The 144,179-nt window shown below is 30.8% G+C and overlaps 4 protein-coding genes and 1 long non-coding RNA gene across 41 annotated transcripts in view; 3 read left to right on the top strand and 2 right to left on the bottom strand.

Annotated features, from left to right (window-relative positions):
* Positions 1-30,135, top strand: part of LOC139497539 (uncharacterized) — a 39,572-nt gene extending 9,437 nt beyond the window's left edge. For 4 of the 11 annotated variants that reach the window (XM_071285787.1, XM_071285769.1, XM_071285808.1 and 1 more), the window contains 16 exons: positions 379-455; positions 4,416-4,550; positions 5,329-5,400; positions 6,203-6,414; positions 7,706-7,772; positions 9,341-9,418; positions 10,024-10,125; positions 10,663-10,693; positions 11,510-12,598; positions 15,241-15,260; positions 15,796-15,880; positions 16,904-16,935; positions 17,157-17,198; positions 19,130-19,210; positions 24,573-24,639; positions 25,324-30,135. In XM_071285787.1, coding sequence (XP_071141888.1) covers positions 379-455; positions 4,416-4,550; positions 5,329-5,400; positions 6,203-6,414; positions 7,706-7,772; positions 9,341-9,418; positions 10,024-10,125; positions 10,663-10,693; positions 11,510-12,598; positions 15,241-15,260; positions 15,796-15,880; positions 16,904-16,935; positions 17,157-17,198; positions 19,130-19,210; positions 24,573-24,639; positions 25,324-25,397 — 2,264 coding nt within the window. In that variant the 3' untranslated portion in view covers positions 25,398-30,135. Of the gene's footprint in view, positions 1-378; positions 456-4,415; positions 4,551-5,328; positions 5,401-6,202; positions 6,415-7,705; positions 7,773-9,340; positions 9,419-10,023; positions 10,126-10,662; positions 10,694-11,509; positions 12,599-15,240; positions 15,261-15,795; positions 15,881-16,903; positions 16,936-17,156; positions 17,199-19,129; positions 19,211-20,593; positions 20,612-24,572; positions 24,640-25,323 lie in introns of all 11 variants that reach the window. The other 7 variants (XM_071285822.1, XM_071285791.1, XM_071285829.1 and 4 more) reach the window with 5 other exon arrangements.
* Positions 30,136-36,577: 6,442 nt separating this feature from the next.
* On the bottom strand, positions 36,578-42,857 carry LOC139493193 (uncharacterized). The gene is made up of 2 exons (XM_071281426.1): positions 42,331-42,857; positions 36,578-37,716 (listed from the first exon to the last, which is right to left on the bottom strand). The coding sequence occupies exons 1-2, from the start codon at positions 42,675-42,677 to the stop codon at positions 36,972-36,974; spliced, it is 1,092 nt and encodes a 363-aa protein (XP_071137527.1). The 5' UTR covers positions 42,678-42,857; the 3' UTR covers positions 36,578-36,971.
* Positions 42,858-43,272: 415 nt separating this feature from the next.
* LOC139497506 (uncharacterized) lies at positions 43,273-44,954 on the top strand. The gene is made up of 2 exons (XR_011657757.1): positions 43,273-43,591; positions 44,883-44,954. It is a non-coding gene; the product is annotated as an uncharacterized lncRNA (long non-coding RNA).
* A 9,082-nt stretch (positions 44,955-54,036) lies between these two features.
* On the bottom strand, positions 54,037-79,872 carry LOC139497526 (protein DENND6A-like). Of its 2 annotated transcripts, XM_071285754.1 has the most exons (20): positions 79,684-79,872; positions 73,501-73,539; positions 72,606-72,648; positions 71,811-71,920; positions 70,874-70,954; positions 70,283-70,388; positions 69,030-69,109; positions 68,157-68,222; positions 66,752-66,807; positions 66,042-66,102; positions 65,477-65,538; positions 65,022-65,117; positions 64,612-64,706; positions 64,181-64,243; positions 63,508-63,572; positions 62,269-62,358; positions 61,527-61,580; positions 59,617-59,829; positions 58,992-59,066; positions 54,037-58,314 (listed from the first exon to the last, which is right to left on the bottom strand). In XM_071285754.1, the coding sequence occupies exons 1-20, from the start codon at positions 79,837-79,839 to the stop codon at positions 58,195-58,197; spliced, it is 1,731 nt and encodes a 576-aa protein (XP_071141855.1). In that variant the 5' UTR covers positions 79,840-79,872; the 3' UTR covers positions 54,037-58,194. The 2 variants fall into 2 exon arrangements, with proteins under 2 accessions (XP_071141855.1, XP_071141861.1); XM_071285760.1 differs by lacking the exon at positions 68,157-68,222 and having other exon boundaries at positions 79,684-79,863.
* A 132-nt stretch (positions 79,873-80,004) lies between these two features.
* Positions 80,005-142,377, top strand: LOC139497371 (sarcolemmal membrane-associated protein-like). Of its 26 annotated transcripts, none has more exons than XM_071285634.1 (32): positions 80,005-80,078; positions 81,580-81,798; positions 91,702-91,858; positions 93,130-93,196; positions 94,687-94,774; positions 96,058-96,153; positions 96,790-96,861; positions 99,836-99,913; positions 100,984-101,046; positions 101,751-101,888; positions 102,386-102,496; positions 103,227-103,284; positions 103,652-103,774; positions 104,391-104,450; positions 104,780-104,821; positions 105,336-105,398; positions 106,375-106,437; positions 106,886-106,951; positions 108,429-108,446; positions 112,053-112,115; positions 112,686-112,844; positions 113,613-113,675; positions 122,360-122,485; positions 123,129-123,191; positions 124,016-124,078; positions 124,893-124,955; positions 126,018-126,080; positions 127,167-127,298; positions 128,665-128,740; positions 133,665-133,824; positions 136,072-136,206; positions 136,993-142,377. In XM_071285634.1, exons 2-32 carry the CDS (start codon positions 81,610-81,612, stop codon positions 137,089-137,091), a joined length of 2,817 nt encoding a protein of 938 aa, XP_071141735.1. In that variant the 5' UTR covers positions 80,005-80,078; positions 81,580-81,609; the 3' UTR covers positions 137,092-142,377. The 26 variants fall into 26 exon arrangements, with proteins under 26 accessions (XP_071141735.1, XP_071141689.1, XP_071141730.1 ...); XM_071285588.1 differs by having other exon boundaries at positions 133,665-133,938; XM_071285629.1 differs by having other exon boundaries at positions 127,167-127,310.
* The last annotated feature ends 1,802 nt before the right edge of the window (positions 142,378-144,179 follow it).

The raw sequence follows: 144,179 nt of genomic DNA, 5'->3' as shown, positions 1-144,179 counted from the left end.
CTGACTTTCCCAGACCTTTATGGGTGGTCGAGGTTTATTAAACCACCTCTAGTAGTAGTATTACAAGGATTAAAGACAATTGTTTTAACTTCAATAGATTACAATAATGTTGGAGTTGTGGTTTGTTTGAAAAAGAATACAGATATGGGAATTTGCAAGATGAAGCTGCCTGAAAAAATTGGGGCCTCAGTATTATCAAAGTTTTATCAAAGATTTGAGTTATTTCCCAATAGAGTTTAAAATACCATGTACCAGTACTTATATCTGTGGTATACCACAGGAAACAAATGTAAATTTAAAAATGAGAATATGTGATTTGTTTGTTGTTGAGAATTACATTTGTAAATTAACAGATATCTTAATATTTTTTTATTTAAGTTGATGATACAAGGGTTACATTAAGAGAAATACCAGGAGTACAAGGATCAGACTACATCAATGCTAATTATGTACTGGTAGGTTTTAACATCAATGCTTATTATGTACTGGTCGGTTTTAACATAAATGCTTATTATGTACTGGTAGGTTTTAACATCAATGCTAATCATGTACTGGTAGGTTTTAACATCAATGCTAATTATGTACAGGTATGTTTTAACATCAATGCTAATTATGTACTGGTATGTTTTAACATCAATGCTTATTATGTACTGGTAGGTTTTAACATCAATGCTAATCATTTACTGGTAGGTTTTAACATCAATGCTAATTATGTACAGGTATGTTTTAACATCAATGCTAATTATGTACTGGTATGTTTTAACATCAATGCTAATCATGTACTTGTAGGTTTTAACACCAATGCTTATTATGTACTGGTAGGTTTTAACATCAATGCTTATTATGTACTGGTAGGTTTTAACACCAATGCTAATTATGTACTGGAAGGTTTTAACATCAATGCTAATCAGGTCCGAGACCACCATTGTCGTCCCTTGATTTTCGTTGTTCACAAATATAGTCCCTAGTGTTGACAGTGGGTTACTTGCCATTAATTTTTATACCCCTTCCAAATTTATTTCTCCATGTTCACTGCCTCAAATTGCAAGAAGGGGGTTGAAATTACACTGTAAAAAAATTTGGGTCCAGAATTTTAAAGGAAAGTAGTGATTTGGTCCAGCTGAAAAAGGTTGAAAATGAGCACTTCGGAAGCTGTCAAAAGATTTCAAGACGCCCTAAACATAAAATTGGCCATATTTTGAGTTAGAGGCGATGAAGTTTTCTATAAATTTGATATAATTTGTCCCAAAAGTAGTACAACACACTGTAAAAGTTTCTTTGAGAAAGCGCAGGTGGGATTTTTTTTATTTTCATTTATGTTCTAAAAGAAATGCACTACGAATTAATTGTGTTCTCGGACCTAAGAGGTGAAATCTGTAAATATAGAATTTGTACTCTGGCAACTTCCCTGAATGATTTGATGGTGTCAACTTGTCAAATAGCATGAAACTAAAGGATTTAAACTTTTATTTTATAGAATTTCTGCCAAAACGACCAATTTTGACATTTTATGGTCAAAATAGGCATTTTATAACTTTTTCAATATTGATGCATAAATGGCGTCCTGACTTTCTATCTGACAGGTTTTTATGTGTCAATATTTGTGTTTCTATGCCTTTACCTGCTTCTTTTACTTATTTATGAACTCTGAATCTACAGAAAAGAAGTTTATCTCAGATAAAATGTGCAAAATGTGTTGTATGAATGACCCTTGTCTAACGCCTTGTTTGGATGAAGGCAATAGTGGGGAGCTTGGTATATAAAATTTGATGTCCATATTAGAGACTTCACTAAATTTGTATCAAATGCACTTTACAATGTCTATTGTACCTGTTCCATTTCACATACTATATTTCTTTTCTTCTGTAGGATAGCAAGTGGTTTAAATATAAGCCTGTTGAGAATAAATTGCATGAAAGTTTTTCCCTAAAAAGGCAAAAATCTTTGTTTCAGCCCAGACTGCTTGTAAGAAAAGTTATTTGCAAGAGTCTTTTTGTGCTCAGATTTGTTGTATCATGTCACATGAGTATAGAAATGATAAAAAAGACACACATTTTTATTTTTTATAGCCTCAATATGCATTTTTAAATGTAAATATGTGGCACGGCCTTAATTGACCCTAAATTTTTTCCAGTCTTACTTGGCCTAAGACCCTTTTAAACTAATATGATATGTTATTTGTAACTTTTCTTTCCATTTAAAGTACTTTAAATACATATGTAAGGATTATTTATAACCAAAAAGCTTCACAAATTTAAAATTGCTGGAAAATATTACATCTTCATGTAAGGCTCCACTTCATTGAAAAACCTGAATTTTTAGGCGCAGGCTCATATAAATTTGACTTATGAATAATTATGCCAAGTCTGATAAATCAAATGAGTACTCTATTGCTTTTAGTACATGATAAGTTATATATTAAGGCATTTAACAAGTATTTTTTTGCAATATTTAAATTTTTAAAGCCCCAAATGTTGATAGTTGAAATTTTTCAATTTTAACGTCAAAATTTTACACGCAAAGATGAGTATAGAACTAAACTTAATGTCTATAATATACATCCTATTGTCATGAAACTTTGTAAGTAGTGTTATAATACATTAAGCTTTGTTCATACCAAGTTTTTTTAAGATTTGTCTACTCTTTCTACCCTATTAGGTCCGAGACCACCATTGTCGTCCCTTGATTTTCGTTGTTCACAAATATAGTCCCTAGTGTTGACAGTGGGTTACTTGCCATTAATTTTTATACCCCTTCCAAATTTATTTCTCCATGTTCACTGCCTCAAATTGCAAGAAGGGGGTTGAAATTACACTGTAAAAAAATTTGGGTCCAGAATTTTAAAGGAAAGTAGTGATTTGGTCCAGCTGAAAAAGGTTGAAAATGAGCACTTCGGAAGCTGTCAAAAGATTTCAAGACGCCCTAAACATAAAATTGGCCATATTTTGAGTTAGAGGCGATGAAGTTTTCTATAAATTTGATATAATTTGTCCCAAAAGTAGTACAACACACTGTAAAAGTTTCTTTGAGAAAGCGCAGGTGGGATTTTTTTTATTTTCATTTATGTTCTAAAAGAAATGCACTACGAATTAATTGTGTTCTCGGACCTAATCATGTACTGGTAGGTTTTAACACCAATGCTTATACACTGGTAGGTTTTAACATCAATGCTTATTATGTACTGGTAGGTTTTAACACCAATGCTAATTATGTACTGGAAGGTTTTAACATCAATGCTAATCATGTACTGGTAGGTTTTAACACCAATGCTTATTATGTACTGGCAGGTTTTAACTTCAATGCTAAGTATGTACTGGTAGGTTTTAACATCAATGCTTATTATGTACTGGCAGGTTTTAACATCAATGCTAATTATGTACTGGTAGGTTTTAACACCAATGCTTATTATGTACTGGTCGGTTTTAACATCAATGCTAATTATGTACTGGTAGGTTTTAACACCAATGCTTATTATGTATTGGTAGGTTTTAACATGGAAAATAGTCTTATCAAGGATTTTTCATTTGAGCATTACATAAACCTTGAATTTGGAATAATTTTGAATTCTGGAAAATCGATAAAAAATGTACGATGAAAACTAAACATACTAAGAAGTAGCCATGCGCAGATTAATTTTTCTTACACTGATAATTCAGCAAGAACTAACGAACCCCCTTTAGCATTACACGCATGGCTTACCCTCCAAAACTTGGTTAATTTTCATTATAGGTTTCTAATCAATTGTCTAGAATTCAAAATTACCCAGATTTAAATAATTCCTTGTTTAGAGACTAAATGTTTGTTGAATTTGTATATATGAAAGTCATGTTTTAACAGGAATACAATTTTTCCTCAATTTGAGAAAGTTTATAATCACAAAAATAAATGAATTCATAGCTATGAGCAAATTACATGTAGGTAGATATACACGAAACAATAACTTTTCATAATATACAGGGAAATAAATCTATCAAAGGAACAATACTTTTCATTGTAAAAGTCAGGGTTAAGTTACAGTAGATAATTTAGAATAGGTCAAAATAATCATGCACAATATCTGTAACAGTTTCCATTCTAAATAGATTTAAAAGATTATATTGAAAATTGGAAAATGAACACATTATGAATGGACAAAGATGTGTACTGTCAAATAAAACTAAATAAAATCAAATATTTTGTAACTTCATTGAAGTGGATTAATGAGCTGCACATTATTGCATCTTTTATTTGCAGTATATTTAAATGTAGTTGGCAATCTGATATTTAGATTTATTTCTTTCAACAACCCTCCATATCATGAGTTTCACTTTTTAGCTGTGTTGGTTCAGCGGTTAACAATTCATTATAAGCAGTACAAAATGTTTATGAGATGAGACCATACAATAATTAATTTTTCTTTTAACATTGTTTTTTAGGATGCCCATAAAAGAGAAGGTTACATTGCCTCTCAAGGACCACTACCTCATACCTTGGAGGATTTTTGGAGGATGATAGAAGAACAAAATGTTAAGGTTGTTATGATGGCATGTAGAGAGGTTGAGGCTGGAAAGGTAAGGGTCACCAGAACAAAATGTTAAGGTTGTTATGATGGCATGTAGAGAAGTCGAGGCTAGAAAGGTAAGGGTCAGCAGGACTGTTTTTATTTATCTCCACAATTTTGCCTGTTACACACATTTTCTCACTTCTCCATCTGGATATTACTTTGTGTGTAAAAATATTTGTCTTTTAACACACTTATTTGATTCACATTTGTTGACTGATTTTGTTCCATGAAAAATAGCTTATTAACTACATTAAGTTAACACTACTCTAATCAATAATTAGATAAACAACTATTGAAGTGGGTCTCATTTGGGTCTAAGCATGACATGGGATTGGCCTATTTTTTTTCAGCATGACATGTGAAAGTTGAATAATTACCGGGTAAGTGTTAAAACGGGAAACAAAGTCCAGCGAGACACAGGAAATTACATGCGCTATTATGGCAACGAGAAGCAGGATTCTCACTAAAAAATAAGCAGAATCGGGGATCAGACCCCTCCAATGAGACCCCCATTGAACAAAAATGGTTTTGAATAAAAGAAAAAGTCAAACTAGATCTAACAACATTTTTGTAAAGATAACACATTTTACATATGCAGTATGATTTGGGGTGTTTTTAAGAAACTTGATTTTGGACAAGGTCTTAATAAGTTGAGTTTCATTTCGGTATGCTACAGGGCTAAATTTGATATACATGTAATATTTGCCACTGGACATTATTCAATCATCATCAGTCTACAATAAAGCTTTTGTTTGACACCAAATCATTATGTTGTCTCTTTACAGAAAAAATGTGCTCAGTATTGGGTTGAAGAAGGAGCTGAATATGGTCAATTTGGAAATTATAAAGTTGCATGTGTAAGTAAATAGAAAATGTTACAGCCAGTTGCATTGAGTGTGTATATAAAATTAATATCTTTGGTAAGCTTGCTTGTTAGCTGGACCGTGAAGTCATTCTTAGGTAAGGTATACTACCCTCCTTTTGAATTAGCCTAGTCCTACAGACAGATAGGTTATCTGTTGTACTCTTAAAGGAGGGAGTTTTTAAGAATGAATTTACGGTTTAACTAGCAAACAAGCTAAAATAAGATATAACCTTTATCTACACACTTAATGCATTTGGCTGTAATGGTGCAATTTTCTGTCATACTATAATTGCCTCTGTGTTGTTGTTTTCTAAATTTTTGGTATTGTTCACTTATTCAATGTAAGTTATTTATTGTTCTGTATTGCTTACTGACTCTTCTAATATAATCTGTTTGTAATCAAGCTGGTAAATTTCAGTAATTGAAAATCTGTAATGCTAAGTGACATCCAACAAATACAAAAACATTTTACTAATACTCAGCAGTTGATATGGGTATTTTTTTTTTTACTAACTTATATTTTAATGTTATTTGACTCATTTGTTGTACATATTTTGTTGTATGCTTGTGATGAAAAGATTATCTATATCAGAGGGTCTTTACTTGAGGTTTTTGTGGAATAAATGGCAATTGTTATCATAAGTACCAGGTTTATAATTTAATACGCCAGACACATGATGGCAAATTTTGATAAAAAAATGATTTTTTATTTCTAAAAAAGGAGGAGTGGATATAATATTTAATATATAGTCAAATAATCTATTTAAGTTTAAGTTCATGTATTTTTTTTTCAGATAAGAGCAGAGGAATTAGCTGATGACTGTATAGAGCGCCACCTACAATTGATAACCGCTGATGGTAAACAAGATGTTTACCAGTATCACTACACAGGGTGGCCAGATCATGGTATACCTGATGATATTGATGTTATTCTGGCAATGATAAAACGTATGCGTGATATCAGAACGAAAGATCCTAATCATGCTGCTGTTGTTGTTCACTGCAGGTAAGAATTGTTTCTCTCTCAAGACATTTTGGGTACTAGATTTAATGCTTAAATATGAATTGTTTTATTTTATCAGTTGCAACTAACTGGTCATCAATCAACTTATTGTCACAAACAATTAATATTGTGTAAAATCGCAAAAGGAAATATAAATATAAATTTTAGCAACTGTATTTCAAAGTCATATGAAACAAGTGACTGGTGAAAAATAATGTTTATCCAATTCTTGAACCAATGGGCCAAGTGAGCTTTTCTCATCACTTGGCGTCCGGCCTTCGTTGTCTTCGTCCTTCGTCGCCGATTACTTTTACAAAAATCTTTTCCTCTGAAACTACTTGGTTTAACAAAACTTAGCCACAATCATCATTGTGGTATCTAGTTTAAAAGAAGTATGCGGTGACTTAGGCAACCAACCAAGATGGCCGCCATGGCTAAAAATAGAACATAGGGGTAAAATGTAGATTTTGACTTATAACTCTGAAACCACAGCATTTAGAGCAAATCTGAAATTGTTTATCAAGTTAATATCTAACTGCCCTGAAATTTTCAGATGAATCGGACAACTGGTTGTTGGGTTGACAATATTGACGATTTTCACTTTCACCGTTCATCAGTTATGGTTTTTGTGATATTGCTAGGACAAAAATAAATGTAAATAAATCTGGTTTGCTGTCGTTATGACAGCCTCTTGTTTAAATTTTGTTTTGGAAAGCTACTTTTAACGTTAAAATATTCACTTAGGTTTGAAGTTTGTTTGGATGAACTTCAAAACCATTAATTTTAGATAATGGGGGTGGTGAGGGAGTAAAAGGGCACCAAAAACACCAAAAGAAGAAAAAATTACAATTTTGGGCCATTGTTTCTTAAAATTCAATAGCGTGCGCATACGTGACCCGGAGAAAATTATGGCGATTTAGACAGCAAAAACAGTTCTCATGACATTGGAATAAAAAATCCTGGGTCACGTTGGCGCAGGCACTAAAACATTAAAAATTTGTTGTATGGAACACATACAAAGTGAATAATTATTACAATATTTTAATAATAACAGAAAGTTTACCCCCCTCATCTCACACAGTTGCTAAAATTTGTGGTTTTGAAGTTCATCTGAACAAACTTCCAACCTCTTGGAATATTTTAAGATAATAAGTAGCTTTCCAAAATAGAATTTGAAAAATGAGAAAATAGGGGGGCCAAAAACAGGCCTTATCGTACCTTGTCCTTTGTTATGTGTACACTCTATCACTGTTACTGTTCTTTTATTTAAATACAAATGTTATTGTTTTTTCAGTGCTGGTTGTGGTAGAACGGGAACTATCTGTGCAATAGATTATGCCTGGGAAATACTGAAAAGTGGAGTAAGTGTGTATATATATATACTGGATCCATCAATGTCCTTTACCAATCATTTCTTTATTTTCGTTTTAGCTTTTTATTAGCTCACCTGGCCCAAAGGCCCAAGTGAGTTTTTCTCATCACTTTGCGTCCAGCGTCGTCGTCCGGCGTCGTTAACTTTTACAAAAATCTTTTCCTCTGAAACTACTGGGCCAAATTCAACTAAACTTGGCCACAATCATCATTGGGGTATCTAGTTTAAAAAAATGACCCGGCCAACCAACCAAGATGGCGGCCATGGCTAAAAATAGAACATAGGGGTAAAATGTAGATTTTGGCAAATAACTCTGAAACCAAAGCATTTAGAGCAAATCTGACATGGAGAAAAATTGTCTACTAGGTCAAGATCTATCTACCCTGAAATTTTCAGACAAATCAGACAACACCTTGTTGGGTTGCTGCCCCCAAATTAGGAATTTGTTAAATAAAATTTTGCAGTTTTTGGTTATTATCTTGAATATTATTATAGATAGAGATAAACTGTAAGCAGCAATAATGTTCAGCAAAATAAGATCTACAAGTAAGTCAACATGACCAAAATTGTCAATTGATCTCTTAAGGAGTTATTGCCCTTTATAGTAAATTTTTAACAATTTTCATATAGTTTTGTAAATTTTTGTAAATTTTTAGAAAATATTTTCCACTGTAATGACTGGGCCAAGTTCATTATAGATAGAGATAATTGTAGCATCAAGAATGTTCAGTAAAGTAAGATCTACAAACACATCACCATCTCCAAAACTCAATTTTGTCATGAATTTATCTGTGTCCATTGTTTAATATGCACATACACCAAGGTGAGCGACACAGGCTCTTGAGAGCCTCTAGTTTGACTTAGATTTGGTTATGGTATTAGATATTTTTTGGTGCTTAGACTCCTACATTGTTTGATATATTTATTTGTAAGAGTTAAATGTCCTCCTGAGTTCTGACAAATATTATTTTATCTCATTATCATACTCCTAAATTTAGGTTCTGGATCAGATTTGTTTCTGACATCTTAAAGGGGGTATTGATCTGGACATTGACCTTATTTTATTAGATTTAGATTCTGAAGCTATAGAGATATTTGCTTAGTTTGTGAATTGTGTTTTATGGTGATTTGTAACAGGTCTTAAATTAATCGAAAGAAAAAACAAAATGTTGAATTTGAATTACTTGTTGCATGTTATGGTGGAAATTTTACGATTAAAATACTCTTCTCAAGAAACCACACATCCTGATGAAACTGTATAGGACAATATCCTGATAACACGAAATGACGAGCATAAAGCCATGGTATTCAGTAAATTAGAAGTCTGTAAGATTACCTTAGCATAAATTTGACTTTTTTGTATCAAACAAATTTTTAACCGGAACTTCTTAGCATAGTTGCCAAGTAACATGATATTTGTGTGTAATACATGCTCTTTCAACGGTTTATACTCGAGGATTTTGTCTGGCAAGAAGTTCTTACTAGTATTTAATGAACAATAGTCATTGGTTGTATCATGAAAAAATAATTTAATTATCAAAAATTTATATGTTTCAGCAACTGGATGAGGATTTTAATCTCTATGAAATTGTAAAGAGTATGAGGGAACAGAGGCAGTCCATGATTCAGACACCAGTAAGTTTATTATTTATCAAAACTATAATGTGAACAGAGGCAATCCATGATTCAGACACCAGTAAGTTTATTATTTATCAAAACTATAACATGTATAATGTGAATATAGACAGAAATATTTGGTTGATTATATAGGGAATCACTGGTGCGTAACTGCAATGGCCCCCTCTTCGGGCAGTCAGTAGCCTATATAGGAAAATGTATAAGTTAAGATTTGAAGGAAATTTCCTCCCTTTGTCAAAAAAAATAATTTTCATGTGAAATTATTGTATTACAATGTATGAGATTTTGTAAATGTAACACAAAAAATGTGTCGTTAAAAATTCTATACCTTTTCAAAGTTGCTATTAAAACAGTACTTGTGGATAGCTTACAGATTTTACCAGAGAAGACATTGTACAAAAATAACATTATACATGTATACATATATATGATTATCATTTAATTAAGCAAAGAGTATGAAAAAGATAAAAAAAAATAAACTTACCGTAAAATGGCTTTATTTTTAATACACTTTTATTGACAGAAAGAAACGAATATATTTAGGTCTTTAAAATCAGATAGGTATTTCATTTGTATAATTATTAAAAAATCTATTTGTACAGGAACAGTATGAGATGGCACATTTAGCAGTGAAGGAATTATTCCAGAAGCACATTGAGATTATGAATGAAAGTGATTATATTAATGTTCATTTTAAAAATGATGTAAGTTTTGCATAACTATAGTTTTAGAGCTGTCCCACAAACATATGATTAACTAAAGTTTGGTTAGTTTTCTCACCAGGTTTGATAGGTAGTCAGGTCATGCAATATGGCAATTAAAAATTGAGACGTAGATTAAACCAAAAAAAATTAATACTGTGCGTTGGTTGAAATGTTTTGTTCAAACAGAGAAATTGTGACAGGAAAGGTTTTGCAAAATAAATAAATACTTGCATTTTGAATTTTGACAACCTTGCAAATATGCAGCTTTTCTTGATAATAATAATAAACATTGTTGTCAGTACTAATGATTAAAATTGCAAAAGTAAACAACAATAATTAATGTATCACAAGTTGAGTTGATTTTATCATTTTTTTAAAAACTATAAGTCATTATTTTGAAGTGGATTAATCATTTAAAAATTGAACCTGCATAGTGATTGGTTCCACCTTAAGTTAGGTAAAGGAAGTAAAGAAAGAACTGACTTTGAAATCATATATGAGACCTCTAATAAGAGATAAATGTTTCTTTGTTTTCAGAATGATCCGGTTGAGGCAGCAGACAATACAGGTACCAGTATTTAGTACAAAGTCATACTTATTATATAACAATGATAAACTGCTAAACACAAAGAAAGAATATTAAACAAGAATCACCAAAAATATTTCACTTTGAAAATGTTTACAACAATAAAATTGAGAATGGAAATGGGGAATGTGTCAAAGAGACAACAACCCGACCAAATAAAAAACAACAGCATACCTTTATAGTGTCTTGTTTATAGTACATAGAGTATAACAGTTATAAAATTGAGAAAGGAAGTATGGAATGTGTCAAAGAGACAACAATCGACCAAAGAGCAGAAAACAGCCAAAGGCCACCAATGGGTCTTCAATACAGCAAAACTGAAAGGGATCTTGATTTGATGTTCAACCTAACAAACAAATTTATATGGAGAATTGGAACTCATACACATCTTCTTACCGGTATCTATTATAGCGAACTCAAATAACTATATATGCTTTCAGAAAGATTTTTAGTCATATATTTGTTATATTTTATGTAATAAATTCCATATCTTATAAAGCTATCTCCCATATGATTTCAGTAATTTGATTTAAAAACTAAATCATTAAAGAAATCATTTCAAAAGAGAAAAAAAAATAAACAATTTTTAAAATTTTATGATTGTAAATATAAAAAAAAATGGCTAGAAAGAGTTGTATTAGAATAAATCATTTTGTTTTTACCTTATGTTTCTTTCTGAAAGGTTTGAAATGATGTTATTAAAAAACTATGCAAGGTTTCAATGGTATTCCTTGTGTAATATTGTAATGTATTTTTCATATTTGCTATAATATAAAACTTTTATATAAATTTTTTTAGATGATGATGATAATTATGCAGATGCAGCCTCTGATTTTAAGAAGTTACAGTTAGACGTGTTAGACACTGTTAGAATGTATGACCATACAGACGAATCTCCAGCAATTCCTGACAGGGAACCAGTTACTATAGAAACTCAAAGTGAGGTTGTAAAAAAGATTGAACATGAACATGAACCAGAAAAAGAAATTGAAAGTTTGGTTAAAAAAGCTTATGTAAATGTGTTTCAAGAAAATTATGAAAATACAACACCTAAAATAGCATCAGAGGATATTGAAACACCAAAAGTTGATGTGGATCCAACTCCCGCTTTAACAGTTCAGCAAAGACGTGCTTCATTCGAGAAAACTGCATCCCAATCTCATACAGAGTTAAGCAACTCAAAACGTATTTCTGACTCTGCACTTAAACATCCTGTTAACCAAACAAAATCTGTTCCTAACAAAATTGAACATAGTGTGTTACCAGAAGTAACCCCTAGAACAACTTTAATTTCCCAGAATACTCCGCCAAGTGGACCTCAATTTGCCTCTGCTAGACCCATAGAGCCATCTGTAGTATCCTCTACACCACCACCCCAAATGAGTGGGCCAAGATTTGCTGGACCAGTTTCACCGCAAACATCAGTTGTTGAAAATCAACCTAAATTTGTATCCGTTATTAATTGTACGAAAACAGATTCAACCATTACACAAGGAAACAGGCCTAAAAAGCAAATAGGTCATCAGGGGTCAGTTAAGAAGTCAAAAAGTGCTGCGGGTGGGGACAACTATGAACTAGCACAACCTATTGAAGAACAAAGTAGGAATTCCTCCAATCATGTGACTGTTAATTCAGAGTCAGTATATGCAGTTCCTGATAAAGGTAATGGTAAAACCACGCATGCAGTTCCTGATAGGGGTAATGTGAGGAGCACTCATGCAGTTCAAGATAGTGTTTATTCTGAAGTGAACAAAAGCAGTTCATTAAGGTCTGCACCAAAGGACTCAGCTTATGAAACAATCGCCGTGACACAATCACTTAACTCAGCACCAAAAGGTAGACAGTACGAGGAGGTTGTTTTACCTTTAGATGGAGAATACTCAGCAGGTAAATAATATATCAAATTAGACTTTTTTACTTCCATTATTTGAGTATGTCTTCCTGTATGGGAAGAAAAGGAAATCCAATTTGCCCTAATCAGAGTCACTGAGTATAGTTAACATTTTCAAAATGTTGATTTTATTTAGTTATTTTTACATAATTGATTTTTCCTTTTAAAGGGGCACTAGCTACGATATATATATAAAAATAAAGTATGATTTTTTTTAGATCAATCATTAATCAAATTGGAATAATGAAATAATAATTTGCTTTTAGCAATCAATTACCTTTAATTTTGTTGAAATAAGCGATTAAACATAATTTTTGACTGATTCACTTGCAAGTGAAAACGTCATCATCATTCTAACCGGTATTCATGTGAACTTCAAGTTAACCCCTAGCTAGAGATTGACAACGCATGCATTGTACGTGTACTGGTTATTTAAAGAAAAAGAATGTCAACAATGAAAGTAAAACTACGGTAAATCATTTGATTACTAATTCGATGCACTTAAAATCATTCTTATATGGTTAAAAATAATGAGAAACATCTATTTTTAATCTATAAAATAAAATCAAACAGACCTATAAAAATGCAATTGCACGTGTTGGTTTAATCTATTCGTATCTTTATTTTTGTTTACATCGCTTATATGGTCATCTGAGGTCAAATCGATAGTTAATTAGATGGCGTCTGGACTAAAATACACACGAAACGAACCTATATATTATCTACCCCATGCTCTGTAAACTGTTTATTTTAGACTTTTGATAGTTTGGATAAATGTTTTACATTGTTATAAACCAAATATGAGAATTTGAGTCAAATCGGTTACAATGAATTTGACAGCTAGTGCCCCTTTAAGAGTTGTTGTATTTTTTATTTTTGAATTTTTAAGGTTGTTCATAACACTACAGGGAGATAACTCTTTAAAATCAACATAATGTTTAAATCACATTGTGTTGGAAATATTAAGCCTCTCAAAGATCAAAATAAGTGTTTGTCAAACTTCTATATGTCCTATGAAATTTTTCGAGAAAGTGTATGGTTCAAGTTTTTTTTGTTTTTTTATATTTTCGTCAAAGGGTCAAAGTTAATATTTTGTCAAAATTTCATGAAAATTCAATGAGGCAAACTAATTTTAGTCAAGGTGTTTGGTACCACCCTAACAAAAATTAAATCATTTTACTATGTAGTTTCTGTGTTTTCCTTGGAGGCTTCACAGAGAGTTGGGCCCATTTATTAGATTAGGCCCCCATTATTAAAAATTTTGATTCCTATTTACCATTCATACATGTAAGCACAAATGTTTTACAATTAATTACTACCACCTTTACAGTCAATCCAATTTCCGAAAAAAAAATGATTTATGATATTTGCCTTACAATGCTAAAACAACCTTATTTTCTGTCAGAAATGGTCAAGAGTACACAGATTTTTTTTTTTTTTTTTTTTTTTACACAGTACACAGATTACTTCAGAAAGTCATATCAAAGAAAATTACACAAACATACTTTCCAAGTTGGGTCAAATCAAAAAAGTTTTTAAAAAAGTGGTATTTGCTGCTTTGATATCTGCAAATTACGCAGCATTAAGGAGTAAAAGTGAAGACTGTCTAAGTGTCTTATGCTCAGTTTGTCAGTATAGTACGAAGCAGAGTATTTTCTTGACATATAAAAAAGAAGATGTGGTATGATTGCCAACGAGACAACTGTCCACAAGAGACCAAAATGACACAGAAACTATAGGTCACTGTACTGCCTTCAACAATGAGCAAAGCCAATACAGCATAGTCAGCTATAAAAGGCCCCAAAATGATAATGTAAAACAATCAAACGAGAAAACTAAAGGCCTTATTTATATAAAAAAATGAACGAAAAACAAATATGTAACACATAAACAAACGACAACCTCTGAATTATAGGCTCCTGATTATCTTGATACAAAAATGATTCAGAAAACAAAAGAGATAAAATAGAGAAAGGAAACAGGGAATGTGTAAACAACCCAACCAAAGAGCAGAAAACTGCCCAAGGCCAACAATGGGTCTTTAAGGATGTTTGCTCCTCTACTTTTTGAATTTTTACCAGATTTTCGGAATCCTCTGGTTTTATCCATGTATTAACATTAAAATATTTTGCCCACTAACCCCTACTTTTCTTTTCATATTTTTATTATGTATTATCTAAAAAGCCATATTTCAAAATCTTATGATATCCTTGTTATTTTTTCATAGTTTTTTAAACAAAAAAGGTGCCAATGTTAAGTGAAAGAAAAATCTAGAGAGAATTATTTCCCGCCAAATTTTCAACGGCTTATATCTCGAAAACAAGCACACGGACCCTCCATTTTTTTCTGCTTTTTTAGTTTCTTTATTTATATATCATCAATTCATAATAGTCTTTTAAAAAGCTTGTTATTTTTTAACAGAGTAGCGAACATCCTTAATACAACGAGAACATCCCACACCTGGAGAAACAACTTACATAAATCGTTTTAATTTTATTGATTACCTCAATTTTTTAATGTATGTAAAACACCATTTATTCATATTAGTTATAGAAGAAATTTTACCAAATCATGAATCAACAAATTCTAAATAATTACAACTAAGATTATTTTTGTATATTTTCTTCTTTCTTTTCAGTTGGAGATATCCCTGGTTCAGTAAGTAGATAACACTCAGTCTTAAACTATTTTTTTCATAATGTATTTTGCACTTTAATGACATGTAGTCAATTTAGGAAAATCTTTTAAGAAGGTGATGGTTTTCAGGGTTGTGATGTAACTTTAAAAAAAATATATAGGCTTCATTACAGTTTTGGTTTACTAGAAGTATGATAATGTGACTGGGAGTGTGGTATTATGTGGATACACAGTCCGGGTCCTAAATTTTGTTGTGCCTTTGTAAATAGAATTTAGTTAAACTTGAACATAAAAATTAAGTTATAATACCAAGCCTTGCATTAAGTACATCACCTAATTGTTGACAGAAATATTAAAACTTCACATTATAAGATTTGTCTCTGCATATAAGGATATGGTGGTACATATCTATAACACTGCAACCTAGCAACCAAATATGAATAGATATGATGAGGTCACCATGTAGTCTTTATTGATGGATGAAACCAATGCAATAGGGCAAGATTTAAATCACCCATATTCTTTGTTTTTCTATTTTTATAATGACATATTTTAGAATGATGCCCCAGCAATTCCTAAACGAGAATATGATGACCCAGAACCAACTCATGATACTGTAAAGGCCAGTACATCCATGACAGGTGAGTGACTTGATAAGGGTATCAGTTACCATGTTTTCTAAGTACATGTACTAATATGGGTAGCCACAGTTAAAGGTTGAAAAACAAGAATTAAGATAGGTATAAATCAATCTGATTAATATACAGAGCATGACTGTCTTTTATGCAAGTATAATTCCTTACAAGGGAAATAAATAATATTAAATGGTAATTTTAAAATCTAATTAGAGCTTTTGGAAGTGTAAGGACTATGTGAATTTACAAGCAGATTTATACATTAAGTCAAATACTGTGGATTCATCTATTTCAATGCGTACCTATTTTCATGGATAGAGAAAAAATTGACTTAATGGATATTCGATTTGATGGTTTTGCCAAAGTCTGCATACAAAAGCCTATAGAAAGGTTTTTTTTGAAAAACTTAAATTTCTTTGTTTAACTTTACCAATGTAATTCATGAAAATTAGTATCATTTGAATGAAACAACAGTAGTATATATGTATTTCCTAGCTAAATAAATGTAAAAGATGATATACCTGGGTTTTTATACCCCTGTGTATGGGACGTATTATGGTATACTGTTGACCATCTGTAAAGCTAGTTTTTGATGCAGTTGAAGTCCAATCAACTTGAAACTTAGTACACATGTTCCATATGATATGATCATTCTGATTTTAATGCCAATTTAGAGTTTTTACCCCAATTTCATGGTCCACTAAACATAGAAAATGATAGTGCGATTTGGGCATCTGAGTACTATGGACACATTCTTGTTATATATAAGGTACATTTATGATTAAAAATGAACTGATATGATGATTTACAAGCTTCATTTGAACATTCTTTACTATGTGGTGCAATTTTATATTGATTTTACATCAACTTCCTCTTACACATAAAGGCCATGTATGAAAAGTTTTCACATATTTCTCAAGAACTACAATTCAAGGCTACCTGAATTTTTTTCCATTATGAAAGAATAACTATTTTTTATAATTTAATATTACAATTTGCAGTTAGTAATTTTGATAATTTTTATTTCAGACAAATTGAAAAGCAAGATAACCACTACATTTGTAAGTACAATGTACTATGACATATATTTTCCAATTGTGTTTTTTCCTTTTATATAAAATCTTTGTAGAAAGTAGTTAGTTGACTCAAGTTTGTGTTTTTTCCATTAATGAACTCCATAGTGAATTTGTCTTCTGAAGCTTTAAGAAATCAGGATTTTTCATACCTATATGTATTGAATATTTACTCAATTTATATATAGAAACCTATTTTCTTATAACAGACCCGCGGACAACATTGTGTGAGTGAAAACATCATTAATCTGGTGAGCTGTGAAGAATGAATTATTGTATAGTTTTATGGTCTTTTTAACATATTTTGATAAACCTTATTTTCTTTAATGTTTTTAAAATATTGCATGAATCTTGGAAATATTGCTTGAAAGTCAGTTTGAATTATTGTTTATGCTAATACAACTACATACCAAATATCATTGACTTACCTTTAGTGGTTCTTCTCAAACTGACCTTTCACAAAGTTAAACAAAAAGTTGACTTCCATTGCGGCCAATGCTGCGACAGGAAACAGCACACCTTAGTCTTGACTCCACAGTTTTGTCAAGACCAACTTTATTTTATATAGTTTTAAAAATAGCTCAGAAGGAAGAACACCTAGATGCTTAATACTCATGTTAGGATGTTTTTGTCTGTAAATCCATTGTCTGTGATCTCATTTCCATGGTTAAGCACCTACTTAATAAAAATGGTGAAGGGGTTCCTTGGAAGGTCTACATGACTGTCAAACAGGGTTCATCTGACCTTGAACTTATTTCATGGATCAATAATCAAGGTTAAGTTTTGTGTTCAAGTCTGTATCTCAGATACTGTAAGCAATACTCAACTATATTTTTTGTGTGAAATGAAAGTAAAGTGTTCACTTTGACTTTATTCCCAATGCTCATTGGTCAATGTTAGGTCTGTTTCTCTAATACTAACCAATCAGATAACTATATTTTGTGTACAGTATAATAGTAAGGATTTCTCACTCTCAGCACAAATGTAATTATGATAAGTAAAGCAGCATTTCAATATGTGCACTCTCGTGTTTTTGTTCAATATATTTCCTTCTAAATATTAATAGGCATGATATCAAATTCTTTGTTAAATCATTTATTTTTATAGATATGCCATATCTTTTTGTATCATTTAACATTAAAATAACACGATTGGGTATAATCACTTGCATTTTGAAAAAAATCCCATTTGTATCTTGCTATTGAAATATGATCTCCTAACTCTATTTATAACTACTGATTTTCCCCAACATATTTCAGTTTTATGATGTGTGCTCTATGATTTTCTCACAGCTCATTAATAGTTCCTTACTTGTAAATTTTATTAATGTGACCTCTTTTAATTTTTTTTTTATCAAATCCATATATCATAATTAAAATTAATTGTAAAAGAAAGACTTGATTTTTAGTGTTGTTGCAACATGTGTTAAAACTTTGACAGATATTGGTGCTTGTAATACTGGGCCACTTCAGACTTATTAATTATATTATGTCAAATGTTCTAAGATTTCAGCCATTTAAAGGGACATAATTCAACTCTTACCTTTATTTAAAAAATACTGAAGAAATATGGTTATACAATGAAAATTGATGATCTTTGCACTTCAAGTTGCAGAATGTGTCACACAATTTGTCCACCCTTTTAATTAAACAAAATCTGAATAATTTGAGTTTCAGCACCTGATATTTGTTTTAGTAGTTCTTCATTCCCTTTAAATAGAATTGACCAAAAAATAAGAAGAATAGTGCAACACCAATATAAGATTAGGTCAAGAGGATGTTTAAGAATAAGTTATATTCAGCTCTACTGTTTGTAGAGTAAATTGATATCTGACAGAAGTATTCAGATTATGTTTTTATTTAAAAAGTGAAAAATTTTGAACAGCTGAATTATTGTAAATATTCAAAGACATCTCTGAGAAGTCTTAGACAGTAAAAATAGGCTTTTATCTTTTGCTCAATTTAGTGTTCAGGGAGCACCTAGGGAGCAGTCTAGGATTTTTATGCTAAAACAAGACTTAATTTGAAAAATTACCTTTTTTTATTTAAAACTAGCCAATGTATAACAAGCTTTGTATTCAAATGGCAATTATTTTCACTTAGTTCAACCAGCATTGGTATAACCCTTCAAGATTTCAGCTTATTTTCCCATTTAGTAATATGTGAATGTGTTATGATTATAGCAGAGTAGAAATAGATCATTACGTCACGTTATTCATGGAACACATGTGTTTGGGCATGCTATCCAAAAGAGAGTTCAGGAGGTTCGTAATAAGGGGAGGTAATTAGTGCAGCTTCTAATTAACCTAATAACTGTCTTGGAAAACACAGCTCAAGCTTGTTTGATATTCTTTACATTTAAAGCCTATGATATTTTTTCACCAAACGCAGTACCGCGATGAAGTATAATATATTTATAGAACTTATTTATAAATAAACCGTAGGTCAGTTTATTAGTAATCACGTTGATTCTGTTAAACCTACTGTTTTATATACTTCTTTGAATGTTAAAACAGATGCAATGCGACGAGATTAATATTCGTCGTCTGTTCAGATACTTTATTGAGCTGAGGACAACCCATGCTTTGCAAATTTTAGGGGGGGCGCACGACCGCAACGCCCCCGCCTAAATCTGCCCCTGTATAAGATCAATAATGTTAATGGAAATATGTACCCAAATGGATTTTTTTTTGTATTTCAATGTGCTGATAAGATTCCTGTGTTGATAAAGAATGCTCTTGTTTTAAAAGTCTTGTTTGAATCCCCTCAAGTAAATCAGAAGTATGTGTGTATTTAATTAATGGTCATAAGAAAATATCTTATAAAAGTTTACTGCTGCATGTGAATTACGTCCCAGCAAATTTGTCAAGAGTTACTATAAATAGTTGCTCAATTGGATGTGTTCATGTTGCTTTTTTTTTTTATTAGAACAGTATTTGATATATCAATTCCCGTCTATACAAATTACTCCTTTGATATGTAAATGAATACAAGAGTTGTTCTGCATACTCATAGGCGGATCCAGAGGGGCCCTGGGGGGCCCGGCCCCCCCTTTCGTGGGAAAAAATTGGTTGATTATATTGGGAATCATTGGACATGACTGGAGCGCCCCCCCCCCCCCTTAGGTCAGACAGCGGGCCCCCCCTTAGGAAAAGTTCTGGATCCGCCACTGATACTCCATGAAAAAGCAGCCTAAAACACACAAAAAAAACCAAAAGGCATCTAAAAAGCAATTTGGAGACATGTTGATACCTTATTTCTGGCCCCAAATCCAGATAAATTGTGACTGAATTTATTAACAACTTCAAATGATCTGTGGTCAGCATCAAATCCTTTGAAGAAGAGAAATAGGCTCATAATACTTTACCTTAGACAACCACTGATTATATTTCTCATTTAAACTATATAGCTTTCTTAAATTCTTGAATAACTAAAAGTACATTCAAAATGTACAATAAGATTCAGTAAAGGGAACTTATCAGTGTAATATATCATTACACCTGCCAGCAAAAACATAGTAATAGTATTAGTACACTATCAAAGATCACCCTTGTTTATTATGTTGCTGCTTGGCAGGAAAGGTATAGTATTGTTTGATTCACTATATTATGTATGGTCATTAATATATAGATATCTGTGTGTTTCAGTTAAATAAGAAAATTAGGGTAGTGTAAAAATTTTAAGTTGCATACAGCTTAGCATGAATTTGATTTGTTTCCAGACAATTTTCTTTTATAACAATGAAAACCATAACCTGTTAACTGAGGGATATTCTTTTAACAGCTCTTGACAATTTTTCATATAAATCCAAATGGTTAACATGTCTATGGTTTTGGTTGTGAAATGCTTATTAAAATGATTAAATGAGAATTGAACATAAGGTTTCTTGCCTAATGCCCACTAGTAGCAGTAGAACCTCATTTTTCGCCTGTTACTATCTTGTTCTGTTTTGTTTTGCTTATTGTTCTTTGTACAAAGTTCTGCAAATGAATGTAATAATGGCACTTATGAATGTTCTATTGACATCTGTCTTTGGTTAAATACTTTCAAAGAATAATTGAAACTCAGACAGAAGCCTTGAAATATCAGTAATAGCACAAGTAGAGCTATAAGGAAAAATATTGTTTTTTAGTACTTTCTTACAAATGTACTCTTGCAGTTAAAGTGCACGTTTACAGCAGAAATTGCAGGAGAGAAACAGGGTTTAATCAAAACCCTTACCCTTTACAATTTTTAAGCTTTTTAAATGAACTATTTTTAGCTCACCTGACCTGAAAGGTCAAGTGAGCTTTTCTCATCACTTGGCGTTCGTCGTCCGTCTTCCGTAAACTTTTACAAAAATCCTTCTCTGAAACTACTGGGCCAAATTTAACCAAACTTGGCCACATTCATCCTTGGGGTATCTAGTTTTAAAAATGTGTCCGATAACCTGGCCATCAAACACAGATGGCCACCATGGCTAAAAATAGAACACAGGGGTAAAATGTATATGTTGGCTTATAGCTTTTAAACCAAAGCATTTAGAGCAAATCTGATCGGGGTAAAATTGTTGATCAGGTCAAGATCTATCTGCCCTGAAATTTTCAGACAAATCGGACAACCTGTTGTTAGGTTGCTGCCCCTGAATTGGTAATTTTAAGGAAATTTTGCAGTTTTTGGTTATTATCTTGAATACTATTATAGATAGAGATAAACTGTAAACAGCAATAATGTTCAGCAAAATAAGACCTACAAATAAGTCAACATGACGAAAATTGTCAGTCAACCCCTTAAGGAGTTATTGCCCTTTATAGTCAATTTTAACAACTTTTTCATCATTTTTTTGTAACTTGTACAAAAATCTTCTTCTCTGAAACTACTGGGCCAAATTTAAACTAACTTGGCCACAATCATAATTGTGGTATATAGTTTAAAAAATGTGTCCGATTACCCCACCTACCAAACAAAATGGCCGACATGGCTAAAATGTGAACATAGTGGTAAAATGCAGTTTTTGCTTTATATCTTTGAAACTAAGACATTTAGGGCAAATCTTTCAAGATTTAAATGTCCATCAGAATAAGATCTATCCCCTCACAAATTTTCAGATGAATCCTACAACCCGTTGTTGGGTTGCTGCCCTAAAATTGGTAATTTTAAGGAAATTTCACAGTTTTTGGTTATTATCTTGAATACTATTATAGATAGAGATAAACTGTAAACAGCAATAATGTTCAGCAAAGTAAGATCTACAAATAAGTCAACATGACCAAAATTGTCAGAGAACCCCTTAAGGAGTTATTGTCCTTTATAGTCAATATTGAACAACTTTTCGTCATTTTTGTAACTTGTACAAAAATCTTCTTTTCTAAAACTATTGGCCAAATTTAACCAAACTTGGCCACAATCATTACTAGGGTATCTATTTTAAAAAAGTGTCTAATGACCCCCCCTACCAACCAAGATGGCCGACATCAGTAAATACAGTAACAGGTGAGCGACACATGCTCTTGAAAGCCTCTAGTTTTCAGTTTTCTTATTGTCTAGAAGACATGGATGTTTTATACACTGTTTTATGTTACAAAGTTTCCATCTCTAATATATCCATTTGATAATAATATTTAGTGCATTGGATCCGTCAGACAGGGTTCATCTGACCTCAAGCTTGTTTCCTGGTTCAGTGGTCAAGGTTAAAGTGAACTGATAGGAGGTCTGTTTCTCAGAAGTAGGTCAACTATATTTGGGATATAGAATGATTGTAATGTGTAGATGTCTGTCTGGCAGTTTCTTAGACCTTGACCTCATTTACATGAATCAATGATAGTTTTTAAAAACCTTTATTTTAAGACTTTCAACGTAAAAAAGATTATGATTAGCATAGCTTGCAAGACAATTCAGCATGTGCACTCTTGTTATCTTCAAATCTAACACACTTTTGTACAGATTCATAGAGATCAGGTATTTCTTAATCTTATTCCTGAGTTTTGTTCGGAGAATGGAAACAAAATTTAAGTTTTAAAAATGTATTATGGATTGGTTATAGGCTATAAGGTTTTTTTTCCATAGTGGATATTTATGAATAAGGATAATAATTTTGTTCCATAAAAACTATGTCCCTGAAGACAATGTAATCATCAAAGTGTGCTTTGTTGCATTGCAAATAAAAGGAGAAAAAATTATCAAGGATTTGGGATTTGACAATTAGCCCTAATGTTGGCGTAGTTGTGCACAGATGATGGTATTAGTTGGTTATTTTTTTATAGTTTAAATTTATGCATTGATATAAACAATGTAGTTGAATTTTTATACTCCTATTATGATTTCATGCAGGGGATAGGAAGAAATAAATATTTTTTTAACAATGTGGAAATAAAAGATAACAAGTTTTAAAAGAAAATATGATACCATGTACAAGACAATATGGTAAAACATGGGCTAGTTCATGACCTCATGTGTATGTGATGTGCCTTCCTTTCTAGGAATAACTACAGTGTAATAAGATAATATCAAAAGTATCCCCCTTTCCTAAATTCACAGAACATAAGCTTGATGTAGGAAATTTGGTATGCACATTCACAGTGCTTATAAAATAATGAACTAACTCACGATTAGTCAAAGAAGCTTATTAGTAGGCAAAGGTTACATGCTTTTCTAGACAACTTTGGTGTTAGCAGTATAACATTGACTACTATTAAACAATAAGATGTTGGATATTTTACTTTTTTGTTCTTAAATGCCTCAGTTCCGCTACAAGATATTTTATAAATTGTAATTTATTGTCATGCTTTTATTTGTGTTCATTCCAAATAAAGTTACTCAATTTAATGGTAAACTCAAATGCATCCCAATTTCAAAATTGACATATCTTAATCTAAGTTTTCCTTAAACCATAGGGAGGAGTCCCCCCTCAAAAAAAATTAAATAAAAATAAAATGAATAAAATGAGCATATGAAACTAAAGTAGAGCAAAGCTAAATTTAATACAGGACATTGCCATGGAAAAAACAAATTGGTATTGATATTAATTTAGTAGAATGATTTTGGAATGGATAATGGTACTGTCTGAAGGTTTAATTAACCATATTCATTTTATGTTGAAATAATTCAAATACCTTTGTCTCTTTTACCCTAAAATTGTCAATATAAAGCAAAAAAATGTGTCTTCAGAACATTATTTTTGAGATGATTTTAAGAGGTTGAAAATATTGTCATATCTCTTTAAAAGAGAATCAATAGTCTCTGGACAACAGTTTTTGTTAGTTTTGAAATAGGCTTCCTTTGTTTATATCAAAGATTTGTTTATTTTAGCTGTAAAACTATCTGCTTTCTGTTTCCTGTTTAGCATTTCAGATTTACATTGGCTAATATTTATAAATTAAATTAATATTCAGAATTATTGAACATGTCTTTACTTACTTTAAAAAAAGGATTTGTTATAATCTTTTGATTTTAGGATATTTTTATATAGAAGAAAAACATTAAGAGTTCTTTATTTACTAAAAAGAAGTGATTTTAAATAATGAAAAGTACTTCATACATATATATAATTATAATAAAAAATGAATATATAAATTGCAGCTCAGGTTGAAAAGAAGAACTTTTCAGTAATAAATCATATTTTCACTGCTCCTTTCTTTTGTTTTTCAGTTCAATATAAATCCAAAGAGTTCTGGTTCATCTGAAAATACAGACAGCAAAGCTAGCACTATTCCAGGTAGGTATAAACACATTTCTTTCATTGGATTTTCTGGTACAAAACTATTTTAATATATACAGGAGCAAAAAGACAAGTTTTTATAGATTTACGATAAAAAAATATTATTATGTATTTTAATTATATTGCTGATAAATTTAAGCCAAATTAATTTCAAGTCAGCTCATATAGCATAGGTGGATCCAGGGGGGGGGGGGCCGCCCCCCCCCCCTTTTCATGGGAAAAATTTGGTGGATTATATAGGGAATCATTGAAGCATGACTGGAGCCCCCCCCCCCCTTTTAGGAAAAGTTCTGGATCTGCCACTGTATAGTTCCATTTTGAATCACAATACACAAGAATACCCATGCATGCAAAATAGTTTTTTTTTTATGGCTAAATGAATGGCTACAAAACTTTAGAATGGGTATGAAATATGTCACAGTTAACATGGTATACATCTGTCAGACAGATTGTTGAATGAAACAATTCTTTCTTAAAGGCATAGAAGAAGGTGTAATCAACCATTTACTTCCCAATCTTTATCTACAGACTGTTTGCCAGATAGTAGGTTAAAAGACAAAGCTTTTACTTCAAACAGGGTAAAATACAAACTTTATAGATAATTTTTGTTTAAATATGCATGTAGATATTTGCAACTGGATGTTAAGCAATGATCAATCAATCAAAACTTATTTCTTTCAGGTTTTAATGAGCGTATAGAGAAGAAAGTGAAAGGACCTAGAACGATGCCTTGGGCTAAAAAACACAAGTCTTAATTGTTTGTTAAGGTGACAAATTTCCTTAATCTGCAGGAATGAATTCCAGCATCTATAAGATTATATTTTGACAAAAAGTTTAAAATGTTACTAATTGGCTACTGAAATATTCAGCAGTTGCAAGCATTTCATTTTGTCACACTTGTAAATGTTTGACTGTAAAATTTAAATATCTAGTTTCTATTTGCCTTTTAACCTGGCTAAAATAGTAAATTCAATAAAATCTAGTTTGTTTAATGTCTGAAAAATCATGTAGAAGATTAATTGCTACCAAATTTTGTTAAAATAATACATTTATGATCCACATGTTAAGCTTAAACTCTGGAAACAGGATTCTTAGACTATAACCAGGGTGTCTTATTTATGAACCAGTAGAATTTTTACACTTAATTGTTTCAGTAGCAACTACATTTAGAATGAAAGAAAGAAAAGTTTATAAAATTTGACAGGTTTTTATTTCATTTGAAGTTTGAAATTAATGTTCCAAACAATATTATTGCGAACCCTATCATAGTTTTCCATAGATTCACCTGCAAGTTACCTGTCCATTTAAACTTTTGTAAGTTCTATTGTCCCATTGAACAAATACAACAGGTATTGTTCTCTGTATAGTTTATTTGATGGGACCTTTAAATTTCTTGCAAGAGAAATCTATCACTCATTGATTAATTTACCTGAGTAAAAAAAAATTCTTCCAAATAAATGAAAATACACTTGTTATTGTTCAATATACCCTGGTTGTTGTTTTTTATTCTTCATTCAAAACTTTTTTTTTTTATGAAAGGATGTCAATAGTGTATTTATTAGGACATAACTCATTATAATAGATGCCCAAGGTGTATGAATGTGTGTTTTTGTTTATTTTTCAAATTCTGTAAACCAGCTTATTTTCACAAATAGTTATTCATCTCAACTTATTCCTTTTATGTTGATTTCTCAGCTATTTATCTAAATAGATTAATAATTTTCTTGCTGTTTTATGTAAGGGAAAACCAAAAAGTAACATTTGTACAATAATTTATTTGTACTCTTATTTTATAAAATCACTGTTATTTTACTTTTGACCAATACAAGAGCTGCAATATGTGATGCAGTTATAGATGGCATAACGCTAGAAAAATCTGAGAACATTTTTAAACACTGTGGATATATTCATTAAAATTATCTCCCCTGGTTATTGTTGAGTCTGACTGTTCATATATTATGTAGTTCTTTTGATTCATGCAAAGTGCAAATTTTGCATTGGATACATTATTTACACATTACATCAATTTAGGTAAAAAAAAATATTTTAAGAATTACATGATTAATTTGATTAAAAAAAGCTTTAATTTTGCATCTTGAATAATTTTGAAATCTTGAAAATGACTTTGAAATTTATTTTGCAAACTAACGTAACTAAATAATAGCAATGCACACTTGGCTGAGATTCATTTTACTATCATAAATACTGAAGTATGAACAAACTAATCCCCCTTAGACAAGCTTACCCTCCTATAGGTTATAAGCTTAAGGTTAATTATACAAAAGTTTGATCAGAAATCAACTTTTAATTTTTGAATCAGTGTTTATATTGAAACTATTAAAAATGTATTATTGATATTGAATAAATACAATGCCACATGCAGTTTTGCAGGAGTTCTTATTTATTATTTGTACATGTATTTTTATCATTGACAGTTCAATTTTTTACTCAGGTAAATTAATCAATGAGTGATAGATTTCTCTTGCAAGAAATTTAAAGGTCCCATCAAATAAACTATACAGAGAACAATACCTGTTGTATTTGTTCAATGGGACAATAGAACTTACAAAAGTTTAAATGGACAGGTAACTTGCAGGTGAATCTATGGCAAACTATGATAGGGTTCGCAATAATAACTTAAAGAATCTATACAACATTCGGCAGGAAAGTAGTTAAAAAGTAGGGTGATGTGAATTTATTAAACATTGGTTTTGTTTTTGTGAAGAACAAAGGCCTTAGCTTATAACTGTGTATAGGGTATTATATATATATAAGTTCATATTCACCATTTAGGATACTCATGGATATGACCATCATATGTATGTTGGAAAAGGGTTTTATATTTCAAGGAACTTAAGTTTGATTTTAACTATACAGATACTTACTTCCAAGTGTTAAAATGTTACTACCATCCACAAATAAGCTAGTTAAAAGGGTATGAAGCATGGTCATTATCAATTGATTCAAATTTGCTTACAAGACTTGTATTTTTTAGATAAAGAGGGTAACACAATCTATATAAACTTGCACTTAGATTTTGCCTGAAGTTATACCTATACCAATATAGAATCCAACAAAACAGTCAAAATCTTTATAGATTTGTAGTTATAGTTTTCATTTCTGTTAAAATATCTAATACTAATGATCAGCTCAAAGTTAAGAAACATTATTAATCAATTTGCAATGATATTCATCTTATTCACCCATATAATGTGATATTTTTGTTTTCTTATACTTTTATTATGCCATTTATTTAGATTTTTCATGCTATCAAGCCATAATATTTGATAAAATGCTTGCTTTAATACAATATTTGTGTGATTTTGTATCTTTTTTTATTAACAGAATATACTTTGTATTGTGGAGTCCTTATTATTCCAGACTAAATATATTTGTTCATGTTTTTTAAGGTTTAGATGTACTAAATAACTGCATTGATCTTTATATATGTAATGTCACCAAAAAAAACCAGGAGAAAGTAGTTTTCGATCAGATTGGTTCATGTATTAGACAAACATCAAAATTTTCCCCAACAACTATGAAAAAAGATTTTCAACTTATAGAAAAAAAATATATATCAATTAATAAGCTTCATAGTTGAACCTGATGTTTCATCTTTTAAGTTTTACAAACAGATATGTAGTGAAAACTGCAGTCTTGTGACTTATTAACAGAAACATATCATATATAATCTATTAAATGGTGTGCATCACAAAAAGAGATCATAGTTTTGTTTTATTGGGAAAAGCAATAAAACAGCAGTATATTTTGATGAAAAAATAATTCATTCTTTACTGCGAAAATGTATAATATTGCAATATCTTGAATTTGTGCTACTCTTACTTTAAAGCCTTGATTAATATTTTATATAATCATGATGAGTCTTAGGGTCCATGACCAGATAAATATGCCCCAGAGTATACCTTTTTTTTTTTTTTAAAGAGGAGTAGAAAACCTAAATACAAATGTATAAACAAAGAACACATAAACTATTAACCTGCAGCTGATCTCTTTGATCTATGTGTTCATTGTTTCTATTGCTTGAAATGTTATTCTTGGTTGTGTATGAGATTAGTGTGTACATTATGTCAATTACTGTCATTATTTTGTTACTATGTGTACTATGTTTATTATATGTATTGCTGCTATTCTTTTCATCATTGTTGAAAGAAAACACATTTTTGTTGAGTTCATCCATGTTTATATATGTATTGACTGCACATCTTTGTTTATGATGCCTTCAATTTCATTCTTTCATTTCATTGTTTTCTAGGCAGTCAGCTGGCCCTCTCTTATGAAAATTTCTGGGTCATCCACTGACTTTTTTTTCTATACAGTCATGTACTTAAAAGATGACCATTCGACATTCGTATAGGGAATCCCCCACTATTTATATACAAATACTTGCTGTTTCTAAGCCCTTAAGAAATATAATCTTCTATTTGAGATAGTATTATATATATAATTAGTTATCAAAGGTACCAGGATTATAATTTAATACGCCAGACGCACATTTCGTCTACATAAGACTCATCAGTGACGCTCAGATCAAAATAGTTATAAAGCCAAACAAGTACAAAGTTGAAGAGCATAATTGTGTGATATGTCCAAATATTATTATTTTGGAAATAACCTTGATTTAAATAGAACCCATTAGGCTGTACTATTTAAGGCAGGAGTCGGTTTCACAAAAAAACTTGAGATTAAGATTGATCATAAGTCATGAACAATTCAGTTTACCTAAGACAATCTTGGTCATCATTTTTTTGGTGAAACCAACTCCAAGTGAATGATACATGATCTTTGGAGCTAATAGTTTAAATTCTCATTATATCTACCAAATAACTATAACATTGCTTTAAACTGTATATTATCACTTGGTGGATATGTTATTGTGATTAGTGCTTTCATTGATGAACATTATATTGTATACACACACTACAAAGTGATAATATTTGTGATACACTATATTTTTGTACTACTTTGTAATTTTATATATCAATTTAACATTTTGTACTTAGATACACCTGTCAGTAGTACAGTATAACATATGTAGTCTATTACTAATATTAAAGAATGAAGTAGAAATATTTTGACTTTTTTGGGAAGATAATACCAGTATGACATTGACTTTTTAAGAAGTCAGCTGTATATTTAAATTCCTTTAAATGTTTTGGTTTAATGAACAGTGTATTTTTAATAACATTCCAATTCTAACAATTTCCATGTTACAACCTACTTTCTCACTTTGTCTTGGTGGTACAAAAAATGTATTGTTTTTGATATAATATAGTTTAGACTTAAATTTAAAAATTAAAACTTGCAAATTATTAAATATAATTTTGATATAATCATGTTTATAAATACCATGTATAAAATCAAAATTTTGATATAACTTTATACAACTGACAAATGTACATTATATAATTTATGCACTATATATACATGATTTGATAAGTGCTTGTTATATCTTTAATAAAGTTAATTTTGTTAGATTTGTTCCTGTTTTTATGTCTTTATGGGCATTATGTTTTCACGTCTGTGCATACGTTCGTTCGTCCATTCATTTGTTTGTCCTTCCGTTCGTCTGTCTGTCCGCTTCAGGTTAAAGTTTTTGGTCCGGGTAGTTTATGAAACTTGAAACTTAAAACTTTAGTTTTTGAAACTTGAAACTTGAAACTTTAGTTTTTGAAACTTGAAACTTAGTACACATGTTCCCTATGATATATCTTTCTAATTTTAATGCCAAATTAGAGTTTTTACCCCATTTTCACGGTCCACTGAACATAAAAAATGATAGTGCGGGGCATCTGTGTTCTAGGGACACATTCTTGTTTGTTAGTGTTGTAAATTTCGGGTTTGGGCATGGGAGTACCTGCATGTAAATTGTTTCAATTTAGGTCAGCCTCAAGTTTATGTCAACATTCTAAGATAACATTACCTACTTTCAAAACTTGCATGACAGAAACCTGAATTAAGACCTTTGTTTCATGCTTAAAAGATTCTTTATAGATGGTACAAGCTGAAGTTCTTCATTTTAGTATTGTAAACTTGTATGTGCATATTGATGAGAACAGTTTGCTGATTTTTGTCTCGCTTGATGGAGTAAAAAAGCGAGACAAAGGTATGCTGCGGCAGCGGCGACAGTGGCGTCAATAATGTATTAGTTTGTGATTAGGTCTAGTTTATGATGAACCACTAGTTATAAGTTAAAGATATTTGGTATGCAGTTGTATTTATATTGGCACATCTCATTACCATGGATATTATTTGACCCTGTTCCCTCAGTTATGGTCTATTGACCTTGAAATTTTTGCTTAATTTTCATGTATTAGTTTGTGATTAAGTCAGTTAATGGGGAACCATTAGTGGTAAGTTAATGATAATTGGTATGCAGTTATATAAGCATTTGCATATCTCATTTCCATGCAGATTATTTAGCCCGGCCTCCTTAGTCATGGATTATCGATTTTGGAAATTTTTGCTTATTTTTCAAGTATTAGTTTGTGATTAGGTCAGTTTATGGGCAACCATTAGTGGTAAGTTAATGATTATTAGTATGCAGTTATATAAGCATTTGCATATCTCATTTCCATGGAGATAATTTTGCCCTGCCCGCTCAGCCATGATCTATTGACTTTGAAATTTTTGCTTAATTTATGTATTAAGTTTGTGATTAGGTCAGTTTATGAGGAACCACTAGTGGGAAGTTAATGATAATTGGTATGCAGTTGTATAAGCTTTGGCATATCTCATTACCATGGAGATTATTTGACCCTGCCCCCTCAGTAACGGTTAATTCATTTTGAAATTTTGCTTATTTTGCATGTATTAGTTTGTTTAAGGGGTACTATTTATAAGTCAATGGTATTTGGTATGCAGTTGTATTAGTATTGGTTTGGTACATCTCATTTCCATAGAAATTGTTTAGCCATGTACCTTCAGTCATGGTTCATTGACTTTGAATATTTGCAAAACTTACATGTTATAGTGTTGCTATTTTGATTTCAACATTTGCATTATGAAAAATTACCAAAAAGCAAGACGTATAGTAATTCTGACCTCGGCGACAACGTCTACAAATATTCACTCTGTGGTCAAAGTTTTTGAAATTTTGATAACTTTCTTTAACTATTCTGGATTTTTACCAAACTTGGACAGAAGCTTCTTACAATCAAAAGATACTTTTCGAGAGGAATATTTTTATTAATTTTTTTCCTCATTGTTGTTGAGCCTGCGATTAACAGCTAAAGTAGGTGAGACACTGGGTTCTGCGGAACCCTTACAAATTTTTGTATATGCTACTCATATCTAATAAGGGAGAACACACTGTGATGTCTCTCCTGCTTTACTGAATTTTATGTTTTAAAGATTAAGGTTTTACTATAAATATCACACTATTACTTAATATGATCCTTATCAGATGGACACTTTACAATAATGTCATCAGATATAGTTGACCTACTACTTATAGAATGAGAAATAGGTGTTAAAAGAACAAGAGTGCACACACTGAAATGTTTGCCTTCTTTATTGAACATTGATTTTATGTTGGTAGTCCAAAATATAAAGCTTAAATACAACTATCACATAAACTTAACATGATTCAAGAAAATAGGGTCAAGGTCAGATGAAGCAAACTGGAATTATATGTATATCATACAATCATTCTATTCACCAAATGTAGTTGACCTATTGCTTAAAGTTTTTAAGAAGCAGACTTAAACAGGAAATCTAAATATTGACCAATGAACCATGAAAATGAGGTCAAGGTCAGATGAACCATGCCAGACAGACATGTACCACATCTTACAAGCAATCTTTGCAATAAATATAGTTGGCCTATTGCTTAAAATATCTAAAAAACAAACTTAACCATAACTTCACATTGACCAATGAAAAATGAAAATGAGGTCAGGGTCAGATGATATCTGACAGACAGACATATACAATTTACCATCATTCTATACACTAAATATAGTTGACCATTTGCTTTATTATCTAAGATACAACTGGATACCAATTAACATTTGACTACCACAAATGGTTCCTTTTGAACTGACTAATCACAAAATAATACATGCATTTTGCAAAATTTTCAAAGTCAATAGACCATGACTAAGGGGACAGAGCCAAATAATCTCCATGAAAATGAGATATGCCAATGCTTATACAACTGCTTACCAAATATCATTGACCTACCACCAGTGGTTCCCCATAAACTTACCTAATCACAAACTAATACATGTAAAATAAGCATATCTGTCTTGCGTTTTGACTTCGTCAAGGTGAGATAAAAACTGACCAAAACACAAAAACTATGCTTTAAACAATGAACCAAGAAAATGAGGTCAAGGTTAGATGACACCTGTCAGTTAGAAATGTACTCCTTACAACCATGCCTTACACCACATATAAGAGACCTATTGCATATAGTATCTGATATACGAACTTGTATATTATATAGTGTGTCTTTCTATGTTGTGATGTTACCCTTTTGTTTCAGATAAGGGTGAAGGTTTGTACCTATTAAAACATTTAAATCTGCTTAATTTGTTTGCACATGTCAGGAATCTGATGTTCAGTAGTTGTCGTTTGTTGATATTATTCAAAAGTGTTTCTCATTTTTTATATAGATTAGAATGTTGGTTTTCCTGTTTGAATGGTTTTACATGTCATTTTTTGGGCCCTTTATAGCTTGCTGTTGGGTATGAGCCAAGGCTCTGTGTTGAAGGCTGTACTCATTTGCAGATCCAGAAATTTTCAAAACAGGGGGCCTGCTCCAGTCATGCTTCAGCCAAATCCAGTTCTGGTACTTTGACCTAAAATGGTTTACTTTTAAAAATTGTGACTTGGATGGAGAGTTGTCTCATTGGCACTCATAACACATCTTCTTAATATATCTATTGACCTAAAAAAACTTAACATGGTTCACTCATCCATGAAATGAAGTCAAGGTCAGATGAAAACTATCTGACAGGCATGAGGACCTTGCAAGGTACGCAAATTCGTGATATAGTTATTCCATTACTCATAATAATAGAGAAATTAAGATTACAAAAAATCTTATGTTTTCTTTTCAAGAAGTCCCTTAACCATGAAAATAGGATCAAGGACAATAGACATGTTCAGTAGTTGTCGTTAGTTGAAGCGGTTCATAAGTGTTTCTCATTTTTTTGTATAGATTAGACCATTGGTTTTCCCATTTGAATGGTTGACACTAGTTATTTTAAGGCCCTTTATAGGTTGCTGTTTGGTGTGAGCCAAGGCTCTGTGTTGAAGATTGTACTTTGACCTATAATGGTTTACTTTTACAAATTGTGACTTGGATGGAGATTTGTCTCATTGGCACTCATACCACATCTTCTTATTTCTATAAATGACAGACAGAAACTTCATAACAAAAGACAGCTATATACAAGCATCCAGGACTTCCACCTGCCAAAATATAAAGATTTTAATAGTTAGTTAACAAAGCCAACACCCCAGATCAGTATCCTTGTGTCGAGATTCTGCAATAGAAGTTACAGGCTCGACAAAAATGCAAATACTTCCTTAAATATATCTTTTTCATACATTACCAAAAGAAACAATCATCCTACCAAATTGTATTGTAAGAGAAGGCATATGTAGTATTCATTCATAACAAAGTGTCCCTACACACAATTCAACAAAACCAAAAACAAGAGAAGTGCTTTTATTGTTTTACTTTGTCTCATAGTCTCTTTGAAGCCTTCAACATGAAGCGAAAACTTTCAATACACAGCTATTCCAAGACAGTCACTAAGCATCGTGTCTGTTGCCATTTGAATTGTTAATATATGTTCACAAAAGCAGCAAATTATTCATAATCACTAAACTTTATTTGGAGAAAACATGCTTAAACAAATGATTTGTCAGGAAACAATAATTGATACACAATTACAATTTATTGCATTATAAATATTATCTCTGTTAATATTTACTTCAGAAATTAATCTTTTAAACAACTATAAAGTACATAGAAGAAAATACAAAAGAATTCCCTCTGACTATTATATGTTTTTTAATTTTGTACATATAATACTGGTATATCTCGTTCCATACATATATACATCTTAAAAGTACACATAAGTACAAGATGATTTTCATAGCATCGGATCAAAATATTGGTTTAACTCTTTAATAATGAAAGCTATCTAGTAGTGACTTTTCCATGATATTTTTAAAAGGTGGGGTTTCATCATATTTATTCATATTTATCATATTTTAAAATAATATACATAAGGCAAGACATAACTTCTTATGAATGATCCTACAACATTTGAAGCAATAACAACAGAAATGGTAAGACAAATCAGTAAAATGTGTATGAAAAATAAAGGGGATCTAAGATTTATATCACATACAGTCGGCACCAAAAGCTTTTCTGACTACTAGTCCAAAGACCAATATTTTGACATTTTTTTTATGTGTTTAAACATAGTTTTTCAAGTTTTTCCGAAATAAAATTTAACTAGTCTTGGGCATTGAACTAGTGGCTAAGGGTGCAGACTGCATACGAAAAAACAAACTAACCACACATGTTACACATTATTGTTTTTGAATCCATCACTTGGTGAAAAAAAGCCAGCCTACTAATGAGGACCTTTATATACATATACTTGTTTTCTTTATGAGGCTGATCATATTTGCATTTTACAATTTAACCTTGGTATAACAGTTTTGCGAAAAAGTGAAAACTGCACAAGAAAGAAGTTTTAAAATAAACATTTCAGGGGCAACAACTCCAAAACAGGTAATTGTATTTTTCTCTTATTTTCAGGGAGGACAGATGGTCCGAGTACACAGTTATTTCGTAGTGCATTTCCTTTAGACAATAAATGGAAAAAAAAAAAATTCCACTTGCGCTTTCTCCATAATATTTTTACAGTGTGTTGTACTACTTTTGGGACAAATTATATCAAAATTATAGAAAACTTCATCAGCTCTAACTCAAAATATGGACAATTTTATGTGAAGGGGGTCTTGAAATCTTTTGACAGCTTCCGAAATGCTAATTTTTGACCTTTTTCAACTGGACCAAATCACTACTTTACATTATAATTCATGAATCAATTTTTTTTACAGTGTAATTTTATCCCCCTTCTTGCTACTTGAGGCATAAAACATAAATAAATAAATTTGGAAGGGGTATAAAAAAAATGACAAGCACACTGTCCACACTAGGGACTATATTCGTGGACAACGAAAATCAAGGGACGATAACTGTGTACTCGGACCAGATATTGTCATGCTGATCATTATTGAAATTTACACTTTTAACCTAACATTACTAGTATTTTCCACAATAACAGCCCAAAAAAAAACTGAAAAAGAGGATAGTTCATGGTCTCCAATTTTCAGGATGCATAGATCTTATCATGTTGATCTTTTTTTAAATTTACAATTTTAACCTAATATTTCTAGTATTTTTCACAATAAAAAAAAAAAAAAAAAAAAAAAAAAAAAAAAACCCTAACAAAAAGACTAACAACAGAGACTGAGCAACACATCCCTATCAAAATAAGTTAAAACATTGTACAAGAAATTGAAGATTATAACATTGACCATGTTAACTCAATGGTTAAATAACCAAAAAAACTACACTGAAAAAGAATGCAATGTAAGGTCTCTGAAACTTTTTACATCTTAATCTAAAAATCATTCATAAGAAAACTTCATTGACATCAAACTATAACAATGTCATTAAAATATTACATGTAGTTCAGGATATTCAGAATAACTTAATTGACCTGATAACCAGACAAAGTTTCAATGTTATTAGTGTAGCATTAAATCATCCTGCAGAGCCAAAAATTTTGGATGCTTTAAACATGTTCAACCTGCTCTTTATAGTTATAAACCTGAGATATATATGTACCTTCGGAGAAAAGAGCCATTTTAATTCCATATGTAATGACATAATATTTGTATTAATCTACACTGAGGTCACTCAGCCAAAAAATATTGGCCAAAGACTTGCTCTTAATGTTGGCATGCAAGTTTTTGACACATACAAAATTTGACAAAACATCTCTCACAGTTTATGAGAATATGGTTGTGTACAGCAAACCAACACATGCACAGTTAGGGTAATACAACAGATGTCCTAAAAGCAACCAAATCATTATATCTTTTTAATACCTGACCTTCATGCATGGTCCAAATTGTATTGATCCTAATACACATATCTAATATAATTTGGATTTGCTTAATTATGAGATTAGAACTGTCCCGACTGTATAATTTACAAAATATATGCGTTTGTGAGTCAAACTGTTCCGACTATAATATTATGTGTTTGTGAGTCAATACATTTCATACATGCTGACTCGGCTACCACTGTCATTCAGCACAATCAAAATATCTGCATCTTTCTTAAAACTTATTCCTAATGGATTGATAATGTCATGTGCTTCAGTTAGAATTATCTTGTTGAGTTGACCTGATGGTGACAGTTGATGGACGTTGTTTGAATTAAACCCAGCTACATAAATATTCCCTTCTGTATCTGTTGCGATGCCTGCAATTCCCCTCAGCTGTTCATGTTTATATGTAAAGACTTCTTCAAAATTGTATGTAATACAAGTAAGCTTGTTCTCATCACGGTCATTAAAAAAGATTCTTCCAACATCATCTATACAGAGATAGTTTGGTTTACATCCATGTTTATGCTCTCGAATCACATTACCATTCATGTCAAAAATTGTGACTACATCAGCAGACTTGCCATCATATCTATGGCAGGATACAATACTGTTGCTGTAAAACGATATTCCGATTTGTGGATTGTTGATCTGTATCCAGCGATTAATGGTGCAAGAGTTGATGCAGATATCTGCTAGTACACTGCTTTCTGGGAAGGATACAACACATCTACCTTTCAGGGTTCCACTTACATCCCAGGGAATAGAAAATGTTAAAGCATCTTGAATGGATAATTTTACTCTACCATAATAAATTTCATCAGTTTCATCACTAAATATATACAACCAGTATTTGTAACGATCTACAAGAAGGATCATGGCATGTAACTCCACTAAATTTTGCTTCCTTTTTATAAAATGAATTTTCACGTAGAAGATCCAAATCTTGAAGCGGCCTAATTGAGCAATCAAGCAATGAACTGTTACTAGTAATTAATGTAGCTTCACTGATAACTACATTTCCAAGACTGGTGATTTGATCTGTCATATTTTCCATTGCTCCATTGATTTCAAATGCAAATTTAGAATACTTTTGCTGTTCATTTACCTGCAGAAAACTTTCTAGTTCTTCTTTCTGAGCTTTCATGTTGTTATAATCATACAACAACTGTATGTCTGAATTACATTTCAGCCCTGCCTTCAACATATTCTGGCAGTGAAGGACCATTTTTGTTTTCTCTTTAAAATGTTCAATGCTTTCACTTAAAACTAACTGATTATCGGGTACCACGATTTCCCGAGAACTACGAGAACAACATAATATCCCGAAAACAAGATTATATATCCCGAGAACAAGATTTTTTATGGTTTTATATGTGTTTTTTTGCTTAAATAAGTGTAACAGCATACAATAATTAAGGTTTATGGCGTTCATAATTAATAAAAGTACACGCAATCTTCAGAAAATAGATTTTTATGTCTTGTTACTTATATGCAAATTCCTTGTTGAAAACAATATGGCGGACGTTATAATTTGTAAGGTAGATAACTCGACTTGAAAGCAAAGTACTGTAGTACTGTTTGCTCACTGAGGATTTTGTGTTGTAGAATTTCGTTATTTGTGATCTGGTGCATTTGCAATATCTAATTGTGATCATTCTGCATTTGAACTGTGTTGATGCTATTTCATTAATTCTAATGAATGAATTTATGATTGACTCATTGACATAGTACCACAATAAATAACGTATGCTTCTCTTTGGATATATAAAATAAGAAATATAGAGATCAGATTATTTATTTGAAGTACAAATCCAATGTATACAATGGTATAAAATACAAGAAATTTAATGTTTAAAAAAAAAGTGGTACAACATATAATTACATGGTCTTTTCAATCATAGTAACATAATTTGTTTAAGAAATCTTGAAATTATGAAAGTAACATATCAAACAAACCATTCAATTATCAAAATTCCAAAATAAGATATTCAAAATTTGCCATTTTTTTTTTCTTAAAATTTTATATGTGTTCTCTATTATTTTTTCCCTAAATATCAGCACCTTTCTGTATAATAAACATAAACATATATAAATATTACATAGCAGTACCGTACATAGTCTTCAGAAATATATACAATAGAAACCAGTAGTTTTGTTTTCTTATAATTGTCAAAAGAGAAAAAAAAGGTTTTTGTTACCTCACAAAGTATACATAATACATTTTAATATTTATTTAACACCAAGCCTTAATGCAGCTAAAAGTAGTCCAAATACATTCTGTCCTTTCCCATCGAAACCTGTGCCCCAGAAAGTATCACAAACATTATGCGCAATGTAACCTTCCGATGCCATTAGTATATCACGGAATTCTTCAAACTGTACAAACTTTATTTTCAAAATTTCGGCTTGGACAATTGGCTTCATTTGTTCCCATTCAACACATGTTTTAATAGATTTTGACAGTTTTTTTGCATTTTGGGCGTTATGTGCTATTATGATTTTAGCATTTAACTCGTATTCTTCATGGAAAATGGCTTTTTGACTTTGGTACATATGTTCGGCAGATTTGAAAGTTATACCATTATTATTCAAGAGAACAGGGTAGAAATTGGATAGAACGTCTGTTTTCCCTTTTACGTAAGTAATCATTCTTGGTTTGTATTTCTAAACGTTTTGTACTTCTGAAGAAATCTCGGTCAATAACATTGTAACTAGTTCGGACTCTATTTATACTATTTGTAAAATTCACAATTAATTTATGAATTGTAAATACTGTTCAGATGTTTATCATTCATCAAAACATTATTAACTAATCTATCTACTAACTGTAATTAATTAAACCGGGATTACAATAAATCTGAATTAATCTCAAATGATTATGGAAGTGTGCCCTATAATCAGTGTCATAAACCATTAGACAATTTCAAATAAACATGTGTCAAAGTCAGCTTGCAATACTCTCTGATGCGTATATAAATGACTGTAAAACCTAAGAGTGTCATTCAACTATTTATGGTCTTTGGTCGCTTATCTTAAATAGTTGAATTTTGGAAGCAATTTCGTAAATTTTTGTAATTTTTTTTATAATACCCTAAAAGAGTTCAGTTGCCGTTTTGGAAAGATTTATTTACATCTATTTGAGAAAAAAAATATATAAGTATATATTTGAATAAGTGAGTTCCGTTTTTGAAAATTATTTTTGTTTCATTCTTTTTTTGAAGTGTTTAATTGAATTACAAATTACCATTTTATAGAGATTATATTTTACATTTTATGAAATAGTTCAGATAAATTTTTTAAACAACTATATTTCAAATTCCTCTTTAAAAATATATATTTTATTTTATTTAATTGTCAGTAAATTGAGCAAAAATATATTAAGTTCTTCATATCCGCTAATATGTTGAACGTTTTAGTACTCGGTCATAGCTATGTTGAACATTTGAGGCGTTTGTGCGAGGATAAAGGGAAACCCCACAAGTGGGAATACCCTTCCAATGCTCGTGGAAAAGTTTCGGTGCAGATGCATGGCTATCCGGGTGCTACTATCAAAAGGTTAATTACTGAAATTGAATCAGGCTTATTTGTACATTATGCGCCTCATGTTGTCATATGTCAAATTGGCTCAAACGATTGCAGTAATTTACAATTTGATGAGACTGCTTTCGAAAAGGACTTAAATACTTTTATTGGAGCTTGCCTTTCGAGGGGAGTTGCAATTGTATTCATGTCCGTTTTGCAGCGGTCTAGATTTCGCGTCCGACTCACTCCCGAAATATACAATGCCCGAAGAGACGTAGTTAATCGAATGATGTTGAACAAAGCTGTTCAAAATCCTTTAGTTTTCTATTTCAAACCGGTTAATGTATATCGAAAGGAGTACGAGGCGTTAGACGGAGTGCACTTCACGGAGAAAGGGTACCGGGCCTTTCTTCTCGCTCTAAAAAAATCACTCAGTTGGTTTATTAACCGTGTTAGTAAGCGAATTGATTGATCTTTTTAAAGCGACGTTCAAATGACAGTCAGTAGGATGTGAATATGTTATATATGTTATATCGTAAGAGTTTAATTATTATTATTGTTGGGTAATAAAAAGTAGAATTGTATTGCATTGTGTAGCGTTTGTTTGTTTAATGTATTGCACTGTGTAGCGTTGTATTTACTGTTTGATTAATGTATATTTATAAATTTATTTTTTTGTCATTGCTTGAACCTTGAAACTCATGTCTTGTGATTTTTTGTAATGCCGACTGTAACTAATAGTATTAAAATGTTATAGACCTGAATTGGTAATAAATTAATAATCTTATCTCTAGGCTTTGAATATACATGTCATAAGTGGATATACTAATTAACAAGTTATTGTAAAAGTTGGTGGACACGTGCCTGTAATCGTTGTTAATTGGAAAGATCATAGGTCATAATAAATATATCACAGATTACTTACACATAAAATATTACTCCTAAATTAGATACAAATAAGCACCAATAACACAAAGGACACATTAAATGCCATTATCGAAATATATGTAAAAAAAAAAATGCCTACCTTTTCAATGATTTTACCCCGTCGAACTCTTCATTAGTGAAACAACAATTCTCACATAGAAAAGACAGGTTAGCATCAGACCATTTCTGTAACAATACATCACTCATGGGTACACATTTGGTATGGACCCATTTCTCACAGCCAGTGCACTGAATTGCATCAATGACACAATCATCAGTACATTCAGTACATTTTATACACGGATATTTCATTTCCTCTGACATTTTGGAAGAATAAGCACCAAAATCGTAAATTACTTTTTATATGCAAAATGTTACTAAAATAATACCAAGCCGTTGTCTTCATATTTCTTTGATGAACAAAATTTGAGAAAATTGAAATTTTTGTATTTTGTATTAAAACAACACCAAGCTTTAGTTTAAAAGGAGATATTTGGAGAAAATTGTCCAGTAATTACAGCATTTAATAAGAAAACAATATAATTACTAAGATTTTGGATCATTTTGAAAACATGTTATTTTAGTAAAAACTTTGACGAATCATAATTTATTTCATTTTATTAACAATAACAATATAACGATATAAATAAAATTTATTAACAATAGAGACATATAATTAATTAACAACAATCAGTTTTATATGAATGTTTAACATTTTTTTTAATAAAATCTATTCTTTCAGTACATTTGATACTTTTCTTTTCTGTCAGTTCTTCTAAGATCTTCTAATACTTTGATTTTCTTAAGTTGTCTACCTTTAGAATGTCCGCCATATTGTGTCAACAAGGATTTTGCATACAAGACATAGAAAATGATTTTTTGACCTGAAATTGCATTTTTATTGAATAAAAACGAGTATTATCTCTTATTAATATTCTTTATTATTGTAAAAAGTAGTAAAAACACAATAAAAACACCTATAACACAATTAAAAATCTTGTTCTCGGGATATATAATCTTGTTTTCGGGATATTATGTTGTTCTCGTAGTTCTCGGGAAATCGTGGTACCGCTGATTATCCCTACAGCTAATTGACAACTGATCCAAACAGTCTTGCTCTAATTTCAATACCAGTTTTTCAATATTCTTTCTTATTGTCTTGATTTTCTCTTTCGTCTCCTTTTCTTCCCTTTCACCTACAAACAATAATTCTTCTCGTTCTTCTACAGCTTTGCTAAAATTTCTTGTCAATGTGCTAAATGCATTCATAAGATTCAAGTATGCATCACTATCTCTTAGTTTCTTTGCTGCCTCTTCAATGGCCACAACTTCGTTGCATTTACGATGCTCTAATGTAACACAATGTAAGCAGCACGGCTTCTGATGATCATTACAATAAACCTCAATTTTTTTCATGTGTTCGTTACATGTAGTGTATTGTGAACCAATCTTTAAATGAACGTCGGAAACTTTATCGATGTCTGCAAGTTCATGGTCAATAAAAGCACTGAAGGCTTTGTGATACTTTGAGCATGAATTACAGAAAGCTTCTCTACATTCTACACAAAATACTTTCGCCGCTGTTACTTTATTACCATGAAGGCCAGAAGCTTTTTACATGGTCCACAAATTGATTTTCCCTTCAGCATTTTCTGTGCATCTATTAGACTCAGTATTATGTGGTTGATTGGCAATTTACGAGAAAATTCTTCTGCATTTCGTGTTTTATCCGAAACCTTTATTTTGGTTCTACAGACTGGGCATGATATGCTTCTCGGAATGTGGTCTTTGAATAAATGTTCAATACAAGTATGAATGCAAGATGAACAGAAAGTGTGCAGGCATGTAAAATATTTCGGTACTTTTAGAGTGTCTAGACATATTGGACATTTAGTGAGGTCATTTATAGTTTCAGGTAGGTCTTTGGTGTAAGACATCGACGTTAGCATTGCTGCAGCCATTTCTATATTGCTATATTGTCAGTTTACTAACACTCTCACAGTCTATTAGTCTCGATCATCCAGCCGCTTTATTTTTCAAAGTAGAGCGTCTGGATGACAAGTGATATAAAAATGGTAATTTATGACATTCGGAATAGTATCGGCTTTTTTAGCTTGTTTTTAAAGATAATGTCCAAGACGAATAACCAAGAAGTTGGTTATTGACTTCGGAAGAAATTATATTACGATAATACTATTGAAAATCCCGAGTGTACCGATTGTTGTTTAAAGCTATTTATATTTTGTTTGTGACGACATACAAGTCGTGGAAAACACCAGACAGCATGGCTTCCATGACCGCGAAGGAAAATAACAGCACATCAAACCTTGGTAAGATGATATAACAACACAAACTGTTACATAAATTTCAATGCAAACTGAAACAGCGAGTAGTTATATATTCTTTCATGCATGTCCGTGCTACGTAAGCAAGTTACTAATTATACAATAAATGTCAATTTTTGTATTGACTGGGACCACTCGAACAGTCGTGTGTATGCTATAAATACATTTTGGGGTTGTTAACTTTAAAAATACTTGATGGAAAAGTGATATGACGCCGAAATATGAACTTCATCCAAGATAAGTTTGTTGTATTTATATGTAGTGCATAAAGGAGTTTGCATTTTGATATGTGTAAAAAAAGGGGGGGGGGAATGAGAGATGCGCAATGTTGTACACATTTGAAGGAGGGAACGCAATTCAAAAACATAAGCAGACGAAAAACAAACAAAGTATATCTAGAAGATGCCACTGATTTTGTACATACACCAAACGGTCAAAATGATTTATGCTCGATTTTTTTTAAAAACAAATGCATTTAGCTTATACAAACATATAAGAAGTACGACACGTTGTTATGAAAAGTAATTTAAATATACTGTTAGTAAACAAAGTCTGGACTGGTCAACTTAAAAAAGAAAAAAACTTTTTTGCACTTTCAAGAGGCATTTTTTTCACACTAAAAAAAGTCCATAAAAGAATACAAATGTTGTCAGTGAATATATACCAATTGGCTATCTAAACCTTGAAACAAAACCATGGAATGAGGAATACACTGTAAATTTGTTTTTATGCAAAACAAGACAGTAAAACAATAGATGCAGCATCAGTGAAAGGAGGTGTCAATGAGGCAGCAACCGGTGAACCCAATGACATACATTACCAAAAGTAAGAGGACATCTTGTTGACTTAAACAAAAATTGAGAATAAAAGTACCAAAAGGTCAACATAACACAAGTAAGAACATGCGGTATGAATACCAATGAGATAACTATCCACCCCAAGTTCAAAGGAGGAGGATGAGAGCAAGTATAGGCAACTGTATGGCCTTTAACAATGATAAAAATTCATGCATGATTTTGATAGAGAATACAGACAGGGAATGTGTCAAAGAGACATCAACCCGACAAAAGAGCAGGACACAACCCAATGCCACAAATGGGTCGTGTCATCACCACAGCGAGATAATCTCGCATCCCGTAGCGGAATTCAGCTTGCACCAAGACATTTCTAAATGTATATTTCTATATGATGTTTTTTTCCAAACATTTTGTTTTTCATATATGCTATGCTGGTGACCAAAAATTAATATGATTTTAACATTTACTTTATTTTGTAGACAAACCAATGATGATTTCGGGACACAGATGTTATGTGTAAAATGTGAAGAATTAAAAAAAATCTATATAAATATTCGAATTTTCATTGTATCATAAACAGCTTCAATTTTATAAGAAAAAAGATTCAAAGATTTTTTTTTAATTACTGAAGCAGCAATCATTATAAATAAATCACAGTATCAAAAATGTTGGTTAACATTATTTTGACAGCAACCACAAAGCGAAAAAAGGTACACAGACATATATTAAGTAAATGAAACAAACATCAAGAAACACATTGTTGTCAGATATGTCGGAGAATTTTAAAGATTTGTATTAACAAATTAAAAATCATATAAACAATTTACAGTTTTCATGTTTGCGTTGTATCTCATTTACATGTCTGGCCCTTCTCAGTTAACTATATGGTATGGAGTTTTCTTAATATTGGAGGCCGAGCAGTGATTATATTTGCGAATATCAATGTCATTTGAACTCTGCTGGGTTGTTGTCTCATTAGCAATCATACCAATCTCCTTATTTTATATAAAGGTTCTCATGTACAGGAGAATTCGAAGTTGTTGTTTTTGTGAAGCTGCATTTTTATACAAAAGTCATGATGGATATTATAATAGTTTGTAGTAGGAGAATACACTTTTCAGTTATTTTTTGTATAAGTTATCATGCAGTATGGGATAAATCCCATTCCATCTTTTCCATGTGATTGATTCAAACATGCATTCAAAGAGTATTGGGTTTCATGAATGACTGGTTAACTTCTGTATTTCTTCATAGACACGGAGACTGGCAAAGTGGTATTGTGTGAAGGTTGGTCCCCAAATGTTTTCTTCCCAAAAGGATTAGGCGATATAGATTATTGGTGAAACATTCAGACTATGCTGTCGTTAGCAATTTTAAGATCAGTTAATTTTGTAAATAAAAATTGAGTTGACTCATTGTGTGATCTCGCAGATCTGCCAGTGATAAGTTGTTAAGCAGGGTTTTTTACATTGTAATCTTAGAGTTGTTTTTCTTTCCATAAACGTAACTTGATGTGTGCTTTTCGAGTAAGGTAAGTGCGTCAGATATCTGAAAGATTATTATAAAAAGGAAAGCATAAATTGTAACAAGAATTTACGGAAATAAGAATGAGACAAAACTAAGAAAAATGGATAAAAATTAAAAATAAGGAATACAGACTAACGTGGCTACAATATACCGACTGGTGGTTGCTTAACGTCAAGTGGCAAATATTTCAAGCATGTTCAGGACGATGTGATACAATATAAAGAATAGAGAATATATATAGTGGTGTGCTATAATATGAAAATAGAGAAAAATGGTAGTTTATAGTATGAAGATAAGAGAATATTAAACGTGGTGTGTTAATATAAAAATAGATCTTTTGGGTTGCTTGGTTATCGTCTTGTGGTAAATAATGGTAATGTTCAGGACGAAAAAAAATAACAATAATTATAAAGGTGAGGTCCTAAATTATAGCCCGTTGGGGATACATGTTCAAGAAATTATAACTCACCAGAAAATTAAGGTATATTGGTATGCTTTATGTACAACGGTCCACCTACGGATCCCTCTCTTAGAGCGTGGTATCCTCTATACACGACCAGTGGCGGATCCAGAACTTGTTATAAGGAGGGCACTATACAGTCATGCTACAGTGTTTCCTTATATGATATAATCAACCAAATTTTTCCCACGAAAAAAAATCATGTCTTTAATTTTTTTTTTACATGTGACAAAAATTCAGAAAAAAAGATCGCCGCTAATTAGTTTTTTATCGTTCTTTTAAAATTGCCCATCTGCAAGTTGGGCAACATAGGATCAGCTACAAGATTGTCAGTTTTAATAGTCACATATACATGTAACGTTACACTGTTTACTGTTGTTATTATTATTTTTTTAGATATAATGGGGATAACGGAAGTGCTATTTATAGATATGTTCTATATTTAATTATTTGTTACGCCCCCTATAAATATCTGACCAGTCCGGTTAATCACCCCAGACGCTATATTTAAATATGCGTCTGGGTTATCGAGACTAACAGTCTATTAACAATTCTAATATGACGTGCTTCTTTAGCTTTGTGAACAACACTGTGATAAAATTCTCGATAAAATATACTTAGCGCAGACTCAGAGATATACATAGTAATGGCTGTTACAATATACTTCCCACGTAAATCTACATGTATTGGAACCTATTTGCAGGCCCTTTGCCGATTTTATTGTTTTAAAAAGTGCAATTAAAAAAAGACAAAATAACTTTTATTCTTATTCGTATGCATAATAAAAGGAAGTAATGCACAAGAGCTCGGGGAAATCAACAAAATAAAAATAAAATAAAATTCCGCGAAAGTCTATTAATCTTTTTGGCGCGTTTAAGTCATTTCAAAACATGACGTCATACAAATGAAACCGCTAAAGTTGAATGTTTTCTGTTACGTGAACCATCGGAATTCGTATGCTATTGTATTAAAACTAATTTTTGAGGTAGGTTTTGTTTTATTTTCTATTCTATTGCATTTTTCGCATATTTACTCATTTCAGCAAGTAAACATGGCGGCTCCTTAGTTACAAAATGTTGACTTTGGATTTGACGGAAGCTTACGAGAAAAACATGTAAATTAAAAATGGCAAATGTTGGGTTTGAGAATTTAAAGAATTAAAACAATTTTTTCTAGCAGTTATTCAAATAAACTTCGCAAGCTACATATTTATAAAGATATTTGAGCTTTATCTAACAGGGAGTAAAAAAGAACAGCCACAAACACAGCATACCCTCCCTCGCTTATGTTTTTTAATGACCGTATTTGTCCTATTAGAATCGAAATAATTCATGGAAGCCATAGATTGTTGGAAATTTACACATGGCCTGGGCCGTGATATTCGTTAATTTTATCCCTCGCTAACGCTCAGGATAAAATTCGAATATCACGGCCCAGGCCATGTGTAAATTTCCAACAATCTATGGCTTCCATGAATTATTTCTTAAATGAAAACAGGAGAGGTATAAGTACGGGGAGGGAAACCAATGAGTATATGCTGTGAAAATATTATTGATATTCGAACCTATTTGAACTTTAGGAAACTAGACTACCATTTGATTTTTAGGGGGAACGAACTATTAAAAAGGACAGGACCAAGTAGAGTAAAAATTAAAATGCAGGTCAGAAATTACAACTAAAAAAATTAAAAATGCAAGACATTTTTTTCATTCTAGCCCCCTAAATATCAAATGGTATCTCCTTCATCATATATCTTCTTTATTCTTTCCTCCACTTTCTGGAGTACCACTGCCTATAAAGTGTAACATGATTTAGCAACTATTACTGCAAGTGTGAGACATAACAGTGTCCTGTGAAAAAGGATCCACCAAGACTATTGTTCATAGAATTTTCGTATTATTTTAAATAATGTCCATTGCCATGGAATATTCACAGGCACTTGTCTCAGTGCCTGTGGGACATTGTTATTGACAATAATGACAGAACTTTCAGTTGTATTAAATTGAATAACTCATAGCCGAGAGCCTGTAAGTATTCAATATTAAGATGCATGCACATTTTGTAGCTCAGGACACATGGACACAATAGTAAATTATAAATATTGATACTTAAATTTATTAATTTCATACAATTAATTATTTTTAAATGAAAGATGCCAGCCCGCAAGTTAAATTATATGTAGATAAACTTGTATAAAATACAAACTATACTTATTAAGGTAATTTCGAATTCATTTGGCATTGTGTATATGCACCAAACAGCTCCACCTAGGACACCTAGACCATAGTTGTATAAAATCCATTTCTCTAATTCTATGGAAATTTATCCCTTTTCGAACCCATTGTATAAAAAAATTTAATCAACGTGTGGTTGCTGGTGATCTCAAAAGATCATTGGATGATTTTCAGGGTCATGACCTTTTTGGCTGACTGGATGAACCAAAATATGATAACAGGTGTTAATGAAATTGACAACTTCGTGCAATGTGAAAGGCACTCGAAGGGGATTTTCGGTAAACAAAAAAAGAAAATGTCTTTTTAATCATTAGAGAAACAGATTCTTACATAGTTACTCATGGATTATCGGATTTATCCAATCTCGATAGTTAAATTATAAATTTTAAAGTACTCGCCGAGGCGGCTCGAACTTTAAAATTGATAATTTAACTATCTTGATTGGATAAATCCGATAATCCACTGGTATCAATGTAAGAATCTATATTTATACATATACACGCGTGGATCCAGAGGGGGGGTTCTGGGGGTTGGAACCCCCCTTTTTTTTGGACGATCAATGCATTTGAATGGGGACATGTAATTGGAACCCCCCCTTTGTCCTGGGTTAGGAACCCCCCCTTTTTAAAATGGCTGGATCCGCCCCTGCATATATGCCTATTCTTGAAATTAAATACCTTAAATATGAATTATGCAAGAACAAAGTACAAATAGGACAATTTTTAGAGGGTGATAGAGTTCGGCAGATTGTTACTCCACCAAAAACAGTGTCAATCTTGGCTTTGGTTGGCTTCATCTGATGTTTTCTTAACAATGGATTTTGGGTACAGGGTACGCTGAAATGTCTCACCTTCTTTACTAATTATTGATATTATGATGATAGTCCTAAATATAAAGCTTTATTACAACTGTCAAATAAACTGAACATTAACCAAGAAAACTAAAAATTGACCAATGAATTATGAAAATGAGGTCAAGGTCAGATGAACCATGACAGGAAGACATATACAGCTAACAATTCTTCCATACAACAAATATAGTTGACCTATTGCTTATAGTTTAAGAAAAACAGACCAAAACACAACCAGATGCTCCGCAGGCTCAGCTTTATACGACCGCAGAGGTTGAACCCTGAACAGTTGGGTCAAGTATGGACACAACATTCAAGCTTGATACAGCTCTAAGTTTGGATTGTGATTAAATAGTTGACACAGCAAAGATTTCTGACACAGAATGAATGTGGTCTAATGAACTTAAAAAATTTTTTTTTGCTTTTGCGCAATACACTATGTTGTTGAATATAAATCCACTAAAAAATCAAAGTGCTGGATGGCACCTGTGGAAAGATTGGAAGAGTAGTTTGAATTATTTCATATTAAGGTATGGTGGGGACAAAAGAACATTATAAAAACAGTATTGCTGAAAATGGCATAAACAGCAGGTCTCTAGCAGGAATAAAAGTGCTTTTCCAGTATGAAGATAAAATGAGCTCAAATTAAATAATATGGGTCTCTTAATTTTCACAATTTTATTCAAACTGCAGTTTATATCTTATCCAAATATTGTTGCCTGCTTTGAACACGTTTAAAAAAATTAAAAAAAAATTGCAAATAAAAAATTCTTCTAGTAAATGTTACCAATTCCTTGTAAGACATAAGTTCTAGACAAACAGCTAAGAACTTTAAAGTGTCAACAAAAATAATCTAAAAATGTTGTTTTGGGGCATTTTGTTAGTTGAAACATAGGTTATAATATATGACATTGAAAATTTAGAGTTGTAGAGTGCATTTTGATCAAGTTATAAAGTATTTATTCAGCACAGGGCATTGAAAATTTACTTTTTCAATGTAAACAAATTTAAAAAACTTATTTTATTGAAATGCAGATTTGTTTTGATAGCAAAAATATATATTCACTTAAATTCTTATTAAAATTCAAAGAAATAAAATAGACATAATGATTGATGGGGAATAAATAAATAAAAAATGGTTGATTATAATTAAAAGTTCTAAAATTTAAAAACTGTTTCAAGCCAATTTCTGATAATAAAAAAGTGAACCATCATAAATTGTTGAATTATTGGAAATTTATCAAGTAAATTATACTATATATAATATAGGCCTTACTTGAATACCTTTTTAAGAAGGTGTTAATCCTTAATTAATCATTTATCTTTCAGACATAATTTACAGAATCACTTTATGTAATGTAGATCAAAAGTAATAGGCAATAAATAAATCTATCATCCTTATATATCAAACATCTAATATGTACATTTGTGTATTCAATTATGAGGTCAAATACTTGTGCATTGAAATGTATATTGGGTCTGTATAATTATGTAACACTGATGTTGATAAGTAATGTGGTCAATTTGATTGACAGTTTAGGAGGTGGGGCATTGTGATTTAAGGTCCACCTTGTCCCTGATTGTTTGGTGATAATGACAGTTGTCAATCATACTATTATTGTATCCATACTCAATTACCTAATCAAAATGCGTTTAAAAAAGCCTGCACATCAACACACCTTAATTATAATACATACATTCTTGAATGAACTGCTTCAAAAATATACCCATTTTTCACAGTTTATATGTATTATGTGCACATACATGAGAACTACAGGGAACTATATTTCAGTGTGAATACATGCAGTAATAGTAGCTAACCTGTCGTGTTGTTAGGGAGGCCAGTGCCTAAGGAAAGATTTAGAACAAGTTCCAATCTTTCCAAAAAATGTTTGAAGAAAAATTCTTTTTAATTTCTGAAATCTGAAATGAGAAAAATTTTACCCCTCACCCCTACCCATTTTTTTTTCACCTCCCCAAATCCCTTATTCAAAAATAATCTCAATTCAATTTCTAATTAAGTTGGCAACAATAAGTACTCATTTAATTACAACATAAAGTATTAAAATATAAAATAACTTACAGTCATGGTTAAAATGATTATTAATTAACAATAACTGATAAAAATAAATTTACAGCAAGACAATTATCACTTCCTTCAACATAATTTTCAAGCAGTATAAGGGAGGTAATCAAGTAATCAAACATATATATAAAAGTATTATTTAAATTTTTATTGGAATTGGATTACCTCCCTTAAACTGCTTTTTAAATTCTCTAAATTGTCCTTTAACCAGGAAAACCCTTGTTCCCCCCTTTTTTGCCCCTAATTGCTTAATGATTTGATCCATTACCGCTATAACCACCCCTTTGTAGTATGGAAACTTGTGGTATAATTTCAAAGAGATTTATACATTTAGGCAGCAACCATTTCATTTTCTGGAGGTCGGGGGGGAGGCTATGGATTTTTTTTCCGGACAAACTTTTTTTTTGCCTTCAGTGAAAAACAATCTATTTTTTTTGGCGACAAGTAGAAAACATTTTTACTTTCTATTTTTGCATTACATATAGAAGCAGCTGAGGGTGAAACAAACAATTTTTTTTTCTCAGGGTTAAAAACAAATTATTTTTTTTCTCCAAAAACTGGAAACACTTTTTTTTCCAAAAAAAAATGCTTCTTTTTGGCCCCTTATTCCTAAATGTTCAGGGATATTAACCCCAAACTGACACCAAACCTTCCCTTCATTATATGGAATCTTGTGGTACAATGTTAGAGAGATCCATACAGTTAAAAATAAGTTAATGTCCTGAACTTCAAAAATACTTGTTTTTGGCCCCTTTTTGGTCCTAAATTCCTAGACTGTTTGCCCCCTATACTAGTACCTTAAAATAAATCTCAACCTTCTAACCTACTTAATGGTATGAACATTGCGGTACAATTTCAGAGTAATTGAAATACTTATCAACAACTTATAATTGTCCTGAAACTAGATAAATGTATGTTTTGGGTCCCTTTGGGTCCCTGATTCCTAAACCGATGGGACCATAACCCCCAAAATCAATCCAAACCTTCCTTTTGTGGTAATAATCATTGTGTTAAAATTTTATTGATTTCTATTTACTTATACTTAAAGTTATTATCCGGAAATCATCCATTGCTTATAGTATCTGAGAAATGGACTTGATCACCAAAACTTAACCTTGTTCACTGATCCATGAAATGAGGTTGAGGTCAAGTGAAAACTGTCTGACAGGCAGGAGAACCTTGCAAGGTATGCACATACCAAAAATAGTTAATAGAGAATTTAACATTACAAAAAATCTTAACTTTTTTTTCAAGTAGTCACTGAACCATGAAAAGGACATTTGACTTGTGACTGACGGAAACTTCGTCACATGAGGCATCTATATACGAAGTATAAAGCATCTAGGTCTTCCACCTTTTAAAATATAGAGCTTTTAAGAATTAGCTAACACCACCGTAGCCGCCGACGCTATGTCGAGCTTTCTGCAACAAGTCGCAGGCTCGACAAAAAACCCACCCCATTCATATATTAAATAATTGTGAAATCCTTACCTACATATATTTCGCAGAGAAATCATAACCCATTCATGAATAGTACCTATATGCCTATACAATAAACGCCTGGTAAATTTTCTATCAGTAGATTTTTTGTTGATGCGGTAGAACTTTCTACAATATATGATATTGGGTGTATACAACTGATGAAAATGTAAAGGAGAAGGGGTTGCTTTAATATTTCTATTGCTTAATGTTTTTCTGGAATTAAATTATTATTCTAATATGACGTGCTTCTTTAGCTTTGTAAAGAAACCATACTTTATTATCCAATAAAATTAGTTTGCACATGCGTATATTGATTACTGCAGAAAAATGAATTTCGTCAAATTAGTATGCATTTAATGTATTTCCTTAAATTAAAACACTTTCAAACACTAAAATGATACACATTTTGTTACTAATACTTTTACAATGGCAACAATGTGTTACAATTCGTAATTGACATATTTGACCTAGATACCACAACGTTCATGTTGGCTGTTCTAATTTCAAAACCCCTCCCTCTGAAAAACACGTTTCATCTCTCCCGTTAAAAAGGCATGTCATTGTATATAATAATTTCATTGAAACATGTGTTCCGACGATAAAATATAAAATAAAGTATAGGTTATTATTACTGTTGTACTAAAATGACAAAATTGTTTCATATTTCTGATAAAATGGATTGACCCTCGCTATCGCTCTGGCAAAAATAATCACGAATATAATGCCTATCCATGTTAAAACTACAATAAAGTATAGCTGGCATCAATTATTTCTTGATTTTTTTATAACATGCACTTTACTATGAGGTAGCATAGAACTTTTAAAGTGTACATGTAACACATTCAATGAGATAAGACTTACAGGCAAAGGTATAAGACAGGAGGAAAAAATCAGAATCATGAAACACCAACTGCCAGGGCAAGATCATCAGATAGTGCTCCATTCAATGTACTGGAAGGGAACAAATATTCATATTATACTGAATCAAGTCTTGTTTCTTTTGTTTGTTTTATTTGATAAAAGACATAACAATACACGATGTAAATTGACATGGAAAACATACATATCTCAATCAATAAGAAATCAAATAGTACTCTTGTTTATTTCATGAACACAGATTGTTTTAGGGGGGGATCACAATTACAACAGTTTTTCATGACAATCAATGTTTTGAGTTGTTCAGTCTGTGACCAATTTGACATTTCTGAATTTATTATAGTGATTATTTTTCAAGTAGAAGTACTAGTAGTTATTGAAAATTTATTAAAATATTGAACTTTGTATGGAGCTTACATGAAGCAAATTAGTAAAAGAAATGAAACCAGCAAACAATATTGTAATGTCATCAATTTAGGGTCCAACTGAATTGTCTTTAAATTATTGAAAATTGTTCTACCATTCCGTCAAGGCAGGAAATTAGTTTCTTCTTAAAGAGAAACATCTCCAGATATAATCATGTTTTCGTGTGTGTTAGTCTTTGAAGGATTTTAAAAAGAAAGTTATTCATAAGGAATGAAAAATTGATATCTGAAACTAATTTTGAGAGTGAAGTTATAGTTTCTTCTGCGAAATGGTACAGAAACATTGAAATAAGATGTATACTTGCAGATCAAATTTACTGGATTACCTCCCTTAATTTATTGCTTTTGATGAAGAATAGTGAAGAATCATGACACTATACAGGCTGTAAACTAAGAGTTCAATATCGAACATTTATCTATTTATTGCTTTCATTCAAATAAATCTATAAAATATGCTACAATTATTCATTTCTATTCAATGAGTTCATTTATTTTTTTTAAGGTTTATTAATGAATATTTTCCAACTGAAATTTGATTAAAACAAATTTAAACAAAGGAAAAATATTCTACATGTACAAAAGTATTACAGTACAAATCTTTCAAATTGGAATAGAAAAACTAGGTTTGTATCTCTCTTTCAAGGCAAAAAATTCCTAGCATTATCTATGATGTGCAAAAATATTGACAAAAATTTTACAAATATTTTCACACTTAACATTATTGACTAGAGCTTAGTTTCATAATAGGTACAGTGTAACCTGCCTAATCCAACACTTGAGTATTCTAACATCCTGCTTTAACCCACACATATTCATGGTCCCAAAATAAGCGTATCCTTGCAGAAAAATCCGAGAATTCTGATACCCTGCTTAATCTGACATTTTGTTCTGGTCCCCCAGTGGGTCTGATTACACAGTTTACACTGTACATATATATATATGCTTTAACCTTCTAAAAAAAGAAAAGGGCAGATTGGTCACAAGATTATTTAGTTGGTGTGAATTAAAAAAAAAAAAAAAACTTTCAATAACTCTACAAAACCTGTGCAAGCAATGAGTTAAAATATCAACAACTTCTATCTTTGTAGAAATTGAGTCAAATTTCAATTTGATTAACATTTTAGCAATTGGTATTGTGAAAGGAAAAAGCAGGAAAGGATCCCGAAATTTTCATAAGGGAGGCCCACTGGCTGCCTAAGAGAGGGCCAGCTCCAGTCATGCTTTAGTGATTCTCTATATAATCACCCAAATTTTTCCCACAAAAAGGGGTGAGGGTGGGGGGGGTCTGGGCCCCCTGAAAACCCTCTAAATCCGCCTCTGTAAAGTCTTTCAAATATGCACAGTAACAAGACTACAAGACATGACATTAACTATTATGTATATTATGTCACAAAACTATAACTTGACTAGTCTCATTATATACAATCATGGAAAACTTTTTGATATATTGTGAACACATGAAATACATGTTATATTAATGAACATAGTTTTTCTGTTTTTGTAAAGAAAATATCATTTGCTTAAATAAAAATATACCATTCCATGAAAATTCTTATGTACACAATGCAACTTGCACCATTAAGCACATCAACAATTAAAACATTAACAATAAATTACACAATTATACAACCATTCATTAACAAAGGTTGGCAAGTATTTTTAAAAGTAATACTGGTCCATAATAAAATATCAACAACCAATAAAATTTAACCATCTTTTTGACTTAAATGTTGTTCTTATCCTTTATATAAAAAATAGATAGAGGTTTGAAATATCAACTTTTGCAAAATTTTGTTGTTTGTTGAAAAGGAGAACATGAGCTATATTCTTTTTTTTTTAATTTTGTAATTTCAAATTGTTGAATCAAATATTTCTTCTAACCACACGCTTCTTTCAAAGTTGATAATTTTGGATTATACAAAATGACCTCTCAGTGCGTGACTTGAAATATATTTGTACAGTATTAAATATCTATAAAATCAGATTAAAATATGAAAAGAAATACATGATCAGGTGGGAAAAATAAATTAAAAAACCTATATTTAACAACCCTGATCTACCTGCTGGTAATAATATAATCAGTCATTTCATTCAGTTTACACACCCTTGTTTCACAGTCCAAAGTCTTCTGTAGTATAACTTTTAGGAAGATTCCTCTTTTGTTTTAAGGGCACTTGCTCAGAACACAGTTTGAATTAAGGGTATTGGTTTATAAGAATCTCTGTAATAAAATGTTGGGTTATCTACATGGCCATCTTGTAATATGATTGGATGGCACATCCAGATAGTCACACAGTGACCATGATAACAGAGAAAATATTTAATGTTAGTCTATATCATAATTTCAATCTGTTTTCTTCTTTTTAGATACCTAAGAAAGTAAAGTTCCTAGCTATAGCCACAGCAGTACAAACATAGCAGAAAAGAACACTGACCAGTATATAATAGGCACGAAAGAACCATATGAAAAGGTCCAGAAAACAAGCTTCAAAACAAACAAGTTGATCTAACAAACTTGATGAGAATTCCATACAAACTTAAATGATATGCAAACAAAGATAAGGCAGGGTACAATGAGTTGGTTAAATAACTCTTTTGTACATAAATGATCACCTAAACTAGTAAAAGTGGAATCATCTCAAGGTAAACTTCATTTATACTACAGCAGGCTACTTAAATTAACTGAACAGTCATAATTGCATGGGGACTGAATGAAATAAAAGATTTACTTCTTTACTATCATTCATAGGTTTTCTTTGATAGGTTTGCTCCCAATATATATATGAAGACAATTTTGATTTACAATTTTACAATGAAATTTTACAATTTAAAAATCCACCATATGCACACTAATGATGCAAGACTTGTTTAAAACAGATCAATCTTTAGAAATCACAGACAGCAAACGAAACAGGCATTCCCAAATTTCTTAACAGATAATAGTCCATTTGCCAATTACCAATTTGATTCTGTTATTACACACTTTTTAAACAAATTACTTCCCTTTGTCAATCGTAGACTGGTTCCAAACCGGACAAAATTGGCTTTTGCTAATGCAAAGTATGATGAATTGAAAGTGATGTATCAGCGGTTTCACTAATTTTTTATAAAAAATAATTTCTGATGTCAAAAGTATTTATATTAACAACAAACTAATGTAATTAAAAGATTTGAAAACCTTAAAGATTACTCATATTATGCATAGGTAAATTTGCTGGTTCTGCTAGCTCTCCATTATAAATGAAAAATTAATTTCCCTCATAAGGGAGACAACTGAAAGAGGGATCTCTAATTACAGGGTCAATTACGGGAATTGGCAAATAGTCTATTGGAATGTGTAATTTTTATTTTCTACATGATCATAACTTTTTCAAGTCTCAAAACTAATGAATCTGTTTTCCAAATAAAATGAGCATAACAAATCAGGGCCAATAAAATTTCACCAAGAAATAAAATGTATCTAATGTAGACTACCAGTACACGTATCTGAACTATTGCAATCTTGTATTTACAATTACAGTACATTTAATAACCATTTTACTCTTTCGTCTTTACTTATGAACCTTCTTCTATTCTCACAGTATCAAATTCCATTTTCACATGCAGCCCAGACATGATGCATTGAAAAAAACAACTTTTGTGCTAATTATAATAGGTCTTTTTCTTCAAATTTTGTTTGCTTATTTCATCGAACATTTTTAATTAAAATTAATCAACTTTGCAGAGATGATATGAAACTTTGCAACTCTCTTTGTCCAGAAGATCCATCTTACTGAAAATTTCAGCTTGTATTCACGTGAGGCAGACTACAATATCATGTGACGGGACATGTGACACAACATAAATTTGTATCAGCTTTTGAGCACAGACTGGAGATCTTCAGGCAGGGATGATATAATGCCTTGTAAATGTTTCTGAAGTTTGTTTACATTTTCCATATTTACAACTAAGTTGTTGTTTGTAGCAAATGTCTGAAAAATAAAAATAGTCTTTATTATTGTAATTCTTTGTAATGTCATATTGTTGATTTATTATCTGTACAAAGATCAATAAGTTTGAAGCAAAACCATTACTGCATATTTAGTATGCCAGTTACTGACTTACCTTAACTAAACTTCTAAACAAAATAATCTTTTCTTTAGATAATAATCTTTTCTTTAGATAATAATCTTTTCTTTAGATAAGGATGTTTGCTTGTCATGCTTTTGGATTTTTGTCAGATTCTCAGAATCCTCTGGTTTTATCCATTTGAATCCCTTAAAAGTTTTTGCCCATTGACCCCCCCCCCCCCCCCCATGTTTCTTTTTATAAATCTCTTGCATGTATTAAAATGAGCCATCTGTAAAAGTCTTATAAAATCTTTGTTTTTTTTAATAGTTTTTGAGTACTTAAACTTGTCAATGATAAAACTATGAAAAATCTAGAGAGAACATTTTCCCGCAAATATTTCAATGGCTAATATCTTGAAAACAAGCACATTGACCTATATATTTTTGGGGCTTTTTTGGTTCCTTTATTTATTCCCTATCAATATATACTACTGTTATGAAAAGCTTGTTATTTTGAAACTGAGTAGCTAACCTCCTTAAGACATTTATGAAATACAGTGACAGGTGATTTTCAAACTGAAGCAGACTATGATATTTACCAATTTTTCACGAATTCTCAGGATCAGATCTACAATTTCTACTTCCTGTTTGTCTTGTATCCAATCCAACAAATTCTACAATAAAAAACTTTTATCATAAGTAATGACCTTTTTTGTATGTCCCAACAACTGAAAGTTTGGGGCATATTGTAATGTTTTACCCCTGCCTGTTCGTCGTTCCATTATGGGTATACAATGTATAGCTATTCCAGATAACTCCACATAATTGTAGCGGCAAGATTATGGCCGGCCTATATCAACATAATTCATTGAAGTAAATAAATGTTGATATGCTGATTAAACATACAAACAGTTCCTATAAACCCCTAGTGGTGAAGTCAAAACGTTCACTATATTAAATTGACAGCTTCACAAATAACCTCTAAATGATGCACTTGAAATTTTCACCTACAGCTTTTAAAAATAGCCTGGAAACTAACCACTTGTTATTTTTAACACACAGCTTCACAGACAGGCTATACATAATCTTTTGTTTTTGTGTTTTTTTTTCATTTAAAAAAGGTTCTTGTTGTCTGCTCTTTGGTCGGGTTGTTACTTTTTGACACATTCCCCATTTCCATTCTCTATTTTATCTTTATAAATCACTTGTATTTTGTTTACTTACAGCTTCACAAATAGCCTCTAAATGCAGCACTTGTAATTTTTGGTTGACTTCATGCTGTCTGAACTTGTACCATCCTTCAAAATTACTACTTCTAAAAAATCTTTGATACAGTCCCTGCCAATCTCCCTTGATTCCTGATGTCAGCTGTGGACCAGAATGTTCTACTGTTTTTAAGAATTCTTCTATATCAAATGGTCTTAAAACTGGAGGACTCTGAAAAAAATACAATTACCAGTTCTCAAAGGATATGAAAAGTTTTCTAAATGTCTGGTATAAAATACATGAGGCTTTGATAAGTACCTGTATATAAATATTTATCAGTTTCACTCAAAAAGATTCAATACAAAGCTGAACTGAAAACTAATGATTTTTCATATTATAATCTACACTATTAAACGAGAAGACCTCACTTTGTGTGTCGCTTCGCCTTCTTCCCTAATAAATTAATCATCATAACGCTGTGTCCTATAGATACCATGCTTAGTTGTATTTGTCATCCATTCCATTCTAATGACTATTCAGCTTGGGTTATTTTTGGGGGGAAAACGAAAATTAAGGCGTCCGGATATTGATTCCGTATTCAAACCAACTGTTAAGTCAGATATGACTCTGGTTTTAACATTGAGAACCAATTGTATGATAGATAACAAAAATTAAAAATAAATAAGCAATCAGGGCGTTGTCCATATCATGGTTTTTAGATCGAAAGAATCACTACTATTATAACTCTGTTTAAACTTGTTCATAATTTTCATAAGTACTTGGACGGGGACAGGACAATTATTTTAGCGTTTATCTGCATGTATACTATGATTACTATAATACTATAATATATAGAGACTGTCTATATAATAGAGCAGTGATCCCCATGGAGAAGAACTTTAATAGTTAATAGAAAATTAAATACACTTTAATATTTATAATATAGAAACGTATGTTCATAGTAATACTATTATTTTGTTTTCTGTTATATCCCATTATTTTTGCGTTTCTATATACTATATACAGAAATGCAAAAATAATGAAATATAACAGAAAACAAAATAATAACAAACTTTGAAAAAAAAGAGAGGACTTAAAAATATTGTCCTGTCTCCATGTACCTATATGACTTTTGATATCATTACTAAACTTCTCCAGACATAAAATCTTTTACAAAAAATCATCCTAAAATAGTTACCATACTTTCAGCCAAGCTTAAAATGCCTGCGTTTCGCTTTTAAGTCAAACAGGACTCCCGGATTAAACTTGCACATAAATTTCATAAGAGTACTCTGGGACAGGACAATAATTATCATCAGTCGCTTTGATATAGACTCTATATATAAGGGACGACATCAAAAGATCAATGTAGGATAAAAGAAATTTTTGTTTATCCGACATTGATTTTTACATATATCCATATTGGTCAATCAATTTTTCCCATTTATCCTTCATTGAACTTTTGATGTTGTCCCTAAGAAAGCAGTGATCGCCTAGGAGAAGAAACTTGAATTTAATAGTAAATAACAAATACACTTTAATTATAGAATATGTATGTGCATAGTATACAGAAACGAGAAAACAGACTTTGGAAGCAAGGAAGAGGGCTTAAACTGTTTTCAAATACCTATGAATTTTGATACCTTTTCTGAAATTTTCCAGACATGAAATCTTCTCCCTACAACAGTTTACATACTTTCAACCAAGCTCTAAATACCTGCGATTTCGTGGGTGTGTTTTAGTGATAATAATAATACAAAAGTTTACCATTAATATCCCTATATAAGGGTGTGTGAGTTATATATCATTGTAAACCCAACAACACAAAATACTTCTGATGACATAAACACTTAATTACAAATTTTCTCTCACATATTTTATTCAAGAGTAATATAGGATATTTGCTTAGATCTAAAAGAATTTCTTACTTTATGTGGAGATATATTTCTCTGCAAAGGCATCAAACTTGCCATGTAACGTTCCTGAAAGTAAAATTACATGTATCTTAAAAATAAATGGTAACTCATGAACCATAAACTTTAATAGAGTTAACCAAAAAATGTAACTTCTAAAAAACTTTTAACAAGATAAGCAAATGAATAAAATAATTTGTGTGACTGCTGTTGTCAGTGTAAAAGGGTTAATAATTGCCATAGTGCAATAAAAAGTCCATTTATAACTTAAATACAACAAAATGAAGAAGGAAAAAAAAAAAGTTTTGTTTCTTAATTGACTGTTTCGAAATGTAAGTGCAAAAACATGATTCCATTATCAGTTAAATAAGGAACAATGAATGTATCCATGGTGTACAGTTGATGTTAAATGGTAACAAGCATGTGTATAACATATTGATGAGGCAAACTTAAGTTAAAGCCGGATGGTCTAGGGTAATGGCTCTTTGACTGGCAACCTGGCATAAAAAAATAATTTGCTCTGAATGCTATCTCTTGATCCCAAAGAAGTTCCTGTCCAAGCTATGTAAAATTTCATGAATGTTTCACAAAATTTTGTTGTTCAAAAACAACTTTCGACCACATAATGCACCTACAGTATATGTTGATGATTTCTAAGACAAAGCAATAAAATGTAGAATAACCCTCTAACACAAGTCAATAAATGAGAAGTAGGTTTTTGAACATTGGTCCAGTTATGAATGTGATCAAATCTCACCAACGGTATAATAAAACTTTGTGTAATTTCTAAGAAATATCTGCGTAATATAGCATTCTGTGCTTCAACAGGTCTCTTTGTCTGTATACCCTGAAAAATATTAAAGTAAAATCTAATATTCTATGCAACATTTTCAATCAAATAATTTATTTTGAGGATATATAATAGTTTTTTTTATTTAACTTTTAATTGGAGTTTATGGGCAAAAAATTTGGTATGAACCAATATGCCAAGTACCATAATGCTACCATGTTCCAGCAAGGAAACACCCTTAAGAGTCTTAGTTTTCCAAAAACAAATATCACTTTTAGAAAATTCTAGCCTGAATTACCACTTTTTGTTGGGGATGGTATTATGAGATAAATAATTTTACAAGAATAATGAATCAGGTAAAATAATGCGTTCTTACGTGAAGATGAGACATTAGTGTATCATTGTTTCCTTAAAAACGCTCTCTTAGGTATAAAATACATCAAAATAATGTTTGTATCACTATTTGGTATTTTACTATGTTGGTGCATTTCCAATTTCACTTTAAATAAGTGCATCAAATGCATCAAATGGAATCCACCTTATGCAAGTACATGTATATTGATAAGATTTTGGAATATCTATTAATGAAATGAATGATAAACCAATTTTCAAACACTTACATACTTTGCATATAGATTTTCGTCAACCCAAAATAAGTAAACAGATGTATTGATATTCATTTGCATAAGGCCAATTTCAATCTGACGCAGCTCATTTCTTGGTAGAGACTAGATATATTTAAATATTTAGATGTATTTTCTTTTTAAAGTTTATTTAAGTTAAAACTAGATGTGTCAAAGCGACATGAATGGCCACGTCTCAAAATGTTGAAAAATCTGCAATTTCTATAACACATGTGGACACAAACATGATGGTAGTCTTACATATCAAAAATCAGCTCAAAATCTGCATACCTGTGATTTTCAACAATTTATCAAAGTCCAAAGCCAGTAATTTCGGTAAAATTAGCAGAGCGGAACGAAACTTAAACTTGATCTGTATCTCATCATGGTTAACACACATACCAAAAATCAGCCCAATGTCTGAAGGCGTTTAGAAAAAAACTTTGTATAATGGTTTGTTGCAGAATGACGGAATTTCAAAATTACGGAATTTCGGAATTACGAACAAGAGTAAAACTATATGGCACCTACAACTTCGTTGCAGGGCCATAAAAAATACATATATATATATACATGTTCTTACCTTAATCAATCTCTTTAATATTGCTTTGTCTTTATTCAAAAATGGTTTATACCTTGTATAAACACCTGAAATAAAAATATTTACTTACTGGAAAGCAAAGTGATTAAGAGTAAATTATAGTAAAAGATGGAACCTTTATCTCTAGTTGTAATATTGACATTTACACAGCAGGAAACTGTAAAGTAAAAGTCTTAGCAATATCTTGAACCCATGAGCTGACTTTCTTCAGTGAGATAGTCAATCCATGAGCTGACTTTCTTCAGTGAGATAGTCAATCCATGAGCTGACTTTGTTCAGTGAGATAGTCAACCCATGAGCTCACATTCGTCAGTGAGTTAGTCAATCCTGCATAGATTCACTATTATAATTCTTAGGTGATAAGTGTTTTAGAGAGTAGGCTGTGTATGTTAAAGTCTTGTTTGACCCAAGTGGGGATCTGGACTTTTTTCATGTTATTATTCCAAATAATTATGACGTCTTGAAAGGCTATTTTATTTTTTTGCTTTGGCACCTTATAGCCCTCAGGACATCAAAATTAATAGAACAATCCTGTTATATGTTCTCATTATAAACATGTTTGATACTCAATATTTGAAATTCTGAGACAATAATTATATTGAGCTATACATCAAAAGTTACATAGGTTCTCAAAACTAACTTCCTCATTAATTACCTGGTTTAGAATCTAATGTCTTCAAACTACTTGCTTTTTTCAATTTATTAAAGCCTTTTGGTGCTGCAATAAAAGGCAAAAATAGATTTTACATCTTTAGCTGAAGATCAACAAATACAAAATTCTAACTCAATAAAACCTCCTCTTTAACTGTTAGTTGTTTCCTAATACTTTTTCTCATTCTCAACTTGTCTTATAAACATATTTTATGAGGTATCTACTGTATTCATTAACAACTTGTTAAGACTGTTTGTTTGACTGTTTTGCTGAATTTCTGTTCGATTCATGATAAAATATTTTTTCAGAGGTAAAACTTTCACATTAACTGTGCATAAGGTAAGAAATGTTTCTATTCCTTTTTCACATGTCATTCCTTCTAAACACACATCACATACATTTTCTATCCCACACAAAAAACTTTGAATCCTTACTTTGAGTCATCATTTCACCAATTCTGATGATATGTGGCCAGTGCTGTAAGGTTTTGGCAAAAAATGGATTTGTGACTCCTAATATGACTGATGGTCTGAAAAAAATGAAGATAAACATATCACAATAAATTTTATACAAACATGACAAACGAAGTGCTTTCATAGTATATGTATAATCAAATAATTTCAAGGAAAGCAATTATAATGGCAATTAAAACAAAACTTTGATTTAAAAATATCAATTCAAATGTAGTGTCAATATAATAGACAATGAATGGCTCCAGAATACTTGACACGACACTATTAAAGAATTTTCACATTAACAAATACTCCAAATTTTATTCTATTTGATATAATTTATTGATATTATAACCAATTCATTTCAAAATACAAAAACTTTTCAAACTTACGGTGCTTGTGTTTTCGTTGTATACTCTTTAAATTCGCTGTCATGAATTGTGAAGTATGGTCGGTAATCAGAACAATATTTCAGTGGACTAATAAGACTAAAAATGAAAAAAATATTTACATAATGATTATGTTGGGTAACTAATAACTCAGCATCAGTTAAAACTCATTATGCACCAAATTAGATGGGACTTTCAAGTTAAGAATTGTTACTATATATGCTATTTTGTACAGGGATTACCTTGGCTTAGAAATTTTCTTTCCTAAACTTTGTAAAAACGTATCTTTAAAATAGGTTCAAATTAGGCTGGAACTACACCCTCCCCTAAAACAAATTAGGCTTGAATTACACTTTTCCCCCAAAAAATGCAACCCTGTTTCTTTTAACAAAAATGTGCAGAAATAGCACACTAGAGAGAATTTATCACAGTAAATATAATTTACTTGTTAACCTTACCTAATAAGTGCTTGAACTGTCGAAGACGTAACTGATGGTGAGGCAGCCATCGCTACTAAAGGCTGTAAACAAATATAAAGTTGTCATTATCTGTTCACTTGCATAATGGTATAATAATGTTTCATTATTTATAAATATGAATAGATAACAAAATAGAAGAAGTCAAATTTCCTAAACTTAATCAAAATCAAAGGTTAAGTTTTACAGGTTAAAAAAATATTAATTCTATATTATATATATATATATTAATAAAGAGGCAGAGTTTTAACTTAGTTAATGCAGTAGTTAATGGAATTTATCAAATAATTATATAAAGTGTATACAGTTTGTATTTTGCATATTGTTGTACATACAGTCCCCTATAGCTGCTTACATCCTTGTCCTTGACCTTTGGTGGATAGATGTCTCATTGGCAATCATAACATATCGTCTTTTTTACAAAAAGGATGACATAGTTCCAAGTAATGTTCAAATTAACCCATTTCATTTAAAGGAGAATATAATAAAAACAAAAATAAATAATAATGAATTTTAATGTATCTTCTAGAATTAATAACATACTTACCTCCCCTGTTAGTACTAATTCCCACATCATTTGTATATGAGGTAGAATTGACTGGAAGCCACTGCAAATATAAATAAATCGAACTTTAGTAACAATTCCAAATAATTTCCAATAATTTGTGTTGTTTTGAGATACTTGTTATCTTTAATATACATCATTCTGAATAAACAAGTAACAATCAATCATTTGATACAGAAAAGAATTTTATACTCTTCATAAAAATATACCCCTTATTTTTTAACAATTGGACTAGGTAAGTCAGTTAAAAAAGGTACCACAATATAACTCTTAAGGACATAAAATATTATTTAATAAATTTCGGCAAAAATAATAAAATACTTTTGGTTTATCCATCAAACTTAGGGTTAGTCAGAAAGCACCAGATATTTTTCTGTCTAATTCAAATTTTATTTGCCCGAAATAAACATTTCAATTATAAACATGGCTTTTCACTATTTGCATTTTTCGGAACCTGTGGCTAATTACATTCATTGCTTGTACACCATATTGAAAATAGCTTTACACCATGGTATCTACATTGTAAACCAATCACAATGTTTTTGTGAACAGTTTTGGGAACCAATACCTACAATACATTGTACTTTGAAAATTTTCAATTGTTTATATAAGAATAATACTATAACAAATTGTGACTTGAATGAAGAGTTGTCTCATTTGCACTCATACCACATCTTCTTATATCTAGTTACCTAAATATATCAACTTCACATAAAGAAGGTAGAATCACATGGGCAGGTATCATTGGCTGAAAAAAATAAAACAAGAAATTGTTTGAGTCCCTACCACATTGACATCCTTAAATATAATTTTAAATTCAGTCATTGATATCTTCTTTTTTTTTTTACATGAATCTTTTTTTTAGCTTGCTTTTCTTTTTTTTCATTATAAATAATTTTAATTATCCTTTATAATCCAGCATAAAAATAATTTTATTATAACTTTCTTTTTGACCTCATTGTGTTATTAAAACTATATAATATAACTGTTGTTGCCATGAACCAATTGTCAATTTATTTTATTCTCTTAACTTTAAAAAAGTGACTTTAAGGATGTTTGCTCTTCCATTTTTTAATATTTTGCCAGATTTTCAGAATCCTCTGGTTTTATCCATGTATTGTCATTAAAAAAATTTGCCCACCAACCCCTACTTTTTTTCATAATTTTATTAAATAAAGTTAAAAAAGCCATAATTCAAAATTTTATGAAATTCTTGTTATTTTTTCATAGTTTTTGAAACAATTAAGGTGCCAATGTTAAATGTATGAAAAATCTAGAGAGAATTATTTCCCGCCAATTTTTCAATGGCTTATATCTCGAAAATGAGCACACGGACCCTACATTTTTTTCTACTTCTTTAGTTTCTTTATTTATATACTATCAATTCATAACAGTCTTTTAAAAAGCTTGTTATTATTTAACAGAGTAGCGAACATCCTTAATTGCATCTTTAAATCATCTTTACTTTCAAGTGAATTCAAATGTTTCACCAGATTATCTATCTGTCAAATAACAAGATATATACATTTTTATTTGTAATCAAATATGAATATTATAAAAAATCAATATATACTACACTAAACTCTCATGTTTGATACATATATAAGATCATCAAACAAAGGATGGAAATAAAATACTTTTAACGATGTACTTAGGTGAGGTTTTGGAATTTGTGTCAAATGTTCGGACTCCTTGGTGTTTTTCCATACAATACAATGTAAAATATTTTGCCCCATAACACCCATTTATTTTTTCATATAAGACTTAATAGCTCATGAAAGGTCAAATACCAAAATTTTAGAAGATTCTTGATTTTCTTTCTTTTGTTTTGAGACCCAAATAATACCAATGCAAATATAAGGTAAAAGTCTGAGTCAGCCTTCTCCCGCCATATTTTAAATCTCAAATATCTTGAAAAAGAGGTCCATGACCTATCAATATTTTTAGCTTATCTTTATCCTTAATTGATGCTCTACCAGCTTATAGTATCAGTTTTAATTTCTTAATTTCTTAATTTTTACCTAACCTCACCTAAGTACATCCTTAACTGCTTCTTATTTTTGTTTATATAAACATAAAACTTTACAAGAGACTCACCACTACAGGAGATTTATTTGTAACTTGACCTAGTAGAACTTTATCAGATCTAGAAGGTATTCGTACCTACAATAAAAGCATTGGGATCACCACAACATGCAACATGCAACAACAAAATATAACACAGGGTTACAATTTACAACAAGTATATAATATTTCTATTGTTTTCATGAAATTGTTTAGATAGTATGTAAAAATAAATTTTGTCGAAACAAGAATGTGTCCATAGTACATGAATGTCCCACTTGTGCTATCATTTTTTATTTTTAGTGGCAGAGATATTGGGGTTAAAACTTTAAAATTAAAAAGATCCTATCATATGGAACATGTGCACTAAGTTTCAAGTTGATTTGACTTCAACTTCATTAATAACTACCTTGACCAAAAACTTTAACCTGAAGCAGGACAGACAGATGAACAAAAAAACAACAGACCCACAGACCGAAAAACATAATACCCCTAAGTGGGTCATAACAACTAGCTTACAATACATATCAAAATAAAACTTGCTACAGTAATTTGTTTTTAATGAAGCATGTAAATTTCAATACTTCAAATGAAAAAGATTTTTATGGAAAATAGGATATATATATAATCATTGGTAGTTAAAATTTCAAATTCTTCTTGAAACAGAATTTCATTAAATCGGCTAAAATGAAATATGCCCAGATCAAAAATAAATTAAAATTAACCTCACTCTAAAGAAAAAGAGATAAAACATGCAGGGATTGGACTAGCCACTACTCTTTTTTCCATAAAAATAAAAACAAGTTGCTTTCTACTCAGCAGCATGTAAGTTTCAGCCCTAATCATAAAGTAAAGACAAAAGTCTAGTGCAATGTCTGATGTTCAATGTTTGATGTGCAGTATTACCTGTAAGACTGTCCCAAATATAGGTAGATTGACAGTTTCACCAGAGCATGGAGCTGGCCATTGATCTATGTCATGACAAGCTGAAATTAAACAGTTTGAGAATTGGATAATCTACGGATGGCAAAACCACTACAGAAAAATAAGAAGTTCATTCAGTGATTATGAATAAACTGGCAACTTTGATATCTGAAATCTTTTCTATTCTAGACCAAAACAAATTTATCTCAGATTTTCAAGCAGAATCAACAAAATAATTTTTGAGAAGAATTTCTTAATAATTAATAATTTATGGTGATAATTTTTAGATAAATTTATGGAAATTTTTTACCAATTGTAAGTGCTTCTCTACAATCTTTCAACTATTTTAAAAGAATTCATTCAGTAATATTTTCAGTTTCATTGAACCAAAGTTTTACTCAAAATCTTTGAAAAAGCACCTTTACTGTATATACCTTGATCTACAGCATTTTTTGGGGAATTTCACAAGTTGACATCAGACATATGAAGCATGGACAACGAGAAATGGCAGAAGATTACCTGTCTTTTGTCAAGTACATGTAATAATAAGATATAAAGATATTAAATGCCCTAGAACAGAAACTGGTAACACAGGCTTGTAGAAGTATTGAATTGTGTAGATGTGAAACAGACGCCAAATAAATTGTAGTTTATTGTAATAAGTATTGAATATTTACCTGCTTCTAAACTTGGTTCACCATTGTCAAAGTATTGAATATTTACCTGCTTCTAAACTTGGTTCACCATTGTCAAAGTATTGAATATTTACCTGCTTCTAAACTTGGTTCACCATTGTCAAAGTATTGAATATTTACCTGCTTCTAAACTTGGTTCACCATTGTCAAAGTATTGAATATTTACCTGCTTCTAAACTTGGTTCACCATTGTCAAAGTATTGAATATTTACCTGCTTCTAAACTTGGTTCTCACCATTGTCAAAGTATTGAATATTTACCTGCTTCTAAACTTGGTTCACCATTGTCAAAGTTTTGAATATTTACCTGCTTCTAAACTTGGTTCACCATTGTCAAAGTATTGAATATTTACCTGCTTCTAAACTTGGTTCTCACCATTGTCAAAGTATTGAATATTTACCTGCTTCTAAACTTGGTTCACCATTGTCAAAGTTTTGAATATTTACCTGCTTCTAAACTTGGTTCACCATTGTCAAAGTATTGAATATTTACCTGCTTCTAAACTTGGTTCTCACCATTGTCAAAGTATTGAATATTTACCTGCTTCTAAACTTGGTTCACCATTGTCAAAGTATTCCGGTGCTAATATTGATATGAGCTCAGAAAATAAGGCAACAAATGGAAATCTGGATATCAATACTACTGACTGTAAAATAAAAGGAATATGGACTTTTGATATGTGCTCAGATAATAAGGCAACAAATGGAAATCTGGATATCAATACTACAGACTGTAAAATAAAAGGAATATGGACTCATTTGCCATCAAAATATTCTCACCACTTTCTATAAAACTTACTGACATATCATAAATAAGTGGATCATAAACTTTGAAGGAATTAGATTTGAGAAAACTGTGTATAAATTTCTGTCCCTTGTAAAGAATAGAAAACAAAACCACCTTGAGTATGAAATGTGTTAAAAAATCCTATGCTATTATGAAAATATTACTATCAGTTGAATCAAGAAAACTCTACCAAGTAATGATTTCTGCTGCTAGATATAACTGCTTTATCTTAATATTCCTGTGATTTATGGATTCTGAAAAGGGCCTTGAGAAAGACAAAGCATTAGGCACCATGAGAAGTGTAATTGTCTTCATAAGTTTTGCTGATGAAAAATTTGTGATCACCTTCTGAAAATATCCTCTTCTAATTGACTTGTCTTTAGTCTGACGGAAGTACACAAACCCACAGTAATGAGCATTGTCACCCTACAAAGTAAAAAACAAGTATTCATGGATATAATGCAAAAAATTTAATTGAATTGAAAAATGACTCTAGAAATACGAAAACACATAAAGATAAATATTTCTAATATACTGTTTAATGTTAGTTCATCTTTTTTCTTCCAAAATATAACATTAGAAAAAAAATCACCAAATTATACTTTTAAAAAGAGAACAAATATAATCAATCTCATTAAATTTTTATTAAATTGGAAAGTGACATGAAATATTTAACATGAAAAGAAAGAATACAGTATGAAGACAATCTCATGACTAGTTACTAAATAATAACAACATCTTCTATTGTTTCTTGTTTATGTTAATTCATACTAATTTTTGATGTTACACTATTGTTTGATAAGGGTGAAGGTTGGTACTTATATAAAAACGTTTAAACCCACTGTATTTGTTCACACCTGTCCTAAGTCACTTGTTTGTCAGTAGTTGTCGTTTGTTGATGTGGTTCATAAGTGTTTCTCGTTTTTTTATATATAGATTAGACCGTGTTTTTTTTATAGTTTGAATGATTTTACACTAGTAATTTTTGGGGCCCTTTATAGCTTGCTGTTCGGTGTGTGCAAAGGCCTCGTGTTGAAGAAAGTACTTTTACCTATTATGGTTTACTTTTACAAATTGTGACTTGGATGGAGAGTTGTCTCATTGGCACTCACGCCACATCTTCTCATATCTATTAACATTACTTATTATTTGAAGAATTTAACAATATGAAACTCTATACTTGCTCATTCAAGACCAAAATGAACGTTGAATTAGTGAATGGGCTTTTCTCTTATCTATATATAAATATATCATCAATTTTTTGGTAAATAATTCAATATACCTGTATAGAAACTGGCAATTCTTTGTTGATTGAAATAAAAGATTTGTTGCCTGGTTTCCTGCCAGGGGACTGACGTATTCTAAAATTAAACTGGGTATCTCCCATACAACCTAAAATAGATGCAGCAAAATCTAGGTCTGAAAATAATATGACAATTTTGTGTACAATCTTAAAGTGGAGTCAGATTATCGAAATACACCATTTAATACTATCTTACTTTCCTTAAAAAAATGCTTATATTTGAGAAAAACTGTAAATTTTCGACATGACAACATTCATATAAGTTTATCTACAGGTTTTAGGTATTCATACAGGCACCAATTGCGTCCCTTTAATCGCAGACCTATTTCTGTACTGTTCTGAATCACAGTTTATAGCCAGCTATTTCAGTTTTACATGATAAACTTTACACATAAATTTATGCAAAAAGGGACAATTTATATTTCCCTGTTGTTAATTTACTTTTTTTAAAAGGCGATGTTCCGTTGTCACCGTCTAATGGTGTTAATATATTCTAAATCATTCGTTATTTAAATCTTAAATGTGATGCTATCTGAAGTGGTTTTCTTATTGATAATGTTATGGATGTGATGCTATAATTTTTAGAAACAAGATGGTATTTCAATTTCCCTGTTTACCACGATGCTTAATGAAATATCCGGGGAGAACACTGTGAGCCTGTTATTAAGTAATATTTGTTTGATAGTATAAATTGACTTCATCTGAACTTTGACGAGATAGTTGTCTCATTGGTTATCATACCACATCTGCCTATTTTTATACCATAAACTTTACCTGAATTAGAATCTGGGAAAGACAGGTAACAGATGTTGGCTTTCTGAAAAAAATAACATGCAGTATTTTTAAATGATTTAAAATAAAGTTATGGTCAATCAATTTCAAAATCTACAATGCAGCTTTTTTTTACCTTTCAGGTTGGCGAGTATCTCAATAACAAAATTATTTATTATTCATATTCATTTAAGAACTACTGTATGCATGTTTAATTCTTTTCACTATTATTAGTTTATAACAAGTTGTTGAATGTAATTATATACATGATATAAGGATGTCCTGTTTTAGCATTAATATCCAGTCATTCTGTGTGTGTGGGTTTCTTTGGCTTGGTGTCACCCATAACTTGGCCTTTACATTTTGTTTCTGTCGCTGTTTGAATGTTTGTGCATTGCTTAATTATTTTCCAAAGAACATGGTTTCCCAATATGCCTATAGCTATAACACCACATTTGTAATACTATATAAAATCTATTCATATATCACCATAGCACATATTTGGCAATTAAACCTGCATAAACTAAACACTTGTCTAACCGTAACAAAATCTTTCATGAAAGACAGATCTGTAAATTGGTTGTAATAAATTTTCTACGTTTTTCTACAGTTTGGTAGTTAAGTCAACCAATATTGACATTATATATAGAATGTTCAAATTTTAAAAAATACACTTCTGTCTATGTTGGTGATCATTCCAGTAACCATATAGTCTTGCTTAATGAAATATCACTTGGTTTATGTTTACCATATCAGGTTAACTTTGTGTCAGCAATTCCATTTCTTTACTAATTGTTGCATGCAGTCTAACATAAAGAAATATGTCATTTTCAAAATTCTAACATAACAACATACATTGTTCATGTATATTTGAGGGGATATTTTGTCCTTGACCTACCTCAGCATCTGTTAACTTGACATGACTTGGATAAATAAGCTGAAATAAGAAAACATCTTTTGAAAGATATATAAAAATTAAAAACCAATTGTTCGGAGAACAATTGAAGGTCTTTCCATCAAAACAATGTATTTTGATATGAAAGTTGTGAAACGAAGTTTAAAATGTCATTTCAATCGTCAAATGATATAGCTTCTAGTACGCTGATTCCAAAAATAAATATTTGGTTTCCATACATTTTTTTTAAATAAGGGAGATAATTTGTTACTTCCTATTGAAAAATGTTACTTACGATTATATTTGATTATTTACTTGACACTGATTCCAAAAATATCTGGTTCTATATACTTTTATATTAATAAAGTACAAAAAATAGCTACTTCCGGTTTACAAAAGGTCACTTCCGGTTGTTTCTTTCAAGGTTAAATGGTTTGATACCTTTTTCCAAAAGTTTCATAGCTTTATCATGTATACATATAAAGTAAAAGCAAAGGTCAAAATCTAGAACGTCAAATTAAGCTATGACCTTGAGATCAATTTCAAGGTCATGATGAACTAAGGACCTCAAATCAAAAGACCATAGGTCTTAATTATATTTGGTTAATGACTTATATCACCAAACACGTATTTTTAAATACAAGAGGGGAGAAAACTCCCTTTTACGTTCAACGTGCCCTTGCAATAAAAATTTATGGGTTACGACATGTCGCAACTAACAATTTAGTAAAAATAATTTGTTGATATCTTATACGGTCTTTGAATATAAGTGAAAATAAGCCAAATTCAAATATTAGAATATGACCTTGACCTTTGACCTTGACCTAATTTTCAATTTTTTGGACCAAGGACCTCAAATCAAAAGATCCTAGGTCTCTATCACTTATGGTTTATAAGATAGAAATGCATATCACTTATATCAGATGCATAAGGGGAAATAACTCTCATATGGAGCGGTCATATTGCTTCGGTCAAAATAGGACAAATCATGCAAAGGATATAACGAGCAAATTTGTAAAATAAATTTGTCGTTATCTTTTACGGTTGCAAAGGAGTTGTGAGCACAAGGAAAACAGTGTTTGGGGAGATAACTCCTACAAAGAAAAGTATTCGGTTACGCAGGGTAAATTTCAAAAGCGCATAAACTGTTCGATATCATATACCAAATATCAAAGCGACATATTGTGAAACAAATGTTTATCGCAAGAACAAAATTTGGCGGAAGAAAAAAAAAAAAAAAAAAATAATCAGAAGAAAAACAATAGGTCTTTCCACAGAAAAGTGGAAAGACCTAAAAAACACATTTACATAAACTACAACATAGCATAATATAGCATTATGAGCATAATATAGCATTATGCTTTTTAGCTTATTTTCAATGTTTTTCTGAGGAAAATTACAGGACCTTGTTGCTTTGTGTCCCTGTCTTTGCAGCAGGTTCCCAACTTGGTTCCACTTAAGTTTATGCTGTCCTAGTGCCGGTATTCAATTAAGATCCCAAGTCAATTTCTTCCAATCTCCCTTACATATTTTTATAAATTTCAAGTTAACCCATAAGCTAGAGATTGTTGAGCATGTATTAGTCGTTTTAGCCATTTATAAGGAAAATAATGTCAGAACTGAATGCGAAACAAAGTTGAATAGCCCATTTGCACGAGGTCGTTATTTATTTATATCTTTACATAAGGCCACACCAATTTAATTTCTTGTTCTACGGATTTTTGGACTCCAAAATTTGGGGCGAGCGAGCGATTTGAAAATTTTAATAAAAAAATATTTAATTTGCAAATTTTTGAGGCGAAGCTTGAAAAGTAAAGGCGAGCGATTATAATTTTTTTTTTGTAAACATAAAATAGTAGGTTTTGACAATATTAAAGCTTGTACTTTGACATTTCTTTAATTTCTGAAGTATTTTTTCCCTGTTCACCAAGAAATAATCAAATCTGGTCTATGTATGTGTGACTGACAATGAGACAATTCTCCATCCAAGTCATAATCAGTTTGGGGACAACCCCTTTATGTTATAAATATCCCTTTTACATGTTTTATGAGGGATCAATATAAGTTATTATATATTTTTGTACAAAAGGGCTCATGTTTTCCCAAAGAACTATATACCTATCTGGTATTAAATGGTCAAAACATGTCCAAGAATTTTGTAATATTCCTGGACTTTAACCATGTTAATTAACACATTTACTTTAACAGTTTAATATTATTCAAAATAAGTGGACCCCTCTTTTAGAAAAAGTTGTTTAAAATATGATGTAACTCTTCTCTTTTTGAGTACAAAATTCTAAGTTTTCAAAGGTTTTGTATTGAAGAACTATACAAATCCTTGGTATTTCTATTTTCTTTTCTACATCAGTAAAATTACCCCTTGTCTGAGGGAGGGTTGTTCTCAACCTGATAATAACAAACACAGGTCAAAGTACGGCCTTTTACACAGGGCTTTGATACAGACCAAACAGCAGGCTATAAAGGATCCCAAAATTATTAGCGTACACAATTCAAACAGGAAAACCAACGATCTAATTTATATATCATGTATATCCAAACGGGAAAATACCAATGAACAACATCAACAAACGATAACTGCTGAACGACAGGCCCCTCGATCAATCAGGACAGGTGCATAAACATGCAGCGGTTATGGATAGTTTTGTTTCGCCAGCATACAATATAATTGCAGTTGAAGGCAAATCCGTCAGAAGTTCTTTGTACTTTATTCTAACAACGAAATTTTTTTGATAGGGAATATAAGTAAGGGGGAAAGTAACCAATTTTTTGTTCTTTACAGGTATTTCTGCTCTTATAAATTTATTATGGAGCACTCCCGCTTTGGATAAATAGGTTTCATGCTGAAACAAATATTCATATGGACAAGATTACATTTCCAGATGCGGGAAGCGGGAATATAAAAAAAATAAAAAAATTCTGTTTTGAAAAAAATAGGTGCGGGCGGGTCCGTCGAACAAGGAATCAAATTGGTGTGGCCTAACCATCAACAATATGAAGTTTCTCATCGGCATAGCAATGGCTGTAAAATAATTTAAAAATGTTCATGAATTACAAATTAGCAATCCAGTAGGCAATATAGAAATGGTGTACTGACATGAGTTATCTAAACATATTAGCTCCAACTTGAGCTTTCATCAGTAGAATCTGATACACTTTACAAACTTGCTATCAGTTCATGACTTTTTCCTGATTTAATAATTAAGAATTGAATGCTTCTTTTTGTAAATTTATTGGGGTGTAAAAGCGTTGACGGAAGTACATTTTGTATGAAGCGCGGAGGCGCTTCATTCTAAAAATGTACGCACAGTCAATCCGCGCTTCATTCTAAAAATGTACGCACGGTCAACGCTTTTACAACCCTATAAAGTTACAAAAAGAAGCATTCAATACTTATAATTACATTTTTTAGCTATGATTATGAAAACACGAATTTTATATATTTTATTATTTAATTCACCTGTGCACTTTATTGTTGGAGCACATGTTATCATGAATGAAAAGTTGTATTGAGCATTGCAACTGCTTACGGAATAACACGTGATGTGCAGTTAGCCAATCAGAATAAAATATTATAATGAAACATACATCTAATGTAATTATTCAATTATATCTTCCTCCCTTTATAACAATAAAAACAAGAATGTGTCCTCAGTACACGAATGCCCCACTCGCACTATCATTTTCCATGTTCAGTGGACTGTGAAATTGGGGTAAAAACTCTAATTTGGCATTAAAATTAGAAAGATCATATCATAGGGGACATGTGTACTAAGTTTGAAGTCGATTGGACTTAAACTTCATCAAAAACTACCTTGACCAAAAACTTTAACCTGAAGCGGGACAGACGGACGGACGAACGGACAGACGCACAGACCAGAAAACATAATGCCCCTCTACTATCGTAGGTGGGGCATAAAAACCCATGGCAGAACCATTAGCTAAGTGTTACTGAATTAGGGGTATAGCCAAAACAACTGTGGCCAATAAGGCTGTGTGGCTGAAACCTCCTCTAGTAATTAACTGAATTAGGGGTATAGCCAAAACAACTGTGGCCAATAAGGCTGTGTGGCTGAAACCTCCTCTAGTAATTAACTGAATTAGGGGTATAGCCAAAACAACTGTGGCCAATAAGGCTGTGTGGCTGAAACCTCCTCTAGTAATTAACTGCATTTGAATATTAATTTTGTGCAAACAAACCCAGGAGGTGAATGTTTAAGGGAGCGAACAGACTTACGATAATTTAATCATTGTGACAAAATTTACAGAAAGTGCACAAATTTGAAAGTCTTCTTCAGTTTCAGAAAACCACAACACATACTGATGTTTGCTTTCCAGCACATGCCTGGTAAAAAAATCAAATTTGTGAATTTTTTGAAAATATATTTCATGCTTTTTTATGTGCATTCAGAAAAGGCCATTGATGTCAGACAACTTTGTTGAGATTCTTGAAGATTTGAAAACAGCTTTGGATAAAAATATGTATGTGGCAGCTTTTCTAATGGATCTTTCGAAAGCTTTTGACTGTTTACCACATGATATTCTTTTAAGTAAATTATCTGCCTATGGTCTTTCTTCTAAATCAGTGAAATTACTTCAAAATTATCTTACAGATCATAGGCAACAAATCAAACTTCAGGGAGTACTCAGCAGTTGGACTGACATCCAGAAACGGGTACCCCAAGGCTCAATCCTGGGGCCCTATTATTTAATATTTTTATAAATGACATATTCTATTTTATTGAACATGGTACCCTGTATAATTATGCCGATGATAATACTCTGTCATATGCTGACAACAATTTTGAAAATTTATTATGTACACTTGAAAGAGAAAATGCTGTTTTAATTGACTGGTTTAGATTTAATTGTATGCAGGCAAATCCTGATAAATTCCAAGCCATTGCAGTTGGAAATAAAACATTTGCAAAAAAGCCTGTTTTTAATATACAGTCAGCAAAAATATCCTGTAATGAGATTGTCAAACTTTCAGGTATTGATATTGACTATCAACTTAATTTTAATCACCACATTAAAAATATTTGTTGTAAAGCATCCCAACAACTGAATGTTTTAAAGCGCATTGGCTGCTAAATTACAAAATTGAATAAATTGACCATTTTCCACACATTTATTTTTTGTCCTTTGGCATGGCATTTTTGCAACAAAAATAACACCACCAAATTGGAAAAAATTCAGGAAAGGGCTTTACGATTTATATATGAAGACTATGTTCATATGATGGACTACTTTTACAAGCAAAGGTTCCATCACTGAAAATAAGACGTACAAATGTATGCGTAACATGGCTATTGAGTGTTTTAAAAGTTGTATTGAAAGATTGTAAATATAATTTTAGATATTCTAATATTGTAGATATACCTAGGGTCCGAACATCAACCTATGGTAAGAATTCTTTTAAATACACAGCTGCTGTTTTATGGAATGATCTACCTGATGATTTTAGAAAAATTGCTAATTTTAGTCAGTTCCAAAATATTTTGAAGTCATGGAAGGGAAATGACTGTAAGTACACAGTTTGTGCAGATCTGTCATCTACATGTAGATCATACCCTGTTTTAAATATTTTATGCTATACATTTTGCCAGCTTTTATGCCTAGTTTACACCTATATGCTTATAGCTTTAATACCTAGCTTATGCTTATATTCTGCTTTTAGTGCTTCATTTTTGTGCTGTGAAATTTATTGCATGTGTATTATGTGTTGTATTGTTATAGATGTTGTATTGTTAAAAATGTTTCATATGTCAGTTAAAAGCTCATTACAGCTTATTTTGTCTATGTTTCAACTTTGTATACCTTGCCAACTCTAAATAAATCTTATTTATTTATTTTTTATTATGTAATGCATTAAAACTAAATGGTTAATCATAGTTTGTCATAGTTTTGTTATGTTAAATATTTGTTATTTTATCAATTTTTACAATTTTTCTTTGTTTATTTAGTGCAAATACAGTGTCAATGAGTTAAATATTTTTCCTTTCAAGTATGTTCGCTATTCTCACGATGGTGTTACTGAGAAAGGAGGATTATAAACACATACAATCGAGCATCGAGTTCACTGAAATCGGTACTAATGTTTATTTTTTTTCTATCAGCAGCTGTATTTATAAATCGAAAAGTCCAACGATACTGGGTTTCCCATACCTCCATGGCCTGACCTAATTCTAGGTCAAACGTAACAACACAAGCACAATATAACCAATTTGAAAATCTGTCCCATGGTAACATAGTGGGTGACTGTGGGCCATCATCTGGCGATTTTTCTCGATGGAAAACAGGTTCTTCTTTCGTTCCTGCCATTTTCGGCAGGTGTCCTTCACCTTTATTGTTGTTAGTCTCGAATCAAAAATCAATTATTTTAAGTTCTTCTGTTTCATTAAAAAATTACTAAAAGACTAATAATTTATATTTATTTTGTATAACCTAGTATTAATAATTTACTTTTACAAAGATTATAAGAATAATATTCTTTAGAGATTAAATCACACTAAAATTTTAAGATGGCTGCAGTCTCCTGAAAGGAAAGAAGAAAATGAATGGTAAGATATCAGTTTATTTCGATATGTTTTAGTTGTTTTTAGAAATTTTAGATAGATAAATAATGAACATAGGTGAATAAATATTTAGTTTCAACATGATACATCTATTATTATTGTCTCGAACTGGTGAAATAAACCCTTACACGAAATGTTATGGTAAGGTGCTTCCCTATAACTCAGACTATTCAGTATAATTTCAATAACAAATATTTTCAGTTAGAATGACTAATAAACATGTTCCTAATGTATTCCTGTTTAGGTTTTGCTTGAATTATATAGAAAGATGTGATGGTATTACTGTCCAGAAATATTTTCTTTCTGGGAACTGAGGGAAGTGAATACTGTCTTTTTTGTCAACACCAAAATGTGTTGTTATTTAACTTCTTGCTGCTGAGTTTTTTTCTTGTTTTGTTGTTTAAAAAGCATCTTGACGTTTCACATCTGTGACGTTGCAAATCTTTTGCCTCTCTGTAGAACAGCGTTTCCCCGCAATTCATAATTTTTCCAGTGTCAATGTAGCAGTAATTATCCTGAAAATATTTTTTTAAATATGAAAAGTTAATTGAAAATTATTGCTCTAAGATTGTTATCAACGTATTTTTAATATGTCAACATCATTTAAAAATTCAACTTTTAACCTTGAGATATAATATTTTTTATCTTTCTTGTCTTAAAAAAAGAATGTAAACTAGCTTTATACACGCTTTTGTTTTAATTTTGTCTAGTGAAATGCTTAACTGATTGTAACCACCTCTGAAATACTAAATTATATTACCCTTGTGATCTGTTACCTTATTTGATATTGTTATGATTGATAAATACTGTGAAAAATCTTGAAATAGTTATATAAACAAACATTGGCACCCAATGAAAATAAAAATTAAAAACAATGTTTGTACAAATATGAGTAAATAAAACTCTGAGCAGCCGAACTTCTTCTTGTAGTAGAGTATCAAAAGGTTCGGATTAAAATTTTCAATCTACGCCTTGTTTTGGTAGGCTAGGCAAGAAATTTTATAAACATTATTATCCATATTCATTTAATTTGTTATTGAATCTGGTTTATTATTAATTTGTTGACCACTAATTGCCTAAAATTGTAGAGAAATGTTTGCAAAAATAATTAAAAAAAACCCCAGAAAAACGAGAAGAAATTCTCTAAAACTATTTTCTAATGTCTACATTGTATTGTACATTGAAATAAACTTGAATCAATGATAATTCTTTTTCATTTTCTAAGATGAAGTACACACTGTATAAATTACCATACACTTAAATCTTTAAAATCTGTTGATATTGTTTGATAACTTGTTTTCTTCTCAATACTCAGTGGCAAGTATTCCATGCAATATTAAGGACTTCTGAGAATAAATATACAATACATTAGTTGCTCAATTGGTCCTATACAGAAGAAGATAGAAGATTAACTATTACCGGTATAAGAATTAAAAAAAATGAAGTTTTCTCAGTTCAGGCTCTATTATATCTTGTATAATTTTAGGATAAAGGAAGAGGTTAGCATAAGTCAGCCATGTCTGCAGTGGCTATTTTGTCCTGTCAGCCAAATTCACATCCATTTCGTGAGCGACATATTTCGCTTCATGAACCAGTCAAGATTGGCAGATCTGTAGCAAGAGCTAGACCGGCAAACAACAATGGCATATTTGATTGCAAAGTTTTATCCAGAAATCATGCCATGCTTTGGTATGAGAATGGCACAGTAAGTATATATGTATATGATGTATTTGCAGTTCTTGTGTGCTTGGTTTACAAAACATGTGTTCATACACTGCATTCCCTTACTTGGTGTGAAAGGTATTTGATAATGCTTATATATTACCATCAGTATATAAACAATTGTACCCTCAGTAACATTCTTGTATGCATCATTATGCTAAGCCAATCTTTATCCATCTTTCTAGAGCTTGAAACTTTATTTAATGTGATGGTCATAAATTCATACATGGAATTCAAAAGTCCCACAATGGATTGAAGGTGTGTGTATGTACTGTAGTTGGTGTATAGATTACCGCTTACTGTAACCTTATATGACACAATACTTATGAAATAAACATGTATTAATTATGTAATATCAAATCAGAGGCACTAGGTTTAGGTTTTCTTGTGGTACCATTAAAAAGGCTTGTAGGCACTTAGTGGTATATACATACACCAAAATCTTCAAAATTAAATCAGTGACTTTGAAGGAACACCTATTTTAAAATTGTGTGGTCCTAGGTTTATGGTCAAGGTCCCTAGTAGTATAGAAATTCTTGCAAGCATTGCAGAGCATTCAATAGCGTCTTTTCTATTGTGTCCAATCGTTTTCAAACTTTTTTCAATTGAATACAAGCAAGCAGAATAGGATAGCGGTATGAAATGTACAGCTTGTAGGTTAAAGATCAATGTCAAATGATGATTCTTTGATCTTTCTAAAGCAGGTATAACATAATGATAATCATTTGATCTTGCGATGTCAAATTGTGTGAATCTAATATTATGTGAAATTGAATGACTTATAAATATTAATTGAATTGAATTGACTTATTAAAAGCTAAAAACAGAATTTTTAAATTGTTATTTCAGACTAAGATAAGAAAATACATGTACCTATCAAATTAAACTCTGGCTGCCACTCTTTAATATAACATAAATGTATGAATAGGAGAATACAAAATAGTGATAAGAGAATTACTGTATTTGTCAGTAAAGCCAATATCAGGCATACTGATTTATAAATTGGCCAATCAATACATACCAGAAATAACTAGCAATATTGGTTTAAAATTTGATATTTAATACAATTATGGTCAAATTAATATTGATATTGACAAAGTGTTTGCTTATGATGAATTATAATTATCCTGTATGTCCCATTTAATCTTTACATTTATAGTAACTTTCATTATTTTATTTTTTCCCAATAAATTGAGAAAGCTGTCCAATTGTAAAAAGACTTGATGCTGACAATTGCTGATTGTTGATTGTTTTCAATAATTAAAATAATAATATACACATTGTTAAGATAAAACTAATTGATTGTGGACTGCTTAATGTCCAGTGGCAAATATTACATGTATTTTCAACATGAAACATTTGAAGATATTGCTTTGTTCAAGTCTATTGTGTTAAATTTAATCTTTAAGTTATAATACACAGAAACACTTCAAGGACACAATTTTCATATTTGCAAGAACATATGGTTTTGGTTGTACATAGTAAAATGAGACATAAATACAATCCTTCAATTACATTTTCAAATGATATAATACTTCTTAAGACTAGAAGGATTTTAAATACTAATATGAGAGACTCTTCAAGTTGATACTCTAACCTGTAAATGGAACATTTTAATGCATGATTTAAAATATCAATTTGACATATTTACCAGTGAAAAAGGGTCCAAAGGTAAGGAAAGAAAAATGACACTGAATAAACCAGACTATCAAACATTTAATTACAACTTGCAGTCACATTACAGGGGAAAGATTTTCCTGTTTTTATTGCAAAAAGAGGTGTTGAAATATAAAATACAGAGCATACTGAATTATTGTTTTTTTTTTGTTTTATTGTTATTGTTTAATTATTTGTGGAACGTTTACTCAGATAATCTCCCTACATATGAATTTCTAATTCACATAAAATTCCATTTAAAAATCACATTCACTATAGATGGTTGATTTAGGGACTTCTTTTGAGAGGTTCTAGACTGGTATCCAGGGTTTTCTTTTAAGGAAATTTGACTGGTTTCCAGTCAACTGGCATCTTATTCCCTTTTGCTAAAAATAGATTATAGTTTATATTGGGACTCATGGATGCTGTTTTGAATAAGTATGAAATTTCATGTATTTTTGAATTGAACTATTTGACATCTAGGCAACTGTTGTAACATCCTGTGTAGCTATAGTAATCAAGTGGATAAGCAGAATCTTTTGTTGTTAATTGTACCTTAATGTAGAATACAGGTGATAAACATAACCCATCTATAACTAATCATTGCTAGTTATATAACCTATCATATACCAAGTCTATGTATGTTGGAATGTAACAAGACAGGTAAAACTTAAGTGCAGGGATATTGCTTGTTACTATATAAATGACCTTCAGGTGAATTTGTTAAACAGATTTTGAGGAGGGGGGTCCCGGCCCTCCTTTTTAGGAAAAAATTTTGTTGATTATATAAGAAATCCCTGGTGTATGACTGGAGCAAGTCGCCTTGGTATAGGCAGTCAGTGGACCTCCACTAATGAAAAATTCTGCATCCTCAACTGGCAATTCAGGACACTTTGATATATACAAGTTTGATCTTAACAGATATATATTGACCAATTTGATGTATTGAAAGACAGTTATTGCATGGACAGTGATATGGGAATTGTATGGACTGGTTGTATATGAGTTAATGATTTATACTGTCTTGGTTGTGGTTTATTATGAAATATTTGCATCTTGCCTTAGGACGATATGACAAAAAGTCATGACCCAACTAGTATATATGTTATGTATGCCCTATAGGTTTGTTTTGGTTTAGCAAGTTGTAGAAAGTGTTATGAAGTTTGGTTGTTGACTTGTGCAATACTTGGTTATAGATTGTAGGGATGATAAGGGTCTCAAACAAAGAGAACTTCAGATAATGGAGTTTATCAAGTTTCTGTACATCATTTGTTGTTTGATGTCACATTCTTACTAACCTAATTTCTCCTCATCAAGAGAAAAGATGGTTTTGTAGGTGATAAATTATAGATGCAGTCCCACTAATGTGTTTGTACATTAAGCTATTTTTTTAGGTTGATGCTGAGACTTGTTATTGCTACTGAGTTGAAGTAGATTTAGATAACATAGAAAATAACATCACAGGGTGACATAATCATACAAGGCCATTCATATCTTTCAAGGCATTTATCAAACCACTTTGCAAGTCTTCACTTTAATTATAGAAAGCTTGATATTTTTACACACTTTGTCAAAATATTATGATTCACTGTTGATTACCTCAATTATAAATACTTACCTTTTTTACTCCTACACAAACCTTAAGTAATATTTTAGGAAGATTCAGAATTTTAATTGTAATTGTGACTGCTGGAGCAGATATGCTTGCAATGTCTGACCATTTTCACATTGATGTTTTAGCCTATTATTACCTAGAAATACTTCATGATTTGAGAAGGAGTTTAACAGCTAAATTCTTGAAGTTGATACAACATAAAATTTTAGGTCCACATAAACTATATGTTATATGTTTATGCTCAAGTTACTTCACTTAAGTTTTGCCTGTAGCTTCGTCTCTCTGAATCTATGATGCTTTATCTACAAAATTTTATCTATATAATATGGATTATATCGATTAATTCATTTTTATGGAGTAAAATTTTTCATGGATATCTGATTTCATGGTTTTTTTGTACAAACCTATAAAAAAATGTACTTTTTCATTCAATTCAATTAAAATTAGTTATTCACACTTGGTCCTCATTTTTTGTTTGGTTATTTATATGTCAGTCTCTTACATTGTTTTTCATTGAACATTTGAAATTCATGGTTTATCTTTACCCATGACATGGATGATAATTTGGTTTCCTCATATGACATTAGACATTTTACACAGTATAGTAGCCAACATATATTTTCTTGTTGAAACTAATCGGGTAGACTAGTAATACATTTTGTAATATGAATATGATAATAAAAAATTATGTCCAGTGACCATGTGCCTTGGGAACATAGTTTGTTTTACTTGTATTGTGATTTGAGACCATAATAAGCATAATTGGAAAAAACAAGCATTTTATTAACTTATATTTATCATGTGTTATCTTTCAAACTTTTTTTGTGACTATTACATTGCTGTAGACTACTACTAGTATTAATCCTAATTTTGACTTCTGTATTAATTGATATAGTTTTCAAAAGCTATGGAGCAGAGGCTTTGCTGTTAATGATGTACATTTCACCTGATAATGATTTGTAACAACCTGTATACTATTATCACATTGCCTTATCATAATTTACTATCTTTGTGTGATGTTGTTCTTGTATATTTTTGTTTTTCTGCAGCCAGGTACACAAATTTGTAGATTTCTGCTTGTAAGTGGAATCATTATCAGCCACTTTGTCAGAAGAAATTTGTCTAATATAATAGTGAGAACTGTGAATAGAATATGTGTATAAAGCATAAGCTTAAGAATACATAGTAGCTCTGATATAGAATAAGCTTTTTCTCACCTCAACATGTTCCTCTCCTTATTATGTTCAAAGTTATGACTCAGTCGTTCACACAAGTAGAACAGTTATGTTCATTATTACATTAGATAACCAAAAATATGGTAATGGGGTTTCTCATTGTTGAAGGTTATTCAGTTGTCTATGATTGCTTACATCCACTTCATTTGAACTTTGATGGATAGTTGTCTCATTGGCAATCATACCATATCTCCTTATTTTTATATGTATACTCTTTCACAAACAAAAAAGTTATACATTTTGTCCCTTTAGTTGTCCATATGTTTATAACACATCAGTTTACTTTTGTATTTGATCTTTATAAAACTTGATACATTCAGTGTTTTCCCTAGAGGGTTTTTGCGTGATGGTGTCCATTCATTAATTAAGGTCCTCATTAAATTATCTATTACTCTATATAATTCTCAGTATTCCTGACCACTTTTCTTTCAGCCAAGCTTGTTTTGTTCAACAAATTTCTAACAAAAACACTCAATATGTTACCCATGAGGAACAGACATGTACAGTAGAACCTGTCTTAAGATACCAACCTAATTGTTACCCATGAGGAACAGACATGTACAGTAGAACCTGTAGTACCAACCTAATTGTTACCCATGAGGAACAGACATGTACAGTAGAACCTGTCTTAAGATACCAACCTAATTGTTACCCATGAGGAACAGACATGTACAGTAGAACCTGTAGTACCAACCTAATTATTACCCATGAGGAACAGACATGTACAGTAGAACCTGTCTTAAGATTCCAACCTAATTGTTACCCCTGAGGAACAGACATGTACAGTAGAACCTGTCTTAAGATACCAACCTAATTGTTACCCATGAGGAACAGACATGTTCAGTAGAACCTGTAGTACCAACCTAATTGCCACATAGTGCCTTTTAAAACAGGTGTTCTTTCATTGCAATTATTAATCATAAGGATGCTAATGAGGTTGACTGCCATTAGATTATTGTATTAAACTTAATAATTGAGAAGATGTAGAGGTAGATAATCAATATTTTGTATAGAGGTTTTGTGATCTCTAGCTTTGTATGGCAGGTTTCCCTGATTTTTACAATCATTTCATGGTTCAGTAACAAATGCACTAGAGTCTTCACTTTTATTTTCATGATGAGTTACAAATTGTAACAATATAAAAGGAAATACCAAGACTATTTTGATGTGATTGAAATAGGGCAAGGGGATTTGAATCTAGAAATATAATATTATAAGGCCTTGGTTTCAGAGTTATTTATAGTAATAAGGCAATGCAACTACCTATACGTTGGTCAATACAATCAATATGTATTATGCACATTGCTGTCTGTCTGACATGGCCCTCCTGCAACTTTTACATAGTGGACATGTCAAGTTTGTGATTAGGTCAGTTAAAAGGAAAAACATCTCATTTCTATGGATATTATTTGGTCCTGCCTCTACACTCATGGTCCATTGACTTTGAAACCTTAGCATATTTAATATTTAAATGTTTGTGATTAGGTCAGTTTCATGGTTATCATGAATCAAAGTAATGATATGTTGTATGAAGTTATATAAGTAATAACACATCTTATTTATTTGGAGATTCTTTGGTCCTAAATCCACAGTCAAGGTCTATTGACTTTGAAACTTGTGAACTTAAAAAGTTTTGGATTAGGTTTGTGGATTGTGTTATGTAATGGTTGATCATACTTTTTTGGTATGCAGTAGTATTAGCATTGGAACATTGTTTCATCAGAGAATTTGTGATCAAGCCCCATCTATCTTGGTCAATTGTCATTGTAACTTTTGCATTTTTACAAGTCTAAGTGAAACTATCTGCAAAATACCTCATTTACATTGATTTACCCTCAAATGAGACATATTTCTGTGTCAACAGTTTATTTAAATGTATATACATAAAATTGTATCTTCAGGCACATAAAATATTATAAAGCCACAGATGTTTTAAATCTTTGGTGCATTTGTTGAATACAGAAATTGTTAAACATGCAACTCCTCTGCACTGGAAGATAACCAGAAATCTATCTACGTCAGAGTTGTAATTTTATAAAAGTAAAATGTTTTAATATTCTTTGATGAGAAGAAAGTTGAGTATACATTAAGCTCTACATTCTAGCATATGGTTGATATAAGTATATAATTAAAGGTTGAAAAAGGCCAAAGTTTATCAGCCCGATTAAGATTTTCATAATTGCTGATAGACAAAAAAAATCTGCCGTCATAATATATATTTTTGTAACAGAACTCAGTAGTTTGTAGCAATATGAAACATGGATCATTTGTTTTTCCAACAGGTTTGTTTATTTTTGTTGAATTTAATTGAATTAAGATTATAATATTTAATAAATATTATAGTTCCTCATAACATATTTATGCCTGCAAAAGTTTCTGTTTACTTTATTACACGTAGACAGATGGTTGAAGCAACAACACGATTGAATATACATGTATGTCTGAAACTGTTTACTGTGATATATAGCTTACATGCATTACGTTTGAGTTAATTTTTTCTGGATTTTCTTTTAACTTCTTGTGTTCTTAAATTGGTAGGTGAGCAATCAAAAATGATAACAAACTATTCCTTTTTTTTCTTGGAACATCAAATAGTATTGGAATTTTTTTTTTAAATTTGTCCATATTTTAGTGATCAATGGACTTAGTTTTTGGCAGCCAACATTACACTTTTACAAAGATACTATGTTCCATGGAACCATTAACTAAAATTTAATTCTTGTTAAAATGTCTATTATAACTAATGAATATTTCTCCTCATCCTAACGCAGATCTATTGCAGCTATGTTGCCACAGATTTAAACAGTGAACAATGTGGGATATAGTATTTATCTTCAGTATCTAAAAATGCATGTTATTGAACTAGAACAAACTTGGCAAGAAAATGTGTACTTCAATACAGTTCTGCAAATATTGTTGTTGGGGATAATTTTTATCTGTGGATTTTCTTTTTTTTCACTCAAAATTGAAAAGCCAAATCTCTCTATCTTTGATAGATATTAAGATTGTGTGAACCTCAAGAAAGGTTCTTTATTTGATTAGATTGCATGGTATACAAAGCATTTATTGTATCATAGGTACATTTTGAACTGCAAGAGATTTGTGTTTTTGTTGTATTACTTTAAAGACTAAAGTAAATTCCCTAAGTTTCCTGTTAGCCAAGAACATGGCCGCCATTATTAAGTATAAAGCATAGGGATAGTTGGATAACATGGCTGCCATTATTAAGTATAAAGCATAGGGATAGTTGGATAACATGGCTGCCATTATTAAGTATAAAGCATAGGGATAGTTGGATAACATGGCTGCCATTATTAAGTATAAATCATAGGGATAAAGCAGGAAAATTATAGTTATGGCATTCTTATAGATACCTCATTTTCCAATAAGTAGTAACAGATTTCTCATGGACATATCCTTTCTCTATTTTTTTCTAGAAGATCTCTTTGTAATTTTTAATACAAATGTATTTCATTTTCTTTTTCGTCAGAACACACTTTCAAGATTGTAAAATCTCTCTTCACATTTGATACCTGCCAAGCTCCATTGTAAAATCTGTCTTCACATTTGATACCTGCCCTGCTCTGTAAAATCTGTCTTCATATTTGATACCTGCCCTGCTCCATTGTAAAATCTGTCTTCACATTTGATACCTGCCCTGCTCTGTAAAATCTGTCTTCACATTTGATACCTGCCCTGCTCTGTAAAATCTGTCTTCACATTTGATACCTGCCCTGCTCTGTAAAATCTGTCTTCACATTTGATACCTGCCCTGCTCCATTGTAAAATCTGTCTTCACATTTGATACCTACCCAGCTCCATTGTAAAATCTGTCTTCACATTTGATACCTGCCCTGCTCTGTAAAATCTGTCTTCATATTTGATACCTGCCCTGCTCCATTGTAAAATCTGTCTTCACATTTGATACCTGCCCTGCTCTGTAAAATCTGTCTTCACATTTGATACCTGCCCTGCTCTGTAAAATCTGTCTTCACATTTGATACCTGCCCTGCTCTGTAAAATCTGTCTTCACATTTGATACCTGCCCTGCTCCATGTATGGTCTATGAAATCTCTGTTCACATTTGATACCTGCCCTGCTCCATGTATGGTCTATGAGTAATAAAGGATAATATCAAACTTTATCCTGTTATTTTTCTCTTTTTTTGTGTTCAAAATGACGACAATTGCAAGGTTATAACTGATGTTTTGTGTTTGGACTTTATGGTAGATATGCATTTTTCTGTATTAACAATCATGTTTAGATACTATGTGAGCAATACAAAATTCTTAGAGGCTCTAGTTAATGTTTATGGCAAGATTGAAATCAGTTAATTTAACTAATGTAAGATCCCTGATCTGTTATGCATGTTTTAATTCTTAATTTAGTTTATCTGACTTTGCATTGATTTTTCTTGCTGTTGGTTGAAATATGATTATAATTTCTCATTAGCTTGTTGGCAGGTTATGAGGGAAGATTTTTGGCAAAAGAATGAGAGTTTTTAACTTAAGTTAACCAGAGGAAGTTTGTTCGTGTAATGTGTTTTTCAATCATTTTAGCTTGCAATCATTTTCTTTCTCATTTTCATGAAGTGCTCCCCCAGGCACAGGTAGTCAAGGTTGTGTGGAAAAATTAATAATATACACCCAACAGCCACAGGACATCCCTATTTAAATACAGGTGGTCTAGGATGTTCTTGCTAGTAATAAGTTTGCCTATGATTTAGGTACTGGTCTTCTAGGCTGTTTTGGCTGGTGATAAGTTTGCTTGGCCCTTACCGGTATAAACAATTGGACTAGGAGTTTTTGGAAGAAAAATGTTGCTTCTCTTTCATGCACAGACATGCCCTCAGACAGGTTTAGACTCAGTTTTCTGGGCTTTTGATAATTTTCTAACTCCCACTGGCACAAGTAATCCTTAGCTAGGTTGTTTTGGCTAGTATCAAGTTTGGTGCTCCACTAGTTACAGGTAGGGTAGGTTGTTTCAATGTTTGGCAAGGAATGATTTTCCTTCACCCATATGCATAAATCTAGGGTGTTTTGGGCTGTTTTAGATAATTTTTCTACCAAATTGATAAAACACATGGACTAGGTTGTTTGAATATTAGGATTTCCTTTCTCTCTCATGAACAGAAAGACTTATTTCTCCCAAAAATTGGTATACATTAAAATATATCAGTTTTGTTCAGCCTATGGTAACAAGAAGATCACAATACACAATAAGTGAACATCCACTATATATATTGGATATTTCCAGTTTTCAGACAGTACCAGATTATATCCACAGGTTTATCATATAATGCATTGTTTAGGTTTTGTATAGAGAACCCTCTATTTAGAATACAATATACATCTGTTATTTGTTTATCTTATATTGACAGTTCTACCTCCAAGACACAAAAAGCAGCAATGGTACATTCATTAACAATCAACGCCTCTGTAAAGGGGGAGAGGAGAGCTCTCCTAGAGAGGCATATTCTGGGGACCACATACAGTTTGGTGTTGATGTGATGGAAAATAACAGAAGAGGAGAAAAAAGTATGTATTTATTTTATAGATACCAACCAGGAAGAATATAAGTAAACTGGAAATGTCAAGTAGTTGATGTTTGTTTTTAAAAGATATAATATGTAGTTCATTGAAAAAAACATTTTCATACCGGTAGTCATCTTTCCTTATTCACACATTTTTTTTTTAATCAAATTACATTTGTTTTTCATTTATGTTCATTCGATTCAATATTATATTTTAATTTTTTATGGTGAAGAGCTATTTCTTATTTCCTTCAGTATTTTTTATTTTTCCCTTTTGAATAATGACCACTTGTTAGTATATATTATACCTTGTTTTTATAATACATTATGTAACGCACTGTGATTATAAAACCTAGCTTGAAATGTACATCATTAAAGCAGCCGTTGTACAAAAGAAAGCTATTGTTAATGAAGCATATCAAAACTGTATATATTATTTTAATGATCAACCACCTGAAGGCTATGTTCCTTTTCTTAGTTAGACTACTTTAAAGTGATATAAAATCACCCACACACTATAATGCTATCATAGATGAAGGTTTATACATCTTTTGTTGTTGTATTGTCTATTGATGATTTGACACAAAATGTATGCACTGATAATTGCACATACATAAATTGGAGATAATATAAAAACTAAGGCATCAGATCTAAACTTTTTCTGTTCACATTCATGTACAAAATAAATTGTCATTATTATCATACATTCATCATAGAGAAACTTAACATGCGAAGATTGATATGTTTCTATTTGTTTTTTGTATTATACAAAGATGTTAGTTAGACTCAGTTACTCGTGAAACAAAAAATTTATGATAAAAATCGGCAAGCATAATAAAACTAAGGTAGAAATCATATGACCCTGAAATTTTACTATATCATCTTAAGGACGGTTAAAGGGTCTTAAACAATAAAAAAAAACCCAGCAAACTTATTAAAAATCATGTCTAAAATCATAACTATAGGTAAATTTAGTATACATAACACTTCTGTAGTTTTTCAAATGATTGTCTTTTTTTTCTTCATCAAATGTTAAAGTATGTTGAGTAAATGATTATCTTTTGAAATTTTTATTAGAATTAGCATGTCTAGTCTCATTAGGGAAAAATGCATGAAAAAGCAGATACATTCATTTCAATAGCAGAGTAATTTAGTAATACACAATTGATGAAGACAAATTAATGTGTTTGAAGTTTAAAACTTATTTTTGTGTAAATTAGAATAGTATTCTCTGATATTATAGTAAGCATGACCAAAATAATGTTTTTATTTCAGTAACTCATGGGTGTATAATAGCCACCATTACACTGTTTCATCCAGATGGCAGGGAAGCAAAGAATATGTAAGTTATACATCAAAGTCAATGTCCAGGAGGAAACACAAAGTTAAAAAATAAAACTGAACTCCAAGGAAAATTCAAAACAGAAAATCCTTTATAAAATGGCAAAGTTAAAAACTTAAGCACATCTTACAAATGGCAGGGAAGCAAAGAATATGTAATTTATACACCATGTCTCCAATGAGAGGATAGTATTGATATTAACAAGACAATGTCAAAGAAAACACAATGTAAAATACTGTTCTTGGAAATATCAAACCTTCCTAAATAATACAAGGCTTAATTCTTATTTTCCACCTTTTATTGACAACAATTTCAATGCTGTCAAAACAAGTGTTGTTAGAAAACAGACAGATTGTAGTGAAATTTGTTTGTCATTGAATTTATGCCACCACCAAATTGAAATAGATTGGATAAATATATACAATATAGATTGAGTTTATAACGATGGCACTGTGAACAAACATTAAGTTTTAAAATCACATAGATAGAAAAAAGTATATTGTTTTATATGCTCAGAAGTTGTAAGATCATCTCATGGATTGCCATACCCAAAACAGCCCTTATAAACACAGATTGTCCTTGTATTCATTGGTTGTTATAAAACAAAAACAGAGTGAAAGATAATGATACTTAATTACAATAATTAGGTGAAAATAAGTGTATAATATATACATGTATACAAATAATCAATAATAGGGATATATAAACAAAGTTACATTTACTAAACAAAATGGGATGTAGACCAAGTGTTGTATGGATCGAGAGGTACAGAACTTTTTATCAAAACTATTCTTAGTTATAAAATTTGTTTTAATGCATTTAAGTATAGGTCATGTGTAGAAATATAGTTACAGTCTACTTGTGTTAGTTAATATCTAACCAGAGACCACTATAAATCATATAAGTTAATTTTCAAGTAAAATGAACTTTAATTCATACTACATGTATAATATTTAGTCATATTAAGATATTTAAAAATTTGGTTTAGAAACATATGGCATTCATGTGGTTATGATGATGATTGATTGGTGTTGAATGTCCAGTGGCAAACATTACATGCATCTCAGGATGAGATCATGTTATGAATCCTACTTTGTACTCAACCTACACACTAAATCTGATCTTTAAAGTCAACCTACATAGACACATGATTCTGTCTCCATTCTGACTATTCATTGCTTTTACACCTCAATACTGTGTCCATAAGGGGGAAGCAGCAGATAATAATCTTCTAATCTTTGGTTTGACCTTGCTTGGGCTCAAACAAATAACCTCTCACACTAGAAGCATTTAGCTACTATAGGACAACCAGGGAAGTTTAATGTTGTGATTGAAAACTAAGAAAATACACATAAATAGGAAATCTATTACCCGTTTATTTTTGATAAAAAAATAATAAGTAAATAAATAAATGCATATGTATTTTCATTTATAGTTTGACACATAACTAATCTTGTGATGTATTATTAACAATTTTTACTTTGTTACAGCTACACTGATGGAAACTTTACCAATACTGTTACCCCAGGTTTCACTATACAGTCTCAGGAACTTTACCAATTAGCCCAGTATTTACAGGTATAAATTCATGGCCTGGATTTACTTAAATAAAATTACTATTTGTTTAGATTTTTTGAACCTATTAAATTGAAAAATATAAGTTTTTCTTACATATGACTTTTAAAGGAAATGTATGGTATACTTTCAATGAGATAGCTCAGCATCAGTTACAATTTTGTAGAAAAGATGGGATGTTATTATTTTGGAATTCATTTTGTCAGTTTTTTTTAGCTCACCTGACCCACAGGGCCAAGTGAGCTTTTCTCATCACTTGGCGTCCGTCGTCCATCATCGTCGTTAACTTTTACATAAATCTTCTCCTCTGAAACTACTGGGCCAAAGATGGAGTTAAATTGTTTATCAGGTTAAATTCTATCTGCCCTGAAACTTTCAGATGAATCGGACAACTGTTGTTGGGTTAAGCCCCAGAATTGGTAATTTTAAGGAAATTTTGCAGTTTTTTTGGTTATCTTGAATATTATTATAGATAGAGATAATCTTTAAACAGCAATAATAATGTTCAGCAAAGTAAGATCTACAAGAAAGTCAACATGACCAAAATGGTCAGTTGACCTCTTAAGAAGTAATTGCCCTTTATAGTCAATTTGTAACAATTTTTCTTAAATTTTGTAACCTTTAAAAAAATCTTCTCTCCTGAAAAGACTAAGACAAATTTAACCAAACTTGTACACAATCATCATTAGGGTATCTAGTTAAAAAAATGTGTCCGATGACCCTGCCTGCAAAACAAGATGGCCGACATGGCTAAAAATAGTACATTGTTCATTAGGTCAGAGTCTATCTGCCCTGAAATTTTCAGACCAATCAGGCAACCGTTGTTGTGTTGCTGCCCAAGAATTGGCAATTTTCAGAAAATTTTGCAGCTTTTGGTTATTATCTTGAATATAATTATAGATAGGGATAAACTGTAAACAGCAATCAGGCAACCGTTGTTGTGTTGCTGCCCAAGAATTGGCAATTTTCAGAAAATTTTGCAGCTTTTGGTTATTATCTTGAATATAATTATAGATAGGGATAAACTGTAAACAGCAATAATGTACAGCAAAGTAAGATCTACAAATAAGTCAACATAATCAAAATGGTCAATTAACCTCTTAAGGAGTTATTGCCCTTTATAGTCAATTTTTATCAATTTTAATATGTATATTGTAAAATCCAAATGTAATTATGTACAAAAAAGTTCCCAAATATCCCCACAACGTGTCCTAAAACAAACCTCTTAACTCATGTTTCATTTAATGTTGTAATACTTGTAAATATTATTATTTTTTCACTTAAAGGAGGCCTTACACAGAGAAAAGATGTTAGAACAGAAATTTAGTACATTACAACAGTTGTTAAACAACACACAGGAATCTTCAGAAGATGGCTGGCAGGTATAATCATTTAAACTGAGAATCCTAATGTCTTATATCATGTGGTCTGAGGTACCATTTTGTACTTCTTTCATGTCCGTCCATCTTTAGAAAACGTAAACTATTTTAAGTCTACAAGGTTTAATTGTCAGAAGCTTCATCATGTTAACAATTGACCTTGTAGGAAAGTTTAAACATAATATTCTGAAAACAAACATAAAACAAATTAATTTGAAAGTAACTAATTTTAATCATATTTGGAATTCCAAAATGTCTCCCATAGCGAGATGTTTAGTACAACACCTTATGACAAATAAGAAAACATGAAGTGTATATATGAAGCATGTGTTCTTTGAAATCTTTTTACAGAGATGATATTAGGAACTAACAGGTCCACAACATTTTTGTGTCGTGTGGTCATTACTGTAAAATGTAAATTGAAAGAGGAAACTGTTTGAAAATGATTATGACAAATCAGAAAGCAGAAAATTCTCCATTTTATGGGAGAAAGCATACTATGATTTGAATTGATTTAACAAATAATACATGTGTTATTTAGTACCAATACTATCAAATGTGAATGTTATCTTTTTGATTATATGCTGGCAGTTAAACAAATAATGACTTTTGATTTGATTAAAATTTTGTTATTTTCAGGCTTTAATTGATGAAGACAGACTATTATCCAGACTTGAGGTGCTAGAAAATCAACTACATACATACTCAAAAGTAAGTGAAAGATTAGTAAAGAAATGTCTTTGATCAAAGCTCTCTATACCAAGGAAAATACTGTATAGAGGGTTATTTTTGCGGGTGTAGATTTTTGCTTATTATCGCGGATAGAACCAATTCACTCAAAATAAATTCCCCAAATTTAAAAGTGCACATGCAAAGGTATTGATAAAAGTTTTTGAATTCGCCAAAATAATAACCACCAAAATATTTTGTATACCTTCTTCAATGAATATCCTGAAATTTTACACCCGCGTAAATAACCCACTATGCAGTATTTGCTGTTGTCTTAATAAAACTCTACACATATTGACTGAAAAGGCAAAGAAAGCTGAAGTAATGACATGCTTAACAATTTTCAATGATAGGAAGTAAGGATATCCTAACGGCTTTCAACATTCACAATTTTTTTATTATGGCCCCGCAACGAAGTTGTCGGTGCCATATAGTTTTACATCTGTACGAAATTCCGTAATTCCGTCATTCCGCAACAAACCATTCTACAGAGTTTTTTTCTAAACACCTTCAGATATTGGGCTGATTTTTGGTATGTGCGTTAACCATGATGAGTTACAGATCAAGTTTAAGTTTCGTTCCGCTCTGCTAATTTTGGCCGAAATTACAGGCTTTGGACTTTGATAAATTGTTGAAAATCACAGTTATAAAATATTTTTTTTCTTAACGCCTTCAGATATTGGGCTGATTTATTGTTTGTGAGTTTACCATGATGAGTTACAGATCAAGTTTAAGTTTCGTTCCGCTCCGCTCCGCTAATTTTAGCCAAAATAACGGGCTTTGGACTTTGATAATTGTTGAAAATCACAGTTATACAGACTTTTTTTCTAAAATCTTTCAGATATTGGGCTGATTTTTGGTATGTGAGTTACTCATGATGAGTTACAGATCAAGTTTAAGTTTTGTTCCGCTCAGCTAATATTTGCCAAAATTAAGGGTTATACAGACTTCTTTGCTATAAGCCTCCAGATTTTGAGCTTATTTTTAGCTCACCTGGCCCGAAGGGCCAAGTGAGCTTTTCTCATCACTTGGCGTCCGTCGTCCGTCGTCCGTCGTCCGTCGTCGTCCGTCGTCCGTCGTCGTCCGTCGTCGTCGTCCGTCGTCGTTAACTTTTACAAAAATCTTCTCCTCTGAAACTACTGGGCCAAATCAAACCAAACTTGGCCACAATCATCATTGGGGTATCTAGTTTAAAAAATGTGTGGCGTGACCCGGTCAACCAACCAAGATGGCCGCCACGGCTAAAAATAGAACATAGGGGTAAAATGCAGTTTTTGGCTTATAACTCAAAAACCAAAGCATTTAGAGCAAATCTGACATGGGGTAAAAATGTTTATCAGGTCAAGATCTATCTGCCCTGAAATTTTCAGATGAATCGGTCAATCGGTTGTTGGGTTGCTGCCCCTGAATTGGTAATTTTGAGGAAATTTTGCTGTTTTTGGTTATTATCTTGAATATTATTATAGATAGAGATAAACTGTAAACAGCAATAATGTTCAGCAAAGTAAGATCTACAAATAAGTCAACATGACCAAAACGGTCAGTTGACCCGTTTAGGAGTTATTGCCCTTTATAGTCAATTTTTAACCATTTTTCGTTAATTAAAGTAATCTTTTACAAAAATCTTCTCCTCTGAAACTACTGGGCCAAATTAATCCAAACTTGGCCACAATCATCTTTGGGGTATCTAGTTTAAAAAATGTGTGGCGTGACCTGGTCAACCAACCAAGATGGCCACCACCGCTAAAAATAGAACATAGGGGTAAAATGCAGTTTTTGGCTTATAACTCAAAAACCAAAGCATTTTGAGGAAATCTGACATGGGATAAAAATGTTTATCAGGTCAAGATCTATCTGCCCTGAAATTTTCAGATGAATCGGTCAATCGGTTGTTGGGTTGCTGCCCCTGAATTGGTAATTTTGAGGAAATTTTGCTGTTTTTAGTTATTATCTTGAATATTATTATAGATAGAGATAAATTGTAAACAGCAATAATGTTCAGCAAAGTAAGATCTACAAATAAGTCAACATGACCAAAATGGTCAGTTGACCCCTTTAGGAGTTATTGCCCTTTATAGTCAATCTTTAACCATTTTTCATAAATCAAAGTAATCTTTTACAAAATCTCCACTGAAACTACTAGGCCACAATCATCTTTGGGGTATCTAGTTTGAAAAATGTGTCCGATGACCTGGCCATTCAACCAAGATGGCCGCCACGGCTAAAAATAGAACATAGGGGTAAAATGCAGTTTTTGGCTTATAACTATGAATTCAAAGCATCTAGAGCAAATCTGACAAGAAGTTAAATTGTTAATCAAGTCAATATCTATCTGCCTTGAATTTTTCAGATGAATTGGACAACTGGTTGTTGGGTTGCTGCCCTCCAATTGGTAATTTTTAAAGAAATTTTGCTGTTTTTGGTTATCTTGAATACTATTATAGATAGCGATAAACTGTAAACAGCAATAATGTTCAGCAAAGTAAGATCTACAAATAAGTCAACATGACCTAAATGGTCAATTGACCCCTTAAGGAGTTATTGCCCTTTATAGTCAATTTTTAACAATTTTCATTGATTTGGTAAATATATGTAAATTTTTACCAAATATAGTTCTCTGTTACTAATGGGCAAAGTTCATTATAGATATAATTGTAAGAAGCAAAATCGTTCAGTAAAGTAAGAACTTCAAACACATCACCATCACCAAAATACAATTTTGTCATGAATCCATTTGTGTCCTTTGTTTAATATGCACATAGACCAAGGTGAGCGACACAGGCTCTTTAGAGCCTCTAGTTTATATATAAGACTACCATCATGTTTGTGTCCACATGTGATATTGAAATTGCAGATTTTTCCACTTTTTGAGACGGGGCCATTCGTGTCGCTTTCACACATCTAGTTTTCAAGATGAGATATATGTACTGAATAACTAAATATTGAATATTTGTAGAATCATTCAGAAGATGCTTTAAGACAAGAAGTTGTAACCCTTCAAGAAGAAAAGTTACAGTATGAAACAACTGCTAAGGTGAGACTTTTATAAAAATTGGAAAAGTTTGGTATGCAATATGTATACTGGGATGAGCAATGGTGTATTTAGGATTTCTTTTATTTTTTTTCTGAAAAAAAGACAATTGATTCGTTGAGGTTTGATGAACTAGTTAGTGGTGATTATTTCATACATATGCATGTCAAGAACTACTCATTTAATAAATCTATTAAAAAGATCTAGAGGATTAAATAATATTCCATGAAAGAATCTTTAAGATTTAGAGTCAGTTAAAATATGCTGTTTTAATATTTGGTGACAATGGTCTGTTCAGTTTTTGTGGCAATCATTCCACCATCTGTTCTATTTCTTTCTCAGGCAAAATGAAAATATAAGTCGGTCACAAAAATTTAAATGAAAAGCACAAAAACAGTCAATAAAAAGCAAACAATGCAGACCCAACTTATGTTGGTCATAGTAACTGGAATGATTAAGAAATTATTAAGGTAGGACCCTCAGGTCAAACAGTTTTTAGTAGGAAGACCAGTATTATCATATGACATGCCAATTTGATTTTGTATGCCCCGCCATAAGATAGGGACATTCAGTTTTACCCTTGTCCTTCTGTACGTAAGTACATCCTTACATTCCAAAATTGGTTTCATTCTCTAACTTGCGTTTGCCTCAACCAAATGATATGAAACTTATACACAATGCTTATTACCACAAAATACAGAGTTTTGAATTTAGTGGGATCACTTTAACTATTCTCGAGTTATGCTCCTTTATAAATGGGGGAATAAAAGCAAATTTTTAGTTTACGTTCTCTTACTTAAGTTGCCTGAACTTACCTCTACCAAATGTTATGAAACTTATACGAAATGCATATTACTACAAAACACTGATCAAGTACAAATTTGGGTAGTGTCGCTTGTATCTTTCTTGAGTTATGTCCCTTTATAATGTTTTATGTAAGTGGGGGTATCATCTGTGTCCATGGGGACACATTTTCCATATATTAAATATTTATATATACATTAGTCACTTATGTTTTCTTTAATATGACAAATATTTTTTATTTTATATTGTAAATAATATGTGTATTTCAGGAATCATTAAGGAGGGTTTTACAAGAGAAATTAGAAGCTGTGAGAAAATTATCAGATTTAGAGGTTAGTAGTTAGATGTAATCAACTGTAAAAGGTTCTACAATGATGTTTTCTTAATGTATTTGTTCTGAAAATATTGAAAGTAAATTACTTGATAATAAATACATTAATCATGATTAATGAAATAATGTTCTAACATCACACCACTGACTATACATAAGCCTTTTACTATATAACTTTTCAATACTTATTCTATTTGGGAATTGAAACTATAATATTTATAATTTGATAAGAAGTTATGATTCTTTTATTTCATTAGGGTGTTATATTTTGATAACATTTTAAAGGGAAGTAATAAGAAATTGATCTACTAGGAGGTACATAATTTTAACTAAAAAGATCCCCTGCTGGTAGTCAGTGTAGGTGGGGTTTCTATATTGGATCATTGTGCTCTAACTTTTATAGTTTATCTTAATCGCGACTTTAATAGTCTTTTAACAGTACTTTTTATGTTCACAGGGGGGGTTGCCGTAACTATTTGCTACTCATATACTGTGTCCCTTGTATTATTTATTAGAAACAAAATATAGATAAGAAACAAAAAACAAACAAACACGACAAGACATCGTTTTATTATTCTGTAAAATACATAATGAATCAATAATACTATAAAAAAGCCGGTATAGAGCATTAATACAAATTTGGTCAATATTTTACTGTTGTCTATATTTAAAGATGCATTAAACTCTTTTTACGTATTTCCATAGAGATCATTACACAACACAGAGGAAGAATGTACTCATCTGAAAGATATGTGTGAAAAATCACAAGAAGAGTTACAACAACTGGCAGAAAAATATCAGGATCAACTCAAAGAAGTGTCAAATATTCAGGGGCAACTACAGGTACTAATTTATAGAATAATAATATTAAAATCAACTGACTAAATTGATAACTGAATTTGGTGGCATGATTGACATTATTTGTAAGGTTCTTTGAAACATATAAAATCATTGTCCATCTTTAGAAAAGTGGCAAATCAACAATCAATGAAGTCAAAGTTAGAAGCCTGTAAAACCTGTAATATTTTCAAAGTCTAACTAAATAAGCTGATCTTTTAGGTCATTCACAGGAAGAAAAAAGAAATATAAATCTATTACACTTTTGCATCCATTATGGAAGTTGCAGATCTTTCAGAACAAAAACATATCATACATCTTATAGAGCAGTTATGTTGTGGAAACTGATATGATTGAAAGCTGTTAAAAAAAAGTGGCCCCTTTTTTCCACAGAAATTCCATTCAACACTTACACCATTTTGTCTTTCTTATAACTTATAAAGTTTTTGTTGATTTAACTTTCCTGATTAAAGTATTTTAATGTCTGCTGCTTTATGTTAAAGGATGCAGAGAATAGTCATTTGGAGGAAAGAGAAAAATTTGACAAAGAAAAAACTGACCTCATGGAAAAAATAGAAGATCTTATGAAAGAGGAAAGCATTTTATCAGCAAAGGTAACAGATAGTAGTTAATGTCACTTTAACTTAGAAAACAATGAAATGTCTTAAATGGAATATTTACACAATACAAATGTAAAAATAAGGGAATCACATTAAATTATTGAAATAAGGAAATGTGGTATAATTGCCAATGAGACAACTATCCACCAAAATTCAAATGATGGAAATGTAATTAATAATAGGCAATTGTACAGCCTTCAACAATGAGAAAAACCCATACTGTATAGTCGACTATAAATGAACCTGACATAAAAAATATGGAACAATTCAAGTAAGAACACTAACAGCCTTTTTTATAACAAAACAATTTTTACAAAAAACAAATAGGACAGACAGGAACCAACGTCAACCACTGAACTACAGGCTCCTGACTTTAGGAAAGGCCCATTAAAAATGTGGTGGAGTTAAACTTAATGTTGATTTTCTTATAAGACGTTTATGTATGGTAAAGTCATCTTTAGTTTTATCTGTCTCTCATATGTTGATTTTATAGTCTAAACATCAAACTATGTTATATGTTTTTCATACTTGATAACTAGTGACCATAAATTGCATGTAGGTTAATGTTTTACTATGATGGCTTTTACCATTTACAGAGACCAACAGAAAATTTTATGGCTTCTATACAATATATTTTATTTGGAATTTAAAATTTTGTGATCACCAAGCTATATCATACACTGTACATATATTCATGCTAAGTTCAAATATTTTTACTTTTCAGATGGAGGCATTGCAATCAGATAATGATATAGCTAGAGAAGAAATAACTTCATTAAAAGGTTTTATATAATACTTATGACACACAAATTTATAGAAATGTATAACTTACTTTTAATTTATCAAGTTCATTGGATATATTTGCATCGAGCTATGCAATATTGATAATTCTTAAAACCCATATGTCAGTTATTTATTGCCAAAACATGTTTGATTCCCTGTGGACAACATTTTTTTAACTTAAATTTTAGGCAATTTTATTTTTATAAAACAAAAGGTTTTTTTTCTGTCTGAAGGGTAGTATTTAAGCCCCAAAAAAGGCACTACATGAATTTTTGTGAACTCTTCTGTATTCATATGCCAATTTATTTATTTTCAAAAGACTAGTATTATTGGCTTGATTTTTAAATAACCCAAATTACATTTTAGAAAAACTAGAGTCAATGAAAGAACCAAACAATCATGAGAAAGATTTGGATGAAAAGACAGATGATGATGAAACAGAAGATAAAAACACAGATGAGAAAAAATTGTTTAATTCTGATACATCAGGTAAGACACAACTCACAGTCTATTTGTATTTGCATTAAGAAGAAATTTCATTATGGCTTTTTAAAAAGCAGTCTGGGTTACTTCCCTTTATTTTGATTAATATTACTAAATGACAAAGGATTAGCTTTTGTTTGTAAACACATAGTATAAGTAATTGTGTCATCATTGGTATTTGGTATAAAGTGGCATCAGTAATCATTTATCTTAACTGTATGCAAAAAAAGACGCCCTATTCCCCAGTTAGGATTCAGGAAAATAAAATTAAAAGAACTTTTCTGATTAGGGTTTTTTAAAAGGTATTTTCAATATACTTTGATGGTTGGTTTGCTTTTGAATTGAAGTTTTTGAGGAGAATATTATCATAAGTCCTCTTCACAAAATACAAATGACGGGAAACAACCCAAATTCCCAGTTGTGACCAACATGTATGACATCTTTTCAGGGACAAAATATTAACAATTGTAAAAAGAATACTTATGTGAAACCCTAACATTAAAACATGAAAATATAGGGAACTGATCAATATATTTGGTCAGTTGAGGAGGATAGTGAATTAGTTACAGAAATATAACTGAAAACTTTTGGATTTATTTATATCTGTTTTTTTGTTTTTTAGACGAAACATCAAAGATCATCCCTACAAGTTTGAAAGATTTAGACCCTGAAGAATCTGAAAGTAAGTTATAGTGAAATCTTAAAGATTTAGACCCTGAAGAATCTGAAAGTTAAGTTATAGTGAAATCAGAAATAACATTGTAAACTAGGATAAAGCAATTTATGCAAATACTAATTAATAGTGTTATAAAATTGTGTGGATAGTTACTGGCATTATTAGGGAACAAAAATATTAAAAAGAAGATATAAAGTACATTTTGTACATAACATAATTATCCATTTCGAGAAGAATATAGGAAAAGTAAATAATACAAAAATAAACGATGTAAGAAATACCACTGATTTTCCACTTCATTGAATTAATATGTTTGTTTTTTTAATACTTTTCAGATAAATTGAAAGAATTACACTACGAAATAGAAAAATACAAAGGTAATGTTGATTGGTTAGGAGTTACCTATACCTTAAATTGTTTGATTTTGAAATGCCTACAGAAGCGTTGATATTTTGAAAATTGTGTGTGAGCTGTTTATAGAGGTCAGAGTTGGCAAATTGTGCATAGCCTACAAAACATGTGTCAGTTTGAGGTACTAGTAAAATGTTGGCTGTCCTGCACCCAAATAAACTACTGAAGCAAGAGGTTCAGCAAGTTTTTCTCTCTTTTTAACTTCATTTGAGGGACTGTAGATTTCATATATATTGCTTATTTTATAAAATGAGCGAATATCACCTTTCCCTACTTGCATTAAAATATTCTAGCATTACCATTTACACAACCTATTAATAACAAGTCATACCTATTGCAACCAAGCCATTTGAAGAAGTTTGACTGGTGAATTTAGAATGAAGAGAAAGCATATGTATAGAAAGTATTTTTGTCATTTTGATATTTGAACATATCACAACAATATGTGTCATCAATAAAACTTTTATTTTTTGTTTATAGCAAAAATGGAAGTCTCTGAAACAAGACTAAAGGAAAGTGGAGACAAAGTTGAACAATTACAAAGTAAGTAAAAAATTGGTAATTATGCCCCTCGGCGTAGTGAAGGGGGCATTAAGTTTTACCCTTGCCTGTATGTACGTTCGTACGTCCCAAAGTTGGTTTCTGTTATCTAACTTTACTTTGCCTCTTCCAAATATTATGAAACTTATACAAAATGTTTATTACCTCAAAACACAGATAAAATTTGAATTTTGGTGTCATCACTTCAAGGGTTCTAGAGTAATGCTCTTCACAAATGAAAATGTTGCTGAATTTTTCGTTTCCATTCTCTTACTTTAGTTTGCCTCAACCAAGTGCTATTAAACTTATACACAATGTTTTTTACCACAAAAAATATAGATCATGTATGAATCTTAGTGGTGTCACTTCAACCGTTCTTGAGTTGATCCCCTTAACAAATGAAAAAAATGCTGAATTTTTTAGTTTCCGTTCTCTAACTTTAGTTTGCCTCAATCAAATGCAATGAAACTTATGCACAATGCTTATTACCACACAAAACAGATCTTGAGTTTGAATTTTGGGGGTGTCACCTAAATCATTCTAGAGTTATGCCCCTTCACAAATAGAAAAATTCCTGATTTTTCGTATCTATTGTCTTACTTAAGTTTGCCTCAACCAAATGCTATGAAACTTGTACTCAATGCTTATTACCACTAAATACAGATCAAGTTTGAATTTTGGGGTTGTCACTAAATTTTCTAGAGTTATACCCCATTACAAATGGAAAAAATGCTGAAATTTTTGTTTTCTGTTCACTAAATTGAGTTGTCATCTACCAAATGTTATGAAACTTATACACAATGCTCATTACCAAAAGATTTGGATCAAGTTCCAATTTGGTGTCACTTTTACTGTTCGTGAGTTATGTCCCTTTATAATGTTGTATGCAAGCTGGGGCATCATCTGTGTCCCATGGACATATTCCCCATTTTTTCATGATAATTACTTAACTTAACCTCAACTTGCTATTTGTTTTCAGAAGACTTAGAAATAGCACAGTTGGATACTAGGCAGTATGTGGCTAAGATATCTTCTTTAGAAGGTAATTTATTTTCTTTATGTTTGTATAAAGCAGTTAAAATGTCTGTATGTCTTTAGTTCATTACTTCAATTGAGCAGATTGTTATGTATCTACTTTTCTTGCAAAAATAACTTGCATTTATTCTTCATTTATTCTAATTTATTTTTTTTTAAATTGAAATTTATAAAAAGCATGTAGCAACTTTTTATTAAAAAAAAAAATGAGATGACACTTTTTTATTTTTTTAAATTTTAGTAAAATAAAGAAATAATCTTAATTGTTTGTCTGTATTTTTAAGGGTCAAATATTTCATTTTTAGCAGTACATTTAAGTAAGCTTTCATATATCTTTCTTATGGATTTTATTTCTGTATAGAAATATTTTCATTTCTCTGTTTGCTGCCTGTTTAGTTTACAGTTCTTTGCATGTATTGACTTTGATTGGGTTGTCTCCCCTTTTGTTTATGCAGAAAAGCTTAAGCTGTCTGATTTACACATGAACCAAATGATGGAGAATACCATGTCTGACTTAAAAAGTAAGTTTCTGTCTATTTTTAGTGCATTTTATTGTGTGGCCTAATAAAGAAACTATAGCTACACATAGAGATTACTTTTACTTATTGATGTTGTCACACTTGCGGTGACATTCGTCTTCTTTAGAAGACTCCCAACATATTGTATAATTTTCTAACGCTTTTCATATCTCTTTATGTTCAGTTTTCTGGTTCTTAATGCTTCTTTGCAAGTTTATCCATGTCTGGTAGTACTAGCTAGTACAGATTTTTAATAAAAATGAAATAGAAGACAATATTTTGGATATCATCAGAAATTAATTCAGTAGCATAAACATTATCATAGAACTTGAAATCTCAGCATAAGAATTTTTACATTTAAAAAAAAAGATGATTTGTTATGATTGACCAGAGACCTAATAATAACAACTATAGATCTCTGTACAGTCTTCAAAGATGAGCAAAACCCATACCGCGTAGTACAAGGCTATAAAAGGCTGATGGTGAAATATATGGACAAAACAAAAAAGAAAAACAAATGCTAAATCCTCTCCCTAACCTTGAACAGTTGTGACAGTACAGCAGAAAAACAAACTAAAAATCAGTTGCAAAGAGCTTATCTAGACGGTTAAAAGCATGCATTCTGATGTTAAGATGTAGGGTAAAAAAGACTTGGGACAATGACTTTGATAGGTATTAATAAAGGAGTAGGTTCAGTAAGACTCCTTTTTGGCCCAAAAATATATCAGTTTTTCAAATTGTTATAATGTAAACTTTAAGCTATTTATTGGAAAGTATAATACATCTGCTACATAAATATGGGCTGTTTTTGACAATAAAATGCACATATATCGGGTAAAAGCATCATTTAGTCATGCTGAATTACTGAAATCTTCACAATTTTATCATTTCAGTTAAATTCTAGACGGTTTTCGTCTTAAAAGGAAGTGGCCGCATTTGTGTTCATTCTTAATAATTAAATGGAAGTTGTATTTGATGATAATACATTACATATATAAAGGTTGAGGGTGAACACGGATGCGGCCACTTTCATTTTTCACAAAAACTATCTGAAAACTGACATGTTATGGCATATTTGATAGATTTTTCATATTTAAGCTTGAATATGAGCATCTGAAATGACTAAATCAGTTTAACTCTTTCACACAAAATAATTGAATCGACTGAAGTAGCCACTTAGATTTAAAAAGTGTAAAAAATCTTTCATGAGATGAACCTGAAATTTGTAGCCAAAATGGACCCTTACCGGACCTTCTCCTTTGTCATAAATGTATTCAGGTATGCTTAAAGCCTTGGAACATAGAAATACACAAATCTTTAACAATAACAAAACAAAATGTTAGTATACCTAAAGTATCTTTACTTTAAAAAAACAAAAAAACTTTTGGAATTTTTTTAATACAATTTTGAGTAAGCTGAAAAATAAAAATAAATTTGAATATAAAGATGGCATTATTATTTGGTACATATGTTATTTAAGGTGCAGTTATTGATGATGGTAAGTTTCGATATTATACATGGACAATTTATTTTATTTTACCCTTTCCCTATAAGAGCTGTAATGTTATAAATAAAACAATGTAATAAATCAATTTAAAGATTATAAATTATTCATTTTGATGTAAATCAAAAATTTGAAAACTTATTTTGCCTATTTTAGATCTTGTTTTGCTGTTCCATGCATACTGAAAATGAATTTGACCTTGTTTTGCTGTTTTATGCTGAAATTGCTTATTTGACATCTTGTTTATGCAATATTTCTGTATTTTTACTGCTTCTTTTCCTTCTTTACCTTGATATTTTTGGTGTATTGGTTGAAACTTTTGTTGCATAATGTATGTAAATTTTGGTAGTAGTTTATATCATTTAAAAATGCTGACTACACAATAGACAGAATACCTAATTTAATCAAAATATATGATTTACAGTCAGTGGTTTATATGCATTCTTGATTTATTTTTTATCACTACATAATGCCATGATTTTGTATTACTTAAAAAAAAAAACTATTACAATGTATTGTTTAGCAATGTCGTGTTTGATATTCTGATTTTTCAATAGTACTTGAACACACCCGTGATATCAAGGGTCCGTGACTGAATTAAAGTATATAACTATGGGCAAGCCTTATTTTAGTATTAGTATTGTCATCTGATAAAGTCATGCCGATTATAAGATACACAGTTTTTCTCTGCTTTCAAGTCTTTCTGTTTGAACCCGTCGAACTGAAACAATAATATTAATTATTTGGAAAACAAAAGGTCCTGGAATGGAGTATACTTTAATCAACAGCATTGTCCTATATAAGTTATAAAGTTGAATTCTTTGCTTCGCTGTTTTACGTCATGCCCACTAACAAATTGAAAACTGTACCTATACGCCTTATTTTTAGTCCAGATTTTTAGTATTCGTATTGTTATCTTAGAAAGTCTTACTGATTAAAATACTACAATAGGTAACAATTTGACAATTTAGTAGTGTCAACCCTGTGGTTATGACCCGTGTATATAGCATATTAATCCTGAATACAACGTTTGGTGGTGCACCTGTCAGATGCGGAACGTACAGATAAGGTAATAGGTAACAGGTGAATATACTATTGGTATCGGTAGCGGACTAGACCGGAACTTCTTAATTATTGGCAATATTAATTACGTGGAAAACAAAAGGGCCTGGAGTGGTGTAATTTTTAATCTACACCTTTGTACTATATTAGTTATATATAAAGTTGAATTCTGTGATTCGTCGTTTTTACGTGATGACGGCTGACAAATTGGACCTCGTAATTTTAGTATTATAGATGTTGCAGTACCTTGTTCCTTCTAGCAAAACCAAGGGAATGTAAAGAGATTAATGTGTCTGTTAGTCTACCCGTCCATTAGTTTGTCCATCTGTACTTTGCGTTCATAACTTCTCAACCATTGTAGTTTTCAAAAAATTAAATCTCTAAAAATAAAGCTACATCCAAATACACTGTAATCATTTCTAGATAATTTTGGTGCTGATTATCTTATAAGACAGGACATTTTATCATATTAAATATGATTTGTATGAACTATTCTCAGTAAAAAAAAATATAAATCACAAATGTTTATGAACACTGACTGTATCGTATTATATTTTTACATAAAGTATCTGTTGTAACTTCAATAAACATATTAAACAAGTCCACCATTTAAATATAACTGGTTGTTCCTGTGTAAAACTGCATATACTTTCTTTTTGAATAAAATCATTACATCGACACGCATACCAAGCAATTCCATTGATGGACCTGCAACACAATTGCTCATGAACAAATTTTTTTTAGCCAACAATTTCAACTCAGCTTTTGCAATAGTAAACAGATTAAAGTTGCAATAAACAAGAACTTACTAAGCAGTACAAGTATTTAATGCAAAACAAATTCATTGTTTAATTTGCTATTCAGTTACATATCAATCAATTGCACAATTATCCATCATAGCAGGGGAGAAAGTTCTAATTTCTGTGGTAACTGAATTGAAGGAAATTTCGGATGTCATAAAATTTGGAAATGTTTTTAATTCCAGAAGTACATACCTAATATCAACATGTATAATCCAAAGTGTTTACTCCATAATTAAAATTTTCAGGCATGGGGACAGTATATCAAGAGAATAACAAACAAAAAAAATTTTTGCAATATTTGTTTAAGTTTCGCCTGTCTTCGTTCTTGACCAATTTCTTATCAAATCTTTAATCATTTACCTAATTGTTATTAAATTGCAATTTTGATTAAAAGAATCTAATATTTATAAATGAATATCAAATTATAATGCTTCTTTAAAATGTTTTCCTTTCTTTTAATAGCATAACTAATGAAGAAAATATAAAACATATCAGTTATTTCAGATAATGTCAGTGTTTTGTCTTGGCTAACATTTTTAAGTGTAAAATAAATAAAACAGTATTTATCAAAATAACAGCACTGTTTTATGTTAAGAAATCTATTTTTTGGTTATATCTATTAAATGCAGTTTCAAATACTCTTACCAAATTTGTTTGCAATTTACACATACTTTTTCAAAAATATCTAAAACAACCGTTGTACATTGTATTCATTTTTTAAGTGATTTTGGCTTATTTTAATACTTGTAGGGTTCTAGAATCAAAAATCAACATGTTTTTCTCTCATGAAAATGTTGCAAACACAGACACATGACTTTAAAGTTAAATGAATTTCACTGGCTTTGGAACAAGAGACAAATTATTGTTTTAAGATGCACTTGCTGTAAAAAAAAAAAAAGAAGTTTATAACTATGGATTATACATGTCTTTTTATGGTAAATTGTCTCATCCCTAATTTTTTAGTTTATATAGAATTGTAATTACCAGAGAGCATTAGAAATTTCCTGTGGAACTCCTTCCCTAACATTATCCTATTAAGCTAGCAACTGTAATATACATTATATTTTTAAATGTTTTTTACAAGAAAGATACCAATTTCCATATAATGATATTAATTTTAGTTTCTCTGTCTCATTAATAGGGATCTCTACCTACATTTAGAGTCTTTTGGTTCAGCAGTCCTTAAAAGATACCAATTTCCATATAATGATATTAATTTCAGTTTCTCTGTCTCACTTTAGGGATATCTACCTACATTTAGAGACTTTTGGTTCAGCAGTCCTTAATTTCTCTGTTTTATTTCATCATAATTTAGAAAAATTAATCTATAAACATGTAACTTGGTCAAAGGATGCCTCTATAGAACCATAGCAGTTTTTCAATAAAAAATAGGTCACTGTGACCTTTATCTATTGTCCTTTTCTTCACTTTCACTTCCTTACCATTACATGACTTCTTAGTTTACTTAAACAGGTATTGAGAGCAGGGAGTAAACATTTGTGTTGTCAAATAAGTAAAATTATCCTCATTTGGACAATTCAAGATTCAGTTAATCATTAGATAAATTATGAGAGCACAAAATTGCTCATTAATAGAACATTCAATGATCAAGTGTGCTTTTAATAGGAATTGAAGTTTTTTAAGATTATATAAAATTGGTATCTTATTGTTTGTTCACCTATTTTTCACACTCATTTATATATGGCATACTAACATTGGTGTGATTTTCTTGCAGTGCAATTGAAAGAATCTCACAAACAGGCTGATGGCAGTAACACACTAATTAAATCTTTACAAGGTGATTCATTTAGTTTATATGATTGGGGATAAGGGAATGTTTCATTACTGGTTGGTTAATAGAAAGAACTGTAGAACCCCGTTGAATGTAGGACTTAAACATTGAATTTTAGGAAAAAAATAATGTTAATTTATTATGTGGCCTTCATTTTTTTATAAATTTTTTTTATAAGAGGGTTAATCATTATTTTTTTCAAAAACAGATTTGTTGAAAAAATGAAAATAGTGTTCCCTAGATTGTTAGGTCTCGATGAGAATTAGTCAAGGATTTATTTCAGTAGTTTAGTAGTTTGTAACATAACTTAGTACAGACTAAAATATCAGTACATTATATTATCTAAAAATTATCACATGTAAGCTTACCATAGCACACATTTATAAAGAAACCTATTTATAGCATATACTTTTCATTTAGAAGAAAAATTGTAATGTGTGTAACCAAAACTGTTTGAACTTTAGATTTACTTTCGATATATTTATAGAAGACACTTGTCCTTTAAGAAATTGTGATAACTTGGTAAACATTTAATTATGCTATGTTAAGAAATATATGTTTACTTTTTCTAATTAGATCGAGTAGTGAGTTTGGAGTCTGAGTTAGTTAATATGCAGACCACAGATAAGGCTGATATGACCGTTGTAGCCTCAAGCTTTGATCAGACTTTGAGTAATCACCTAGATGATTCAGACCTAACGGATTCTGGCCTTGAAGATGATGATAATTTGAAAGGTAAGGATTGTTTTTATGCCCTGCCTATGATAGATGGGGGCATTGTGTTTTCATGTCTGTTCGCCCATAAGTCGTCAGGTATGGCCATCCTGTTTAATGTTTTTTTGTTGAAGATAGATAAGCATGATGCTGAAAGCTACAAACTAAGTTCACATTTCATTGTGAAAACTTTTCAAATTAAATGGCAAATAAATGTCGACCCAGTTTTCAAAGTTCACTAAACATGAATATGGTATAGTGCGAGAGGGACACATATTCTTTGAAGGGCCCCTTATTGAGAATGCTCGAGTCCTTTAGTTTTCTCTATGCAGCTAATGACAAGTGTGCTTTATACAAGATTTAATCATCACATATGTATTAAATAAGATATGATATAAAAGACTATTGCAACTAAATTTTTATGTGAATGAACTCTCTAGATAAAATTATTATTCATGGAAGTAAGAAAGAAATCAATACAAATCATTTTAAAGTCATTAGAAATGTTCTAACATACAGTTGGGTTATTTTGAGGTTCTTAATTATTATTTCATACATTATAATTAGATTTTGTGATATAAATTGCTTGGCAAGCTTCCTATTTCCATTTTTAGAATTTGAACTATCTCTAATTTATAGATATTGTTATCTTCATTGGTCTATGGGATAAACTTGGCAATCATTAAAATACAAGAAAATCTAAGTATTGTGAGTTGATAACATTGGAAAATTTTGCTTTTCAAAAAGGATCTGTTAACATTATCAAAAGCTATTATTTATTGTTTATAGAACTGCTTAGAGAAGCAAGACAACTACAGAAGAGAGCTGAGGGCGAACTGACCAAGTGTAAAGGTAAAGTACTAATTATTTAAACAAATTATTATATTATTCTACATTTATTAAGCTAGAAGGTCAATGTTAGCATTTTAGTCATTTGGCATCTGCTGTTTATTATTTTTAAAAACATACATGTCAGAATTGAGAAATAAACATGAGGTCTTCACAAAGGGAAAATGTGTATACAGATTCTTTTTAGATACCATCCCAATTGCATGGATTGAATACAAGAATAATACTTAAAGATTATTGAAATGGTCTTTAATAAACTTTGTGAATATGATGAACATCTTAAATATGACATGGCTGACACTACCTCACAATGATGAACAGACTGGGTAAATGTTATATATGGAGAATGTATCATGGTCCATCAGAAAGTTTTTTATTAGTTTTGAGGGTGCCAATCTTACTTTAAAAGTATTAGGCATCAACCAACATAAGATCTTTTTGAAAAACATGAATCTGAGCAACTGTGGATAAATGAATGGATTTGATGATAACTTTTCGTCAGGTTATTTCTGAACCATATTCACGAATTTGTTGATTGATTTAAACCTTACACTTTGTAAGAGACCAATGGATTAAGCTTGTTATTTAGGGTAGTAGCTTAATAAATAACAGAATTATCAGCATTACAAAAATTTTGCGAGCATTGCCATTGTGTTGTTTCAACATATCTAGTTTCATTTTGATTTACAATTAAATAAATGATAAGTTGCTGAAGCAGGAGAATTTATTTGAGGTGATTACACTTTAAATATATATTCGTTGAGGAAAAAAAAATTGATGAAAAAATTGACCATGAAACAAAAGAAATAACTATAAAATTGATTACAAGATATTTATTGAAAGCATATTGTTTATTAAAATAATTCCTTACTTTAACACAAATTGATTTCTCAAAGAGCAATAATGTTCAGCAAAGTAAGATCTACAAATAAGTCAACATGACCAAAATGTTATTGACCTTTAAAGTCAAATTTAACAGTTTTTCGATGTAGTCTTTTACAAAAGTCTTCTCCTGAAACAAGTGAGAAAAATTTAACCAAACTTGGCCACAATCGGCATTAGGATATCTAGTTTGAAAATTTGTCAGAAGACACTGCCTGCCAACCAATATGGCAGACATGGCTAAAAATAGAACTCAGGGAGGAAATGCAGTTTTTGGTGGAGGAAGACTTCAAGTCTTCTGAGGGACTATGGTGCTGACTTTAAAATCATTGAGACTCTGTATGCCGCATTCGTTTCTGTGTATTACAATTTCATAACAACTTCTAATTCCTGACACCGATTTTTACACATGGTTAAGCATCTGAATCATTTAATTTGTAAATTAGTATTGAAAAACAATCACTATCGTAAATATGTACCCTTTTATTTATGTAAATTATTAGATTTCATCTCATCTACATTGTACATGAATGTTGTTTGTTTACTTGTAACCGGATATTTTTACTGTAGATATTTGTACTTATTTGCCTCAATATACTATTGCAACAGTTTGTCATCACAACTTTACAGAATTGCATGAAAGGAGTAAGTTCGGTAAGGGTCAAATTTGGCCCCAATTATAAAGTTCAATGCTACAAGATATAAAAAGTTTTAAGTTGACTTAAAGACATGTGAGAAAGTTTTATAGAACAGTTGCTGTCATATTTTTATTCTTAAGCGTTGATTTTTACACCCCATTTAGGTCTATAAAATTCTATAAAATTAAAGGGAATTTCCTGTGGGTCACCCCCACCCCTTTCAATCTGAGAATGTGCTATTATCTTGTAAACGGTCCAGATCCCCACCTCTAAACCATATATATTCTTGTAGGGGACAATAAAACAAATGAAATGTAATACATGGGAAGTCCCGAGGGGGTCACCCCATCCCCTTTTGTTTGAAAACTTGTAAACGGTCAACATCACCACCCCTAAACCAGATATATTCTTGAATGGGACAATAAAACAAATCCAGTGTTATGCAGGTAAATTACCTGGGGGTCACCACCACCCCCTCCTGTTTGAATACTTGTAAATGGTGGAGATATACACCCCTAAATCAAATCAAATGAATATGGGACCATATGAATGGCGAGTTATGGGAGCTTTGTTTGGGAGACTTCGTAACCGCATCCTGTTACAATTACTTCTTGTTCATTGTGATATTGGCCAATAAATCCTAATTTGTAATTTATTCTACAAAAGGGAGCCATTTTAGGGCCTTATCGAACCAACTCCTTTGTAGAAAATAAGAACATATTATGTAGACGTGCATATTGACATGAAATTTTGATTCAATTTTTATACGACCGCAAAAATTAAAAAAATTTTGGTCGTATATTGGTATCACATAGTCCAAAGACGGATTGTTTCCGGATAATAACTTTTGAATAAGTAAAAAGAAATCAATGAAATTTTAACACAATGTTTATAACCACAAAAGGAAGCTTGGGATTAATTTGGGGGGTTATGGTCCAAAGGGTTATGGCTCAAAATGTTTCAAAATTAGGGGCAAAAAAGTGGGAAAACTAGGTATTTCTGGTCAATGGACAATTAAGACAATTTAAAAGCAGGGTAAGGGAGGTAATTCTAAAACATTTAACATACAATGTTGGGTATGTTCGGATTTACCTCCCTTACAGTACTTGTATATTATGTATAAAGAAATGTCAGGTTTTGAGCTAATTGCAAAAAAAGGGTGGTGGTAGTTGTTTTCAATTTTTTTTTTCAAATTTCTCAAATTCCAAATTTTTGAAAAGTTAAAAGAAGAAATCTTTAATTGTACAATATTGCGCAATAGCTTTGTAAGATCTTGACATTTGTTTTGTGTCAGAAACTCATATTATGTCAAAATTTTTATTGCAATCCAAATTCAGAGTTGTATCAAGCTTGAATGTTGTCCATACTTGCCCCAACTGTTTAGGGTTTGACTTCTGCAGTCTTATTAATCTGCACCCTGCGGAGCACCTGGTTTTTTCTTAGAGTTATTTTATTTGTCCAGTGACAATGTTTAGGCACCAGGTATGGGAGCATGCTCACTAAGGTTCCTAAATTTATCTAAATCAGGCTGTTTTTATACGACCGCAAAAAATTTTGCAATCGTATAATGGTTTTGTGTTGTCGTGGTCAATGTCGTCCAAAGACATTTGGTTTCCTGACAATAACTTTAGTATAAGTAAATCTATGAAATTTAAACACAAGGTTTATAACAACGAAAGGAAGGTTGGGATTGATTTTTGGGGTTGTGGTCCTAACAGTTTAGGAATAAGGGGCCAAATTTTAAGCATTTGTTTATATCCAGAGAATAACTTGTGGAATGGTGTATAGATCTCTCTGAAATTATACCACAAGCTTCCATACCACAAAGGGATGGTTAGGATTAGCCTTTGGGGTTTATGGCTCAAACCTGCAATTTATTTCATTATTTTATTATTGAGTTTAGTATGAAATTCAAAACAGTGTAGCTGTGGCCATTGATTGACCCATCAAAATCATCCATTGACTGGGTCAATTTACGTGAACGTTTGTCTGTAACAACCACTGTTCATGACGTACCTACGATAGACATTTAAACTGTGGGGTCAACAAAGGTTTCTTAACGCCTTTAATTATAAAATAATTCGAAAAATTAATCAGGAATAACCTTTGTGTTTTGATTTATATAATTGATATAAATCAAAATATCGTGTTATTTCTGATTAATTTTTCGAATTACTTTATTTAGGTGTTGAGAACCTTTGGTGACCCCATAGTTTAAGTGTCTTTAAAAAGTACATAGTGAGCATTGGTCGTTACATACAAACGTTCACCTAAATTGTCCCAGTCAATGAATGATTTTAATGTGTCAATCAATGGCCACAGCTACACTGTTTTGAATTTCATACTATTATATGGAATAGGTTTTCTGTTGTTTATAGCCATTGATTGACCCTTTATTGTTCACCTTCTTGACCTTTGGTCTTAGGTTGATAGTTGTATCATTGGCGATCATACCATCTACAAAGGAGGCTCAATAAACTTCACATTTGAAATGTTTTGGGGAAATTTTACTAAGAAAAACATAAAATGAGACTTTTATATCAAAACTATTATTCTAAAAATCTGATTGCTATTCATTATTATCTTTATTTATTCAATTTAATTAATTTTGAATTTTGATTTCCCTCAATGCTTTATCATACAAAATCATGTACAGTTTGCAATGAGTTATTAATTAATAGTGTCTTCTTCTCCTTCTTCTTTCAAACTAAGGACATTTTGATTTTATGCATTTAAGCAAAATTTTTGAAATATCGTTAAGGAAATTATTTTGATTCTTCAATATTAAACTTTGAAAGTGTTGATCTCAAATAAAAGGGACATGGCTGTATGTAAATACAAAAGACTTCCTTTTGTATTGAGGTTAAGGAAAATTAAATTCCTTTGAATTAAATGTAAATATTGAATAATTTTACCCCTATTTTAACATTGAAATGGTAATTGCTCTACTCGGGTGTCAAAAAGCTTTGTAATAAATATCTAATGTTATAAACCTAAATGTATTTCTCATGATCATTGATTGATAAATATCAATAGAGGGAAACATATATATAAACATTTATTAACAAAACAAAGTTTAAATGCTCTCCCAAACGATTGAAATCTTAAGAAAGGTTCTTTTTATATCTAATAATAGATAAATGGCTCGAATAATAACATGAATTAGTTCTGTCAATATTACTGGACTTAACAGCAAGGCCATTGAGTGGTCACACATGAATTCTTACCTGTCTGATTGACAGGTGAAAAGTTACCTTTGATAAGATGATATAATTAGGATATAACAAATGTTTGAGGATGTCCTATTGTTGTTGTGATTTGTGTTTATGGAAAACATGTTTTATAAAAAATGAGTTATTCAATATAATAACATTATGAAGAGGAAACATGAGAGTATTGATTATGATGAAGGTATGTCTAAATAATATAGTCGTCTAAATAATATAGTCCCCGTATAGATCACAATTATTTGGTTTAACAAATATATGCTATGGATAAAACCCATTCATTTGTTGTCAAAAATTAAAAAAAATTAAGCATATGTAAAATGGTAAAATATTATAAAGCCTATCTTATTTAAAAGAGATAATAAAACACTCATTTTTTTAAAAAGGAAAGGCCTCTCCTACAGGATTGCAAAATTGCACTTAGATTTATCTTTTGTATGCAACTTTTTCGTCATGCCTTTATGCAACGTCTGGTTTTTAAGGAAGTTTTAATATTATGAATTAAAAGATTTTAAAGTATTCTGACAAAATGATCACCTGACGTAATTATCAGGTATATCTGTACTTTGGTGGTCTTATAGATAAACATTGTGACACTTTTGGCAAACAAATGTGTATATTTATACAATCATTCAATGATAGTATGAAAGAGAGAGAGAAAAAAGGTTTTATTGAAATTATTTTTTTAAATAACAAAATATTTTCTGCTAACATGTCATCAGCTTTTAGATCGAGAATATTTTTTTCTGATGAATTTTACTCTGTTTAGTATATGACATTTGCATAGTAAATGACATGGTATTTTTATGAATAAAATTATATGTGCATATTTGATGAATGTTGACAAGTTATTTTACGAGAGAAAGTTGTAAAGAATATTTCTGCCTCAATGGAATCAACATTTTGTTTTTGTATAACCCTGTTAATGCACTTCTCTAAACACCTCTTATCTTTAGAATACGCCCCCACTCTTCATTCAAAATGTTAATAAATAAATACTTAAATCTAAACATGTTGTCCCTTATACCTTATATTGATTGAAGCATTCTCTACATCAAAGGATAAAATACTGTAGACCACAATATGTTACTATTGGGGGTGTATACTGTTTATACATTATTTATCATAAATTTTTGTGAATGTTTCGTTAAAGTGGATTTTTATATAATTCTAGAGAAAAATAAACAAATGCTCATTTTGTTTCAAAAATAATATTCTATTAATATTCATAGAAATAGAAGTTCTTAAGCTATTAAAAAATAAATTTGAAAAATAAGACCTATCTTTTCTATTTGCAAAATTTTAGTGTTTTGTCACTTTTATTTATCACAAGGTAAATACACACTTTTTTTATTAACATGTATCATGCTTAGATTATAAATTGTGTCTCATTGATTCTATTGTCCCATTAATTCTCAGTCGGTTGTTAAAGGATATATATATAGAAAGTTTTCTGAATGAAAACTATGACTATTCCCCACAGATGTTGTACATGTATGAAGAATTAAAACAAGCTTTACAAACCTCACATAATACATTTCTTTATTTTGACTTATCTGATGTCCTAAAACAAGGGCATTATTTTCTGCTGTTGAAATTTTATTTTACACACCTTGTAAGATAATTTCTAACTCTCTTGTAAATGCATGCCAAGATTAAAGGGAACAATCAAACACCCACAATCCTAAGGTCAGGGATTCAGTTTATATAGGAATTAAGATATTGATAGTACAACTATAAGGCAATTCATTTTAATAGTTAATTTTTTGAACAAATACTGAATAACAGATAAAAACCGTGTACAAGTAGTAATGACATGATTTTTAAGTCTGCATATAGGAGTTTTATTTGTAGAAAGCCGTTACCATAAAGAAATAAAAACATAGAAAACATTCCTGCTATTCAAAAATATTTTCTCTTCTATCATTTTAATTTTACGATAAAGCAAAGAAAGGAAATGCTTCTTTCTCTGCTTTATTTTAAAAAAAAAACTGAAAATGATAGGACTTTGCAATATTAAGGAGAGTTATTGAACACCATTGTTCAATAGCTTTGATTACAGTTGAAAAAAAAAACAGTAAAAAAAAAGAAATTAATCCACAAGTCCCTATTCACTATTTGTCTTGAATTTGTGTGAAATATTTGCCACTGGATAAAAAGCAAATCAAACTAATTCAAATTTGTGTACGTTTGGTCCATTCTAGTTGTTATCAGGCACTGCTTAGTTACAGCCAGTCAATTGTTTGGTCCATTCTAGTTGTTATCAGGCACTGCTTAGTTACAGCCAGTCAATTGTTTGGTCCATTCTAGTTGTTATCAGGCACTGCTTAGTTACAGCCAGTCAATTGTTTGGTCCATTCTAGTTGTTATCAGGCACTGCTTAGTTACAGCCAGTCAATTGACTGCACTGGTTGGAAACCAAAGAGCAAACCTAATGGTTGAAGTAAACTTAATTTCTATTGGCTATGAAACAATCTGTTCTGGAACCCACTTAACTGAAGGTACCCACAGTCCTAATAAAATGACTATGGTGTTACTCCTCTTCAACATGATGACTTTGACTGTACACAAACCATAAACCAGGCTTTGAATGGTACCAACTGAATAGAATAAAGTTTTACTACTTACAATGTGTATAATAAGAGAATTAAAAATTGTTCCAAAAGATGAAATTTTTTCTGTAAAAACTTTAAACAAATTACCCTTAGTTTAATACATGCAAACTTGTGTATTATATTACTTGTCAAGTAACTTTTTTACACATTTCTGTTTTATTTGTTATACACAATCTAAGCTTGAAATCTGTATGTTAAAACACAATTAACAATGTTAAACTGTGAAAAATTGAAACTTGTGAAAATTCCTATCACAATTTATTTGTAAAAGATGCTTTAATTTGTGTGCCTTAGGCTACAGTCCCATTTATCACCATGATTGAATGAGATATTTTAGAATGCAAACACATCTAAATGTAGTTCATGTTTTACATGAATAATACATGTATGTCATCTTGTCACATAATTTTTATCAAGTTTTTGTAGAGTTCCATTCAACTGAACATGTACAAAACGTGTGTTATTAAAATTGTTTTTATGTTTATATAAGAAGACTTGAAGGGGGAGCTATGTTTATATACAGGAATGCTTATTCAGAGGTGTTTCTATATTAAACATTAAAGTAAATAAAAGATTTTGGTACTGTTTGATAAGAAGTTTAAAATTAGAAGTAAATAAATCTGACAGTTTAAAATATTGAAAGCAGGGTCTTTCCTTTTACTGTTCTTGATTACACACAACTAAGACAGCAACCAAACAACACCATTAATAAATATTATATAAAATTGCCATTCTGAAGAGAATAATTTTAAGTCTAAAGTTTGCTTTGATAGTTTCACCAAAGGATCATATCATCTATATGAATTTTTACAATTGATCAATACAGCCTTATGAGTTCTTCCTATCCTTTACTTTTTACAAGTTATTTACTTACAGGCTGTTGACCTAGGTTATGTTAATATAGAGAAGGGAGTCTTTATTCATGGAAAAACTTGTGATTTTATTTGTAGTAGCAAAGATAAATGTCTCTGTTCAGCTGAGTACCAATGAAGTGAAAACCCAAAAGATATGGTCAATTTGGTATTTTGTAGGGTGCATTTGTATCATAACAATTTCCTCTTCATAGCTGTTGCAAGTATTTTTTAAGTTATAGTTAAAGCAGTGAAATTAGCTGATAATTTGTGAAGGTAAACATCAGAGAAACATTGCTAATGCAAGCAATGAATATTTCTTGGTTTTTATTGGGGGGGGGGGGGGGGGGGGGGGGTATTATGCATATCTGTTGAACAATTGCTTTTACAAATAAAATGTAATAATCTTGAGTGAGTCACTATATCTTTTCTACACATACACAAACATTAAGACAACTCCATTGTTTATTTTAGATGAATTAGATGACACTAGAGCAAGGGTCCAAAAAAGTGCTGACGAGGCCATTCTACTCAAATCCAAATTAACAGATGTTCAAAAGAATGCTGATGAGAAGTCTGAAATGGTAGTAGATCTTCAAGGTAGGGTATTTATGTCTGCTATAACATGCAAATTAGTATTATGTAGATCATTTGTATGGGATTTTAACCTCAGACTGATGAGCTGTTAAACTAATTTTAGGCTCAGTTTAAGAGTACAAATCTTATCAGGTTTTGGAGTAGGTCTGATAATCTGTCTTTTGACAAACTTATATGTTTTGACATCTCAACTTGTAATTTTAATATCAAAATTCAGACAAAAATTAAAAACATACTTCAGACCAACTAATGTTTAGGAAATAGAATATAAAACAAAATTATCACTGTAGGACATATAAAGGAAAGTATTATGTGTGTCAGAAATTTGATTTTAGTTTTTGTTGAGCCAAAAGTGAAACAAAGGGATAGTGATCCAGCAGCAGCATTAACTAACTTAAAAGACCTGAATGCTTCATTCTTTGTATATAGATGCCTTATGTTGTGAAGTTTATGTCCATCATATGTCCAATGTCCTTGATCTCATGGTTCTGTGACTACTTTATAATAAAATTAAGTTCTTTTGTTGTAATGATAATTTTTCTCTAAGGAATAACCATATTTAAAAAACTGTCAACATAAAATCAATGGTCAGTACAGCAGGCAACATTTCAACATGTGCACTCTCTAATATATTATTAAATTACAGAACAATTGAAGAAAGCTGAAACTACAACAAAAGAAGTAAAACAACAGATATTAGATTTGCGAGGTATGATTATTTATAACCTTAATGTTGGGGTGCATGAGGCTTGTTTATAACATCACATTCTTGATTTACCATTTCAATTTTGTCAGTTTATATAAAATAAATGACCATTTCAACTTTCAATCAAACTGGTAACAGTAAATGTTATGTTACATACTTTGTGAATGTATGACTAAACTGTGATTTTACTAACTAAAATTGGTCCTTGAAATACTCTTTTTTAAATACATGTACAGAAATGATTTCAATGTAATACTCTGAACTTAGTGCACACTGCATAGTGATAATGTGTAAAGAAATTATTTCCATGTATAATATATTCAATGTAATACTCTGAACTTAGTGCAGACAACATATATATAGATAGCATGTAAAGAAATTATTTCAATGTAATTATCTGAACTTAATGCATACAACATAGTAATAATGTGTAAAGAATTGATTTCAATGTATTAAATGCTCTGAACTTAGTGCACACTGCATATTTATAATGTGTAAACAAATTATTACAATGTATAATTTTCAAGACAGTGTAAATACATGTAAAGAAATGATTTCAATGTAATACACTGAACTTACTGCATACATGTAATATTTTTTAATTTAATGTCCAAAAGTTATAACAACTTATTTATTAATCCCCTTCCACATTGTGGGTGCAAGTGCTGCCTTGTACACATAAGTTATGTGTAAAAACCAATTCTATACATATTATTTCCAAACATGTTATCTACTGCATTGTAACTACATGTGAATAAAATGATATGAATGTTATATTTCCTAACCTAACATGTTACATAACCACTGCATGCTTCACTGTTTAACAGATCAGTTACTGGAAGAACAATCACATACCAAGACTAACCAAGAGGATTTAGTTCTAACTAAAAGTGAGTCATTTCTGTCAACATAAACCATTTGGACACTCTACTCTAGTAATTCTATAGTATACATGCAGTTTATTTGAAATGTTAATGTACCAATTATTGTGTGACCTGACATCCAAACTGTAGCTGAGGAACACATTTGACCTACTACCGTTGTCATCCATCTTATACTTTATGTTTACAAATGTATTTGCAATTCCTTGAAAATGGCTGATTAGAAGTCAACAAAACTTGCAGGGACACTTCTTCAGAGCATGCATTTGTGTATTTGTAATTTTTTTAGCTGGGTTGGACCAAATTCAATACCAGCTTATAGTATGATGAGCTCGGCTTGGTTAGTTGACAGGGCAGTGTTAACAACTCCTTCTACAGCCTCAACCCAAATCCTGAACCTTCACAGAAAGATAACACATTCTGTGCACCTTCATTTGAAAGTTAATCTCTTTTTTTCTCTGACTCAGGAACAAAGTAATGTTTCAGCAAAATTTATGAATGGTTTTACCAGTTTTGTGTACACAACTCCTTATGTTTTCACTTCATATCTCTTACATGTCACAGGGAGATTGCACATATGTTGGATTTGTCCACCTACTATTATAGAATTGTTTGAGAAATTACTTCCTATTTTCAGAACTTGAAAACTTAAAAAAAAAATTCATGAGACAGTTGCAATATTTGTTATCAAATCTTTTTAATTCTGATCTTTAAAACTTCACAAAATGATTGCATATGTATTGAAGTTGTGCACCTACTGTTATGAAGTTATTTGAATTATTTTTTGTTAAGACATTGCACATATGACATTTATTAATTTCAGAAAATTTAGAACAAGAGAAATCCAAACACAAGGACACCAGAAAAGAGCTGGAAGAAGCAAAACGTAATATTTCTTTATATATTTTTTTACAAGTCACATTTCATTTAACCATGTCTTGTGATAAACCTTATAACTGTGTATTACATTTATTGAATGGTACTAACATTCACTTAGGATTTATTTGTATAAAATAACACAAAATAAAGATTTTCTTTATCGTACAAGTTATAAATGGCTTTTTAAACACACTGTCAGCGTAAAAGTTTCAAATTGCATACTTTAATTTAATAGTATTCACTGCGAAAATTATGACTTTAAATTCAAATTCCTGCTAACTTCTGATCTTGTAAGCATTATCAACATATCTTACTGAAAGTAAACATTTGTGTTTAAATAAAAAATTGCCCTTCATTTTAAGTTTAATTTGCAGCTTATGTTGTCTGGTTATTATTTTAGTGATAGTTGTCTCCCCTTCACTGAAAGAACATTTTATAACTTAATCTGAATATTGACTTCTCACCCCAATGCCAGAAATTTGTTATCTTATTTTGATACTCTGTATTCTGTTGCATTACCAAATCTTCATTTTCATTTCAAGCTGATTGATATGAATGTGAGGCTGCATCTCCTTGTTCAAGGACTTGCATTTCAAAATCACATTATCATCCCTTAATTTCAGATTCGAGAATAAACTTTTACCCTTATTGATTCTTCAGCAGCTTCAATTTATTATTTTTTCAAATGTTTTAAACAAAAACATTTTCCAGTTTTTTTTTTTTAAATACTCGCAATACATCATTAAAAAATGTATTCAAATTTAAAAAAAAAAAATAGCAATTAAGTTTGTCCATCAAAAACTTCTGTATCTCTAACGGACTACCCAGCCACATAAAAAATGGGAAATTGTGTAAGAAACTAAGAATTTTTACTATATCATCATGTTAACTATATATTTTACTAACAGATGGACATTAGTATGGTACAAATGTATATTTCACTGAACTAAATAACTTAAGTTATATATTTCACCATAACATTACAAATATTACAAAGGTTGGCACATCTATACACCATTACTCACTAAATAACTTGCAGTCTATATGTATGATTTTTCCCTTGTACTAGGCACCTTGTCAGAAACACAGCAATCTGCAAAACAAAATCACAACGAATCAGAACAACTCAAAAGTAAGTGTTCCTCATCTTCAACTGTTCTAAGCATTGTGAAGTACATTTTTAACATGATTTGCTTTTAAAATTTTAACTTGTAAATTTTTATATCATACATACATATATATCTGATACATTTCTTTTAAAGTGATTAAGCAGAAGTCTTTTGAAATTATGTTTCAACTGTTAAAATAGACAAATGATATGTTTCATGATTATAAGCCATTTCTAAATTTATATTAAAGGGCTTGAGAATTTTAAAGCATTTGTTTGGACTTATGTTGTTTCAATATTTTTAACCTATTCTATTGAATTGTAAAAATTGTTTTTGCAGAAAATAAAATAATAGAATTTAAATTTTCAAGAAAGCATTAAATACATAAGAACCTGTGCATGATTTATAACTATTTCTATATTGCATGTTTACTGAAACTAATTTGTATGCATCTTCTTTCTAAAATTTTGATAATGTAGACTTCCCTCATTATACACAAATTTTGTTAAACATGCACCTCTACATATTTCACAAAACTTTTAGCATTTTCCAAATTATTTGATAATCGTGGGTCTTTTTTGACATTGAATAATGAACTATTGAACTGGAATATAATGAGGGCATAGTGTAGTTTGTTGTTTATATTTCAGCATATTTATTTACAAAATCTGTCCTTCTGCATGTATATAGTTCTTGTATTTTTATTACACCTTTATACACACACATATATATATATATTCATATACAAATGTTTGTGTGTGTGAATGCATTCAATTATATTTTTTTATAACTTTTGCATTGAGTTTATTTTTTAATCTGAATGTTAGATGTTTTGCATGTTTGACTTTTGATTTCAAATCAGCATGTAAGTAAAAAAGGAAACAAGTCTTTTCTTTTCATTTTAATAAGATCCTGACTTCATATTTTCATCATCTTTGCTTACTTTAATTTCCAGTTATTGTTGGTGTTGTAAAACTGTCCTTTATTCTCTCTGATTAATTCTTTTGCTTTACGCATGTCCGTGGTCTTGGCTGTATGTCTGCAATGGCTTTTGGTCAAACTCTTTATCTTATGGACGGCTAATATCAGTCTTATTTTATGCCATGCAGACAAGGTACGTCATCTTCAGGAACGTCTTGATTTAGATAGGAAAGAACGATCCAGAGAATCACATCATGCTCGACTGACGCACTCAGACTCCCATCCGGGTTCACATACTAGCCCCAATGTTAAACATCGAGGTAATATCATTGGTAAATGTCATTTTATTGCTTTATTTTTATTTTCTATACCTTAAGCATTCCTTTAAAGAAACTACATAATAAAAACTGAATATAAATTAAGCTTTCATCATCAATTATTGCAATTATAATTAAATTTTAATTTCATATCAGAATGCCATATTTTTGTTAAATCAGAATTTTGGAAATAGCATTTGTTATGCATAAGAATTGTTCAGCATATGGTATATTTGTGCATGAACCTATGGTTGTAATGTGATTGGCATCATTAGAGAAATTTAAATTTTTTGATCTATTTTGTATATTTAAAGGCAATGTTAGTAAGGGTTATTCATTTAGAATGAGCTTGAACTCACAGTCATTGTTTTCAACTATACTTCAAGTCTTTGGTTTGCTCCTATTGGTAATACATCTTGATCAAAGGCAAGATGTTCTTTTTCATAAAGAAAACTTTTGATGAAGTTTACATGGCTTGGACATTTGTTGAATGCAGTGTGGTGATCTCAAGAGCTCTAATATTAGTCTATGGCTATTATATCAATGGTTTAACCTATGGTGTTGGTTGATATTAGCCCTGCATCACCTTGAACTCATTTGTTCTTGATTAGATATTTGTTTAGTTGTTTAGTAATGATTGAAATGGTGATTTATCAGGATTATCCAGAATATTGTCAGTCACCATGGTAACAACATTCAAGTTTTCTTGTTGGTAAATTTTTCCAAAACTAGATTATTTTATGCAATATTTTATTAGATTTTTTTAGGTATTCCTGTTAATATATATTATTTACCCCTTTCTTGTTTGTTCTACCTTGAGGGGATACTATACAGTAATAATCCACCATTGGTCTTTTTCCATAGAATTTTGACTCAAATTCAAGTTTTAAAACTATCAACACTTACATTTCCTGTTACATATATTTTAGTTAGTAGTATTTGAAAAACTTGGACTAGATTGAGCTTGTGTGTAGTATTCTTTAGTTGCTGAAAAAAAATGACATGCAGAAAAAGAAACAGCAGTTAATGTGCTAATTTTAAGATATTTAAGGACAATATCATTTTCTTTTCCATTTAACTATTGTTTTATCGCATTAAGACAACAGTTTACAATGTTATTATTTGCAGCAGCATTACATCTCTCCCTTTTTCTACTGTATTGTGTCCCCTAAAAATGGTGTATGTTACACAATTCTTTAAGGATACATTTTGCCTATATTTTGGGTATGTTGTTAAGGTGTGATAAAAATACATCCAACTATATCTGTGGGTTGTTTTTCAAGATGTGTCTATTTAAAATTTTAGTTTCAGTTCAAATAAACATATTTAAAAACAAATGGTGACTTATAGCAATTAATTTTTTTATTAGCTGATTTTGCTGCCTTGAAAGATGAGTGTGCCAGTTTACGTAAAAGGATTCAAGCTATTGAAGCAGAGATGAAAATGTAAGTACTATTCAGCTCTATAGGTTCTATACATAAGTGACAAAGAACTATGCAAAAGGACAAGGTACGATGAGGCCCGTTTTTGGCCCCCCTATTTTCTCATTTTCTAAATTTTGCTTTGGAAAGCTACTTATCACGTTAAAATATTCCCTTAAGATTGAAGTTTATTTAAATAAACTTCAAAACAAAAAGGGCATCACAAATGGCAAAAGAAGGAAAAATAACAATTTTTGGCCATTGTTTCTTAAAATGTTATAGCTCGCGCCTACGTGACCCAGAAAAAATTATGGCGATTTAGACAGCAAAAACAGTTCTTATGACATTGGAATAAAAAATTCCTGGGTCATGTTGGTGCAGGCACAAATAAAATAACAATTTGTTGTAAAATCACCAGCAAAATAAATAATGATTACAATATTTGAATAATTACAATAAGTTAACCCCCCTCACCTCCCCCAGTTGCAAAAATTAGTGGTTTTAAAGGTCATCCAAACAAAATTCAAACATCAGGGAATGTTTTAACATAAAAAGTAGCTTTCCAAAACATAATTTGAAAAATGAGAAGTTGGGTGGCTAAAACAGGTCTTACTGTATCTTGTCCTTTCTTTGAGTTTATAGAAAAAGAATTTGATTGCTTAGCAGGCCAATAAGAGATGGATTTAACAGTACTAAAATTCATGTCATTTTGCAAAGTAGGTTGCACCATGTTTTTTTTTTATATGACCGCAAAATTTGAAAAAAATTTCGTCGTATATTGCTATCACGTTGGCGTCGTCGTCGTCGTCGTCCGAATACTTTTAGTTTTCGCACTCTAACTTTAGTAAAAGAGAATGGAAATCTATGAAATTTTAAAACAAGGTTTATGACCACAAAAGGAAGGTTGGTATTGATTTTGGGAGTTTTGGTCCCAACATTTTAGGAATTAGGGGCCAAAAAGGGCTCAAATAAGGAATTTGTTTTTGTCCCGGCTGATAAAGCTGCTAATAATATCATTATTGTTTGACGTAAATTTTATATAGAGGTTCTGCAAAAGGAAATCACGAATTCACCAACATTCCAACTGACTTCATTTTCAGAAAACGACATCTGTAACAAACATAAACTTTTAGCTACTTCTTTACAAGCAGAACCAAACACAATGAAAGTCCCAACTATGTACTGGCTTCCGAAGCTGCACAAAAAACCTTACAAATATAGATTTATTTCATCTTCCAGCCATTGTTCAACTACTAAATTGTCTGTTTTACTTACTAGTACACTTGGTACAATAAAAAACCTGATAATAAATTGTTCAAATAAGACCTTTGAAAATAGTGGAATTAATTACTTTTGGAGTGTCAAAAACTCGTTGGAAGTACTTGATAAATTGCATGCATATATTGGTGATTTTGAATCTGTTCAAAGTTTTGATTTTTCTACCCTATATACCACTTTGCCTCATATTCTTATTAAGAAAAAATTCACATCCCTAATTAACTGGGCATTTAAAAAGTCGGAATGCGAGTACATATGTTCAAACTCTTTTAGATCATTTTTTAGTAGCAATAAACAAAAGAACTATGTCAATTGGACATGCTTTGATACTATTTATGCACTTGAATTTTTACTTGATAACATTTTTGTTCGCTTTGGAGATTCCGTATATCGTCAAGTTATTGGAATTCCAATGGGGACTAACTGTGCACCACTTATTGCGGACCTGTTTTTGTATTGTTATGAGTTACAATTTATGACTAAAATTAGCAAAGACCCATCAAAACAACATTTGATACAAAAATTTAACAATACTTTTAGATATTTGGATGATATATTGGCTCTAAATAATGACGACTTCAGTATGTATACTAAAGAAATTTATCCTGTAGAACTTACTTTAAATAAAGCTAATGATAACAATGACCACTGCCCTTTCCTCGATCTTGATATCTATATCATAAACGGGAAGCTTAATACAAAAATTTATGATAAAAGAGATGATTTTTCATTTCCTATTGTTAATTATCCATTTTTAGATGGTGACGTTCCCTTGTCACCATCTTATGGTGTTTATATATCTCAACTTGTACGATTCGCTCGTGTATGTAACAATGTATTAGATTTTAGCGAGAGAAATTTATGTATTACTGAAAAATTATTACACCAGGGTTTTCGATATCACAAACTGGTCAAAACATTTACTAAATTTTATCACCGGTATAAGGAAATAATTCGTAAATATAACTCAACATGCAGACATCTTATACGTTCAGGTATTTCACATCCAAAATTTTATGGAAATATTCTTTATAAAGCACAAAAATGTCAGTATTCTCCTCAGAAACTAACAAAACCTTTAAATAGACTTATTAAAAGGGGATATAGTTACGATACTGTTGTCAGGTCATTAAAGATTGCATATTTTGGCTTTAACATTGATTCACTGATAGGGTCTTTGCATCGGAACTAAACACATTTATTTCTAATTAAAAAAAAAAAAAAAAAAACAGTTGTTGGCATGACACGGGTTATGTTCTTCTCATATATTTTATGATAGTATGATACTAAACCCCTAACGGGAGGGATTGTACCTGATATTCATATGATGAAGACATAATCTTTCAATCAGTTTAATTGAGGTCTGGAGCTGGCATGTCAGTTAACTGCTAGTAGTCTGTTGTTATTTATGTATTATTGTCATTTTATTTATTTTCTTTTGTTACATCTTTTGACATCAGACTCGGACTTCTCTTGAACTGAATTTTAATGTGCGTATTGTTATTCTTTTACTTTTCTACATTGGCTAGAGGTATAGGGGGAGGGTTGAGATCTCATAAACATGTTTAACCCCGCCGCAATTTTGCGCCTGTCCCAAGTCAGGAGCCTCTGGCCTTTGTTAGTCTTGTATGATTTTAATTTTTAGTTTCTTGTGTATAATTCGGAGTTTAGTATGACGTCCATTATCACTGTACTATTATGCATATTTTAGGGGCCAGCTGAAGGACACCTACGGGTGCGGGAATTCTCGCTACATTGAAGACCCATTGGTTGCCTTTGGCTGTTGTTTGCTCTATGGTCGGGTGGTTGTCGCTTTGACATATTCACCATTTCCTTTTCAATTTTATTTTCTTGGTTTTCGCACTATAACTTTAGTTTAAGTTAATAGAAATCTATGAAATTTTGACACAAGGTTTATGACCACAAAAGAACGGTTGGGATTGATTTAGGGAGCTTTGGTTTCAACAGTTTAGGAATTAGGGGCCAAAAAAGGGCCCAAATAAGCATTATTCTTGGTTTTCGCACAATAACTTTAGTTTAAGTAAATAGAAATCAATGAAATTTAAACACAATGTTAATGACTACAAAAGGAAGGTTGGTATTGATTTTGGGAGTTTAGGTCCCAACAGTTTAGGAATTAGGGGCCAAAAAGGGACCCAAATAAGCATTTTTCTTGGTTTTAGCACCATTACGTTAGTATAAGTAAATAGAAATCTATGAAATTTAAACACAAGGTTTATGACCATAAAAGGAAGGTTGGTATTGATTTTGGGAGTTTTGGTCCCAACAGAATAAGGGGCCCAAAGGGTCCAAAATTAAACTTTGTTTGATTTCATCAAAATTGAATAATTGGGGTTCTTTGATATGCCGAATCTAACTGTCATGACTGTGTATGTAGATTCTTAACTTTTGGTCCCGTTTTCAAATTGGTCTACATTAAGGTCCAAAGGGTCCAAAATTAAACTTAGTTTGATTTTGACAAAAAATGAATCAGTTAGGTTCTTTGATATGCTGAATCTAAAAATGTACTTAGATTCTTGATTATTGGCCCAGTTTTCAAGTTGGTCCAAATCGGGGTCCAAAATTAAACTTTGTTTGATTTCATCAAAAATTGAATAAATGGGGTTCTTTGATATACCAAATCTAACTGTGTATGTAGATTCTTCATTTTTGGTCCTGTTTTCAAATTGGTCTACACTAAAGTCCAAAGGGTCCAAAATTAAACTTAGTCTGATTTTAACAAAAATTGAAATCTTGGGGTTCTTTGATATGCTGAATCCAAAAATGTACTTAGATTTTTTATTATGGGCCCAGTTTTCAAGTTGGTCCAAATCAGGATCTAAAATTATTATATTAAGTATTGTGCAATAGCAAGTCTTTTCAATTGCACAGTATTGCGCAATGGCAAGAAATATCTAATTGCACAATATTGTGAAATAGCAAATTTTTTTTTAATTAGAGTTATCTTTCTTTGGCCAGAATAGTAAGCAAGAAATATCTAATTGCAAAATATTGTGCAATAGCAAGATTTTTTTTAATTGGAGTTATCTTTCTTTGTCCAGAATCAACTTAAATCTTTGTTATATACAATATACAATGTATATTCACTTTTTACTACCAACTGATAAATTAAAATAATTTTTACCATTCAGTGATAACAAGCAGTTTTTTTACATCTTAATATTTTATGATGTATTTAAATGAGTAGTTATTGTTGCAAACTCCATTAGAAATTTTAATTGAGATTAGTTTTGGAATAAGGGAAAGGGGGATGTGATTAAAAAAATTGGGTTCAATTTTTCTCATTTGAAATTTCATAAATAAAAAAGAAAATTTCTTCAAACATTTTTTTGAGAGGATTAATATTCAACAGCATAGTGAATTGCTCTAAGAGAAAACAAAAATTTTAAGTTCATTAGAACACATTCATTCTGTGTCAGAAACCTATGCTGTGTCAACTATTTAATCACAATCCAAATTTAGAGCTGAATCCAGCTTGAATGTTGTGTCCATACTTGCCCCAACCGTTCAGGGTTCAACCTCTGCGGTCGTATAAAGCTACGCCCTGCGGAGCATCTGGTTAAATTCTTAAATCATAAACAACCAGAATGAATATATTGTAAAATCAGTATAGAACTGTTTATAATTTATAATGATTTATCTTTTGTAGGTCAAGAAAAGAGAACCTTCAGCTTTCTTCAGAATACAACAAACTCCAAGAATCTTATAAACAATTAGAGGCCTTAAAACAAAAACTAGAAACAAAAGAAGCTGTGTGGCGGTCGAACATGACAGACTCACAGAAAGAAACTGACCTTGCCAAACAGGAGGTGAGGCGCAGTCCAAGGGGCAGACAACCCATTATGGGAGGTCGCCTAAAAACATCTGGAGTAACCAAGCCTACTTTGAAAAGTGTTTCTTCTGATCCTAAGTTGTCGTTGAAGGTATCATTGTATAGTTGTTGCTGGAAGCTTCTGTTGTTTAGTTTTAGCGATGGACCAATTACTATTTTCCATCCAGCTTTTGTTGTTGTAATGCTGATGCCTGTTTAGTTGTCAGATAATCATTGATTTTCTCCTTATCATTTACTCAGCCAGGCTTGTTTTGTTTAATTTGTAAGGTCTTATGATTTATTTACAGTGAAAATTCCATTTACTAATGAACAAACTTGGAATTATACTGTTGTCTTTTGTCAGAACTAGCATTAGACAGTATTTGTTTGTTTGGCCTTTAAAAAATATGTATCAATTGTTTTAATTCAAATCAATTCAGCTGTAGAAATGAATGTATTTGTTGAAGCATGCCTGTCCATTTGCCTCAGTCTTTTTATTGTAAATAATGATGTGTGTATTTTAACCTCAAACAAAATATTAAGAATCATTGTTATTCTGTGGCTCATACAGTCAGTAAAGCAAAAATGCATTATGATCCAATTTCAGCAGAAAAATAAATCTATTTTGTAATTTCTTTAAAATTACTTTTTTGACTTGAGATTAATTTCTATTCTATTTTACAATTTGTACAATTTTGCACCATTTCATGTTTAAAGATTTAAGAAACAGTAGCAAACAAATTTCTGTTCATGCACAAAAACTTATATTTCAATATTTATGAAGGACATGGACAAGCATGTTTACAGATAATTTAAATGAAAACTTAAATTTCATAAAGAAAATAAACATTACAAGAGTTGACTGACAAGTTTCAATTTTTAGGTCTACTGTTTTAGTTTTGCATCTATAAAGTTAACAGGAACCATTGGAGTATGTGCACAGCTTTTCTCACAGATACTGCTAAACATGCAGTCAAACTTTTGGTATTTAGGTGTGTCTTGAAGAGACTGACCATCATCTGCCATGAAGTTGGGGTCATTTGACTCATATTTCATGGTTCAGTGTTTTTTCAACTTTCATTTTACTACTAAGATCTATCCCAAATAACCAGCAATAAGTAAAAAATCTGGACTTCATATTCACAAAGAAAAAATATCTTGTCTATCTTTTGTGGGTATTTGAAATAGTTATTATCAAACACTAAGGAAGATTGTTTTTGTTTTAAGATTGGTGTAGATAGTAGTCACTTTATTTCATACAATGAATAAAACTATAAATATATATTTAAAATTTGATATTAAAGAATAAAGAATTGATAAAGTTTGTAAAAGTAATTGGAAATACAGTGCAATCAAATAAAGCAGCTATAGAAATTCCTAGGAGCTTCTATTTTGTGTAGATCTGCATTTTAACAGTTGCTTGGTTTTGATTTTAAGGCGGAAAGTGAAAAGGTCTTTTTCATCTTTTTATTGTGTATGGAATCCTTGGTAAGCATTTTAATCTGTACCCAGTGCCTGCTTTTTAAGTCATTAAATGGTTATTTCTTGCAAATCCTATTGCTTCTTTTCCCTGATTATGATATAGCATCATAAGAGTTATATTAGAACATGGTTATATGAGGTTAAGCATAGTAATTTGATAAGAAAGTCAATTAATTGTTTGATATACATAGATTCTACAACACAAGAAAAAAATAGTATTAACAGTTAACAGGAATCCTTTAACATTTTTTCAAGTCGTTAATATTTATCCATTTTAAATGTATTACAGTGATGCCTTTAAAGTTTTACTTTTCATATTTGATTTTTTACCTTTTGTGAATTTGAGGACAGAAAGCAGTCATGAAACGCTGTAGAAATTTGATTAAAACAAGACAATTATTTATAACTGTTCACTTGTTTTACTGTAGATGATAAGTAGTAAAAAGTGTTCTTTTAAAATATAAAGGTATTATGGAATAATTTATTATAAAATAAATTGGATACTATGAGCTTTAGTGTTAATCAACAAATAGTTAAAGTTCATTAAAATATATAGTGATATTTTGTTTTAAGTAAGTTTAATCTTTAAATTTTGAAGTTTTGAAGTTGAAGATGGTAATAAGACATCCTTTAATTCTATGATTAATTAAAAAAGTTAAATGAAGGTATTTGTACTGTAATTTAAACTATTGTTGATGTATTTCATGGAATATTATTTGTGCTTTTTGACAAACACTTCATTAAAATCTACATTTTTATTCAGTTGTGTGAAGCCCATGAGGAGATAGCCAGTCTTAAATCACAATGTGAAACTTATTCAGTGAAAAATGGAGAACTGAAAAGTGAAATAGCCAATATGGCTGAAGAATATAAGCAGCTGTCAGATAGAAGCAAAGTGGTAAGTTCTTACAGATCATATACATGTGGAATTCACTAGTGCTTGGAATATAATGCTACCACTGGTAAAAAAATGTAATATTATTTTGTTTACACGGTATGGGCTTTGCTCATTGTTGAAGGCTGTACAGTGACCTATAGTTGTTAATTTCTGTGTCATTTGGTCTCTTGTGAAGATTTGTCTCATTGGCAATATTACCACATCTTCTTTATATGGAAAATTAAAACAGAATGTAAAGTTTCAATACAATCATAGGAGATTAAAACCAATTGTATTCATCTTATTACTAGCTACTAGTATGGTTAAATGCACAGGAAAATACTTTGTTCATAACTTCACTAACTGAATACAATAAACTTGAATATTCATTGCAAGTCCTTCTCAAGGTGTTCTGTGCTGACAATGCACCAAATTAAATGTCAACCTATGGAGTGATCACATTCATCTTTACAGACATAAATCTTTTAACTTTTATATCAGGTAAATCAAATAGAATTATATCAAACAAAAAATGCAGTATTGTTTATTAAGATTAACTATTTAGATGTTTTACTTGCTAAATAGAATTAATCCTGCATGTGGCAGGTGCATTTGACTCCGGACAAAACCAAAACCCATAGATTGATCAGGATCTACCTATAGTTACACAAAATGTACATATAAAGGATGGTGTCTTTTATTTGGAATGAAGCACATTAAATTGTTTAATGATATAAATGAAGTGAATTTTGACAAATCTATTTTCATTGATATTTTTTTATTTAATTTGTGTATTTTGTATTTCAGCTATCATTTTGCTCAAGTATACCATTACTGATGTTACTATTTGCCGTTCTAGTAGCATTATATCCCACATTAGCACAAATTACCGGAACAACACCATAATCAAGATCATGTGAATGTTTGTAAAGGAGGTCATAATCATCCGAGTGTTTGAAGACATAGCGGAAAATGTTTGCATGTGATAATATTCCATATGTATATAATACATTTGTATATGAGGTTGAATGTTTGAGTAGAGTAAATGTGTTTTCTATGTGTATATTATGTGCTTTTGAGATGTAAGAAGTATTGATACATATATTGTAAGAGTCGTGTATGTGAATGAATATGTTATACTTCAATATATATATGTTACGCTAATTTCATTTTTTAAACATAAACCATAAGCAATAGTATTTATAAATAAAGTGCTATATTACGATAACTTAAAAAGTATATAATGATATATAAACATGTATAGAAGACACTCTTATCTATTTTGTTTGGAAAGATTATTTTTTTTGTATATAATTTGAAACATAACTCTTATATTACCCATACTGTACTAAGAAAATATTTGGATGGAGTTAATGCCGTGCCGCAGTGTTTCAGCTAGACCTCTTTCTCAGGGCACAATACCTTCCCTTCATTTTGCACACCCTTTTCCCTATTTTTTGAGGAATCAATATTGTTTGGCTAAGTATCCTTCTTTGAAATCCAATTACATATTCCAAGTGCCCCATTTCCTATTTAGCTTATGTGCTTAAGTGCACTTTTTGATATTTGGATACTACTCTTCTCAAATAATAGCTGGAACACTGAATGGTTTGAAAATGATCACATATCATTATGCTTTTGTTGTAATTATTTAATTTGTTTCAACTGTTGATTTACATTTAAACAATCTGTTTTATTGTCCTTATGTCAAAAGAGGCATTGGTTTTGTAACTTGTTGAAATATAGTGCTAAATGGAGGATATGTGCTGAGACTGTTAATTATGTTTTTCCTTATATGGTACAAATGTTATAATGTGTGTGAATTCAACTGTCTGCTTTAAAAAAATGATTTAAAATTAACAATAAACTTAAATTCCTAAGTAGACATTTTTAAAAGTATATTATTTAAGACCAAAATAAATTTTCATATTACATTTTTTTGACAGCTTCTTTCTCCTTTGTTAAAACTAGTTCGAAGTTCTAATTGCAGTCTGCCAAATTTCTTTGTTATGTCATTAAATTTCTTAAATGCTACTTATATACTGATAAAAATATTCAGTTTGAAAGATTTTCTAAAACACAGGTAAAAAAATACAGTTTCATTAAGTTAAAAGCATGTTAAGAAATTTATCAAATGCATAAAATATTCCTAAATGACTCTGTTATCCACAATAAAGGTATTAGAATCCAGGACAGTTGTACATGTTAAATTGATTTCTGTGATAGAATGTTTGTTATTTGTATGTTATACTGTAGAAAATTGAAACTTTTGTAAAAAAATGAAACTATTATGGTAAGTTTCTGGTAAAAATCTATAAATAGAAGTGGAAATCTGCATACATGAAGAAATAATGATGTGGGTAACCGTAAGTGACATTGTTTCAATTTTCTGTGGTTGAGTTTGTTAAATAAAGGAATACTGTATCCTTTGATTTGACAATTAATTCTTTCATTTGTCATTATACTGATATTCAGGGTGACATTTGATATAAGTAGGTACAGACTATTTGTCAGTAAACATTTTTTAATAACAAAGCAATTCAGTATATAAAATTTTCATAAAATAAAAACTCCGTTAATTAAAACGTGCACACACAAAAAAATAAAATTATTGAAAATGTTGAAAGACATTAATCAAATGATTTTAAAAATTTGACTTTTATAAACGAGTGTTTGAAATTAAGGAAAAGAAAAAATATCTAGTTTCTGTGTTATTGTTAATAGCATCTTAAAATAATTATTACAGATATTTATTGACAAATTATGTGTATGTGCTCGCGCTATAGTTCCACTCAGGTCCATGTAGATATGAAATTTCATTATGTAGATGGTTTGTGAGAATGTCTTTTTTTTTTTATAAATGGAAGTAGGTCTACTTAAAATGAAGGGGTGTAAATGAAAATTACTTTGGTAACATAAATGGGAGTTAAACTTTTTTTACTTGTTATTTCCACTACAGTTTCTTGTAGAGTGTATGATCCAATATGCACTGCCAATGCTGCTTATACATTTTTTGCATAATTTTAGAAACCCAAGTGATAGCATTGTTTGACTGGTTCAATATCAATGTTATAAAGTCTAATCATTATTTACAAAAACATGAGAGGGGATGGAGGATTTGATTTTTCCTGAGTGGTGGTTTCTGATTGGTTGAGAATGGGTGTAGGTAAGAGTGGCTTAACATACATGCATCTTTAACTAAAGTGTATTTGCTTTTATTCTATGGAGCTGCAAAATGAATTGTAATCTTTTTTTTAGACATTATTTAGAAGGAAGCTATATATTTTATCTTACTTTCATACTTTTCTAGAATATCCTGCTTTCTTTGTGTATAAATAATATATGTACAAGAATTATTGTGTTGCCAAAGTAATGTATTTATGAAATTTGTTGTTTTTGTTAATACCATAATTGTTATTTACTTTGTATTTGGGTGTTATTGTGGGACTTAAATGGAATCAAAGTTTTAACTTTTCTGAAATTACCCAGTTAAAGCCTGACTAAGTTGAATATTAACCTAAAGTTACTGACTTGAATCTCATTTTGGAGTAGGGAAAAAGCATTTTTTTTTAATAAATGCAAAAACATATAATTAGATTTCAATAAACAGATTCTGTGTATATTTAGAATATTTACCACGTTACTTTAACAACAACGATAGGGAAGATATGAAGTATCCTAATCACATTATAACATCACCATATGTAGCAAGTCCCAAATAATAACTAGTTTGTTATTTTTATGACTGTCTCCTTTTTGTCAATTTTAAGTGTCCAGCATTTTGCGTGTAATTGTATACTAATTTAATTATATTTGTTGTATAACTGTATAACAATCACCACTTTGCTTAAAAAGGGCAGTTTTATTCTGTATGACTTTTTCTGTTAAATTATTGGACTTAAGCTACTCAAGATTTTATGGACTTAAAGAATATAGACTTATAGCATGTTATGGAATTGTATGTGTGATCATGATTAATGTGTGATTAATTGAAAGTAGTGTCTTCCATAGATAATTAGTATTTCCCATTACACATCACATGTATGTTGTGATCAGGCCAGTTAAAGGGAACAATATTCCTGTTGGATATAACATCATCAACATTTTCATAAATATTTACATGTTAAATCCATCTTTTGATAATAAATTGCTAAGATATTCTAAATCATTCAGTTAACATAGAAGCATCTAGTTTTGTGTACTTGAGTTATTATTACATTGTGTATGTTCTGTGTGTCCCAAAGATCCATTAGAAAATGTGTGTCATTAAAAAATTCTGTAGGAAGAAAATTTTGTCATGTGCCATTAAAAAGCCCTAAATCATAGATATTTATCCATTTGAATAATATAAAACTGTCTCCTATAATTTTTTGTTCAGTGCATTCATTTTCTGTTCCCATTAAAACAAATTATGCCAGAAAAAAACATCTTCACACAGGTGCTAGCTCTTGCTCAAAAATATAAAAGAGATAAGTTATATGTACAATAAAAAAAGTTAAATACAGAAATGAATAAAAGTTGTATTATTAAATTCAAATGCAACATTAACATTTACATTTTCATCAAAAATCGGATTTGAGTTAACTGGGACACACAGTGGCTTGACATATCTAGTATATATAGATCACCCCTCACTGAGAATGACATTATGCATAAAATAAGTCAACAGACATTCATTTTTCTATTCATCAAAGTATAAAATTACAACTTTTATTTTCTTGAAATTCATAATTTTTATTGCTTTCAGTGTCCTCCTTGTTTAATTTTATCAATTTCCTAAATATTAAAAACAGAAAATTGAAAATGACAATAGAACAGGCCCTAGATTTAAAGAAACAGATCTTTTTAATTCCTTCTGTTAATTTAGACTTGGAAGGTAATCTTTATCATTGCTATATGTGTTAACTTGTTTTATGCATAAAACCTTGATGTTTATGTGTAAGAATTGGCATGGTGTATTGGTAATTTTCGGGCCACCTTAGTTTCTTCCTTTTGGTGAAGGGGCTTATATGGTGGCAGGCACTTTGTTATATCTGCTTCTGAAGCCTAATATCATTTCTCAAAGGTAAAGGTTCATAGTCTATAACATCATTTTTACACCCTATAGTTCTTCAAATCAATTACAACAGTCTTGAGTTATTAGAAAAATAACATAGGAGCTATAGTGATAAATAGAAACATTTTATTACAGTTAAAAATTCAATACACCAATTTCAAGTTTATATGGCATAGACAGATATGAAACAAATTACTGTAATTGGTATGAATTACAACAGAAATTGTAAAATCGCAGACAGAATGTTTATATTATCATAATTCCTTAGATCTTGGTCAACCTGCCTAAGAATAGGCTTTGTCAACTTACCTTTATTGATTTTTGCAAAGTCTCTGAACTTGAAATTGGTGTATTGTAATGGAATTTTTTTATTTTGGTAATGCATATGTATACTGTTTAACCCTTTTCACTTTTCCCAGTGTAATTAACATTACATCAGAGGGTATCACTAATATTTGACCATGTTTTTATTAGTTATACCGAACTGAGTAGACTGAACCTCTATTACCTTTTCGCTGAGAAATATCAAAGGTTTCTAAGGAGTAAGAAAAGAAAATGTGAAATGGTAAGTTTTATGTGTGAAGAACTGCTTATAAAACTTAAAAGCAGCAATGGTTAAAAACGTGAAAGGTTTTATTATTTCACCATTGAAGAGTAGCTGATAATTATTTGATTAAAAGTTCAAAACAAACTTTATTATCACTAAGAAATAATGAACAAAAAACTTAGGTTAATTTGAAGAACCAACCATGTATAGTCAGACTTCTATAATATGAACTAGAATTTCAAAGTGTACATTACAGCTGTACTACTATATGAATTGTTACTTAGTACTTTAAAATGTGTAAGGTTATTTAATAGTAGTGAAGAAAGATATAGAATGAAAGGATTAAAAGACAGCCTGACTTATTACTTAAAGCTCCTCTCTTAATGCTGTAGATTTTGTTATTTTGCTGTTTAATATAATGCTTTGTCTGTTGTCTTGTTGAAGCATTGTACAAAAAATCAGTGGAATATTATGTTTCAGTATTGAAATTTATTTAAAGAGAAAAAGCTGTTCTGATACATTGTAAAATTCACATTTTTGTTTATAAAAGTTTATTATTTAAAATAAACCTATGCAGAATGCACCTGGATGTAGAATTGTGTTATATGTCACCTGAATCTGAAGAATTTTGATATCAAACAAAAAGTCCTATTTATTTATATTGAGATATCACATTACATTGATAACAAGGCACTATTTTGCTCATCTCTTTGGTTTTATTTTAAGGCCGTTCATGTTTTACTCATCAAGGATTTTATCAGAATGTCACCATTTGAGACATTTAGGAAGAAATAGGTATAAGCCATTTATTTCCAGACTTACATCAGCTGAAACTGATAGTCATTCATTATACTTAAATTCAGTGTAAAAGTAACACTGGAATTTTAGGAACATAGTTACACCACCTTTAGTGATAAGAGTATAGTGGAAAGGGAATGTACATGTGTCATCTTTCCTATAGTAATAATTGAATTTTGTCATTTCTTTATTCATTTTTATTTGAATATTTGTCTACACCAAGGAATGGATTTTAAGTGGTTTAACATTACATATCCTATTTATCTTTTGATCATAGAGATTTTCTTGGCTGGTTCATCTGCAATACACAGACTTTTCCATTTCTCTATATCTGGATGAGAGATCACTTATATACAGTTGCCTTTAAACCAATGGAAGGATTTTTAACCAATCAAATATACTAGGCTTATAATTTCAAACACCAGAGTTGTTTTTCATAAAACTCATTATTAATGTAAAAGTCAAAACAATTAGAAGGCCAAATCAAATACTTAGTTGAAGAACATATATAACAGAAAATTCACAAAGTTTTAAGAATAGCCTTTTTACACCATCTATTCTATCTATTGATGATCAAATTACAGGCTCTGCTATGTGTTTATTTATGCTTAAAAGTAATCAAAGTTACCAAACTCGCGTTTCGTCTACCTAAGACTCATCAGTGACACTCAGATCAAAATATTTAGGAAAACTAAACACTTTCAAAGTTGAAGAGCAATGATGACCCAAAATTCCAAAAAGTTATGCCACAATATGGCTAAGGTTATCTATGCCTGGGATAAAAAAAAATCCTTACTATTTCAAAATAAATCATGCTTTTTCAAACAATTAATTTATAAAATGACCATATATTTGATATGCATGTCAACACTGAAATGCCGACTACTCGGCTGTTAATACCTTCGTGGACGAAACATCCACCAGCAGTGGCATCGACCTAGTGTTGGAAATAGTTATCAAAGGTACCAGGCTTATAAACAATACACCAGACGCGCGTTTCGTCTACATAATACTCATCAGTGACGATCAGATCAAAATAGAAAACCAAACACATACAAAGTTGAAAAGGAATGATGACCCAAAATTTAAAAAAAATATGCCAAATCTGGCTAAGGTTATTTATGCATGGTATAAGAAAATCCTTAATATTTCAAATAATTCATACTTTTGCAAACAGTAAATTTATAAAAGAGAGGTATCTTTTTATTGTCTATACCGAGAAAAATGCTCTGTTAAGCACCATCCTTAGCAGAATGAACACCCAAATGGAATGGCAGACAACAGTTTACCTACATTTTGTGGATTTCCAGAGAGCTTTCGATAACATTGATAATCAGGTTCACTGGAACATTCTGGGACGCTATGGTATTCCACAAAAGATCATCAAAATGATAAAACTGCTATACAACCAATTTTTCTGTCAAGTTGTTCACTGTGGAACTATGACCGAGCCATTCCCAGTTACAACTGGGATACGTCAAGGTTGTCTTATCTCTCTGCTCCTTTTCCTAATAGTAGTTGACTGGGTTGGTAAATCAGCCTACAAAGATTCGAAAGGCACTGGATGGACAAACAACACGTCTTGAAAACATA

This window comes from Mytilus edulis, chromosome 1, assembly GCF_963676685.1.
Source record: "Mytilus edulis chromosome 1, xbMytEdul2.2, whole genome shotgun sequence".
Classification (NCBI taxonomy): domain Eukaryota; kingdom Metazoa; phylum Mollusca; class Bivalvia; order Mytilida; family Mytilidae; genus Mytilus; species Mytilus edulis.
This window is presented reverse-complemented; position numbering and strand designations above follow the sequence as displayed.

Excerpts from the sequence above, each read along its gene's own strand:
- LOC139497371 (XM_071285584.1), top strand. The coding sequence starts at position 81,610 with ATGTCTGCAGTGGCTATTTTGTCCTGTCAGCCAAATTCACATCCATTT. Across the intron at positions 122,486-123,128 it reads AATGGTAGTAGATCTTCAAG|AACAATTGAAGAAAGCTGAA; the intron begins GTAGGGTATTTA and ends ATTAAATTACAG. Across the intron at positions 127,311-128,664 it reads ACATCGAGGTAATATCATTG|CTGATTTTGCTGCCTTGAAA; the intron begins GTAAATGTCATT and ends TTTTTTTATTAG.
- LOC139493193 (XM_071281426.1), bottom strand. The coding sequence starts at position 42,677 with ATGAAAAAAATTGAGGTTTATTGTAATGATCATCAGAAGCCGTGCTGC. Across the intron at positions 37,717-42,330 it reads AGCTGTAGGGATAATCAGCG|GAAGCAAAATTTAGTGGAGT; the intron begins GTACCACGATTT and ends TTTTATAAAAAG.
- LOC139497526 (XM_071285754.1), bottom strand. The coding sequence starts at position 79,839 with ATGGCAGGAACGAAAGAAGAACCTGTTTTCCATCGAGAAAAATCGCCA. Across the intron at positions 73,540-79,683 it reads AATTAGGTCAGGCCATGGAG|CTTATTTATCCAAGTCATGT; the intron begins GTATGGGAAACC and ends TTCTTATTTCAG. Across the intron at positions 71,921-72,605 it reads TTTCCCAGATTCTAATTCAG|GTTGTATGGGAGATACCCAG; the intron begins GTAAAGTTTATG and ends CATCTATTTTAG.